This window comes from Leguminivora glycinivorella, chromosome 4 (genome assembly GCF_023078275.1).
Source record: "Leguminivora glycinivorella isolate SPB_JAAS2020 chromosome 4, LegGlyc_1.1, whole genome shotgun sequence".
Taxonomy (NCBI): domain Eukaryota; kingdom Metazoa; phylum Arthropoda; class Insecta; order Lepidoptera; family Tortricidae; genus Leguminivora; species Leguminivora glycinivorella.
The window spans coordinates 9,762,501-9,899,712 of record NC_062974.1 but is presented as its reverse complement, the minus strand read 5'-3'; the positions used below and the strand labels follow the sequence as shown (position 1 = coordinate 9,899,712).

At 37.9% G+C, this 137,212-nt stretch overlaps 4 protein-coding genes across 8 annotated transcripts; 2 read left to right on the top strand and 2 right to left on the bottom strand.

Moving 5' to 3' along the window:
• The first annotated feature begins 15,152 nt into the window (after window positions 1-15,152).
• On the top strand, window positions 15,153-23,649 carry LOC125225189. Its single transcript, XM_048128775.1, has 11 exons — window positions 15,153-15,180; window positions 16,970-17,110; window positions 18,100-18,211; window positions 18,644-18,787; window positions 19,380-19,435; window positions 20,013-20,102; window positions 20,221-20,312; window positions 20,913-21,198; window positions 22,594-22,787; window positions 22,864-22,923; window positions 23,336-23,649. The coding sequence occupies exons 1-11, from the start codon at window positions 15,153-15,155 to the stop codon at window positions 23,498-23,500; spliced, it is 1,368 nt and encodes a 455-aa protein (XP_047984732.1). The 3' UTR covers window positions 23,501-23,649.
• A 7,460-nt stretch (window positions 23,650-31,109) lies between these two features.
• LOC125225503 (protein PELPK1-like) lies at window positions 31,110-42,638 on the bottom strand. 3 transcript variants are annotated; one of them, XM_048129250.1, is made up of 3 exons: window positions 42,511-42,638; window positions 35,917-36,060; window positions 31,110-32,040 (listed from the first exon to the last, which is right to left on the bottom strand). In XM_048129250.1, the coding sequence occupies exons 1-3, from the start codon at window positions 42,595-42,597 to the stop codon at window positions 31,153-31,155; spliced, it is 1,119 nt and encodes a 372-aa protein (XP_047985207.1). In that variant the 5' UTR covers window positions 42,598-42,638; the 3' UTR covers window positions 31,110-31,152. The 3 variants fall into 3 exon arrangements, with proteins under 3 accessions (XP_047985207.1, XP_047985209.1, XP_047985208.1); XM_048129252.1 differs by lacking the exon at window positions 42,511-42,638 and adding an exon at window positions 37,259-37,279; XM_048129251.1 differs by lacking the exon at window positions 42,511-42,638 and adding an exon at window positions 36,972-37,015.
• Window positions 42,639-44,070: 1,432 nt separating this feature from the next.
• LOC125225363 (cytosolic carboxypeptidase 1-like) lies at window positions 44,071-133,076 on the top strand. Its single transcript, XM_048129041.1, is given in 26 exon segments — window positions 44,071-44,092; window positions 44,439-44,501; window positions 47,982-48,116; window positions 59,002-59,084; window positions 59,669-59,759; window positions 59,862-59,942; window positions 61,162-61,355; window positions 61,357-61,528; window positions 62,074-62,205; window positions 62,600-62,731; window positions 64,335-64,478; window positions 65,261-65,458; window positions 65,724-65,994; window positions 66,075-66,316; window positions 66,712-66,907; window positions 67,094-67,216; window positions 67,306-67,426; window positions 67,533-67,740; window positions 68,837-69,009; window positions 69,452-69,589; window positions 70,262-70,440; window positions 125,821-125,908; window positions 126,429-126,593; window positions 126,702-126,878; window positions 130,074-130,192; window positions 131,869-133,076. Coding segments are annotated over 26 exon segments (3,711 nt in total). The 5' UTR covers window positions 44,071-44,085; the 3' UTR covers window positions 131,948-133,076.
• On the bottom strand, window positions 71,944-95,836 carry LOC125225364. 3 transcript variants are annotated; one of them, XM_048129042.1, is made up of 6 exons: window positions 95,687-95,836; window positions 81,805-81,910; window positions 77,766-77,842; window positions 77,203-77,407; window positions 73,855-74,010; window positions 71,944-72,930 (listed from the first exon to the last, which is right to left on the bottom strand). In XM_048129042.1, exons 1-6 carry the CDS (start codon window positions 95,745-95,747, stop codon window positions 72,501-72,503), a joined length of 1,035 nt encoding a protein of 344 aa, XP_047984999.1. In that variant the 5' UTR covers window positions 95,748-95,836; the 3' UTR covers window positions 71,944-72,500. The 3 variants fall into 3 exon arrangements, 2 of the variants coding, with proteins under 2 accessions (XP_047984999.1, XP_047985000.1); XR_007176980.1 differs by having other exon boundaries at window positions 72,794-72,930; window positions 73,783-74,010; XM_048129043.1 differs by having other exon boundaries at window positions 72,795-72,930; window positions 73,845-74,010.
• Window positions 133,077-137,212: the final 4,136 nt, after the last annotated feature.

Below are 137,212 nucleotides of genomic sequence, written 5' to 3'. Positions count from 1 at the left end.
CTAAAATTTTCAAATACGTCAGCCAGTAACAAAACATCTGTTTTTAGGTATAAATCGGAATAATCGCCCATATTTTTGCAACGAAAGTGGGACCAAACATCTTTTGCATGATTATAATCATCTTCTGAGATGTGACTATCAGTCAAAGAACTAAAAAAATTGTCTTTAGAGGGAAGATCAGTTAACTTTAAAGAATCGTATGATGTCATGTATTCATACGGATACACACCCTTTCGTAATAAGCGTTTAAAATCGTCCTCACAAGTGAAATTCAATTTTAATTCATGAAATTGTTTAGGAAACAAGTTTTTTGCTAGTTTATCAAGACTGCTGGGCATAAATTTAAGTGAATCTACAAACCTCAATTTGATTGTGCGATTATTTATTTGTAACTTCTTAGAAAATGAAATGTATTTTTCTTTGTTCTGTGGAATCAATTCAATGTCCCCTTCCACCAAACCAAGTCCATGTACTATGAAATGACTATCATAGTTACTCAAATTATGAAAAAATACAGGTATAAATTGAGGTGCTTTGTATTTTTCAGAACAAAATGTATGTGCTACGCCTTCGTAAAGACCAGTATGGAAATTGTAGGAAATGATAGAATCACTATTTAAATTTCTATCACAAATGTAACATGTCCTACTCTGAGCAATATGTTTATTATTTTCAGTGGATAAAGGCAATGGAGTTTTTCCGAAAGTATTCCTCTTACAAATGCTTTTTAAATCTTTTTCTATGTACTTCATAAATACCTGGGTGCAATCTTTACCTTTGTATGTTCTATACACAGACAATTTATCATTATAAGAACACTTAATATAATATCCAAAACTATATACCTCATGTTTTTGAATATTTGTAGTAGAAGATGTTGTAGGGTTATTTGACTGTGTTGCTATTGGGTTTAAAAAGGCTTCAAAATCAGCATAAACAACAAAAGGCACCCTTAATTTACGTTCGTAATTATCGAAGGTAACTTCATTGGTGGGAACGTTTTCATTGAACCAGTTTTTCTTTTTATCTTGTTCTGAAGGTAAATGTGTGCAAACATGGAAACAATCGTTTCTTTGATGTTTCATTAAATTTTCATGAGTTGTGAAGTTGGATAAGCATCCATCGCAAATATGAACAGCATGCTGTGTATTTGATAATTGCTTAGATACTAATCTAGATAAGTTTTTGATAAAGCAATAATGTCCGTTACTATTTTTGGATATATACAATAAGTTCAAATGGATATCTTTTCTACACTTTGTTAAATGCAATGGCCCTACTATATCATGTTTTTTATTTTGAGAATTGTATTCAATTCCAAAAACGTTTATGCTCATATTATTATAATTTTCAAATTTTGGAATATCCCCCAATTTTATTGGAAAAGTTAAATCTCTAAAATTCAATTTATTTTTATGAACAATATACGATTTAGTACAGTTTGAACGATGGTTTGTTGGGGGTATAATCCTGACAATACTGCCCATCTAAAACATTCTTGATCACTATTTTTTACATTAATAACTGCTTTTTTATTTTGAATATCTCGTGGTAACTCAATATAAGAAGAACCGCGCAACGGATTAAATTTGTTAACATTAACATCTAGATAGTTAAATTTTACTAAACCCCACCCACTGTCTTTTCTTTCAAAGTTAGATAATTTTGTTAATATATCCTTAACCACGGACTCGAAAATTTCATCCTTGTCGCTACTAGTATCAATAATATTGTTACATAGTTGGAAATCAAAAGTATTATTGATTTGTTTGCTCTCTTGTGTAAAATCGGCATTTAGAATAAAGTTAACTTTCAATGCAAAATGATTACCAAGGGAACGATCCAATAATGCAAAGATTTTATCTCTATTCTTTTGTAAAATAGTTTCAGGTGTAAAAGGTTGGTAAACTTTTTCATTAAGTAGTATTCTATAAGTGGCCACCCTATTCTTAAACGCATTCTCAATTAATTGAACATCAATCCATTCTAAGTCAGATCTTATAACATTATTTTTATGAAGATTACTGTTTAAATGATTTTTAAAATATCTTTTAGACACTAACTTTTTACATACAGAACATTCAATTTCAGCATTATTATTTGTACTTACAATGACAGAAGGGGTTGGTTTAGATGACGTTGATGATGTAGGCTCAACAGCTAGGCGACTTTTCTTAACAGATACTTCTTCTTCTTCTGTCTCTAAAACTGTAGCCGACCTTTTCAATCCACCTCCTATTTGAGAAGATCTAAAACAACGAAAACATATACATTTATAAATACTCTGATGCGAGATATAATTAAAAATATTTAAATGTTACTTCATTTATACTAACTCAAATCTTTTCGACACTGCTGACAATAGGCTTGCATCATTAAAACACCGTCAATTACATCTTCAGATACAGTTTTCTTCTTGGAATCGTTGATATAATGACCACTACATGGTGTAAAGTATGGTTTAATATCAAAATCTTCCACTAATGTAGAAGGTAACTTATTTTCTGTGTACCAGAGCCTTATACTGTTATGGAAACATTTTAAAATAAATTCTTTACTTAATTGTGCAATCTTGTCACGAGGTAAAGTGGGACCAATATGATAGTAAGTAAAAACCATTTTGGAAATGAACGTCACAAATAAGTATTACAATTATTGAAGCACGGTGGTAAAACACTGAATGATAACAATCTCAGATACCCCGTTTATATATGTGGGCTCTCCCACCTTACCATCAACGTAACAATAAGATCAAGTATCGCCTCGTTAAAAAACTATCCTATTGTTCAGCAGGTAATGGAATAATCGCTACAAGTAGAAACAAGATCCGGTCATAACAAGTTAAAACTCAACATGAAGCAGGTATTCGTTAAATGGTTTGAACATGCAGGAACATGAATATTTTAAGTGAAAATAACTTACGTCTCTCCGTGACATTGGCTCACAAGTCGGGCGGCTTCATATAACTCTTCATCTAGTTCGATTACTTCACAGAGTCTTATAAGTTCCGCATCATAAACATCACAGTTCAGAGAATCCATTGTCAAACGAGGCCGCCTCCCCACATTGAGTTTCTGCGTTAAGTAATTCAATAAAGAGTATACATTTTATAAAACAAAGAGGGTTATTACATATTAACAAATGTAGTGGACCGACTTAACACTTTTCGTCATTTTTAATGTGAAACAATGCAAAAGAATATCTTACAAGGAAATTTACTTAAATCATAAAAAGGAAAGATAAGAAATGTGAAACACTTTAACACTATCCTACTGCTATCGTTAAAAATTATATTTATCACTGTTTCTTATTATCTATAAAATATTTTACACATGTGTCCTTAGAAGCTAATTGTTTTGTAATATTATATACAATATTTCGCGTATTTTGTAATTCCAAGTCGTCTTCCAACGCAAAATACTTCAGTCTGACGTCCGCGTGCTTCCAGTGTTCCGTGGGTGGGATGTTTTTGATTGTTTGCATATCATATATCTCTATTTTAATTAAGTGAGATGAATACGCCCCATCATCTTGTCCAGATGATAAATTAGCCACGCCTTCTGGCGAACTTTTGCTTACATTCGAAGACCGTTTCAAGGTTTTACACTGCTTTTTAGGTCGTTCAAAGAAGCTGTCAATATTATTTCCAGGACGTTTCTTTGCGAGGGCTTGCTTAACTTTGAAACCAGCTGTACCTTCCTCATCGGTTGAATCACCCTGATTTTCCGGGTAGTAATAGTTCTTGAAAGTATTTTCAGAGAACTGAAACAATGAAAGACAATATTTTAAACACTATTAACAATTCTATTAATTAAATACAAAGAACACTAGACGAAACAATATTATAAAAAGGCAATATGGGTTACAGTAATTTAAAAAGAAAAACATACTCACGTCCATTGTTGGATCTGTCTATAAACACTTCACTTTTAAACGCACACTCCACTTCTCTATATACCACACTAGATACAAGGAGCTCTGGTACAGAAGGCTGCCTCTACAGGAATACTTATTCAGCCTCGACTCTCTTTGGCTTTTATACTCGTAATATGGTAGAGAGCAGGGGAACGTACCATAAATCTTGTTTCAACCAGTTCATCTTATACCTGAACGCAAACAATAAACTTTTTGTCATTTTACAATACAATAAACATCTATAATAAAGCAACTAAGTTGTTACAATAAAAAATTCAAGTCACAAGAATTACCGGTGCGTTAGTCTAAAACATGTTTACACCAGTTAATGCTTTGTTAAATATGAATACAAAGTATCATGCCTTGACATGTTCGTCGAAGGATCTCTTTACCTAAAACCCGAATTATTCAAATAAACGGAAACAATAAATATATATTATCTTTAAAAATGCACAAAAGACATTTTTATTCACATAGAATTAGCCTTAAACATGTTTTAACCGGTTCTCAGTTTCTCACGTCTTAACAAGTTTATTGAAAGTATGCATTCTCTTAAACAATACACAAGTCATAAAAAATAATAATAGACATAGGTAAGTAAATTATTCAAAGAAGGTACAATAAATAAAGCAATTAAGCAAAAACGCAACTTCACAAAATTACCGAGGTTTATTCAGATACAAAACATTGAAATATATGTAAAAAAAAAAAAAGTTTGATAAGATGGGAAATTAACTTTTATTAAGACGTAATCAAAAATTGACTTATTAATCATATGTACAAATTTGGTAATACAACAAAGAGATGTATGATAGAAATAGGTATAAGATATCATAAATATTCGAGAAAAAGAAAGATACGCTAGATAGGATCGTTAAGTTTAGGTATTTGGATAAACTTAAATGTAACTCAGAAGTTCTTAAGTTAAAACGTAATTATAATACATTTCATAAATACCTACATTTATAGAAATAAAAATAAAAGTAGGTGAAACTCAGTTAGGTTTCATAAAGGTAAGTCTAGACTACTTAGGTTAACTAAGAGTAGGTTTTAATTAAATTTGGTTAGGTTACGAATGGAAAAGTTAGGTATTTTAATTAGGTTAGGTTAGGTTAGAATCGCAATCCATATGATCACAAAGTTATACTAAAAATTAATTATAAAATACCTATCAGTATGAGACACAAGGAAAAGGTGTGCATGACACTGCCAGGTAGCTGGGTAGGGTAACAATGGTCTAGCGCCGAGTCCAGATCGAACAATAGAAAGGGTCGGTAATCCTTTTGTGACCGTCGTGCACAAGGTGTATTGTGTAAAGAACGTATTCTGTAAATACTAGAAGGAGGCTTCTGAGAGCGTCGAGACCCAGCGCAATGAATCTAAATGGGGGGCTATTAGTTTTTTTTTTTTTTTTTTTTTTTTTTTTTTTTTTTTTTTTTTTTTTTTTTTTTTTTAGGTTTAGCAAGACCATGGATGGGCGGTGGTGGGGTCCTGGGAGCAGGCCCCAGACCCGGGCTGGTAACGGGGGTATCCTACTACTGCTTTCCATCAGGCGGACCGTATATTTTGTTTGTAAGTATGGTGCCGTGTGGTGCCGGGTTTAAATTTCGCCACCCCCTTTCTTCCCGTGGGTGTCGTAGAAGCCGACTGTGGGATATGGGTTAAAATTGTGGCGTAGGCGAGAGGCTGGCAACCTGTCACTGCAATGTCACAATTTTAATTTTCTTTCAACCTCTTTTTGCCAAGAGTGGCACTGAAACTTGAGTAGTTCATGTGCTCTGCCTACCCCTTTATGGGATACAGGCGTGATTGTATGTATGTATGTATGTACGTAAGTATAAAAAAAAAGTGCGACAGGGAGCGTCAACTCTACGGGCACGGCGCCAAACCCAAGGGGAACAAATTCGTCATTTTCTTGTTTTTTCCCCTTTTTGAAAAAAGCAGAGTTAATAAGTTTTATTCAGCGATTATGATGGTCTACCACTCCATAAAACGAGGTCCGAAGAAATACACATCCCAGTCCATTCCTCCCGAGTAGTTTGCAGGGATGTACCACTCCAGGAAATGGTATTTGTAGCGAGTATGTGAGTGGCAGTAGGTGATGCGGGGGACGCATATCTGTCAACCAAAGAGGATCAAGTTACTGTCAAAGTAAAATACAAGAGAGTTACTGTCAAAGTAAAATGTGTAATCACAGTGCATAGAAGTTATATATTCATTTGTATATTTAACTATTTTAATAAGAAAACTGTATAAAAGAGACTGAAACGACTCCACAGTCAAACTAATTGTAGTTTTGTGGAGCATTGTATTTAAGTTACGTTTTGTAATTTTAAATCTGTCGACACAGGCTTAAATCAAGCAAGGTAGCTCTCAACTCAGTTTTGACAATTTGGCCCATATTATCAGCTTGATATGTGTTAAAATGTCAAATATTAATATTAGCGCCATCTAGCCGAGCGTCCCCCAAAGGTCCCAAAGGTTTCCTATTATGGTCCTGAGTTACGTTTTTTTCTTAGACTGTAGCTGCGGAGTTACATAATTATGCCTTTGCTGTCAACATAAACAGTGGGAAATATCATGCAAAACTCGCCACAGAGGGCGCTGCTAGCACTGAAGGGCCTACCGAGAACCTTGCTCGGCGTTTTGCCCCCTTGTTGCACTTTTGAAGTCGCATGTAAGTATGACAGGTCGTCAAACACTTCGACTACACGTCGAATATGGTTCGCGGTAGGCCAATTTAAAGAAACCGCTTCGATGCATCATTGTCATAATCAAAACTTTTCCAAAACTAAAAAATATAACCTCCTCTTTTTGAAATTTGAAAGTCAGTTAAAAAGAAAAAATCACTTTTAATGACACAATTAGAAATGACTTGGAAATGACCCGTATTCTTTTGTCTAAATCAGTTAATCGCATCGCACTTAGCTACAGATCGACAGGGTGAAATAAAAAGAACCATTCAAACTTTGCATAGTGACTTTTGAGGTCATTATGAACAACTTTTATCAAGGGTCCAATGCTGAAACCACGAAAAAAAATTGGATGTTCCATAGAAATGAACTGTATCATGACAGTCGAAATGTATAAAAAAGATTTTTTTTGCGTTTTCAGCATTAGTCCCATAGTAAATAGGAGCACAATTTGAAAATTAAGAGTTACAACTATTTACCTGCAAAGATAATACTGTGTAGAGAATTTTATGGAAATATACTTACTTCTCCTAAACATCCTAACTGTAGCTTTTACGGTTTTCCTGAATATATAAAAAAAACTGAAAATGAATATATGAAAAACTGAAGGGAGGAGGGGAAAGATTAACATCTCGGCGAGTTTTCTTCTTCATGTAGAAGTTTTTTCTTATAAACATAATTATTGTTAACAGAACACAAGCGTCAGCTTCTTTGACCATAGACTTTATGTAAAAAGATTATTATGTCATGTCACTGTTGTTTAAAAATACACATTAAATTTGTCAGTCGTGAATAAATAACGCTTTTTCATTTTCATATTGAAAGCTTTTAAGCTGCATACATGCCAAAGTTTCGAATTTTATTCTTATTGTTTATAAACCTACTAATAGCAGGTTACTTACTTGTATATTTTAATGATCATCATTCAAACATGATGAAATCACTCATCCAGTCACTGATGACATTCTATGCTATTTATATTAAGATATGAATAAAATATAAAGTATAAAAACTATGCAATTGAAACTTTGTCTATTTAATAAAGTTGCTATTGATATCATATCCTGACAATTATATTTATCTGGTTTAAACCAGACCCAAAATTCGAGGATTCCGAAGAAAGACAAAATGCTTTAAGAAAACAGCTTTTTTCTTCGCTTGACTCGTGTTGGCGGGGGCACTACCGCCACTACCGTACCTCCAAATAAAATACAACCCAGCACAACATAAAGTATCAATACCATTCTATGCCTACCTTGGATTCTTTAGTATATTTATATCAAGTAGTCAAAGGAGTCAGACAGCTTGTTAAAGGATTCGTATAATCTTGCAAATTAGACAAATATCTGATCGGTCCGTGGGGTGGCGGTGCGCGCGGGCTCTGCAGAGAGCTGGGCAGGCGGTTGAGGGAGTCAACGGGGGGACCCGCGCGCGGGCAGTTTTCTCGCGCAAAGGATTGCAAGCGCAATACAGCGCGGGAATGCTGCCTGCGTGATGGGTACCTTGCCACGCGGGCAAGGTTTATTATTTTAAGTTTTATTTTTAGGTAGTTTTAGTTTATTACTTTAAGTTTTATTTTTAGGTAGTTTTAGTTCATTACTTTAAGTTTTATTTTGTAAGTTGGTTATGTTCAGTGTCTTTTGTGTAGGTATATTTTTACTTTGATTGTTTTATATGACAATAAAATACCTAACTTAATATCTGTAAATACAAAGTACCGTAATCATACCCACCAAATAAAAAAAATGGTCCAGCTTTATCAATGTATGATTATGGACTTTCATCAAAATTTATTGAGAAGTTAAAATACTGAAATCTTTTAACTATTGTGGAAAAATGGCGACAGTTGTCAAACAAAATTTCTGTCAGGCTGGCCACATGTTTGGCATAGACACAGGAAAAATATAGATGGACGGTAGCACGATATCTAATTAACCTTATACCAAATTTTGAAAGACAGAAATACCTCCACCCTACCTGATCTTCAATCAGTACTGTACCTACCGCCGCCTTTTCTTTCGAACAACTCAATACTTTTATGAAAATTATACGTAAGTTTCTTCACTAGCTGGACATCAGTCATATATTTTCCAAGTGGAAAAGTTGTGCTGTAATGACGTCACAGACGCGTCATCTAGGGGTTTCTAAAATCTATGATGTTTAGATATCGTAAATGTCACTTGATAACATCGTATGAAAATGAAATACTTACGATTATATATAAATTATCATTTTCCTCCCTTTTCACAGTCTTTGATTAGAATTTTCTTTATTTATTTGTTTTCTAGCACGCAATTATTTTTTCTCAAACATGCAATGAAATATTGTCTTTACGTTCGTTAAAATGGGCTGGGAAGTATCGCTTTTTGGGCGCAACAACTCGAGAGGACTGTAAAGGGATTTCATATTATTTTTCAGGCCTAGGCCTGCAAAGTAACTTTTTTTTATAAAATATTGTCTTTTAGAGCATTTTTTTTTAATTTCATAGTATGTTTGAGAAAAGCACTATACATGCCTCGGCGTGAAAACGGATTCCCGGCCTCGTATCCCTATCCGGCCTCGCTCGCACGCTCGCTCGGCCGTATATACCCACTTGGCCGGAAATCCTCATTTTCCCGGCCTCTGATGTAATGTACTATTTCTGCCTCCTCAAAGCTTTGTTCCCCATTGTTTCAATGACACGTGACCACGCGGAGAAAACTGACACAGGTCCATCCTCTGAAAGCGCCGCCGCGCGACTGAAGAGGCCATAAGTGCCATCGAAAATGTTTTCAATTTCAAAATTTTTTTCAAAAAATTTTTTTTTTTGCAAAAACAGGATAAGTAACAGGTCTTAAAATTGGGTTCATAGTTGTTCCAACTTTCCTTTGCGGATTTGGTAGTATTTGGTAAATATTATATTATTTTAATGACGCTACCGGCACAAACTCATCAGATTCGTCTAGATAATCTTATTACCTATATATTGAAGTAAAAAACAAGTCAAAAAAGTTTTTATCCTAGCTATGGGAACGATTTATTGTTAAAAGAAGAGGTAACTTTGGAGTCATTTTCTATCGAGCGAAGTTGTAACATTCATGTTGTTCAACTCCATGACATACTCACCAGATCCTGAAATTGAACATATATCGTTTTCAGATTTTTCCATTGCGTTTTACTATGTTTTTAACGGCTTCAAAAAACGAGTGCGCGCAGCGTCTACGGAAATATATCGCCTTAAAGGTTAAAAGTACGACCAAGTTTAATATTTTTGAGTAGACTAAATACCTATTACTAAGTTTAATATTTAGGAGACAACTGAGATAAGTGACCGCTTATTATAGCTACTTATAATTTACAGGAACAAAGTTATAGGAAAACGCAACGCTTAAAATAGTACATTATGTACTTACCTACTGAAATACAATTTCATTACTTACTTGGAAATTATACGAAGTGTATCGAAATAGGTCATCAACGCCCGTAACTGCTCTAAGTATAATGCACGTAGGTATCCGGGGAACATTTATCCAAGCCTAAAACAACAAAAAACGTACATACGTATTTGTAGACAAATAGTACGATGTATTTGCTCGCAACCTTCACTAATTACACGATATTTTTAAATATAATATGACAGGAACAAATTGTAATTAATAATAACCTATTCTACGAGCAGATGTCAGCACGTAGTAAATTATAGTAGAACTAGGGAACAATTTTTTTGAAGTAGTACACTATGAATTATAAACTAAAATGTGTAGATTAGATACCATACACAAAATAAAAAGCGATCAAGCCCTCTGGTGGTAATGCATGCCGGAATTGAACCCGGTGCTCCTGCTATCGTGGCTGACGTGCTCAGTGCTCACATCTACACATCTCAATCGCTGTGGTACCCGACCCGTCGAAAATTCTCTATTATAAGTATTATAGAGCATATATGTCATCTTTGAAAGCTATTAGGCGCCTTTGACCAATTCTACCTATAACTACCTACTCTAGACCATTTTTATAAACCCACTATTGACAAATAAATTCATTCATTCATTCATTCATTCATTCATTCATTCATTCATTCATTCATTCATTCATTCATTCATTCTAAGGTCGAACATTGTGTTCTTGCACCTCCCAACATGGTGCTGCCATCTGTTGAACTAGGAGACAAATGAAATTATATTTTGAAATATTTTAACGTAAAAAATTAGAGCGTTAAGAAGCATGGCTGGTGTAAAGTTGAGTGATAGGATCAGAAATAGCGTGATAAGAGAGAAGTGTGGAGTGGATGTAGGGTTGTAAATAGAAAAAAAACCAATTGTTTTTTTTTCAGAATTGTGAAAAAAAACATGAAAAAAAACCGAGCACCATGGTTTTTTTTCTAAATATGGTTTTTTTTCAGATGAACAAATAATACGACAATAACGGTTTTTCGTGAGTTGTAACGTGTTTCAATAACAATAACGTACATTTTAATTCAATTAACATTCAGTATACAAACGTTTATTGGGGAATCCCCGATGCTGCGTGTAGCGTGGAGAGGCGATGGTGTTTCCAACAGTAAATAGTGATAACTACCAACTACAGATTTCGTAAATGTTACTTTTATAAGACCAGAAATTAAAGTTATTTGATTAAATTCGTTTAATAGTTAACATTAAGTCTAAAAAAACGTATAAAAGTATTAACTACTTTGCAAATTTAGAGATTTCGTACTTTAGAAAAAAAACATACTCCAGAAAAAAAACTGTTTTTTTTCACGGTTTTTTTTCATGTTTTTTTCAAGCCAGAAAAAAAACCGTTTTTTTGCAACCCTAAGTGGATGTAGATGTGGTGACAAAGATTGAGATGGGTATGTTAAGGTGGTTTGGGCATGTAGAGAGGATGGATGAGAGGAGATTGACGAAGAAAGTATATGAAAAAAACCGGCCAAGAGCGTGTCGGGCCACGCTCAGTGTAGGGTTCCGTAGTTTTTCGTATTTTTCTCAAAAACTACTGAACCTATCAAGTTCAAAACAATTTTCCTAGAAAGTTTTTATAATGTTCTACTTTTGTGATTTTTTTCATATTTTTTAAACATATGGTTCAAAAGTTAGAGGGGGGGGACGCACTTTTTTTTCCTTTAGGAGCGATTATTTCCGAAGATATTAATATTATCAAAAAACGATCTTAGTAAACCCTTCTTCATTTTTAAATACCTATCCAACAATATATCACACGTTGGGGTTGAAATGAAAAAAAAAATCAGCCCCCACTTTACATGTAGGGGGGGTACCCTAATAAAACATTTTTTTCCATTTTTTATTTTTGCACTTTGTTGGCGTGATTGATATACATATTGGTACCAAATTTCAGCTTTCTAGTGCTTACGGTTACTGAGATTATCCGCGGACGGACGGACGGACGGACGGACAGACAGACATGGCGAAACTATAAGGGTTCCTAGTTGGCTACGGAACCCTAAAAAGGAGTAGAAGGGTCAGTTGGTAGTGGAAGACCTAGGCGAACTTTTCTTGATCAAATCGGGGAAATATTGCAAAAAGGCCAGGTCAGAAGTACTCGAAACCGACGAGCGTGTATGAGAAACTTTATGAAAGTGTGTGAAGCGAAAGTGGTTTGTCAGGATCGTAGTAAATGGAAATCCGTGATCTCTGCCTACCCCTCTGGGAAACAGGCGTGATTGTATGTATGTATGTATGTATGTATGTATTTTTCCCCTCACTAGCTCGGAAACACGTGTTTTGTCCTTTAATACCAGCGGGTAAAAACGCATTTTATCCACTAGTGGGTAAAGTAATTTGACCTTTATAAAGTCAAAATAACTGCTTTAAAATTGATAAAAGTTGGTGAATCTCGTAATAAAGATGACTTACCACCTGTGGAACTACTGGAAGCAGTGATTAAACGCATTTTTTGCGTTGTGGTTTCCTCGCTATAGTTAGGGGAAAAGTTTTGTGTTACACTCGGGTGCAAATGTATTTTACTTCTCGTGTGTTAAAAAACTCGCAAGTTCAGGATTCTATTCTTGAACCACTCGCTTCGCTCGTGGTTCAACTATAGAATCCTTTCACTTGCTCGTTTTTCAATTCCACACTCGGCGTTAAAATACAACTTTGCCCCCTTGTATAACAAATAACTATTAACGTGCTAATTTTTTAAAAGCGCACTTCGCTTCAGTGACCAAATCTTATTATCTCAGTACTCACTCGCATTATTAACTTCCCCAAAAGTTGTAAATGGTTAAAATGTGTATGCGAGAAGAAAACTGCTCGATCTGATTTGAAACATTTTCCGAAGTAGTATTCGCTGTGTAAATATTCTGAAAAAAAAAACAATCAGTAAAAGCAAGATAGGGTACGCAATTCTCAAAACAATTGACTGATAATAATAGCGACTTCTTACCGTCATGCCAACGGTAGACTTATTTGCCACAATCATGGTTAAAAAAGTATGTTTAAAAAAGCTGATGAAACAGTCAGTTCAGTCCTTGGACAACACAATAATAAATAAATAGATTTCCACGTCTACAAGGAAGAGGTACCTATGTAATAAGGATGTCTGAACTTCGTCAGAGGTTTAAGTATTATCTTACCTTCAGCAGCAGTTGCAGATAATTTCCAGTCGCTAAATGATGTGAAATACTGCCAACAAAGGCACACTGGAACTACAAAATTATTAAAAATTAACACAGTAAAAAAGTAGGTAACGCAATAATATTAGAACGGTCACCAAAACAAACAGAATCGCATGAAAAAATCACCAGTAGAGCCGCCTCTAGCTAACATGGGACTTGAACGACATCCTTGGATTGCTAATCCGATGCGTTGGCATTCCGTCAGCTGACTATCCGTCAATGACTGTGGTTTGACCATTACAACCGTCACTAGCGACATCTAGTTTAAGGTTTACATTCATAAATATGTATCATAGAACTATTTATTACTCGTATTTACCAAAGCTTAGAAGGAAGAGCTGCACATTATATTTCATCCTCAATAAAAAATCTGTGAGGTTTTCAGTATTTTAAAATATATATAATAAAAATTAAGACTCTCAGCCTTGTAAAGTATTTACAAAAACCTATTAAAAACTAAGACACACGTGTGCTTCAACAAAGGTAAACTATAATTAAATAAAACAGAACTGTCCTCACCCGTGATATTTATATTTGGTATCGTTTTGTATTTGTATATATTATAATTTCATTTCATGACTAATTATAAACATGAGTAGTATAAAGTATTACAAACAAATCAAAACAATAAATAATATCGTTTGGTAAATCGAGTTTGTTAAGATAGTGCTACATAATTTAACAACATCGCTGGAAAATCATCCGAGGAAAATAGCCTGGCCCCGTAGCCGAATGGCATTTCTCCGACGCCAAACGAAAGCGATACGCCGCTGGCTCTGTCGCGCCAATACGCAAGCGCGATAGAGATAGATATCTACTAGCGCTTCGTTTCGTGAGCGTTTCGTGAGCGATTGTGCCATTCGGCTAGCCACCCTGATGAGACAGTTAGTAATTACCTACATTGAGGAGCATGGGTCGTATTTTTTTTTTTTAATTATTGACGACCGGTCTGGCCTAGCGCGTAATGACCCTGCCTGCTAAACCGCTGGCTGCCGCTGGCCGCTGATACTTCAGCTGATTCAGTCTTAAGTTACAGAAGAGTGTGTCGAAAATCGGTACATTTACCTTACTTCATACCAAACCTTGCCAAAAACAGGGCGTAAATTGTTGTTAATTACTCAGCAGTGCGTGTTTTTACAAACAGTTACATTAGCATAACATAAACTGTAGAAATGTTTTGAGTGATGTTTTCATTAGGATCGCCGAATAAATATTTGGATTATTTGGTTAGTTATTCATACATAATAGTTACAGTAACTCATGTCCTTCAACGATTAATACTGAGGTAGGTCTAGAAAAAGACCAAGCTAAGTTGGCAACGTTTTTCATAACTAAAACCGCCTGCGCAAGGGGTAAATAAATACTATAGCATAGAAGTTTTGTAGTGTGTACTTATCCCAATAATGTTTATTTTTATTTATTATTTATTTATTTGCACTGGCGGGGCTATCATAATCGCTGCGACACTTAGGGTCACTTACACCACCGAAAATAGAGGGTTACCAAGGGGTTAAACCACCATTTTATATGGAATTTGACAGTTGACAGCCCACTAACCGTGAGTTAAGTTGGTGGTGCAAGTGACCCTAAGCACGGTATGACTTTAATGGCCTTTTACTAAAGTATGATTTGATTAGCTGCGAGTTATGGCAATATCAGCAGTGAATATGTTAAAGATTTAGTGAATTTGTAAGATTCGCTATGTACCAAATGTACACAACTGGTGCTACCCTCATTTCGTGGAGTTTCTTTTGATAAATCTTATTGAGTCAAATTAGTTCTAACGCCTGCCGCCGTCATTAAAATTTGACATTCCATAAGAACATATTTTTAAATTAAAGGAAAAATGGAAAACGACCTCGACCTGCGACCTCTGGCTTTGCCCGCCTTGCCTTGCCTTGGGCTTGCTCCGTGGCGCAGATGGTAGCGCGATGGCCCCAGCAAGGCCAGAGGTTGCAGGTTCGAGTCCCCTGTCGGATGTGTGAATTTTTCCATTTTTACTTTAATTTAAAAATTTGTAATATCGCTCGCAGACGTTTCTGCATGATAAAAAACAAATTTAGTATGGGTTAGCACATTGTTACTGGCGAATTCTCAATGTAAATTGAGACTCCAGTGCCTGTTAAGATCTATTCTTACGGGTAGATGTTTGCTATAACGCCATCCCTAAGGCGGTTGAAAATTGAGGGAAGGCATGGATAAATTCGCACACATCCAGCAGGCCTCCGTGGCGCAGTTGGAAGCGTGATGGCCCCGGCAAGGCCAGAGGTCGCAGGTTCGAGTCCTGTTGGAGGTGTGAATTTTTCCATTTTTCCTTTAATTTAAAAATATGTAATATCGCTCGCAGACGTTTCTGCATGATAAAAAACAAATTCCATAAGAATTTGTGAAAATCTACCATCCCTTCACACAAAATTGCCAATGTGCACTTTGATAATACAGATGAAAATGCAGATGGATTCCAGAATGGTATGCCAAAAAACTACCAAACAGTTGTTGTTTTTCATTCTTCTCGAAGTGTCGGTCCCATTATGCAACCTGAAATGTCAAAACACAGTACTTCATCACAAACGAATTCTTTAAAATTTTCTCCAGTCTTTGCAATTAGAAGATGGTTGTCTGTTCATTGAGAACGTTGTCTTGAAGTCAAATGGAGTTACATGTCTACGTATTTTTAATAATTTTAAGTAAGTACTTACAAAGCTTAATTATCTCTTTTAATGTTTTACTCTCCTACCTTCTCTAATGCCCTGACTCTTATTTTAACGCACTCTTTTTTTTTGACGCACGCACCTACATTAAAATTAAAAGTAACCGTAGATTACATACTTAGCCGTGTAAAGTGAGAAATGTCTCAGATTACATGTCATTGTCGGCCGTGGCGGAGCCGAGCTCAACAAACATATTGTGATCAGAGACTTTCTTATTTACTAGCCAAGGTGTGTATACTATGTTTAGCACAGCGGCCTGAAATTTGGGCCTAATTTGAAGAGTTAGTTAGACCGGGACTGACAAATCCCATACAAAAAAGTGTACCCCTGAAATGTATGGGCCTTGTAGGGATAAAACTATACGGCGCTGATTCACAGCCCGGAAGTGGCAAAAATCATATTTTCCCCAAATATTTTTGCTTGCTTTTATTTATTAAAAGAACAAATGACATTTTTCTTTATTGATGATTCTGTATAATAATTTAAACTTTATGATAAAACAAATAAAAACATGTCTAAATACCTAACACAATAAAAAATTGAAATCGAATGAATATCATGATATCATGTCAATACACATTTTGAAGAATGAAAAACTAATTAACGACTAAAAAAAACTAATTAGTCCGTCAGTTAGATTATCAAAGAATTTTAGACACGTATTTTTCTTTTTTCTCGTAAACGAAAAATGACGACGGTATAGTGTGTTGAAGTTTCGCGTGACGTCACGCCTAGGCACAATTTTTACTTAGAACTGACTCGGAACTTTGAGGCTACATTGTATTTTTTCATTAATTAGAAAAAGCGAAAAATATGTGTTCAGTATTTTTGAACGATCTAACTGACGGGCTAAACAGAATGCCATTTTTTTAATGTAGTCGTCATTCTTAACATTTGTATTGTAGGCATCGTCAGTGTTTAATAGGTGGCGCTAAAATATTGAGGTACCTACCTACGATTATTTGTATTAAGATTGTCAATCCTATACAAATCATCCTTGATTTTATTAAACAAAAATACAAATTTTCCTGTTTCAGTAAACGTGAACAATGTAAATATATCCACTTGCATGATAAGGGACTTATTGATTTGCCAAGATGACTTCACGCTGAAGCCACCCGACGGCATTCTGAAAGAAAACACTTTCACGTGGCTTGCTTACATACAGTACGTCCATGGTAAGCTTTTTGTAAAATTACTTTTCTCAAACATGCAATGAAATATTGTCTTTACGTTCCTTAAAATGGGCTGGGAAGTATCGCTTTTTGGGCGCAACAACTCGAGAGGACTGTAAAGGGATTTCATATTATTTTTTAGGCCTAGGCCTGCAAAGTAACTTTTTTTTATAAAATATTGTCCTTTAGAGCATTTTTTTTATTTCATTGTATGTTTGAGAAAAGCACTATACATGCCTCGGCGTGAAAACGGATTCCCGGCCTCGTATCCCTATCCGGCCTCGCTCGCACGCTCGCTCGGCTATATACCCACTTGACCGGAAATCCTCATTTTCCCGGCCTCTGATGTAATGTACTAATTCTATTTTATCCATAGGTACTAATACTTTAAATAGGAAAGTGTGTGTGTCTGTTTGATTGTACGTCTTTCACGGCAAAACAAAGCGGCGAATGGATGTTATTTTTTCAATGGAGATAGTTGGAGGGATGAAGAGTGAGATAGGCTCCTTCTTTTCTTCTTTTAACCCTTTAACGGGCAAGACTCAAAAAAATCGTGAGTTCAAACCTCATCGCCATCCTGTAGTCCTAAAAATTCTGAACAAGAAAAAAATACAAAAAGATAGTCATACAGGGTGGTCTTTTTTGAGACCAGTGCCCTATAAAGGGTCCCTCACTTCTCTAAAATGAGGGGTGGAAGTTTGTATGGAGCAATGCCCAATTTTCGACTTTAACTTGAGCGAAGCCGCGGGCAAAAGCTAGTTATTTTATATTTATTTATTCTACAAATAATATGTACGAGTATAGGTACCTATATGCTGTGAGATATGCGTTAAATTGTGGCGTAGACGAGAAGCTAACCACCTGTCACTGCATTTCAACCTCTTGTTAGCCAATAGTGGCACTGAAACCTGTATAATTTCATGTGCTCTGCCTACCCCTTTATGGAATACAAAGCGTGATTGTATGTAGGTACAAAGATTGGTTGTTGACAGTTATGACGGGCTTACTAAATCCAAGCAAGGCGCCTCGGGTGGTGATGATACATCGGCAGTTCGTCTTGGGCACCGCAGCAGACTTTTTGCGTCTGCCGAAGAACTACAAAATGTAAGTTTGTTACTGAATACACTACCAAAAGTACGCACTTGACATTTCATAACCTCTAAATTTTATAAAAATAAATTACAAACAGAAGTATCTGTCTGTCCTATGAGATGGAGGAGATGAAAGAGTAGGTACATTAAGTTTTCGAGAGACTACCCCCGATTTACCCCTTCAAGTTTGTAAATAAAAATACTGTTTAGTGAGGATAGGAAAGATATTCTGTATAGTTATTTTATTATAACAAACGGCAGCTCTTGATTGCAAGCTAATTAAGAAGATTTAAGAGCTCCTACTGCTAATTTCATTTCACAACGTTACATGTTGTTAGTTTATGAAAGTTATGTTGTAAAAACGTCCCGCTTGGCGACCTTTTTTTACCGAACCGTTACGTTACGTTAATTTATTGAATACAATTATCAATTTTTTAATGTTTAGAGGTAACATAGTGTTCGGCGACTACGAGCGAGATGAGCAAGACTGCCACCTGACGCTGATGCAACTGAAGTTGGGAGAAAGGTGCCCACGAGCTTACCTCGAAGTCCCGGTCAGCGAAGTCACGGCACACCCGGAGTTCTCTAGGTGAGAGTTCTCCAGGTATAGATGTTGGTCAGCATACAGAATCCAGAACATGGATCAGCAACGTGGGTCAGCAGCCTAACATACAGGGTAGTTTAGAAGTACCATCGTGTACGTGAGGTGCCCGCTAGCCTACCTGGAAGTCCCGGTCAGCAAAGTTACGGCACACCCGGAGTTCTTCTTATTTAAGCATGGCAAAAATAAAAGAAGATATCTACCTAATTATTTAGGACTTGTTTTTAACCCCCGACGTAAAATCGACGGGGTATTATAAGTTTGACGCGTCTGTGTTTGTCTGTCTGTCCGGCTGTCTCTGTCTTTCTCTGTTTGTCTGTGTGTGTGTGTGTTTGTCTGTGGCATTGTAGCTCCCGAACGGATGAACTGATTTAGATTTAGTTTTTTTTTGCTTGAAAGCTTAATTAGTCGGGAGTGTTCTTAGACATATTTCATGAAAGTTGGTCCGTAATGTCAGAGTTTCTTCGAAATTTAAATTTTTACTCAGTAAGTATAAATATTTGCGTAATAGTTGCGTATTGAAAGTAATAGTAAGCCTATTTAATTTACTTATTGTCTCAATACTTGTTTTTTTTTCTAGATTTGGAGTCGGAAATAGTATGGCCGTTGGTAAACTGATCCGCCCCGTGCAATCAGGTAAATTGAATATTTATAAGGATGATCCTGTGGAAAAACCTTCTAATTTTTACACATTTCAATTATATTAAGTAAGAGCTAAAGTTGCTTCTAATGAACACAAGTTAAATTATAATCTATTGAAAATATTTCAACTTGTGCTGTCTTAAAGTAGTCACACTACTATGTATATAAATTAAAACCGAAATAAATTACACATATGAAAGAAAAAGTAACCAAGTCCTCTGGTGCCTGAGGCTGGAAACGAACCAGCGTACTTTCCAATCGCGGGAAATGCCTCTTTATCCGCTCGGCCACCCAGGTCACAGCTGTCGAGGTCGAAATTATCTCTCATATGAGTAATCTATACAAGGATTTAGCAGCGCCATCTCTCGAGCTGTGTCGAAACCAACCTGAGTTTGGTTCACATGGGGGGCAAGAACCATACCGTTCTGCCCTAGGGATGGACAGAGGGCGCTACGAGTCCTTGTATAGATTACTCATATGAGAGATAATTTCGACCTCGACAGCTGTGACCTGGGTGGCCGAGCTAAAGTTGCATTAAGTATATTTAGTTAAATTCAATATATTTTTTCAGAATACACTATTCCAGTTTGTCTGCCATCATACGCTGAACGTCAGAGAAAACGCAGAGACAAAATCGTAATTTTAATCGATTATATTAGCAGTAAGTAATAAAATAAGTTACCTTAGTAAAGTATTAAATCATTCAGTTACATTACATTAAACAAAGAATAGGAATTAGTTACGTAGTTAGTCACACTAATAAAATACGTATTTTGCAGCTGTACCAAGAGACTTTGACCAAGAGAGAATGGGAAAGAAAACAGTCAAATTATACACACACAAAGAATGTCGGCGACATCGCAAGAAAGCGGTAAAGTAACGTTATTTTAGTAATGCATTTCGTAAGTACATTTGTATAGTACTCATTAAATAACTCGAGACTTTGACCATGCAAAACTTACACCGACATTCACGCTAACATAGATTATCAGCTGACCTAGCCAAAGTCAAAATCGCTCCCGCTTCGTGGCGTATCATATGTACCCCTCTCTATCACTTTTCCGTACCTAGTCTGCTCAGAAAGTTAAGAGTCGTGGAATGTATTGAACCCCACACAATTCACGACTCTTGACTTTCCAAACATACTAGTAGTTTAATAGAGCCAATTGCGTTTCGGTTGAGGAGAGCAATACGTTGAAAAACACTTGACATAAAAACAAAGTAGGTATAGTCTGGCTTCAAAATCTTACATCTTACAATCTTTGACATGAATTCGCCACAGCCAGCCAGCCAAGATAGGTAATCGTTTGTGACAATGCAACGCTTTTTATCTTGCTGTCACTCTTCCTTATTAGTGTTATCATTGCGCAAAAGTATACCTCACCTCCTCCTCCTCCTATCATGTAGGAGAAGAGTTTTTCTTAACTGACATTAAATCTATTGACTTAACTTTGTTTATTATTTGTTATAGAATCTGGGCAGCGAAGGCGCAACCCACGTCCTCTGCACATCTGGCTGCGGCGTGCGGCCAGGCGCGCCCATCGTTTCTCACAGCCCAGACGGGGAGTTCGAGCTCATAGGCCTGTCTGGTGGCTACGCGCCCTGCACCCGCCGTGGCATGCGTCGGAGACTCAATGATGACCCACCTATCTACATTGACGTATTCCCTTATGTTACCTGGATTGTGAACATTGTAGCAGCGCATGTTATACCGAAGCCGTATCCTAGCAATTTTAAGTTGGTCGAGGGAAAAGCAGGTTTGTCCATAATCGGCCCGGTTGATGTGTAGATTAGAGAAGTTTGCGGATCGGCATTGAAACACCTTGGCGTCGCTTCTGTCCAAAGAATATATTCTGTCTCTTATCAGCAAGTGCAGCAAACCATGCGGTAGACTATCTCGGTCTCGCATTAAGTCACCAAAAAAGGTTGATCTTGAATGTTACACCATAAACCATCTGCAATAATCGTTAAGGCCAATGATGAATGTATAGAGTTTGTGAAGATAAAGCTAGAGAGTAAGTCTTAGCTCTATATGTGAGAACTTTTTGCTTTTCTTCTAAATATGCACAAGTACTTAGATGTACTGCTGCGCATGATATGTATTTAAGTATGTATATGTCCGCTAACCTCAAGTAGAAAGGCCATTTTTTTTTCCAAGTTGTCCACCTTTTTTTTTTTATTTGAATTTTTTTATGTGGTTTCCACTGAGAATCGCGAGCTCTTTCAATCCTAGTAATAGGGGAAAAAAGTGTCCCAAGATTTTTTTCCCATTCGGTAACGGAATGGAAGGTTTGAAAAATGTATGAAAATCTTGGGACACTTTTTTTTTCTCCTATCAGGATTGAAAGACCTCGCGATTTTGAGTAAATCGCTTAAAAAATACCCTCGTTACAAAAAAAGTGGGGTGGACAACTTTGAAAACAAAATGGCCCACAAAATAGCCACCCAGTCCCATACGCAGTCCTATAACCAACCATAACCAAATATTTGCTTGGTTGTTTAGGCTTCAACTCCTTAGAGGTAAGACGAAATTTTAAGCATCTCACTACAGCCTGTGGCGTCTTACGAGGTGAATCAGACTGTCCTGAACTCGTAGCGCAATTACTGCGCCTTTATGTCCCTATGCCGACCAGAGTCAATTTCCGGCCTCGTGATCGTGGTTTATTTGTAGGCCCAGTATCACGAACCGTGTCTCACAGAAAATCCCCTCTTGTTCGCCCTTTGCCCCTCCTGAATGCTCTCTTAGCATCAGCACCTGAGTGCGATTTATTTGCTGGCAGATGGAGTGCTGTGCGCGATGAATTATTGAGGTTCTGCGAGAGGATGGATGTACGTCTTTCAACAGTTTATCATGTATAAAAAATGTTTTGTACTTGTTTATAGTTTTTAGTTTTGCAGTGATTTTAGTATTTAATACTGTCATGCTGTATCACTATTTTTGAAATAAATAAATAAATAAATAAATAACGGCCCAGCCACGACATTGGTCTAAGCGCGACAGCGGTGAGCGGCAGCCATACTTACGTGCGAATGAAAAGTCCCATCGCTGTGTCTCGCTCCAATGTATACCGCTGCCGCGCTTAGACCAATGTCGTGGCTGAGCCGTAATTGATCATTCAAAACTGTGAACCAATATGTCCTAAATACTTCAGGTCTGAGCGTTCACAAAAGCGGGTACCTCCGGAAGAGACGAGAGCAGCAGCATGGCTGGCGCGCCCGGACCTTCCTGCACGGCAACTTCTGCTACAAGTCCAAGAGGGTTCAGGAGCGGCAAGCGTATTTCTTCTACTCGGAGAAGTTTGCTGTGCACGCTAATCCGCCGGCCAAACTACATATAGTACTGAAAGTATGTAAAACTAAACGCCCTTAAACGGATCACCACCATTTTTGTTACACTCTGTATACAATGTCTTGTTTTACAGCTATCAGCAGGAGTTGAGACAACGATCCTGTGTGCTAGAATGCAGTTTCCGAACCGACAGGTACGATACGAAAAGAAATGTAAATTTAGGTATATTTAGGCATTAGGTATTTATAATTCTCTCAGTTAACTGCCCATCTGGAGATTGCAGTAAAGAATGAGTGTATTATCTACATACCTATATACCAATACCTCTACTCCTATCGTCATTGTGTTGGCGGGTCAAAATTATTAAAAATATTCCTTTCATACTTTAAAGAAATTATAAGGATTAAACTCATATGCATTACATAATTCGACCTTTACTGCATACGAAGCCATTTCAAATGGCCGATATGATGTTGAACTCTATTGAGAACTATTCAAGTTTAAATTTCTTTTTTTTTTAATTCATGCTGTAAAGAAGTCAACAAAAAAAGCTACAGCTGTAAGTTCATACCTACTAATATATTATTCATATTATCATTCGGCAGGTCATACCCCAGATATCAGGCGTCGGAGGCTACAACATGACCCTCCAGTTCACCACGGACTGGTTCCCTTACGTGTTCTTCTTCACACTCGGCCTCACGGGCAAGAACACTACGAGAGCCAACTTGAAGGAATGGATCATTGAGCGACACCCTGGCGCGTGGTAAACGGGCCAAACTGTGGAAAATCGAGTCACCAGAATGAGGGCCCATATACGCTACGCGAGAACTTACATGCGTACTCATTACATTGCGTATTTGTTTGCTGTGTGTAATTGTATGTAAACTCAACAGTCCGCAATGCAATTGAAATCGCATTCGAGTCACTGCCATAAATGGGCCATAATCATCAGCACGGGAAGCATGGTCGCGCGATAGACGATAAAATATCAGGCCGTCCCTATCGCACTTACAAATAGTGCGATAGGGACAGCCTGCTATTTTATCGTCTATCGCGCGACCATGCTTCCCGTGCTGATGATTATGGCCCATTTATTATCAGGCCGTCCCTATCGCACTTACAAATAGTGCGATAGGGACGGCCTGCTATTTTATCGTCTATCGCGCGACCATGCTTCCCGTGCTGGACATTTGTTGCAGTCAAAACAAAGGCATAGTATGCGAATCGTCTATAGTCGCTATCGATGAATTTTGCAATGTCAAAGTAAAACTTGTAACAAATTATATTTGGTTTTTCATTGCACTAACGTATGAAATTAAAAACTGGCCAAGAGAGTGTCGGGCCACGCTCAGTGTAGGGTTCCGTAGTTTTCTGTATATTTCTCAAAAACTACTGAACCTATCAAGTTCAAAACTATTTTCCTAGAAAGTCTTTATAAAGTTCTACTTTTGTGATTTTTTTCATATTTTTTAAACATATTATGGTTCAAAAGTTAGTGGGGGGACACACTTTTTTTTCCTTTAGGAGCTATTATTTCCGAAAATATTAATATTATAAAAAAAAATCAGTCCCCACTTTATACGTAGGGGGGGGGGGTACCCTAATAAAACATTTTTTTTTTCATTTTTTATTTTTGCACTTTGTCGACGTGATTGTTATACATATTTGTACCAAATTTCAGCTTTCTAGTGATAACGGTTACTGAGATTATCCGCGGACGGACGGACGGACGGACGGACAGACAGACAGACATGGCGAAACTATAAGGGTTCCTAGTTGACTACGGAACCCTAAAAACACAAACAAACCGCTGAAAATAGAGTTGTTGGCCGGATGTTTTGTTTATTTTACATTAGAATTAGGTAACTCAAATTGTTTAATTACGTTTTAATTGTATAGTATGTCTAATGTCTATTGGTTACTAAAATTGAAAGCGAGTAAAAAAATGTTCCTTATCCTCATAATTGTCCACTGAAATAGTTATTTGTTATACAAGGGGGCAAAGTTGTATTTTAACGCCGAGTGTGGAATTGAAAAACGAGCAAGTGAAAGGATTCTATAGTTGAACCACGAGCGAAGCGAGTGGTGCGAGAATAGAATCCTGAACTTGCGAGTTTTTTAACACACGAGAAGTAAAATACATTTGCACCCGAGTGTAACACAAAACTTTTCCCCTCACTATAGCGAGGAAACTACAACGCAAAGATGCGTTTATCACTGCTTCCAGGTAGTTCCACAGGTGGTAAATCATCTTTATTACTAGATTCACCTACTTTTATCAATTTTAAAGCAGTTAATTTGAATTTATTCAAGGTCAAATTACTTTACCCACTAGTGGATAAAATGCGTTTTTACCCGCTGGTATTAAAGGACAAAACACGTGTTTCCGAGCTGGTGAGGGGAAAAACAAATTATACCGGTTTCTTTGTATAGACTCCATACATGTAAAGTTAAAAGACAGACTATGAATATATAAATAAGCAAACCGAAGTTTTTGTCTTACTACAATACGGGTCTAATTACCATTCTACGTGATGACATTAATACATGATATTTTTCTTAAAGTAAATTCAAGGAACTGCTTACCGTAATATAATACAGCGCTGACATTTAAAGTCCCACGCCTTTTTGTTACAATGCGTCGTAAAAGTATGATATGGTTAAACGCCTACATTTACTTTATGGTAAGTCACTTAACTTGAGTTTAATCTATCATCACTCTTACGCAAATGCCATCAGACCATATGTACCAATGAAAGCCTACGAGGTGTATGACGAGATGTAACATGCATTATATATACGTTTTTATTTTTCTAGTGCAGTACCGTATGGGAATACAAGTGGGGGCCGTTATATGGAGGATTATATGGAGGGACTTTCCGAACGGTCGCCGAGCTGTCAAGTTGACTCTGTGACCAGCTGATTTCAAATATTGAAATTTAATTATATTTTTAGCTTTAAAGAGGACTTCTACTCATTGTTAGTTAATTTAAGTAGTAAAGTATTATCAGTGATACAGTTTTGGTGAAATTGACAACGTTACACCGAGTATTTATTGGACTTTGAGGCAGGACTACCCAACTGTCAACGAGTGATCGCAGCCGTTGGAATCTGCGTTTGAAACGGGGAGAGTATTCCGTTTTATTTATCATTTATTTCTACACTCAAACAAAGCTCATTGCTGCGGCCGTGAGCAACGTCAAACAAACAACATTGGCACCGTGCAGTTTCCCTTTGCTTGACGAACTAGTGGAAGCACAAGACGAGACAAGACACATTCGCCACAGACACTGCCGACTACTGACACACTGCACACTATTCATTCCTACAGCTCACATCTCTGTCGTCATCTTGGCAAATCTTTCAATCTCTGTTGAGATAAGTACTCATCCTTTTTTATTACATCTTTCAGAAAGCCAGACGAGTGACAATGAACACCGAAATTGCGACCGAAACTCGCAAGGCAACGGCACGACAACTAGAGATGCAGCTAAAAACAACAGCACAGGACCTACACGAGTCGAGGGCCTTGTCGAAGCAGTTGTTGGAGGAAAGGGAGGAAAGCGAAGTGGAGCTCCAGAAAGTAATCAACAAAAACTCAGAATTGAAAAGGGAGCTGGCGGACAATGATGTGCAGCTGACTGATGCCCGCGGAGAAGTGGACCGTTTGCAAGGCACAATAGACACCTTCAACCAGTGCGCTTCGACACATGAAGTGGCCTTGGCCCGCATCACACAGTTAGAAGAAGAACTGGGTGCGGCTAATGAGGAACTTAATTTGTTTAGGAAAGAGCGGGAGCACTATGATGCTTCGCAGTTACAGAATGTGTACCAAGAGTTGGTAAGCGGTGAAACACAATTGAGTAGGGACTCCAAACACATAGTATTCTTTAATAGTAGTAATAAGTTAAAAAAGTACATTAAGATTAATAGGTATATTAGGAGAACCCAAAAGCTGATCAAAGGCCAGGCATGTATTAAAAAATATAGTAAATTAAAACATACATTAACAGTTATGAAAAATAGGGTTCAAGACTGTCATTCAGAGCTGGAAGTCAAGGAATCAAATTTTCTGAAATTAAATGCCGACATTAACAGGCTGAAAGATGAGCTTTTGGCAGTATCCACCATGTATGAGACTACTAAAAAACAAGTTGAGGAGCACATACAGGCTTTTAATACATTGCTGCTAGAAAATAGAGATTTGGAGGAGCGGTGTAAGGCATTATTAAATGGAAAACATTGTAATTGTGGCCAAATGCCACCAGCAAAGATTATTCAAGCCGATGTGGCCCACAACACAACTAGGCATGCGGCAGTAGTTAAACAGCCCCTAGAGCAGTCAGTAAGACTGTTGTTTTTTCAGATCAGATTGGGTTAGGAATGGGCCCATTATTAAGCTACCAGTTAGAGCAACAAGTGACAAATTACTGTTATCAAAACATTACTTTGTCTCATTTATGTGACCTTATTTCAAAGGGATGTTATGATAGCAGTACTACATTAGTAATTTTATTAGGAAATAGTCTTAATGTAGATAAGCTTAGCATAGATAAATTGATGTCCACACTAAATGTTATTGAAAAATCTGGTGTGGGGAAAATTATATTATGTGCACTACCTTATGCAGAAAATGTATCATATGACTATAATTGTAAGATAGCTTACTATAATTCTTTAATGTACCATGCCATAGCTGTTAATAAAAAGTACCATTTCTTTGACTTAAATAAATTCATTGAGCGCTTCATGCTAGCTCCACGGAAGGTATTTTTGCCAAAGAAATTATTTGTATATTTAGTGGAGTTATTGGCCTTCAATATTGAGCCAAATAGATGTAATAGTGTTAAATATAAGTCTCAGTCAGCTGACAAAGCCAAGGACCCCATGCCTCATTTAAACTAGATTGTAAGACAGCGGAAAAACACCTGAATATGAACGTTGTTCACCAGAATATTCAGGGTTTTTCCAGCAAAGAATTAGAAGTAGGATTATTTTTAGATAGTAATAATGTTGAAGTTATGTGTATTACTGAACATTGGTTGAAACAAGAACAGTTGATATTTGATTATGTTAATTTTAAATTAGCTAGTTTTTTTGCCAGAAAATCTGCTGCTCATGGTGGCTCCCTTATTATTGTTAAAAATTGTATGAAGTGTAAAGAGCGCAAAGATGTTGTAAAATATTCCATAGAAAGAACTATAGAAATTTCATGTGTTGAATTAGACAGATATATTATTGTATGTGTTTATAGACCACCATCAGCTGACTTCAGCATATTTGAATCTACAATGGAAAATGTTCTGAATTTAGTATGCAAGGGCCAAAAACATGTTATTGTATGTGGAGATTTTAATGTTAACTTGCTCGAGTCATCTAGTAATACTGTTAAAATGTTCTGTTTGTTTAAATCATTTAATTTATTTAATTTATTTCTTGAACCTACCCGGGTAGGTGTGACTAGTGCAACATGCCTAGATAATATTTTTTGTAACTGTGAATGTATAGATAAGAAATTATTTAACTGTTTTCATTCCGATCACAGCGGCCAAAGGGCAGCTTTCTTAAACGTTATTCATGATACTCCACAAACAATAACATATAGACCCATTACTGGATCTCGCTTGGAATCATTCAAAAATGAAATTCTACATAGTTTGTCTATAATACCATTTTCGCATTATGACTGTAATCATTTGTATCAAGATGTTTTCAATGTAATTCTTAATCAATTTAATAACAATTTCAAAGTGAAATCTATTAGTGGGTCAAAAGTTAAAACAAAGTTTAGTGAATGGGCTACTGTAGGTATTCACAAAAGTAGAAAAAGACTTTATGAACTTTATGGTGAGAGAGAGCTGAACAAGAATTCAGAATTCCTGGACTATGTAAGAAACTACTCAAGAATCTTCAAGAAAGTGTGTTTAACTGCCAAGAAAAACTTTATTAGTTCTAAATTGAAAGTGTCGGACAACAAAGTGAAAACAACTTGGAGTATTATAAATAAAGAAGCTGGTAAATGTAAATCACGCGATTGTCAAGTCAACATTGTATCAGATAATCAACAAATAGTGTCGAACAGCGATGTTGCCTCGGCATTCGAAGATTATTTCTCAAATATAGCCGTTAACACCACAAAATGTTTACATTCTTCTGCGGCTCAAGCCCATTCATTACTTTGTGCTAATGTTAAGAAATGTAATAATTCATTTGAATTTAGTCAAGTAGACTCTGTAAATATTGTTAAAACATTCAAGTCACTCAATTTAAAGAAAACGGAAGACTTATGGGGAACATCAGTTAAAGTAATTAGTCATGTCATAGATATAATAGCACCTTACTTGGCCGTAATATATAATATTTCAATTTCACAAGGCACCTTTCCAGATCTTATGAAATGTAGCAAAGTCATACCGCTTTTTAAATCGGGTGATTCGAGTGATATAACCAATTTCCGTCCCATATCAATACTTCCTGTACTAAGTAAAGTCTTTGAGAAGCTAATGTTAAATGATCTACTGGGACACTTCAACAGACATAGATTACTTACAAGCAAACAGTTCGGTTTCACAAGGGGCCGTTCCACGACCGATGCTGCTTCGGTACTCATTAAACATATATATAATTTTTGGGAAAATTCTTGTGATGCAATTAGCATATTTTGTGATCTTTCAAAAGCCTTTGATTGTGTGGATCATGGAACGCTCATTTTGAAATTAGAACACTATGGTTTGTCTATAAATGCCCTAAACTTTATGTCTTCTTACCTTAGCAATAGAACACAAACAGTAGTTGTTAACAAAACTCGCTCTAGCGGGACTGTAGTCCAATTAGGAGTGCCACAAGGCTCAATTTTAGGTCCATTCCTGTTTTTGGTTTATATAAATGATTTGCCATGTATAGTGAAAAACTTTTGTGAAATAGTACTTTTTGCTGATGATACATCACTGCTTTTTAATGTTGACCGAAAATCTACGGATTACAATGTAATTAATAGCACGTTAGCTGATGTACTGCAGTGGTTTACTGTCAACAATTTACTTCTTAATTCTAAGAAAACCAAATGTATTCGATTTTCTTTGCCGAATGTTAAACCAATCGATACAAAAATACTTTTGAATGATGAATGCTTAGAGATGGTAGATACAACACTGTTTCTTGGTTTAACATTGGACAAAAATCTACAATGGAGTCCTCATATAAAGAAACTAGCAAGCAAATTAAGTTCAGCCGCATACGCCGTTAGGAGAATCAGGCAACTGACTAATGTTGAGACAGCTCGCCTAGTGTATCATAGTTATTTTCACAGTGTAATGTCATACGGTATTCTGGTTTGGGGCAAAGCAGCTGACATACAGACTATCTTTGTATTACAAAAGAGAGCCATTCGTTCTATTTACAACTTAGGAACACGTGAATCAGTAAGAGAACTCTTCAAAGAAATTAATATCTTAACTGTAGCTTCCCAATACATTTATGATAGTATAATTTATGTTGTTAAGAATTTAGACTGTTTCACTAAGAATTCTGGTATCCATAATTATAACACTAGAAACAAAAATAAGCTTGCCATAAAGAAGTTTCGTGTCCGTAAAGTACAGAAGTCATTTGTTGGGCAATGCATTCATTTTTATAATAAGTTACCTGACACTGCTTTGAGATTACCCCTCCCAGCTCTTAAGAACTACTTAAAAAAATCATTGATGTTAAAGGCTTATTACAGAGTCGAGGACTATTTGACAGACAAACATGCATGGCCCGAACCAGAAACTACAAAAAACGAATAGCAATTAAAATAATTGTATTATGTATAGAGGACACAGTTCAGATAAGAAAGCACATCAAATATTTTATATTTTATGTTGTGTAGGTAAATTACATATTTAATGATATTGAGATTCATATTATCTTTTTCTTCTATGACAATTTGATATGTTTTCTCTGAAGAAGAACGACGTATTATTAAGCAATAATATAATTTATTGAAATTGATTTCCATAGAGTACCTAGTCTGTTCATATTCTTTGATGAATACTTTTGCATGTTAAATTGTATGTTGTTATTTAATGCATGTTAATTATAAGATGTAATGTTTTGAAAAGAAGTTGCCCGCCGAGTTTCTTGCCGGTCCCATAGTGGATACCCCCCTCCCAACTGAGGGGGGACTGAAATCTTCTCGAGGCTGAGGCGTAGGGTTAGAGCCGGCGTAGCTTTATTTGACGTTCATATGCGCATTGTAATATGCCTACTTGAAAAATAAATATTTCATTTTCATTTTCATTTTCATTTTCACCACTTGCATATTACTGCCGTTGTGCTAGCGCTTACCATTTTCATTTAGCCTTGGTCTCGGAGTATAAATTAGAAACAACTCTTTTGTGAAAAACAATTTTATTTACAAATTAATCATACCTTAAACTTATGCCGATTCAACGGATATCGTGTCTTCGTCGTTCAAGCCTTTGTCTGAGTTATCAGCGCCAGGGAAAGTGGCCGGCGGCGAAGTCGGGAACTGAGGGAAACCTGGCGCGGTACCCTGTGGGAATTGAGGAATTTGCGGGAAAGATGGTCCCTGTCCGGAGCCCTCCTGAGGGAATTGCGGGATTTGTGGGAATGATGGTTGGCCAGATCCCTGGGGAAATTGAGGTATTTGGGGGAATGAAGGTTCAGATCCTTGAGGAAATTGAGGAAATTGAGGGAATGAAGGTCCCTGCTCAGATCCTTGAGGGAACTGAGGAAATAAAGGCCCCTGCTCAGATCCTTGGGGGAACTGAGGGTTTTCGGGGAAAGATGGCTGCTCAGAACCCTGTGGGTTTTGTGGAATAGAAGGTTGTTTAGATCCTTGGGGGACCTGAGGTATCGCCGGGAAGTCTTGTAATGAAGGGTAGCTCGGGAAAATGCTAGCAGGGGGAGACTGAGGCGTGGATGGTTTATCCTTCTGTTGATCCTGGTTTGGGAATTCGATTGAATCCACGACAGCTGAGTCAGAATCTCCGGCTGGCGGACTGGCTGGTGTCGTGGGCGTTAGTTCTTGTGTAGGGAAGCTAGGGGTGGTATCAGGTTGAGTTGGGTATGCTGGAGCTACTGGCTGCAAGCCCGGGTAGCCGGGCGATGCTACTACAGTGGGAATAGAAGCAACTGGAGCAAAAGAGGCTACTCCAGGGTAATACGGAAAGGATGCAAGGGAAGAGAAGTAAGTTGAGCCGCCGGGGATCGCGTAGTGAGTGTATTGAGGAGCGATAGAACTGAATTGAGGCAACTGGTATGTTATTTGCGGACGCAGTCCAATCTGGTACGAGGTCGGTAACTGTTGACAAAAATAAAAATAAACGAAATATTCTCTAAGACATTAATTTTATACAAAATGACTAATAATCATAATTACAAAACATCATTATAAAAAATACAACAAGACATTTATTTTGTATTTTTACAGCGAAGATACTCAAATAAGAGTATTGATTATTGTGCACTAAAATAGGTAGTGTTTATGACAAACGAGGCAAACGAGGAGACCTCATAGTAAATCATTACCGCCGTCCATGGACACCCACAACGACAGAAGGGAATATTATTTATTTCCTTATTTATTGATTTCCCAATTAAGAATACAGCGCGTTGTATTATTTACTAATTTTGGTTATTTATACAACCAGGTCAAGCACCGTTGGCTTCCTAGTTTTCTAGAAATCTGTATCACCTATCACATACATATGTAGGTATGTTGTAACACCTTTATATAACCTAGAAGACTAAGAGATTTAATTGACTCGTTATTGAATGGATCCTCAATGCCTTCCTGGATGTATGGTTAAAAGCCAGGTGCCGTAGCCGAATGGCATTTCTGCGACCCGAATCGAAAACGAAACACCACGAAAGGTAGTCTGGCTCTGTCGCGCCAATACGCAAGAGCGATAGAGATAAAAGAAACGCTCGTAGATATCTATGTCTATCGCTGGTGCATATTTATGTGACAAAGCCAGACTACCTTTCGCGGCGTTTCATTTTCTATTCGCGTCGCAGAAATGCCATTCGGCTACGGCACTAGCACGGGAAGCATGGTCGCGCGATAGACGATAAAATATTACAAATAGTGCGATAGGGACGGCCTGCTATTTTATCGTCTATCGCGCGACCATGCTTCCCGTGCAGGATAAGGTCGTGTTCTTTCTGTAATTGTTAATGTATGTACCTACTACCTAAAACTTTTTTCATTTCCATTGTTTCATAATAGTGCAGTGTATACAAAAAAAACCGGCCAAGAGCGTGTCGGGCCACGCTCAGTGTAGGGTTCCGTAGGTTTTCGTATTTTTCTCAAAAACTACTAAACCTATCAAGTTCAAAACAATTTTCCTAGAAAGTCTTTATAAAGTTCTACTTTTGTGATTTTTTTCATATTTTTTAAACATATGGTTCAAAAGTTAGAGGGGGGGGGGGGACGCACTTTTTTTCATTTAGGAGCAGTTATTTCCGAAAATATTAATATTATCAAAAAACAATCTTAGTAAACCCTTATTCATTTTTAAATACCTATCCAACAATATATCACACGTCGGGGTTGGAATGAAAAAAAATATCTGCTCCCACTTTACATGTAGGGGGGGTACCCTAACCGTTGAAGGTTTTGCCCTATGATTTTTAGGGTTCCGTAGTCAACTAGGAACCCTTATAGTTTCGCCATGTCTGTCTGTCCGTCCGTCCGTCCGTCCGTCCGCGGATAATCTCAGTAACCGTTAGCACTAGAAAGCTGAAATTTGGTACCAATATGGGTCCCCCCACATCTAGCGTCTCGCGAACGTCGTCGCCTCTCCAACGCCCGCGCGGCGTCGACGCCGCGCTCCCGCAGCGCCGACGCGACGTTGCAGCGCCTCTCGAACGTCGACGTCGCAGTGGCGTCCGCGCGGCGTCGACGCCGCGCCAACGCCGCGCCCGCGCAGCGCCTCCGCGATGCCAGCGGCTATCAACGTCCAGCTAGGGCTTCCAATACCGGGATCCCAGTATCTCGGGATTTTTGTAATCGGAATCGCGGTATTTTTAGTAACTAACAAATTATGGCAAATAAACGTAAACTACTAATCAAAACCTTCAATTTCTGCATCATGACGGTCGAGCGTCTGACGCGTCTAGCGTAAATATTGCTTTTTGCTCTCGTTTCTTCGACACATTCTCTGTTTAGTGTTTTTACAATATTTCTATGAAATGACAGTTTTTCCGATGATTACCTAGATAAGTAAAGATACGTGTCAAGAAAATTCGTTGAGGAGGGCCTGCCGTGAACCTTTTGACACATTTGTCGCACTTGGGAATCGTAAGTGTGACAGGGAAGCAATACATCAAACGTAGTTGATACAACACAGGCCACAGACCCTCTGCAAACAAGTTGATGCACCTACATTATAGAAATAACTTTTCAAAAAATTGGTTAAGGCATACGAACTAACGTATAAGCTACTTTTGGTTTATTGCCACTGACGTCGAGTTGGCGCGGCGCTAACGCGGCGTCGACGCCGCGCGGACGTCACTGCGACGTCGACGTTCGAGAGACGCCGCAACGTCGCGTCGGCGCTGCGGAAGCGCGGCGTCGACGCCGCGCGGGCGTTGGAGAGGCGACGACGTTCGCGAGACGCTAGATGTGGGGGGACCCTATGTATATCAATCACGCCAACAAAGTGCAAAAATAAAAAATGGAAAAAAATGTTTTATTAGGGTACCCCCCCTACATGTAAAGTGGGGGCTGATTTTTTTTTTCATTCCAACCCCAACGTGTGATATATTGTTGGATAGGTATTTAAAAATGAATAAGGGTTTACTAAAATCGTTTTTTGATAATATTAATATTTTCGGAAATAATCGCTCCTAAAGGAAAAAAAAATGCGTCCCCCCCCCTCTAACTTTTGAACCATATGTTTAAAAATTATGAAAAAAATCACAAAAGTAGAACTTTATAAAGACTTTCCAGGAAAATTGTTTTGAACTTGATAGGTTCAGTAGTTTTTGAGAAAAATACGCAAATCTACGGAACCCTACACTGAGCGTGGCCCGACACGCTCTTGGCCGGTTTTTATTTCCTCTGCATTTTTCTCTCAAATGTGATGAAAAAATTTGTGTGTAACTCAGGAGGTAAGGATATTAAATACTCGACACTCGTATTTAAAAACCCCCTTTTTTTAATACTACGTCAGTGGCAAACAAGCATACGGTCCGCCTGATGGAAAGCGGTCACCGTAACCTATGGACGCCTGAAACTCAAGGAGTGTCACATGCGCATTGCCAACCCATTAGAAACTTGTACACCCAAACACTACCTAGACAAAATTTAGATGCCTCATTTATAACTTTGCCAATATACTTATGTAGATCTGATGTATTCATTAAGATGACAATTAATTATATGTACTTTTAGACTCACCCAGATCCCACAGTCAAACTGTGTACCTAAACAGTTTTGGGGGACATATAGTATTTACATTTAAGTTTTTATGTAAGATGTTTTATTAAATAAAAAAAATAAAAAAATTGCTGTGTTAAGGACCCAGCCCTTACCTCCCTTTGCACAATGTACCTACGTACTATTCTTTCAAGGTATAGTATATCTTTAAAAAAAAAACCGGCCAAGAGCGTGTCGGGCCACGCTTAGTGTAGGGTTCCATAGTTTTTCGTATTTTTCTCAAAAACTACTGAACCTATCAAGTTCAAAACAATTTTCCTAGAAAGTCTTTACAAAGTTCTACTTTGGTGATTTTTTTCATATTTTTTAAACATATGGTTCAAAAGTTAGAGGGGGGGGGACGCACTTTTTTTCCTTTAAGAGCGATTATTTCCGAAACTATTAATATTATCAAAAAATGATTTTAGTAAACCCTTGTTCATTTTTAAATACCTATCCAACAATATATCACACGTTGGGGTTGGAATGAAAAAAATATCAGCCCCCACTTTGCATGTAGGGGGGGTACCCTAATAAAACATTTTTTCCCATTTTTTATTTTTGCACTTTGTTGGCGTGATTGATATACATATTGGTACCAAATTTCAGCTTTCTAGTGCTTACGGTTACTGAGATTATCCGCGGACGGACGGACGGACGGACGGACGGACGGACAGACAGACATGGCGAAACTATAAGGGTTCCTAGTTGACTACGGAACCCTAAAAAGACATAATTCTTTCGCAAAGTACTTACAGAACCGATATATTGCGTAGTAGAATATCCAAAGGACTTAGTTTGGGCTGGTATGATGGTCTTGAAGAGGGTTGAAGCCAACGGCAGCGCCGCGCCCGCCGCTGCCGCTCCCAACAGCGCACACATCACCGTTAGACCCAGGACCTACATGAAAAAGTCGACTTTAAACGTTTATTTTTACTAAGAAGATACAGTCTGATGTTATGTATTAAACCGGGGCATTCGCTAGATGGCACGGGTACACAGAGAAGGCACAAACGCGCGGGTTCCATTGTAGTTGATTGTAGGTACATACCTACTCGTGAAATCCGCAAACAGTGGTAGTTGGAGGACATATTCTAATTTTTATTATAAATCTAATTCAATAGCTAGCTTTTAAGTTTAGTCTTAGTTTCTTATATAATTATGTAAATATGTTCATGTAAATAAAGAGAATTAGTTAAAAAAAAAAATTCAATATGGATTCGATTTGGATCGAAATCTGACCGAGTAACCTATTTATAATATTTATTGGGAATACGTTTATTTTTATGCCTTTATTCTTCCTTTCGGGCGCTCGCTCTAGCTGAGCACCGGCGCTAGATTAGACAACCTGAGGGTATATCGAATTTTAATTTATTTTTAAAGACAATTAGTAGATTAGTGTCCTAAAATATTTTCTCACAGGTTGGCTACGCTTTTTTTTTTTTTTTTTTTTCAAGAACTGCAGATCAAAAGATCTGCTATCTTTATATTATTTTAATCCACCAAAGTAGATACATTAAAATATTTTTATTTAAAAGGGTATCGTATTTGCCAATAACGAATGGTACCAAACACAATCATACGAACGCCATATCGCACACTGTTATCAAAACAAGTCGAATCGGGCCTCAATCTCAACCACCACTGTTTACAATTATAAGTATTATAACACATTGCATGTAAAACATTAAATAAAAACACATTCATAACACATCACATCAAATACCACTGATTTATCAGATAATAAAAAGCGATCATGAATCACTAAGTATTCACTATTCAACCGGTCCGTCCGACCAAGGCTTCCGTACCTTCATTTCGGAGACACTAAGAGAGGCGTCACGGTAATACGCGAGCAAATGTTTTGACGAGTCCTTATATACTGGACTTGAGACCCCGCCTTTACGGCAATGAAAGCAACTGGATGCCTGCGGCGAGCTTCGGGCTTCGGAAAAATGCAACGTTACTTCTGGATTTTACGAGATCCAGGTTTAATTACATTTGCATTTAAAAGACAGCTTTGTGTTTTATTTATAGTCTAGCACTAGTAATCTATCTAGATCTACATAATGCAAGATGTCTTCAAGTAGTTATTTACCGTTATTTAACGGAAGGTTCGATTTTGATATGCAGCTTTCAAGTTTAGTTTATGCAATCCGCCTGCAACATAAAACATAAATTCGCGCCTGTATTCCTAAAAGGCAGGAGCATATCGGCACTACTTTGAAAACAAGTGCGAGTCGGACTCGCCCACCGAGGGTTCCGTACCTACAAAACTATTAGGCACTTTTACGTTACTCACATAAGTCTAAAGACTGGGCTAGGCTAGAAGTATAGGTTCTCTAATGAGCATAATTGTGTTTAGCGCCACCTCTCGACGAATTCGCGAACTAATTAGCACAGCTTGCGTGAGGTCTTTTATAATGTTAACCAAATTCAACATTTTTTATTTTATTTTAAAGTAGGTGTTTTATGTAAAATTTCGTAGCTATAAATTTTAACACCTTTATTCATAAACGTACACTAAAGTTATCCAGCCGATAAAGTTCGTTTGTCCCTTTCTATCACACCAATACGTCGGAAAGAGACAACCGAACTTTATCGGCTTGATAACTTAGTGTACGTTTATGAATAACGGGGTGAGTATTACCGTACTGTAAAAATGTAATGTATACGGATTAATGAATTTAATATAGATAGGTAATTATTGATATGTGGCAAAACGAAGGAAATTGTTTACACCTTCGCAATAAGTATCTAATGATATTTTTTTAATTTACCATGTTACTTCACGTACCTACTTAGGTACTTATTTTAAAAACTCTAAAAATGTCTATTGAGTTTCTGTCGCAGACCACCATGTGGCTTCTGAATATTCTGCGCTGTGATAGAGTTGCCATAGTAGGTATGTATATATTGTATAATATATTGTATAATAGGCAATAAGAGGCAAAAAACATATTGTGCTAAAATATTTAAAATACCTACAGTCATTTCCGAAACGTGTGAATTCACGTCAATACTTTCTTTTATCAGTATTACACGGAGTAGGTAAACGTTTCGTGGCAGCGGCAGCACACACTGCAGAGAGCGCACGTGGACACCGGCGCGGCGCCACAGAATATATAATAGCACAAGTAAAGAAGGCCCAGTGCTTTGATGTTTCCGAAATGCCGCCTTTTTAAATACCTACAACATTCTTACAAAGAAACGAGCCGCACGTGCGCGGCGTCCGGTGATAGGGTTACCAATGGATCCAAACGAATTAATACTCACATTAAATGTTATATTATTATATTCAAGTCTTGAGTACTTTCTAGGTATATACGCTGTATTTATATATTTTTGTTCAAGGTTCCAACATCACAAGCCTTATTGAACTTTTCCGTGGGACTTAATCAGTAGTAGATTCGTATAAGAATATCTTTTGGTATTTATTTTATTCAATATGTCTATTTAATTAAGTATTATTAGCCATTCCACCCGCGGACATCGCTTAAAAACCTCGCGACGTAAAGTAACAATAGAAAGTGCGAACGTGCATTCCGTGAGAATGTGCGCCACCCCTGAGTAGGCCGCGAACTCGCGGCCACAGCTCACGGCCGCCAGGATATACTTGTAGCGCGGCGATAGGATAGCGGAGTGAGCCGCCCCTGGAAGCGCCAGCGGACGCGTCTGTGTGCGTGAGCTAGGTATGCATACAACTACAACTGCTGTAGGCACCGCCCCCCCCCCTCAGCGCGTCCTCTGCGGCGCGGCGATAATAACCTAGCCTGGCCCTGGTTTCTCTGGCCCGTCACACGCGCCCGGCGGCATTTGGATGTGAGCCGCATGTGCCGCTGTGCCACACGCTGTCGGTCGCGGGTGCGTGGGTTTTCTGACCCTTGGTCACCCGTCGTCGGCGACGGAACTCAGAAGCTCTGGTAGACTGATTCTTGAACTGTTGTGTTGTGCTCTGATCAAAATGAATGCAAAAATACTTACATTGTAATTCTTAGAGGAAGAAGATTATACGCGACTTAATCCGTCCATATAAATATTGATATTACCCAAAAAAAGAGACAGTCAAACGATATTTTTGTATGAAACCGGCAAAAAGAAAGTGAAATTTTTAACTTGGTACTCAAACACTTGCATTGTAGTAAAGAAAAAATTACATCATATATTCGATTAAGTATATCGAAAACAGTTCACAGAAGTACAATTCATCCATTGAATTACTATGTACTAACATACTTGAAATTACACCCCAAACAAAGTCTGTGCTCCGGCCGGCAGCGCGCGGCGCATGCGTGGGGAGGTACCGTGTCATAGAGTAAGACTTGACCAATGACCACCTAGACGCGACACTCTTAGTGTAGACCTTTTTTATACTTTTTGTAAAATACTAACCCCCTTATTCATAAACGCACACTAAAGTTATCAAGCCGATAAAGTTCGTTTGTCCCTTTTCGGCGTATTGGTGTGATAGAAAGGGACAAACGAACTTTATCGGCTTGATAACTTTAGTGAACGTTTATAAATAAGGGGTAAGTAGTTTAATTTTAGCACTATCATACATTGTGCTATGTTTAAGTTCTACTAAGTAAAACAAAAATACATTATTGATTTTTTTCATATACCTACTTTAATTGCTCTTGAAGAAAATCATAGGTTATTATTGTATGAAAATATCGATTACAACTCGTGTTAGAACTGTGTAGTATTCATAAGTATAACGTGAAATAAATTTAACATTTCTCTTTTATATATTACAAACAGAATATAATCACAATTACTATACTTCATTACCTACATGTCAAGTCTGTGCGATTATGATGCGATTAATCTAAGATTTCGTTCAACAAAATGGCAGCGATAGCTTCGCGTTTGAGGAGCGCGTCCCTTCATTGAAATAATTACTTAAATAAAGATCGATTAACATAGCGTGTATACTAACCGATGAAATGTGACACGTCAGTTTTATTCGATTTTCTCGTATGGCTTAAACAGCATCTTGTTGCGCAGGAAGGCATTTTTACATTTTATTTGTGTGCAGGCAGAAACATAAGTCCAATGGACTTATGTTTGTAGCGCAAACGTATTGCTCGCAGTGTCCTCTCTAGTATTACCTCAATGAGTTCATCATTATCTTTAGTGAAGTCAGTCATTTTCCATATCAAGATCCGACGCCACCCGCCGTCCGTTGCTATTGTACAAAACGAATACAGACCGTCGCGTGCGGCGTGTGACCTTCGCCCGTCGAACCACCCGCCGCCGGCGACGTTTCAAAGAAACCACCCTCAAACATTTCCGAACAAAACATTCGAACGTCGTCAGTCGCGGACTCGCGTAAAAAACCACAACACATTCTATGAACATTGGTCAAGTGCGAGTCGGTTTTCGACTTTTCCATACAAAGAACTCATGAGCGCCTGAACGACTGTGATGGCAAAGTTAACTTTTCGCACTTTCAAGACTTTACGTATATATCTCGGAAACGATAAGAGATAGAGCAAAATGGACTTCAGATTTGGGCTGTCGTTGGCACAAATTCTATGTTTTCGTCAACAGAGACCTTTTTTGGACCGATTTGAACAAAATTTTGCTCAGTCCACTTACAAACGGTCTTAAGCGCCTCCTTTTTAGTAGAAACTTAAGTCATTTTGGCAAATGAAAAAAAAAATTGAACAATTTCTAAAAAGAAAAAGACAGAAATGAATTTCTTTCTACCTGTCCATCACGCTTACAAAATTTTAAGACGTTTAGTACTGCTTGCAGCGTCAGTGAGTGAAAATCTTAATTTGAGTTTTTTCTCGTAAGTCCGACTTACGCTTGACTGTAGATTTCTAATAGGTTTTCCTGTAATCTACAGGTAGAGGGCTATCTCGTGTATTTTTTTGAAAATTTTACGCTAAGTAGTTTCGGAGATAAGGGGGGGGAATGGTCATTTTTTGTCTATTTTCTTAAATTACTTCTAAAGTACCAAAATTAAAAATTAAAAAAAAATATATTTCAAATGCTCATAAAATGCTCTTTCATTTGATATATAACACAATATAGTTTTAATAACTTTGATTTTTAATTTTCAAGTTTACCCCCCAAAAGTGACCCCTATGATTAAATTTCATTTAATTAAATTACATGTCCGTCTTTGGGCCACAGGTTTACATATGTGTACCAAATTTCAAGTAAATCGGTCCAGTAGTTTCGGAGAAATCGGCTGTAACAGAGGGACAGACAGACACACGAGTGATCCTATAAGGGTTCCGTTTTTCCTCTTTGAGGTACGGAACCCTAAAAAACTGGTATCTTCTTCTGTAAATGAAGAGAAAAATGTATTAAGTATGTATGGAATGCATATAGACTTACTACGTTTTGTCTTTGAGGAGCAGTGTGAGATACGAGATTTTTTCAAAGTAGTGACGATATAAAAAGTGGCAACATTGTAGTCTCATCCCTTTCAAACCAATATGTGTGAGAAAACGGGACGACACTTGTACCTACGTTATAGTAACTTATCAATAATCTGTGACGATGTTGCCACTTTTTAATTTCTACTCTTTTTGGTGAGACTGTAACTAACTGCATGCATAATTTTCAGTGCCTCTCTTAGCAATGAGGAGGTACACTCAAAGGTTATGACAGATGGCGCCACCCTATTATTAGTCCATACGTGAGAGCGAGAAGATGATATGTTTTTCTCTCTCTCATATATGAATGACAGTGACATGCCTAGTTGCACTTGCACAGGCGCCGCCTGGCGGGATAAAACGTCAGTGTGCCTCCTCATTGACAGGTTGAAAGAAACTGAAATTGTGATAAATATTGCAGTGACAAGTTCAAGCCCATTGCCAATTGAATTGAACCCAAATCCCAGATCGACTTCTACAACACCCATGGGAGGTAAATGGACGATGAAAATCTTATCCCGTAACCTCTCACCGTCAGCGACATTTAATAAAAACTAATATGAAGGTTTAAGATTATATATTATATTAGATTCATGAAATTTCATTGATTTTTTACATCACGTATTCGAAAAGGGGACTTTTCGTCACCACTAGGAGGGGTCTTATCGAATTGTCGCACGCCCACGTAAATTATCACAATGATGAGACAATCTACTTATTTTCAATGCTGAAATAATAACCGTTATTTACCTACGTAGTAAATTAAACTTTGAAATGCAAAAAAAAACATAGGTTAAAAAAACATAGGTGACTCATTAGTATTTTTTTAAAGTAGAATATATCCTTATTTTTTTTCCGAGACACAGATAGATAAAGACTCAGCTAACCAGAAAATGTCGTGGGAAAATCCTGATTCTCCAGATCATTAGTTGAATTGAAACATATCTACCGCACTGACCTTCACTTGCATCGTCATTATCATCGATCCATTTGCGTAACAGTAATGGTGCCCGTGATCAGTGACGATATCGATCGCGTGTGACATTTGCGCGCGCGCACACAATAGGCCCAATTCAAATACAGCGACAGAACGATATTGGAAAGATGTCATTCAGTCATCGTGCGTCTCACCTGTGGCAATACAGCACAATCCAAATGGCATCCTTCTAAGTTAGAATTGGCCAGAGTGGCTGCATTCACACAACATTCTCAGCGCAGGCGATTCGGATTTTCTGGCAACCAAGTAGGTACGTTTAACTTAACATGAAGATTCATAAGAACTAATGCGTTATCAAACGGCAATAACACTGGATGAGTCGAGCGATCTCTTCTTCCACGCTCATCGTTGACACTAGGAGCGTCAATAATTGCACTGTTGGCTAGAGGGACCGGTCCTATAACCAAGAGTACATAAACGTTGAGACTCCGCCGTAGCGTTTCAAATTCAAAGTTATCTCTCCCTATCGCTCTTCGACAAACTCCATCGCTTATCGTTCGCCACGGAGCGTCAACGTTTGTACTCTTGGCTCTGAGCAGTTGAGCCGCACCCTTTGAAACCAGATTGTAATAAGCGCCATCACATTCTAAGGCGCATACAGCGTTCTTATCGTAACAGCAGCACTGGCCTCATGTAGTTCGCACTAGCTGACATTAGAACGATGCAGAACTCGTCCGAATAATTGGGATACTACAGATGTGTAGCCGTTAGTTACTAAATGAGCCGTAATTAGAGATAGGCGAACTTACAATAAAATACAAATACTCTTTATTGCACACCTTGATAAAATACAACGATACAAAATAAAGTAACAACACGAACAATACACAACAGGCGGTCTTATCGCTAAATAGCAATTTCACAGGACAATACAGAACATTTTAATTTAGGTACTTGGAGATATTGAGCTTATATTTTAAGCCATCGTAAGTTCTCATCTTATTGTATTGCTTGTTGGTTATAATATTCATTTCAGCATAATTACGAATTACCTATTAACCGTTGTCTATAAAAATAATAAACCAATATTTGATCAATATACTCTGTCAACCAAGTCTGTCAGTAAATAAGAACCAAGAAAACTACATATATGCATCCTTTTCTTAACAGAATTTGCAATACATTACCTTTAGAAAAAACTTTCAGGTTATTTTTAAAAGTCGTTGAACAAATGTTGATCAGTATAAGGAGAATAGCCCAGAGTTCAATGCATAGGGTGCTAGAGAAAAGGATACCTATAGTTTTCTTAGTTCTTATTTACTGACAGACTTGTTTGACAGAATATATTTGATCAATATCCATTGAAATGGCTCATAAAACCTTCATTATTACTGGTCGAATACATCATGTGTTTGGTACAATGACAGTTAAAAAGTCAACCTCGCGTATGACATTTAAATTAAAGGTTATGTTTTCAAACGACAAAAATTTTCAATAAGTATACATTTACGAAACAATTATTTTACAAGAAGAGAAATGGTTGTACCATTGGAAAACAGTACGTGAAATTAACAAACAATCTGTAATGAATACAAGATGTCTAGTAAGTACCTTTAGGTTTCTTCTATTGTGTTAAGAAATTGAAGAATATTAAGTATAAAATATAAAACTATTTTGATACCAATAAATATGATAACTTATTTATTTATGGCTCTAAAACACCAAACATCTTATAAAATCTCCAAAACATTGAGCGTAATGTCAGTGTAATCCAAGTAAATGCAGAGGTGAATAAAAAACTTGTAATTAATATTATATCCACATAAGAACAATTACATAATAAAATACTAGTTAATGTTACTGATAATGATAATATATGAAAAAGTCACCGAATATTTTTTTATAACGAGGCTGAACTACATATTTTATAGGCGATGTTCTGTTTGCAGCGGGCGATTTATCCTCGAACAGCCTCACGCAGCAAGACATCGGCACAAAAAGCAAGAAAAAACGTAAGTTCCTTTGCATTTCATTAGCCTTGCAAACACAAACCATTTTAATCGAATATATGCATAGTATCTGAAGCTGGATAACGCAAAAGTATCTACAATAAACACTAATATAATTTACAAGACATGCGCTATAGTTTGACCTATTTTTTGTTTCTAAATCATAGCGTGTCACTAAAGCGGCTCATATGAAACTAAAATCATCTATCAACCGTAATTTTGATATCAAAACACGGAGACTTTTCTTAATGAACGGGAGGAAGATTTCCCGGCGGCCGCCCCCGCTCGGTTTTCCTTTCAGTCGCTTCAGTAGCGCTGCGACCGCCGCAGGGAGCTCACGCGCCCGGTCGCTACACCACACACTGTTTGTTTACCATTTGTCAAGCAAAGGACAACACAACACACGCCACGTACGTGCCACGAAATTTTGTTGAATTTGTGTCACTTCCGGGTTTAACATCCATGCCAAATTTGAGTGCAGCTGCACGTTGTATGTTTGACCTCAATTCACCCCGCAGCAGCTGGATTTTGTGTTTCATGAAAGGCTTGTTTTCTATGTACAATATCTAAAAAACCCACAGTTTCACTCAGTTTTCTAAATATATTCACATGAGATTAAATCATCGCCACAAAAAACATTTTAATCATTTTAAAGATCTTTCCAAATTCACAAGGTTAAACAGTTAATTACCAGTCATGTTCAAAAACACTTCATCACGTAAATCAGTGCCAAATCTCAAACACGCCAAAGAATTTTATTCTAATTTACTTCATCTATCTCAAAGTTAATTACTTTTCTTTTGACTGTCACGGCACATCTCGGACACTGGCGATCAAATATATGAAAGAGGCGCGTTCCTAGCACACAGTCTAAGCTCGTGTAGGTGAACGCGTATCATGCTTGTATGAGTGAAATATGACAGGTCGACTGTTCGCGTTTTTGACAGGCGGTAACTGTGAGGTAACCTAGAGGGGGTGGGCGTCACTTTCAGCGGGGAGCGGGAGTGGCCATACTGTATGATAGTACTCATTATTATACTGTGGTCACGGTGAGTGGAAATCACCAGTGAAAAGATGATAAACACAGAAACAGATTTTGATTGCTCTATAACTGTTAGCATCATTATTCATTACATTGTATCATAAGATTGACTCGAAATTATGTAAACAATCTACCGTTAGCTATCTAATATTGAAAATGAACAGTTTAACGTGCTAATAGTCCATATTATAATTAAATACATCCATTTCAAATATTACTAGGTAGTAGTATCTGACTGCTAAATTGTTTCAGTTTAGTTTAACCGAGTTAGCAGTCATCATATATTAGCCAAAAAGTGGCAGAACCCTATCGTACTAAACTATTTTGGTTTATTCTACTCATTAATTTCTATGAGTGGCAACTTGAGCAGTTTCAGGTGCTCTGCCTTTTCCTTAAGGGCCTTATCACACTTGCGATTTGCGGGCGATTTGAAAGCGAAGCGAACGCGCAGCGAGTTCGCCGCGAGTGCGCAGCGTGTTCGTCGCGATATCCATTGCGACAGTAATCTTCCGACGGTACCATTATTGTTGCTTGTCCATCTGTCCACATTTTGTAGATAATAAACTACTACAAATATCGACTTAAACTAAAGTGGATAGAAATTCATTTTGCTGATGAATACAGCATGGGTCTCGACTCTAGACGCGGCGAACTCGCTGCGCATTCGCGGCGAACTCGCTGCGCACTCGCTGCGAACTCGCTGCGCACTCGCGGCGAACTCGCTGCGCGTTCGTTTCGCTTTCAAATCGCCCGCAAATCGCAAGTGTGATAAGGCCCTTAAGGAAAATGTCATGATTTTATGTATGTATGTATGTCCTAAACAATTTTTGACGTATAAATATTTTACTTTTATGAATAAATGATCTGAATCTGAATCTGAATCAATCATTGTCCATTTATCCGTCAGAACAGTAAGTAGGAGTTGCTAAGCGCTTCAGGGTGTCTAGCCAAGATGCCAATGGTTTATGCCAAAGTTAACGATACGTTACGCTAATGTCTCTCCGTAGCACTTTTAAAGAAGATTGTTGCAGAGGTATTACCGTTCCGTTCGCTGGGGTTCAGATGAGAGCCATGGACTAGGCTTTTTGACGGTTTATAAGGCGTTGATAAGATTTAAAATATTATGGAATTCGTATTAACCGGTAATTAGATTCCTATCCTACTTTGAACTTTATCTATATTTGTTATTTTTCAAAATTGATACATTTTTGACATCATTATACTCATACTCATACTCATACTCATTTATTTATAATATTGTTACATATTACACGTCGCAATTGATTTAGGTACATAGTTATTATATGGTACATTAAAATTAAAATTATTATATTAGTATTCGTAGTTTGATATGTCGAAATATGGTAATATTTACATTTTTAAATTACATTAAGGACCATTGAGCATTATATAATATTAGAATAGAATGGATACAATGTTTTGTGACTGTTAATTAGATAGTTAATACAAGCAAGGATTAGATAAATTGATAATTTAAGGTACTTACACATTTATCGGGTATGATATGAATGAATATAGTATTAGAGGTTCTTAACCTTGGGACAGTTACCCCCAAGGGGGTTAATACTGATAATTTACGTGGGTGACAGAATTTCAATAATTTTGGGGGAGGGCTAAACCAAGTTCTCATGGTAGTCAAGAGGGTGACAGATAAGGTCAGTGACCTCTGGAATAGATGCATTGTACTTGGATGGATTTCAACCAGTTTTACGTTTCCACTGTCGTATATTTTTTATGATATATCCAAGTCGTAAATTAATAATAAAGCCGTGTTTGTTTAGTTTAAGTATCGTGTGTGGGTGTTCAGGCCAGTTCGAACATTAATGCAGCCGACCCACGCGACTTTGGGGTGCCAGATCCATCAACAATAACACAACAAGGGCGATTACAATAGAATATCATTAAAATGACAAACAATATTAATGTCAAATTCGAATAGCCGATGACAAGTGAAGGAGTATCGTATCGTATAAAATTGAAGTGTTATTTATTCATGTATAACAAGGACTATTGCATCATTTACATGAAACACTAAAGTGTCTTTTAAAATCAGTAAAAGTAGCGCAAGTAGCGCAAAAGTAAACGTACATTAAACTGCAGAAAAAAGTACCTCCGCTGCATACAAGTAAGTTTGTGAGCAGAGGGAGAGAGGGAGACCTACATCTTTCTGCAGCTTACTGTACATAGTTACAATGACGACAACACTTAACAACACCTAACTAGTCCAAACACACAAATTCTAGTTTATTTATAATAATATAATTGTATTTTCCAAGCGTTTAATGGCATTCATCTTTACATTTCTACGAACGATACCTTTCCTTACAGCATTTTATTGATTTTTACTACTCGCCGCTTATCCACTTACCCGGTCGCTGAGGTAATTATTATTAACATTGACTAATATTTGTTAATTGCAGCTCATCGCATGGCAGACGAGGCGGCAGCGGAATGCCTGTTCGACCGCCTGCGGCAACACCAGCAGCGGGCGCCAGACGCCACGGAAGTGGCAAGAACCATCACTGCGCGCATCAACGCGAGGCTCACTTCCCATGGTGAGTTTCTTAATATGGGTTTTGCTTGTGGTTTCAGCAGTATACCACCACAGGGTGTCATTAACATTTTCAGTACCTATCTTCTGTGTTTCCCAGTGGCATACAACCTCAAGTGTAGCTAAGAACCATCACTGAACTGTAAATGAACTTTGGGTCTTCCTCTTCTTTGTGCGTTCGTAGGACTCGATCCTTACGAGCATTCTTACGAGTTACTTTAATACTGAATGCATTCTGGGTCCGCCTTGCCACCATCAGCAGCAGCGGGTGCCAGACGCCACAGAAGTGGAGAGGACCATCAATGCACGCATCAACGAGAGACTCACCTCCCATGGTGAGTATAGCATTTTGGGTCTTCCTCTTTGGTACGTTGGTAGGGTTCCATCCTTTTGGCAAGCATTTTCGTGGGCTACTTTGAATACTCAGCGGGCGCCAAATTCCACAGACGTGGCAAAAACCATCACTACGCGCATCACGCACGCACATGGTTGGTGCTATCTGGGCATCCCACGGGGATGCGATACATATGGCTGTAACTTGCACAACTGGCATGGTCAGCCTCGTACAAAATACTTGCATGCCAATTCATTTGCCAGTAATATTGTCCGCAGCTGCCAGTGGTGCAAGCATGTGTCTCGTCGCGATGATATGAACACGAGGTTCACCTCATATGGTGTGCGCACTTCACATCTTCCACTGCCTCTGCCTTGAAGCGTTCATAGGTTTGCACGATCCATCCTTGAGAGCACCATACAGAATTGTGTTTGTGAATTGTGCAAACCGATCACTGTGCATTAATGATACATAGATCTAAAAACTTTAGTGTATTACATTATGCGTATCACACATTTATGCCGGGTGGCCCAATTTCGTACCGGCTGATGACAGTGATGACTTTAATAAGTTTAACTTTTGTAGTTACCCTTGTACCAAAAATTACTTACTCAACGGGTAATTCATTTAAAATCCTGGGTAAGTATTATAGCCATAGCTAAGCAGTCAATCAATACGTTTCGTGCAACGGCGACATACATTCTCACTGCATTACACCGCGATTAAAATTCAGCGTACAAATGTTTTTGCGAAAGTTTAAAAATATGGCTGCTGCATGGAATGCTATGTATTACGTTTACTAAGAGTTAAATTGCTATTTTGTAGTCAGCATCCTGCGAAAAGTGCATATTTTAGTAAACATATTATTAATACTATAATGTAGGTATATCTATATCTAAGTTCAACGAAAAGTTTGTAAATTAAGTTTTGCTTACTTACATATCGGACAGAGGCTACCACTTATTTTGCTCAACGCTACCTTATTTCCATGATTAGTTCAGTGATAGCGATCTCCCCCTACTTACCAACAAATTGTGTAAATAAATCACGTTTCTTTACCAAATAGGCTATCTTTAATGCAGTTTATTTAACTGCAACTGTTTCTTTAAGGTCGCCGTAATCTTTTAACGCCACATATATTAAATCTGCATTGTCTATAAAAGGAGAGCACGATACACTAACGGTTTAAGTAGGTATCACGAAAATGTAGCACGATATTTGGCCATGTGTTTCCAAATTTGCAATATGAAAATTGGTAGCAACATGAAATCCCCTTCAGCAAGTTATGTAGACAGTTGGTGATTTGCATACCAATTCCCGTTAACTCGTTTCATTATGTATTTGTAAATTCATGTCTAGTACGGCGAAATAACCGCATTTCATGGGCTTACCTACTTAAATTTACACGGCTGCTTAAACGTAGCTTTAAACTTTGTGTCTAGACAGCTCTATGGCTTCGAACGTTTTCGAGTTCTGGGCGTAACAGATTATGATGGTTATAACTTTCTTAACTTTCTTATTTTAAACTAACAGCTTTATTATTGGAAAAAAATCTTATGATCATCTGTAAAAAGAGTTATGACCCCTCTAAGCAAGCTACTTTGATGATGATCACGATCAGCCAATTTTTATTTATATGTATGATTTTAAATTTAATGTTTTTATTATGTTTTATTGAAATTACATGTTAGTGGACTAAATGTTACTTGCAACTAGTAAATATTTATAGTATTTTATGCAACAGGCGTTTAAAGGAGGTCAAAAAAGACGAGTGGCGTGGGTAACAATTTGAGGCGGAGCCGAAAATTGTTATTAAGACGCCACGAGTATTTTTTGACTCAGTTAAACACCGTTGCATACAATACTTTTTCTACGACCATGCACTTACTTTTGAATAGTTTTCTTTCGTGAAATTCGCACTGTTTCCTACAAGTATTTTGACTTGTCCTCTGCAATGTTTCTGCACTCACCCTGTCGCTCGCACTCCCCCGCGCCGCCGCCCGCCCCCGGCCGGCGCCCCGCGTCCCGCTATATCCCTTAACGGCTACCTAACAATGCTGTAAGAGCTATATCGTATGCGTGGGTGCGCGGGGCGCCGGCCGGGGGCGGGCATCTTTTATGTAGGGTTTTAACGATCTATGCACGACACGGTAAATGACGAATAACAACACGGGAGTAGAAAAAATAAATAAATGCTATATTCAATTAAATTTTAAGTATAAATCATAACATAACATTAATACTGACTAAAAAGCATCCTCTTGTTTTCACAGACATTAATGTCGCCATCCATAATAATTTTTGAACTATTTAATGACTTGCCAAACAAATGTCAAGTTTTTGACATACTAAATTATTCATCTTCTTTTATACAAATAAACATATTTTTGTGTCTATTTGTAATTTTAACTTGGCGTTACAGATGTATGTGTCTAGAGCACTGTGACCCCCCGTGCTGTAGTATGTTCTCTTAACGACTGCATTTTGGCCGCAAGCCAACGCAATTTTTGACGGCGTCTCTCACTGAAACCCGCTTTCAAAATACAAAGATTTTACTAATTGAGCCAGTTCGTAGCGAAGCGAAACAAAACGAAATAAGCTAAAATAGTGCGAGAGTGTGATAGATGTGTGCAAATTTTGTACAATTTACACTTTTACACCAAAGGGTTGACGCAATCTCTCCTGTGTTCGTTGGTTGTATGCTAAACTTTAGTTTGGTCAACGAGGATCGAGTACATAGAGAATTACTGTCAAAGTAAAATGTGTAGTCACAGTGCATAAACTTCCATCTCTTGACAAAGGATTAAAAGTTTTGAACCTCAGTTTTGACAATTTGGCCCATATTTTTAACTTGATATGTTATATTAGCATAAAAAACTAGTGCCTACGCCAAATCATGGGATTAGTTGTCAAAGCGGACCCCAGGCTCCCATGAGCCGTAGCAAATGCCGGGATAACGCGTGGAGGATGATGATGTTATATTAGCATATAGTCTAGAATCAACCAAAGGTCATACATTACAAGACGATCATACATTTTTCACCACACCAACTGGTAAAGGCTTTCTTTGCTATTCGAAATCAGATAGCAAAATTGCATTTTATCCACAAGGGGGCAAAGTAATTTCATACGAATTTTAACTCGATGTCTTAATCTGGCTGCTAGATTTTACCTATAAATGATAATTTTGAATCATAAATATTGAATAAATTGATAGATTTCATTTATTTTGATGTTTTATAGTCAGTATTTTGTTCGTATTGGTGTGGTGAAAAATTTTGTGTTTCACTTGGTGGCAAAGTTTGTTTAACCTGCGTGCCTTGATACTCTCGCAACGCTCAAGATTCCACCTTTTGAACCACTCGCTACGCTCGCGGTTCAATTTTGGAATCTTTCGCTTGCTCGGGTATCAATATTGGCACGTGCGGTTAAACAACTACTTTGCCCCCTTGTAAAACAAATAACTATTTCTTGATGGTTCCGAGGTACGTTTTTATCTGTCTAGACGGAGTTATATATTATATACCTATCATATATTTTTAGTTTGGTCCACGTTCAAGCACATACCTGTACAAAACTCAAATGTTACTTTAACCAATAGATGCGATTTCAAAAGAATACCAATGGTAATTACAAATAGACAAAATGTTATACGAATAACACAACGTGTAGAAAAATTACTAAGTGAAAAATAAACATTTGAATACGCTTTTATTATGATTTGAGCCACACTTCGCAACAAAGTTGTTGTTTCCACGCAGCCTATAATCGGTCGATCAGAAATAAACGTTTTACAGGCAAAACTAATTTAAAGGGTAGTGGATTTAATTTCAACACGAACGGCTGCTAAAAATAAACGGCGTGGCTTCTAAGGGCACTTTTTAGTTGCGTAATGCGATAAAGAATAAGTAATAAGAATTAGGTCATAGAATAAGTCATAGGTCAGTCCTATATAAGCTTCCTCTACACTTAAAAAATAAAACAAATAAATAAATAAATATTGGGGACACCTTACACAAATCAACTCAGCCCCAAACTAAGCAAAGCTTGTACTATGGGTGCTAAGCGACGATATACATACTTAAATAGATAAATATATACTTATATACATAGAAAACATCCATGACTCAGGAACAAATATCTGTGCTCATCACACAAATAAATGCCCTTACCGGGATTCGAACCCCGGACCGCGGCTTAGCCGGCAGGGTTACTACCAACTGAGCCAGACCGGTCGTCAACTTCCCTTCTGACACCTTTGCATAGTGTTTATTTACAGTGACATGAGTTTTAAATTCGTATCACAAAATTGTCTTAGACATGACAGCTGTCAACAATTTCTTTCTTGAATCTCTCTCTCTCACTTTTGATAGCTGAGAGATGTTGCCTCCTATAGACGAGGACAGCTGGACCTCATACATATAATAAATCTTATTGCTTCACAAAGCAAAGCATAGGTAATTCCAAATGAAATATTTAAAACGCCCTAATTACATAATGACTTTCGTTTTCGGCGTACTTGCATGATTAATTGATTATAATATTCATTAAAATACATAGTATATTTTCACAGGTAAACACACCCTCGCGTGATTTTCTCGCCATTAAAACCAATATGCTCAAGCAACCATTCTTTTCATTCTCTCCAAATGCTGTCGTGCATCAAGGTGGCGCTATTGCACCAGTATCGCGTGCCATGTTCAATAACTCGCGTTTGGTGCAGTGGGCCCTCGGCCAAGGCGTCGAGCGGTGCCTGTCCCACCAAGTGTTACCATTAATTTATACCATTGTATCGGAGGGAGCATATTATTGGCCTGTTTATTTATCGTACCGGCAGTACCAGTCGCAGCACTTCCCAACTTTTTATCACTCGCCCCCATCAGCACCTATAAAGGTGATTTGATGAGTCATGCCGCTATCGCCAATTAGGACGTAGACAATTATCTACTTGTCTACTTGTTTTTTTAACTGACAGTCTTAGCCTCCTGATAACTTGAACTTTTATAAATTAACAAAGAGGCTGAAAATTGTAACCGAACGTACGGAAACTACTGACTACTTACAATGTTCGGCACCACAGAGGGGTCCCTAGAAACATGTAACAGTGTCTTTCACCTATGCCCATAGGTTAGGGTAAGTTCGGATAATAACTTTATTTCTATGTGGCTAAGTTCGGACAACCGTTTTATTTATGCCTCAGCTAATTTAAAGAACTCGAGCAGGGTCATGGGATATCGTTCGCCTGGGAGCAAAGAATGAGGTAGGTATTTATATTAAAACTTATTGACGAAAGTACTAAAGAACAAATTTAAGTTTTTAGAGCGCCCCTTCCCTCACTCTTTTAGCTAACGAATGATCGCAATTGAAGAAAACAACTATAACTAATTTAACTAATTTATTGAAAAAACAACGTTCACTAAGTTCTTATTTTCTATCACCAACGTACAGTCTAACGGAGGTGGAAGTATTTAATTTAAGTTTTATTAAAGGAAATATGTTTATATCGCTCCACAAAATTATATTGTTCTTATTCCTGGATGGATATCCTTAATTAAAATGCTATGTTATAAGTGTAAAATATCCTAGGTATTAATCCGTTTCACAAACTTGGGCGGTTTCTCTCACGAGTAGTTTTGGCAGCAAACTGCTAACTCCAGTTCAGGACATAATACCAGGATAGTAGCAGGATAGTATATGGAACATATACCCGGTTAAAAACTTATAATACCCACAGTAGTAGCTACTACGGACTTCTTTTCGGATGGGCTACAGACGTCACGGTATGTTGAAACTGTAATTAATTAGCATAAAAATAAATATATAGGGTGGCTCATTCAAATCGGTCAGTATGTGAAAGACTGAAACTATAAGACATACGATATCTGTTCATGGGAACCATGTCATCGATTTTAATAAAAATAAAAACTGCATTAATACATTTGAAAAAAAAAAACTGTAGTACCCAGCTGGGAAATTGAACCTAGTTGTTTGGAAAAAAAATAGATTTTTTCTATTCAAATATCGATTGTTAAGACCTACCTTAAGCAGTAAATGTCTCTATGAAACATGATGTTTAAAATAAATAAAATGCATTGTTTTAATTTTCACATTATTTTATTTTTTCAAAACAACCGGGTTCAATTCCCCGGCTGGGTACAGTTTTTTTTTTTTCAAATGTATGAGTGCAGATTTTCTTTTTATTAAAATCGATGACATGGTTCAATAATGTATCTTCGTATGTCTTATAGTTTCAGACTTTCCCATACTGACCGATTTGAATGAGCTACCCTGTATATGATCATAACATAAGGTCAAATTCAGAAAGTAAAATCATTACTCAGTCCGATTCAAAGTGAAAATTTATAAATATAAACAACATGTCCTGTATTCATAAATAAATGTCAAATCGTGTAACCAATTATCGTTAACATTCACCACTTCCCGTCAGAATGCGACGAAGTGTTATGAACATCTAAGCAATCAAAGATATTTATACACGTGCGGCGTCTATTTTTGCGACGCTATAAATCTTGCCGGGCCTTGACACTGCACGCTTTGCTGAAGCGTTCCGTCACTGCGCGTCTAGGGCGCCTTGTGGCGATACTTCCTTGGAGATTGACACGTTGCCAGTCAGGAAGAAGGAAGTGCATATATTTGTCTTTGTGACCCAAATCTGTTGGGAAGATGGTTTGACGGCACAAGAGTTCTAGAGTATGTAGTTTTGTATGTAGTTCAATTGGAACTTGGATTATATTTCATTATTTTAGGCATCAATACTGAATTAAATTGATACTTTTATTGTTATAGGACTAAAAAATTGTGACACTTGTGATTTTTAAATTTAATCCTACTCAACTTCAAAATAAATACTGATACCTAAATAATATCAAAACATAATTACATTTTAAAATATACCGGCGGGTATTCAACCCTACCTCAATACAGACCAACCATTTGACAAGTTTTTATCATTATTCGTATTGGCATGGAGCTTAATTCATTACACGCAAGTATGTAAATTTGCTAAATTGTTAAGTGGTTTAAAGAAACGGAACCAGTTCAAGCGATTAATTACAATAATTACAAATCGCAGGCGCACTTACACTCACCCATAACAACACTAGTAGACTAATAAAAATACCTAACCATTTAGTTTTATTCGACCATATCTCGTGTCGTTTATAATACGAGACAATTATTTAAATTTGACATATCGTAATTTTTGAACGGCTGCCAAACGCCATGCATCAATTGAAAGTGGCGTATCTATTGCACTTGCACTTAAATTGTTGCAATTTCTATACATTATAGGTACAAAAACAATTAAATGAAGCTTAGAGATAAATGAAAAGGTGAAAAATTCACTGTCTTTGGTGGGGCTTGAACCCACAGCCATTGGATTGCTAGGCCAGTTCTCATCCATTTCAGCTCTCAAAACGCCATCCAAGATAGCGAATAATCAACAATTCCTACATATACGATTAAGTAGGAGTTCCAAATGAATGACTTGATTTAATTTGTCCACGCACGAATGAATTTTTAAAAGGTTAATATGTAAATAGCATTCAAAGGTTTCATTCCGTGTTACAAAAAATAAGGATAACGTAGTGATGACGACTGACGGGTAACGAATGTGAATGTGAAAGAACTAGCACTTGGTGCTATCAGAAACATTATTTTATCAACCTTGCTCTTTACAAACGATACGTTTACTTTAACTATTTTATAACCATCAAGTACAAGAATTACTTGACGATGCAACATTGTCAACACGATGTCAATCAAGTTTCCATCTGTAACGTGATCATGTTCCTTATTTAAAATGACATTTTTTGTCAATTTTCCAATATAAAGTAAGGTTATTGCCTACCTTTCATTAGAAAATTAAGGTACAGCGGGGCAAATCTCGACTGGGGGAGCCATTATAACTAATACATTTTTTCCATCATGTTGAGTTCTACATGTATCCACTAAACACGCCTACCATATATAACAGGTGGACACTCTATTTAATAATGCAACAATTGCAAAAATGGACCAGTTACATTGTCCCCCAGTCGAGATTTGCCCCGCTGTACCTTATCTAAAAAATACTGGTAAAAACATTATAATCATTGGTCCACATTATTGGACGAGCTTACAATGTATCCCATATCTGGACAAAGGCTTCCCTCCTCAATCATGTCGGTTAACTGTAGTAGGTGTCCATCCAGTTGCTCAAACGCGTCTAGGTCTTCCCGTCATCTCCTCTGAAGCCGATCGTATCGGCGCTTACGTTGTGGCACCCACTCTACGGCTAGTTTAACCCACTTGTGTGGCTGCATTGGCCGGACACGGCCAGCCTAGTCCTACTTTAGGCTATCGGTTTTAACTTCAACGTCTGTTTTGGAGCGCAACATATTTTTCCGGGTCCACCCTATGTCCGCCAATCTGATTCCTAGTTCATTTGGCACTACGAGTGCCCCGAAACAGACTGTGTTTACAGGCAGGTCTTGGCACCGTCCGCATCGTTAATGAGTCGCGTGTTATGATTATGATTGCTGATCATAACTACTGATAGGCCGATCAGTTGTTCCTGCTCGTTCACGACGCAATATTAGCTTTATTCTTGGATATTGTTTATTTTCAGTTTGGAATTGGAACCTAAAAGTTAATCAATCTCAATCTCATTTTTCTCGTATCTGAAATAAGTATGAGATACCTAGTATTTATTACATTTGCTTCTAGAAGAATAAGTAGAATAACCTACGAAAATTAAAGTACTCAGGTACTTTATTTGAGTAAGATGTGTACACTCATATTTTCACACTTGACTGACCAAGAACTTTTGTAAGGGTCTGCAGCGGCAGTTACCTAATAAATGTATGTAGATTGTAGTCAGTCTTCTGTATCTAACTGTTTACATCGGGAGCACTTTATAGTATAATCAACTTTGATATTCTAAGCTTCCGTCTGTTGCTATAGCATCAGTTTTCTAGAAACTATGTTTTGGTTTTCCATACACCACTGCGAAACTGTATCAAGAGACGCGTCACCGTTTGTTATTTAAAACTTTATTCGTTCGATACATGACTTTCATTGCAACGAATTTGATGTTGGTCATAATGCGTTTTGGTGTTGAATGTACGATGTTTTGTGAGGCTGATGACGCCTGCGGATCCCGATGGCATCGCGCCAGCAGAGCGGCCGAGACAGGCCGTCATTGTCGCAGCCCCGCTAGGCCATTTACTCGTACTGCATAATCCGACGGAACAGACGCCGTCGGATAAATCCGAGCGAACAAGGTGCTCAAAAACACCTAGACACCACTTAACGCCTTCACAATAAAGTCGTAGCCAGATTTGTGATACCCTTGTCTGTTTAGAAATATCTGATGGTGACAGTACATAAACAAATTATACATCCATCCACTTGGACTAATTTATGGATGCTTCCGTATTTCTTGGCGTGTTTTCTGAAGTATTTAATATTGTGATTGATAGATTTATTGTTTTGATTGCTGTTTACAGCTTGTAAACAAACGTATATTAGTTGTAACTTGTAACATGTGATTTCTCTTTATTTATCATCTATTTACCGGTCTATTCGACTTGGCAACTGTCAAGGTTTCTGTAGATGGCGCCATCATGCATATGAGATTTGGCTTCAATAGTAACTATTTTTTCACTCAATTCGAAGCATTGACAGGGCATAATGGCTTCATCTGAAAAATATTACGATCGGCCAACCCCATTAATTGCTTCTACCTTGAATGTTATTGGCGTTATTGCAAAAAGAGATTGCCGTCCAAAGTAGATTTATCTAGGATATCTAGATCTAGACTTTGATCAAAGCGTTATTACACCTATTTCCTTTTTGAAATCCTCAATAAAACGCCTTCAAATTATTTCGAACGTATAATTGACTTTGGCATACGTTAAACTCGTCCGCAGTGGCTTGGCCTATAGAGCAATTATACAGTACATACCTATCGTTATTTACGAAGATAATTTTAGATGTCGATGTATTGGAAAGACCACTAGACGGCCTTCTTTGTGCTCCAGTTGCGACATGCGACAGAACAAAGCATCGACTCGCGGAAGAGGTCCATCGCGCGGTCATCGCCTGCGAGGCCGCCTCCTCTCCCGCATTCGCCCTACAGTTGTTTACTTCGCAAACCTCAAATCTCTAAATATCATCAAGATCTTTAAATTAATGCCTTTTTATATTTAATAGCTTGCGATTCTGAGATGACATTGACGGCAGTGAACGCCCCTTTATAGTTTCATATAGGTAGATGTATCGAGTACTTTGCTTGTGATATAATTATGTTATTAAAAAAATGTTTTAACTAATAAGTATAAACTAATAAATATTAAGTACAAATTAAATTATTTTATTAAATATTTTTTGATTTGTTTGTTTTTAAGTTGTTGAATTATTATATATATTGGTTTATAATAAATATTACCTTAATTATTTATACATACAATAACACCTGTTTCCCAGAGGGGTAGGTAGAGGTCACGGATTTCCATTTGTTAATTATTTATCTATTAATTATTGTCTGTTACAGATAAACATGTCCGGCAAAGTACACTGGAAAAGATATGGGACAAAAGAAGCAATGCTATCCAGATGCTTCTTACGATCTTGGAGGTAAAACAATGCAATTAGGATGTGTTAAAACTTTACTAGTCTGTAATTTTACTAGTATTGTAGCTTTCTATTATACTTGTAGATGGCGTTAAGTGTCACTTTTGACATAGATTTATTGCTCGAAAGTGACACTTAACGCCAATCTACAAATAATCGATGGCAAAAAGGCATTTTTTTGTGGCGCCATCTATGTGTGGCGTAGTGTATGCGCGTTCTTAGGCGGTCGCATTTTAATGTATGGGATGGATCCATCTACTATATCCATTATCTTTGTTAATAGGTACCTACAGATGTAGTGCGAACAGGTTTTCCTTCGTATTTTTCCTGAAACGTTCGTATTTGTCATGCTAGTTCAGTCAGTGTCAGTAAATTGTGTACTGAGACCAACTGCAATAGCATGACACGTTCGTACGTTTCCGTAACAATACGAAGGTAAATCTTAACAATTTTTTTTTCATTTATCAATAAAATAATGTATCTATAGTCAGATTGCGACACCCTTTTGCCGCAAAAATCAGGCCATTGCCCAATATTATTATTATATCATGTAGTTTATAATTAATTTAATTTATGATTAATTCCAGACATCAAGGGACACACCAACGTCTACTTATATAACAGCTATATTAAGAGAAGCGTTATGTTTAAAACAAGGAAAAGGAAAAAAATGTTCAGGTATGTTATCTTTAAAGTTTTGAAAAATAATAATCAAACTCATTTATATAAATACCTATAGTTTCGTTATTAAATAAGTCATATAAATTATTTTGTATTAAGCTGTCATTGAAGCAACAGCTATCAAGAAGAAAGATGTCAAAAAGACGGGCAAAGAAAACAAAAATCCTTTGCTCAAAAAGGGTATGTTGGGGTGATTTGTATACCAAGTGTTGTTGGCTTCCTATGGTACTCCTTCGGCGATTATAAAATGATATATAATGTTAGAAGATACTTATACTTAACTTACAACATTTTACAATTGCCGATGTGAAGAACCCTAACACCTGCGATTGATGCAAGCGATATTAATAGTTTTAAAGCATGTAATTTAATGCTTTTAATGCTAGGTAGTGTTTAAAATGATAATAAATAGCTCATTGTTATGAGACGTGTAGGAAATATAAAAGACGTTACATTTGTTCCATTCAGAATATAATATATGGCGATTAATTAAAGTCTTGCCCTTTACTTGTGCCAGGTCTATATTTTCAGTTGTTCTGTAGGTTATGTTTAAGATACTTAATAAATACTTCAATATCTATATCTGAAAGATAGGTATGTAGGTAATGAAGATGAAATATAATTCAACACAATATAGTCGAACTCAAAATCGTTGGTGAACTAAAGGATACACCGCCAGGTTCAAGTCACTGTAGCCGAACCAGGCCCCGTAGCCGAATGGCATTTCTCCGACGCCAAACGAAAGCGATACGCCGCTGGCTCTGTCGCGCCAATACGCAAGCAAGATAGATATCTACTAGCGCTTCGTCTCGTGAGCGTTTCGTGAGCGATTGTGCCATTCGGCTAACCAGACCTTAGTATTCCGGAGATGATAAAACGCACTTAGATATGACGCCGTATTAGAGTTGATGGCAGTGTAAATGAACATTATTTTCACTGTTCAAGCATTGATATTCTTCCAACGGTATTTCCGAGCGGGTTGCCATATATTTTATTCCTTTCTAATTTCCTAGCTTTACTTACGTCCCTTTTTAACACAAATAATAACGTATGCTTATATCTAACTGCAACTTTAATGACGAGTAATATTATACATTGTAAATACTTGCTTTGTAACAGCAGTGGTCGAGCCAGTGACATTTACAATGAGTTCACTAAGCTTGACATTGTGAATACAAATCGAAGTCTTGGCATTGCAATATTAGATAACAGAATAATGAGGTGATTGTTAATTCAAATGTCTTTCACTGCAGTGTGTTTTACAAGATTAACATACGCACTTAGTTGATGTATTTATGTTTGTGAGAAGCACGAATGCCGCGGGGGAACCCAGTAACGACTGGCTTATTTCATCTACTACTAAGTGGATTTGACTTTAGATGATGTGGGAAACTTTCAGCCAACAACATGGCGCGGGCGGAGTGCGCCCAGAACTTGATAGCGTTAAACGGCACCCAAATAATAATCCGCAACCTCGTTGCTTGCCATACCAAACGGGATGGCTCCGTCGGTCCCGAGATAATTATCCAGGACCTAGTGTGGATCCTCGCCGCCCTTGCCCCTAAAGGTACGCTAACCGGTTCTGTTGATTCCAGTGAACAACATGGCCCGCATGCAGTGCGCTTACTATTTCATATCGCTGAAGGGCACCCAGATCGTAATACGGAAGTTGATCGGTATCATGTACGATAAACGGGACCGCCACTCAGGGACTGAAGTGATCCTGCAGGACCTCCTTTGGATCCTTGCTCCGCTTGCCTCCCGAGGTTACACTAATTTTCATCCTTTCCAACTCCTTTTTTTTAGTTTTTTCCAACTTCTATTTTTTTACTTTTTTTCAACTCCTATTTTTTGACTTTGATCCCTGAATATAAAAACCACCTGTCTCCCAAATCTCTGTATTTGCAAGGGACGGTTGTCGATATATGGGTGGATCTACGTCTTTTTCTTGTCTGTTATGGCCTTGCTTGCCTGAAATTATGCAAGCATGCATCTAGTCCATGTTTGTAGGTGGCAAATTAAGGAAAGGGCTTGTTAACACCAGAAAAATACATGTTTTCATAGTTTAAGTAGCATAATTTTGCATAAAACTAGCGTGACTCAGGGGACCGTAACCATGGCAATAACAGGCAAGAAAAAGTTGATTCACCCATATTTATTTAAAATTAAGTTCAGTAGATAGATTGTCAGGATTGAAAATGGGTTATGTACACTTTTGACCACCATTATATAACATTATTTTAAGAAATATTTCAGAATTAATTTTATATATCTAATTATTTAATAAAGTTATTGAAGTTTTCTTTTTCAGACCCGAAATTTGCAAACAAAGTAAGGACGCTGGGTTGTGTTAGAACTATGCATCTCATATTTAAAGGACATTACACAGACAATAAGCTGATTTTCCCGTTACTAGTGATTTTAAAACAACTAGCTAAGAATTGTGAGTACTGAATATAATGTTTAAGTTTAGAAAACAATAATTGTAGATTAATTAATGTAAATAATGCTACATGCTATGTCCAACTTATAACTACATATTTATATTTACTTTACTTACACCCCTTTTCGACAATAGAAAAAGGGTCAAAATTCAAATGTGCTACAGTCAATAAATTATTCGCTTTTGACTTGTCAAACTATTTATGGATACTTACCTACTCGGAAATATAAAAAAGTATGTATGTATTTTCTAGCAGACATTTCTTTACTACGTGTGTTTTCAATGATCGGGTGCAGTTTAACTTTGTTTGCAAACAGCTATGTTGTTTTCACTTCCGTCCCCCTTTTTATTTTTCACCTTCATCTTTCAACATCTTTCAACCTCCCGTTTTCAGCCGTGACCACAGCCATCTTGATTCGCGATGGAGTGGTAACGACGTACGAGCGGGTGCTCGTCAGCCTGGGCTTCATGCCTACGGCGCGCCTTCGCCTCTGTCTCGACGCCATCGACTATTTCAGCAAGAACAGTTGAGTCTTATACCAGTCTCAGTTTTTTTACATGAATATACCTGCCGCTGAGAACATAAAAACCTGGAAACTTCTATTACCATATTGCTCGCTAGTATTATAGAAGTTCCACCACCGATGCAGTGACGTACCGTAAAAGTTACGGCTTTACTAAGAGAGACAAAGGCGTAAAATAGTGACATTTATGACGCAACACTGCGATTCCGCGCAGTCAGCGTTTTTTGAGCAGGCGGTGTGTGGAGCACGCGATAAATCTGTTTTAGAATGACACTTTAGTCCATTAAGAACAACTCAGTCAAAAGATATTTCAAAAAAAATCTTTAAAATCGAGGTTTCGCTCTCGACTTTTTCCTCCTTCAAAACTTAATCAATCGGAACAAAATTTGAGAATCTGAATAACAATGAAATAATCTATGTCGGACTGTTTAGCTTTTTTGGTTAATTGTTACCAATCTTGAGTATCACACCTTTTTTTGCGCCACAATGAAAAAAGCCGTTTTTGGAAATTTTTGATTGGCTCTAGAGTCTTTAAAAAGCAGAATATCAAAAAAATCAAAACGGTCCGACACAGATAAAAATAATAACAATCTGTGTTGAAAAAATCATTGCTCTATCTTCAAAAACCAGGGAGTAAATAGTCGAGAGCGTTTGTATGGAGAATTGACCCCTACCGTATCGTCCTTAACCAGATGCAATGTAGGATTAGTTTCATTACAGGAGTTTAGGTTTTATTATTCTAAGTGGCACTGGCATGACTCGGGTTCTAGTACTTACACTAGTGACAGTATTGTCACGCTAGGTAATTAGAATATTGCCCAATTTCGACCGTTAGTCTTGTTCGATATCTACACTCATCGACCACCAAATTCGATTATTATCTTAGAAATTTGCCATAATGTGACTAAATATTTATTTTATTGTTAATATCACGACATGGAATGTCATTTTAAAAACACAAAAGCCCGAGAAAACACTACAATCTGGAATGTCACTGGATCAATTCGCATGATAGTTAATATTCCGAATCGATCAACAACACAGAATAGTGGTCTAGGAATGTTCATTTACTATTGAAATCGATACTTCAATCAATGAGGTTTTAGATAACGTCATCGTCATAAAGTCATAAAAGGAAAAGAATAACCTTGAATGATTTTCTTATTTTACTGCAATATTTATTTACATGTAATGAATGTTGTGATTGTTTTTAATTAGGTATTTGGAATTTCTTTACGAAGTGTCTTTCAACAGGAGCCTTTTTTTCTATTTTACCTTAGAGATGTTACCCCTGTTAGCATAATTAAATACCTAAATAAGGCTCTTTGAAAAGATACTCCTCATTTATCAGTTGTAGTCCAGGCAGGCAAGCATGGTACCTTGATAAACGATAATACGTTAGGTAGTCTTTTTCACACTGTTAGTAAGTGTTTAGAATAGGACGGTTTGACGTTTTATCGATAATCGCGCGACCATCGGTGCCGTATTTTATTTACCCACCAAGGCTCTTGAAATTAATTTTTCAACCGAATTTAAATCCTCATTGGTTGTGGTACGATTGCATGTGATGCGTATGCAATAGTCACTTGTGCGTAACTCACACAGAGGTGTGCTGCATGCAGATCGTGAAGACAGGCCTCTGTAGCGTGCTCCTCAGGGTGTTCGACCGCTGGGACCGGTACGAGGGCCGCATTCGGCTCAAAATATGTGCCCACATCTTGAGGACGCTGCAGCACCTTTGCAACATAAGTACGTATTCACATTTCTTTACCGATCAACCTTAAATAGGACTTTTATTTGTACAGTGTGTTACCAAAAAGTGTTTTTTTTAAAGGAACGTAATCTTAACTTAGCCATGCCCTTATTTAATAATTAAAAATGTTGACTTTATAAACATTCTAACAAAAATGTTATTGCCAGCAATGTACAGCACACACTTGTCAAGTGAGGACAATGACAGCTCACAAGTGTGAGCGATGTGAGTAATGACAATTAAGAAGTGCAAGCGTTACATTGAATGTTGGGATTTCGGAAAATTATTTTTTCAGTTAATTTAAATAACTATGATTTGCTGATATGCGCAAACGATTGCTAAATGACTGTATTATTATTGGTTTTAATAAAGGTCCGGGTGGTGGTAACACACTGTATGTTTCTTTAAGTTATTCATAGTTCCTTCTAATGTGCTCTATTAGCCAACCAAAAATCGGTCGTTAGTATGAAAATGCTTGTTACGCGTCGTCCTCGCTGAACGCATGCGTACGCAGGTTCATACTAATGAGCGATTTTTGGTCTGCGAAATCCGATTCCGCGTCGATGGGTTTAAAGAAACCTCTGACACACCCAGGCTGCCAGTGGAAATATTTTCATGAGAAGTCAAACTCTTTTTGCCTTTTTTGTTTAAAATTTAAAATGGGTGAGCCACAGTACAGAACATTTTATGTTCATTGCCATAAATTATAAAGATTGCTGGAGATACTTATTAACGACTATAACCACTTACTTTATTCCTCTTACTATGAAAATTTCAGAAGCCGGACGTCGCTCCCTCTGTACCAAGAAGCACGTGCAAACGCTGCACCGCTTCTGCTCACAGTGTCCAGACGAGCCGGAATTTGACAGTCTTCTAGCTAGAGTGTGCTCCGTGATCACGTTGTGCCTGAAACACCAGGCGCTACCAGTCCCTGCGTCCAGCCCGGCTGTCTTCAACCTCAACCCTATACTAAAAGGTGAGGTTAGGTTGAAACGGCTGGACAAAATATACATAAACATTTCTGTAGCAGACCGTTTTTAGGTACGTCTGCCAATAGCTTTTTACGACAATAGTATCAAGCGTTGCTATTCGTCAACAAAAGGCGTTTTTTTCCTTTGTCACAACAACGTACTCATAGCCATATCTTATGCATATAAACTTCATTAGAGCATTGCTAACAATGAATGACTTATTACGAAATAAATTCTGCTGTAGTGTATGTAAATCTTTCATACTTTCAGGTACTAATGCAACATGGCCGTGTCACGAAGACGATGAAGACGGAGCAAATTCGGACAGTAAAACCATCAATTCCGATCTCGATGATGATGGACCTGATCCCGAATTAGATCTGGAGGCTACTGACGAATACTCAGACCTTGACTTGAATGATGGTGATAAGCTGGAATCGACAGAAGGAGAAATAGAAAAGTCACATAGTTTGAAAACAGAAAGTATACAAAGTGCAATGTTTTTCAATCCAAATGAGAGAGATATAGAAGACTTAAAAAGGTATTTCATTTTTTTTACTTAAACAAAGTAGCGCGTAAGTTACTAGAAAGTAAAATTAATCAAAATTGCTTTTGTTACAGATACTTTTGTTTCTTTAAAGAATTTGGCTCTTACAATAAACAAGTTAAGTTAGTTAAGAGCCGTTCTAATTCTAGAGGATCAATTCTTGAAGATTTCCTTCAGTGCCAATCGAATAAGAACGGGGTGTCTTCACTTAATTTATCGCTGGCCTCAGAATGTGACAGCATATTCCCAATGTTGCCTGCCCCATTACAATCGTCTCCGCTATTCCAAACTTGTAATAAAATTAGCGAAAGCACATGTGAGTATTTAACTATGCAGTGTCACATACTACTCGTAATATTTAATATTCTATACCGATCGAGGGCAAAATGCTATTATAGCATCCCCATTTCAGCTTACGCAAATATTGTTTCTAATGTTATTCTACATATTGCTTTTTTTCAATGTAATTCTGATGTGGAGTTAAAAAAAAAGCGGGAACCTTCTATATTTCGAGGTATAAACCTCAGTATAATAGTGTTCCCACATTGGCTGTTATTAATGTTATATAACATTGTGTGACAGGGCCAGCGCTATGACATTGACATTACGCTGTCCTTGTCACACACTGTTATGAAATATTTATTACAGCTAATGTAGGATCACCATAAAAGTATCAAAATATCCCTTCGGTTCTGATTATTTATTTTTCAGCTACATCATCCTGTTCATTCCTCAAGATACACAAAGACCTTTCAAAGTTCAGCTCATTTGCGCTGGTATATTGCACAATAGCGTCTCGGGTTAGAAGTGTGATCCCGTTCGTAAAAGTGGCCTTTCCAGACATGATAGGCGGGCAGGGCCTTGCACATCCTGAGCCTTTAAATAAAATGGAGCGATCCACCTGCAGGCAAGTCCGACATGTCAAATAGATCTGAAACATAGTTGTTCCTGATATAAAAAAATATGAAGTACCCACCTATCTAAGTAAATAAAATAAAATAAAATAAAATCTCTAATTTTCAATTGGTTCTTAACAGTTTACCATTCCACCAATGTAAACTACTTATTTACATTTTAATTTTTGAAATTTCAGAGTAAAGCTGTTATCGTGTGTAGATAGAGCAATCAGTCCCGAAGCTTATATGAATGAAGTGGTCTATGATCTAGATCAACTCAATTCTCTTGCAGGGCTGACCGAAAACTCCTCGCCAAAAAGGTATTATTACTTATAAAAAACCATTTACAATTTTTCAATAAAAATTTAAATTTCGAAAATATTTTATAAATTAATTACTTATATTTCAGTACAGAGAGTACTTTCCTATCGAATACAGATGAAGAAGAGATAACAAAAGTGAATAATTTTTCTACCCGATTGTCGTTCGAATCCAGGTTTGAATCTGGCAATTTGAGGAAAGCTATTCAGGTAATTACAATACCCCGTCACTAGAAGATGATGTCGTCGACTAATGTCGGTACTTGTTTGTTAAATATTTTTTTGCTATTGATATTTCAATGTTTAAAATCTTCAGATAGGTCCAAGAGAGTACGAGCTGATTCTAATGCCTGACGTGAACTCCACGAAGAGACATCAGTGGTTCTACTTCGAAGTGCGCAACATGATACAGGGGCGCCCGTACGTCTTCAATATCGTTAACTGTGAGAAGTCTGACAGCCAATTTAATTTCGGCATGAAACCCGTCATGTACTCGGTCAAGGAAGCAGTTTTGGGTAGACCAGGTAATTACTCGAATTACTCGAAATTAGGCGATAAAATTAACACACGTTGTTATATAAAGAAAGAGCTTACTACAAAAAAATCTTTATTGAATGCCCGACCAGAAATATTATATGACTATTATCAGGAGAGCGCTGTTATTCTGATGTATGGGGCGACAGTTCAGTATAGTATTTGTACTATTATATAAGGTCCTAATTTATTAGATGCAGATATTTTTACAGCTGATAGTACTCGGTCTCTGGAGTATATTAAACCGTGAAACATTATAGCTTTTACGATGTTTTTTTGGAGAAAACGGAAAAACAAATTTGCTACGTAAAAACACCCTGTTTATGTGATTATTAAATGAAAACTCATTGAACAGATTCTAAGTACCTCTTTTACGTACCACTTAACTGTAACTGGCCACTTCAATGACATGTGCAGTTTTCCCGCCGAACCTTTACGACATTTACAACAAACAATTGTTGACATGACAGACAGTGTTATTGTGACATGTGATAATGCACATGATGATTTTTTTAGACGAAATTATAATTAATTTTTTTGTTAGGAAAATGAAATCAAAAAAGTTACATGAAAAGATTTCTTAATTTATATTTAAAGTTAATTATTTTAATGTAAAGTATCATGCGTTAAAATATCTGCAACTAATAAATTAGGACCTTATATATTCTGTGATAGTATGAAGAAAATAGTCCTAATTAAATTCCGCAACAACAACGTGGAACAATAACGTCGGTCACTTTTGGCGTAGCGGACAACGAAATTTCGATTTTCGTTTTTAACCCGTGGAGCGACCTCCCGCCAAAATTCAAAATGGCCGTAAGTGCCCAGCGAATTTGAGCAGCAAACTTGAGGTTACCTTTTGATACTTCATTTGAATTTGTGCTTATGTTTTATTATTATATAAAATATACTATACATGACAATTAGAAAAATATTACTGACCTGTGATTAATTGATTATCAATCCAAAAACAATGATTCTTGTTTTTCATTTTTAATGAAAAGTTTCTCTAATTTTCGTTGATCTTTGAGGATGCCACCTACATATTTAAAATTTCCTCAAATCACACTTCTAATATCGTTCCAGGCTGGGTCCGAGCTGGCACAGACATCTGTTACTACCGAAACAGTTACCACTACGCGAGCCCGAGAAGCCACAACAAGTGCTACCTCACAGTAACCTTCAACATTGAGTTCCCGCACACCAATGACGTTGTCTATCTCGCTTATCACTTCCCCTTCACATATTCTATGATGATGGTAAGTTATTCTGATTACTAATTATAAACTGAAATATTTAGTAGCGGCTAACGTCATTACCACTAAACCACCAGTGTCCATGGTACCCTCATCCTCCTTGCGTTATTCCGGCATTCGCCAGGGCTCGTGAGAGCCTTGGGTCCGTTTTGACAAATACAGTATCCGTGGTGTCTGTCGAAAATTATCTCTGTAGGCTAGGCGCATTTGATCAACTTTATCAAAGTTGAACTACTGGATCTTTAAGTACATAGTAGTAGTAGTAGTAGTAATCACTTTATTGTGTACAACAGATTCATATACAGTTTACAGGAACAGAGGTACAAAGGCGAACTTATCCCTACTTATCTCTTCCAGCTAACCTTAGATTAGATGAGAGGACTAAGACTATTAGCATTTATTAAAATTGTATACTATATCATCAATGTGAATAACTTTATTACAGACCAAACTTTGGCAACGGAGTCTGCAACTACCACCGAACGCGTACTTGCGGGCGGAGCCGCTCTGCTACTCACTCAACAACAACGAGGTGCCGCTGCTGACGATATCCGCCGACGATACGCCGACCAACCCGATAGCGGTGAGTACTTACACCTAGTTCTCTACAGTTACGTATAGATAGTATAAATTGTCTAGGTCAAGAGTCAACAAATGGCGGATCGCGATCCGCATCCGGACCGTCGACCTACCTAAGTGGACCGCGTTTCGTTGAACTGCTGTTTATGATTCTAAAAGCCACTGCTCAATCGCCGATCAAAGTAACAAACACGGTGTTTGAACAAACTTGAAAGGAAATAGTAAATCCACTATTCATTATACTCTATGGTAACAATGCGCCATTTTATTGTTATAAGTAATACGCTATAAGCAGTCAATCGTAAATTGTCTTGATTACTTACTGATGTCAGTAGGATATTCTTGTAATTTCATGTTGGGTGAATCAACTTTTTCTTGCCTGTTATTGCCGTGGTTACGGTCCCCCGACTCACGCTGGTTTTATGCAAAATTATGATATTGAAATTATGTAAGCATGCATATTATGTAGCCCATGTTTTTTAGGTGGCAAATTAAGGAAAGGGCTTGTTAACACCAGAAAAATGCATGTTTATATAGTTTAAGTAGCATAATTTTGCATAAAACCAGCGTGACTCAGGGGACCATAACCATGGCAATAACAGGCAAGAAAAAGTTGATTCACCCTGTTATGTGTAGGTAAATAATAATATTCATGCCTGTTTGTTTTTTTTTGCAGGACAGAGAAATAATCTTCTTAACAGCCCGCGTGCACCCTGGCGAGAGCAACGCGTCGTGGGTGATGGACGGCACGCTGAGTTGTCTCCTCGGAGACACAGATGTGGCAGCGTCACTGCGCGCCAAATACGTGTTCAAGATCGTGCCCATGCTCAACGTGGAAGGCGTCATCAACGGCTGGTGAGTACATACTGTATAGTAACCTTCCTAGCGATAGCAAATCAATGGTTTACTGACGATTCGCCAAAAAACGTTTCCCAAAGTTTCACATCCCAAACTATTATTCCCAAATTATCATTTCCCAAATAAACGTTTGGCAAAACAACTTATCGCAAATTGACATTTAGCAAAACTTTTTTTGGTAAGTATTTGTTTCCCAAAATATTTACTTGGTCAAATTTCATTTTACCAAATATTATTTAGTCAAAGGTATTGTTAGGCAAAATTTCCATTTCCCAATATATTGTAATTAAATGGTGCACTGGAAATTTGTTTGTTGATTTTATACTATGTGTCGATGATTTGTGTGAAATAATGTGTATGTTGTACCTACTTTTTTTCCTCCTGCTGCAAATGTCAAGGATGACAATTTCACTTACATGTCCAAGAGTAATGGTAAAATTTTTTGAATATTGTATAACTAGCTTTATTAATAGTGTGTGAACCTGCCTTAGAAATCTATATTATTTGTGGTCATGGTTCGTTAATATTTCTTGTAAGTGGGTAGCTTTTGCACATTTTAATTTTTCCTCAGTCACCCGTTGACCACGAACGCTGTAAAGAGTTCGAAACGTCGGGATGTATTTTAAATTCATTATACGCGATTTAATCCGTTTCCATAGTTTTATTTCATGAGTAACTATCGCGGTAACCGAAGACAATATTAAAAAAATAGTTGACAAAATAATTTTGTCCAGTAATATTAATTTGACAAAAATAAAGTTGAGCAAACTTTTCGTGTCCAACTAAATAAAACTGCCTTGGGAATAAAACTGAAATTATCATTTGACAATTTTAAGTTAAATTTGGCAAAAAAATCTTCGGTAAATTAAATTAATCCCGTAGAAACGGAAATGCAAATGCCTAAGTATTTTCTAAATTTGCGATGTGAAATTTTGACCAAACTTGTTTTTGGGATATAAGTTTTGCCATTAAAAACGTTTGCGAAATAAAGTTTTGACTAAATAAAATTTGACTAAGTAAAATTGTGCCAAATGATAATTTGACCAAACAAAATCATTGCGAAACATACATTTGCCAAACAATACTTTGGGAAATGAAACTATTGCGAAATGATTATTGGGTAATGAAATTTGACGAAACGTTTTTTGGCGAAACGGCAGGACACCCAAATCAATATAGCGTCGGTGATGGATGTGGATGGCGCACACTGAGCTGCTATCTCGGAGACACCGGTTTCTACTTAACTATGACACGTTATGTGTTTTTGGAGTTCAATTAATGTTAATGTATTTGTACGTGATTTAAATCGGCGCTTTATTTTTGAAATCCTCTAATAATCAATATATTTCAATCAAATCAAAGGAATATATTACTTCTTCTGAGTCTAAGAAGAACGGCATTTGCTTTTAATAGATATTATGGCGTTTTCAAATTCATTACCTAAACCCTTTGTGGGTGTTTCTACCTCATAAAAGGTGGATTCGTTAAATGAAACATTCATCCAATTACAAATTTTAAACTTTATTAACTTCGTTACATCACTATTCTTTAAATTCTTGAGTTTCAACTTAAAATACTTAACTAGGTACGTATCGATATAAACACTATCTTATACCACTATGTCGAATGATATGTCCTGACAAATAATCCGATTTTGCACTTATTTAATTAAATTAATACATGTTACGGTTTAATGAAATCACCAGAGATCTGATATAACTACTTAATTAACGTAGACGTCAAAGTATATCCATTCGTGGAATACTCATTTTGTGATATTCAACATTCCCGAAGACGGAGGCAAGTCGCGAGCGCGAGTCGCCAGCACCTTCACGAGAATACACAGTCCCGAAGAACCATAGTCCCTAACGTCGTTTGGCGACGGTTACAAAGATTCTACAAGAAATCTACACAACACGAACAGTCTAAGCACCCTCAGCAAGCTCTATCGCAAATTACTTTAAATCACGATACATTAAATAATCAAACACTAATTTTGGTAGAAAGAATACCTGATTGTATTGAAAGCTTTCAACGAGCACACGACCTGCCGGACACTAGTAGGCGGGCGGGGCCAGCATGCCGCTGGCGTGGACGGAGTGCTCGGTCGCGTCCGGCTCGGCGGTGGACGGCTCATCGGCGGCAGTGTCGGCGATATGGCTCAAATAAGCTGAGGGATCGTCGCCGACCATGCCCTCGTCCTCCTCGTAAGGACCCTGCGTATGCTCCTCTTTCTGCTCCTGTTCGATATCGTGAGCGTGAGCGTCGGAAGCGCGCGAGTAGTGGGAATCGATTTGGGGCGGCGATTTCAACAGTGCACCGGTCTTAAGATGCGGCGACTGGAGGCCGTCGAGCGAGGAGGGGCGCAGCTTGCCGATGAGGTCATTGAGAGTGAAGTGGGTGGGCAGGTGCTCGGAGCGCGGCGGCGGCGGCGACGACGACGTCAGCGGGTGCGCGGTCGTCGTGGTCGTCAGCGACAGCGGCTTCCTGCCGACAAACAGACGACGCCCCTCGTGTTACCCGCGATCCGACAACCATGCCAACACAAACTCGATCAAGTTATTATAAAGACTAGATAACATATTTCAAAGACAGTTACAGAGCAACACCTGTGGTTATAAGAAGTGTTGCTGCGTAATTGAATGTCAAAGGGTTTAATTACTATTAATTAGACTTTAATCGAATGGCATTCGCGTGGTCAGTGAAGGACTTTGGTGACAATGAGTCAAACTTTGGATTATGAATATTGAATTGTGAAGGAAACGGCCTGTATTGCAATCTCTAAAGTGTAAGTGTGCACTTGTATACAAATATGTTAGCTCGACAAATAGCACCAATTTTTTTATAAGCAGATGAATATTAGCAAAGAAGGCTGTTTCATTTTCAAACCAGTTTTATCTCAAATATGTAAATGAATGAAATTAATGAAACCGAAGAAATTATTATGAGTATTATGACATGTAACTATAGTACTAATATTAGAAGAAGACATGATATCATATTTAAACTTAAAATATTGTATCACTTGAGCAAGAGATACCAAGCAAAGCCCCCTTCACCCACCCACCAAATAACTGTTCAAAATTTTGAAAAGATTTCTGTTAGTTAAGAAATGTATAATTTTTTAAGCCAAATTCATTCTGTTGGGTGTAGGGCTCTTGTTTGGTGGTTGGGTAGGCGCAGAGGCCGTGTCCCGCGGGCCCGCGCGCTCGGACGGATGGTCGAACCAGTTGGACAAGACTTCCATGTTAGCACACACATAGCTATCTACAGTCTATATCTAACCCAGAAGAGTGAATACGTTGTCTTGTTAACGTAGTGGATGTTAAGCATGTATACCCAAGGATTAAATGCGCGCGGCTGGTCGGGGATTGGGCCTCCGGAGACGGCTGGCATCTCACCTGGCATTACCCCTGCGCGGACGAGACGGGAATGGATCCGTAGTTGTAGTAGTAGCAGCGCGTCTGTTCGCAGATGAAGTCCTTGATCTCGCCGCAGTGCTGGGGCTCCCAGTGGAAGGTGGGCGCTTTGAGGGCCACGCAACCGTTCGTCATCACGTGCTCGGTACTGGAAAGACAAATTTACGCTATCAGTAAAATTAGTGGGTCAAAAGTTAAAACCCAAGTAAATCAAGACGTCCCATATCAATACTTCCTGTACTAAGTAAAGTCTTTGAGAAGCTAATGTTAAATGATCTACTGGGACACTTCAACAGACATAGATTACTTACAAGCAAACAGTTCGGTTTCACAAGGGGCCGTTCCACGACCGATGCTGCTTCGGTACTCATTAAACATATATATAATTTTTGGGAAAATTCTTGTGATGCAATTGGCATATTTTGTGATCTTTCAAAAGCCTTTGATTGTGTGGATCATGGAACGCTCATTTTGAAATTAGAACACTATGGTTTGTCTATAAATGCCCTAAACTTTATGTCTTCTTACCTTAGCAATAGAACACAAACAGTAGTTGTTAACAAAACTCGCTCTAGCGGGACTGTAGTCCAATTAGGAGTGCCACAAGGCTCAATTTTAGGTCCATTCCTGTTTTTGGTTTATATAAATGATTTGCCATGTATAGTGAAAAACTTTTGTGAAATAGTACTTTTTGCTGATGATACATCACTGCTTTTTAATGTTGACCGAAAATCTACGGATTACAATGTAATTAATAGCACGTTAGCTGATGTACTGCAGTGGTTTACTGTCAACAATTTACTTCTTAATTCTAAGAAAACCAAATGTATTCGATTTTCTCTGCCGAATGTTAAACCAATCGATACAAAAATACTTTTGAATGATGAATGCTTAGAGATGGTAGATACAACACTGTTTCTTGGTTTAACATTGGACAAAAATCTACAATGGAGTCCTCATATAAAGAAACTAGCAAGCAAATTAAGTTCAGCCGCATACGCCGTTAGGAGAATCAGGCAACTGACTAATGTTGAGACAGCTCGCCTAGTGTATCATAGTTATTTTCACAGTGTAATGTCATACGGTATTCTGGTTTGGGGCAAAGCAGCTGACATACAGACTATCTTTGTATTACAAAAGAGAGCCATTCGTTCTATTTACAACTTAGGAACACGTGAATCAGTAAGAGAACTCTTCAAAGAAATTAATATCTTAACTGTAGCTTCCCAATACATTTATGATAGTATAATTTATGTTGTTAAGAATTTAGACTGTTTCACTAAGAATTCTGATATCCATAATTATAACACTAGAAACAAAAATAAGCTTGCCATAAAGAAGTTTCGTGTCCGTAAAGTACAGAAGTCATTTGTTGGGCAATGCATTCATTTTTATAATAAGTTACCTGACACTGCTTTGAGATTACCCCTCCCAGCTCTTAAGAACTACTTAAAAAAATCATTGATGTTAAAGGCTTATTACAGAGTCGAGGACTATTTGACAGACAAACATGCATGGCCCGAACCAGAAACTACAAAAAACGAATAGCAATTAAAATAATTGTATTATGTATAGAGGACACAGTTCAGATAAGAAAGCACATCAAATATTTTATATTTTATGTTGTGTAGGTAAATTACATATTTAATGATATTGAGATTCATATTATCTTTTTCTTCTATGACAATTTGATATGTTTTCTCTGAAGAAGAACGATCAAGAAGAAAGAAACAAAAAAGTAACTAAGTTAAGAATTAAGACGTGGTTTAAATATTTGGACAGCGCTTGACATATAAATAAACATAAACCGGTCTAGCGCTTTACAGCAATAGTTGACTCTTTGTTGACCTGCTTAAGCACCATGTCGAATGTAACTGATATTCTAAGAAATTCAGGTTTTCAGGAGGTCAACACTTATAGGTGCGAATTAATACAAATTGCACTGAAAGCAAAATACATGCACTGAGAGTAAAACCAAACCAATGCCCGAGCCTTAACGGCTGAATAATATTCCAAAGGCTGATAAGACTACGAAATTATGGCATCTTCTTACTGCTAATTGGTTAATGAACACTCTAAACTAAATATACTAAACTAAAGCTTTCTCGTCCCAATTAAAGCTCGAAAGACATCGCACAAGCTGAGGAATAACTTAGATCCAACGATAAAGCTTTAGCTCGTATAATTGTAAGCCAATTAGTACGACTTCAATAAACTTCAGGCCATGCACCTAGCTAACGTGCTAATAGTCTACGCTTCGTAGTGAACGAAAAACAAATGACGCTAATGGATCGGAAGACTGATAAATAGTTATTTGTTTTACAAGGGGGCAAAGTAGTTGTTTAACCGCACGTGCCAGTATTGATACCCGAGCAAGCGAAAGATTCCAATATTGAACCGCGAGCGTAGCGAGTGGTTCAAAAAGTGGAATCTTGAGCGTTGCGAGGGTTTCAAGGCACGAAGGTTAAACAAACTTTGCCACCGAGTGAAACACAAAATTTTTCACCACACCAACACGATCAAAATATTAACTATAAAACGTCAAATTAAATCAAATCCATCAATTTATTCAATATTTATGATTCAAAATCATCATTTATAAGTAAATTCTACCAGCCAGCTTAAGACATCAAGTTAAAATTTGTATTAATTACTTTGCACTCTTGTGGATAAAATGCAATTTTGCTATCTGTTTTCGAATAGCAAAGTAAGCCTTTAACAGTTGGTGTGGTGAAAAAGAGTTGACTACGATACGCTCAAAGCATAGGTAATGATTGGCACGTTGTTTCCCGCGCATCGTAAAATGACCAGGTACCTGTACGTTAGGTTCGTTATAGGTATCATCAAATGGCCGAAGGCCAAATTGCACAGAATAGAAGCCCCGCGCAAGCGGAGCTCCGTCGATATCCCTTTAAAGTTAGATAAAACATTGTGGACGATTTGCGTTTTAGACCAGGGTGGCTAGCCGAATGGCACAATCGCTCACGAAACGCTCACGAAACGAAGCGCTAGTAGATATCTATCTCTATCGCGCTTGCGTATTGGCGCGACAGATGATCGCTCGTTTGGCGTCGGAGAAATGCCATTCGGCTACGGGGCCTGTTGCTACTAACCCGTTGGCCGACAGATGATTCGTTATAATACTACTTGCACGGGTAGCATGGTCGCGCGATAGACGATAAAATATCAGGCCGTCCCTATACGGCCAGATGTTTTATCATTTATCGCGCGACCATAATTGCCTGCTTGGTCCAGAACATAGCTTGACATGGTGCATTTGCAAACGCCGCGCCGAGATAAAATACCATAGGTTAAATCTATAATAAAAATCCGTGCGTACCCATGTCGTGCGGTGCGCTGCGGCGCGGTGCTGCCCTGTGGCACGTCAAGCGGGTCAATGCTGTCGTCGCGCGTGCTAGGCACGTCCACAGTGAGGCGCCTCATGTAGTTGAACGTCGCATTGAACGGTAGCCCGGTGCTCATCCATAGGTACATATCTGTGCCCAGGTTGTTGCCCGATGTCCAGAAGTCGTATTTGTTGTAGCCTGGAATTTTACGTGGCTTGTTTAGAGCATATTGTAAGACGAAGATAATTAAATAAAAAACTATACGGTAAAAATTATGTTCAAAACCCGCAATTATGATACCATAAAATACCTCTATTATGAGAAAATTACCAACGCAACATTTCAAAATGTTATGATATCATATTAAAGCTATTAAAAGTGAGCGCTCAAATCAAAAAAATAAAAAAAAAACATAGAATTAGACTATCTAAGCAAACAGATAAAACATTATAATTTATAATATTAGACTGAAATACGACAGCATACAGCGTCAAGCTAAAGTACCGTATATTCACCATGAAGAATGCAATAACAGAAACGCTATTATGTTTCTTACCTGCATTTGTGAGATACGTTGTTATAGAGTCCGCCTTTTCTTTCGTCTCAAAGGATGCTAACTGCAAACCTAACGATCTGAAACAAACATGAACTAAATTAATATCTATGTAAACTAAAAAAGTACTGTTGTGGAAATCCCGGGATAAGTCATATTACTCATATTTTTGGGAACGTCAGTTTGTTCGCCTTGAAAATTTTACCGGACACAAAACATCACTACTTAGCAAATCTATTCTATAGGTATACTTAATTGGCGTTTAAACATTAAGTTAAGAGTGAAAGTGTAATAGACAGAGCTACTTCCGTTTATGACTACTTATTACAATGAATTCGAAATATTGCATGCACTTCTTGATTAGACACTATTAAATCATGATCTGTTGATACTCCCCGCGAAGAAATTGAATTTCTCCAGGGATCACGTAATTGAGGATGTCTAGATCCTTTGACAGTGAGCAGTTATGAACCCGTTCCACCGGATCCATAAACGCGATTTATCTAAATAACCGCCTATTCCAGCTAATCGTATTCAGCTATTAGCTCGCATAGAAACTATACGACGAAGCCTGTTCGACGCAATTTATTCGCTAAAGACAGGCTTCAAGCTTGCACTGCGGGACGACATTCCAGCCCCAAGTTCAGAAAACTCTGGACGCTAAAAACTGCGCGGCGACAAGCCGTAATATAATTACAAGTTACCTTCTGCAAATGTTCTTATAGATCCGAGTTTCTTTCCTTATAAATCGTTATTAAATACATTTGAATGGTAAATCCGCATAGACGTCTATCCATGAAAGCTGTGTAAAATCCGCAATGAATGGTTTCGACCAACATGTGACAATAGGAAAGTAGACGTTATTACTTACATAATTATTGCATTGCCAATCGTGTAGTTACCACAGCATTAAAGACTATCAGATCTTATGCCTCCAAAATCTATCTATTTTGAAATATGTATATCTCCTAAAAGTCTCAGGTCTCTATTTCTACTGTTAGCATACCATTAGACCCTTTTAAATCAAAGTTGTAAAGATCTAATCTAAATAGTAAAAATATTCACAGGATGTTGTTTATATTATAACCCAAACAGTAAGGATAAAAAACAGTTCGTAAACCTTAATGTTTTTATAATGGTGGCAAAAACTATTGGTTTTATCGAGAATCCAAACGGTTGTAAAAAATATTATTTCCTTTTTGTATCAAAGCGGGATCTCGCATATGGCGGACGCTTATGATTGTCACATAAGGTTTATAATGGTATATTTTCCTTTCTTGCGGTTCCTGCAATTTGTGTATTATGGCCGGCGCCGGCGCATATTCGTCATGCACCTGCGTCGACACCTCAATGAACCTGTCAGCTTGAATGACGAATTCGCATATCTTTTTGCCACCGTCTCTTTACAACGGGAGCGCACCTTAATCGATTCCATCGTTATGTTTAAATCTATAAAGATCATTGTCGTATTTCTTCTCTCGTGTGACCGTCGGGAAATAAATAGAATGGAAATGCCTTAGTCGTTAATACCAATTAACGGTTTTTAAAGACTCTAGTTTTTCGAGCAGTTCTTCGCACTTCAAGCGACCTTAATCGATTTCATCGAGTCTTTGTTTCCAAAATAGCCAACGTTGAAACATCACGACTGTTCCCCGAGCTCGTTAACAATATTGGAACAGTAAATAGGTCGTGACTGTGGGAATGGAAGGACATCGTGCGCCGAGGCGACTGACCTCTTAGCTGTTTGACCGTGCACGTGGTAGATCTGGGCTGCGGGATCGCTACAGAAAGAGCCATTAGTGACAAACAAGGCGTAAATAAAGGTAACTAAACAACGGTACTGTTGAGGCTGTCTTGTCTTTGTTTACTCTTTGTCTGGATTTTAATACTGGCATTCCTCTTTGTGCACCACAGGCCACAGACCATACATTTAAAATGCTGCGGTTTTTATACGTTCTTAGATAATGTATAGAATAGGTAGGTATGATTTTAGCGATTTACAACAAATTACGAACTTCACAACTTTTAAAACAAAGCCCCATCTCATAAAATATTTTCGTTTCTGTTTTTTTAACAGTCACACTAATTAATATTTTTTTATACTACGTCGGTGGCAAACAAACATACGGCCCGCCTGATGGAAAGCGGTCACCGTAACCTATGGATGGACGCCTGCAACTCAAGGAGTGTCACATGCGCGTTGCCAACCCATTACAAAACTTGTACACTCCTACACACTATTATTATACATTAATAATATGAATTGAAACAGATGTCGGCCGACAATCCGGCCACCGGAGGGCTAAAATGATTGTTTATTTAGACGTCTTTCTGATATTTTATCGATTAAATAAATGTCATAATTGTGCTTATGAATAAAATTTCGTATTTTTAATGAGAAATTTCAGCTCAAAGTTCCCATATTGGCATTTATATGAAGACAAAGTACAGTTAGCTTTATAGTTCATACAAATTTAGTCAACCTCGACGAGTTCCCACCGTTGTTCTTGCCGGCGTCATCGATTACAATACAATACAGTTTACGTGCGAGTGTTAACACTGGTTACAACTTTACAAGCTCGCGGAAGCGTTCCGATATTGTTCTGTAGTTAGTTCCCATGCAGAAACTTCCAAGTAGGGATCGCATAACGAATTGGTTTTTATCTGGCCGGATCCAGCCAGATCGAATCCAGCCGGACCGGATACGTTTTTTGTAATCTAAAATTTGTGTATTATGAATGATACTATGAACTTATTAACAATAGAATACAACTAAGCAGTAAAAATTGTAACACGATACCGTCAATGACTACTATACGACGTGATATACGTGATGACACAGATGACTATAAAAAAATCTAAGTTATTTTAAGTCACATGCTATCAAAATATCTTAATTGCACAACTTACGAATTCAGTCGTTCTCTGTTCCGTTTAAAGACCTTCCATTCGTCGCCTTTATGTCGTCTAAAGGCATACGCACACCTACCGTGATGTGTTTAGGAGTATATTTTTTTTAATTTGCCGGATCCGGCCTGATTACCGGATCCACCAGACCGGATTGCAATCCCTACTCCCAACGGGTATGTAAATGTCCTCACTTCCTGGTCTGAGTGAGCGACGCCGCTTGTTAACGCCCTCAGCGGTTACACCACATCGGCTTAGTTACAGGACTCAAACAGGATCGCTAGACACGACTAGATAAGGATTCCTAGTCACGAAGATATTATTACATCAAGTTGGCCGTGAGAAATGTAAGCTAACACCGAAATTGAGAACGTTTTGTTTGCGGATTTTAGATCCAGTTTGGTCTAGATTCGTTCCTACCCGTCAATCGATTGTCTTCGACTTTAAAAGTTTTTTCTTCGCCGTTAAGATAGCTAAGGTACTCGTTTATATCAGGTTCCATAGATTTAGAAATATTAAACTAGATTGTTTAGTTAGGTCAAAAAGTGTGTCCACGTGAGAGGTAATTGTTTGGGCTGGTGTCCCTCTCGCACTTGCTGACAATGTCAACATTATTCAGTGACGTCATCACTGTCATAAATTGGGGATACCAGTCAATTTTCAAAGTTACTACTAAATCTACTAACACCCAATTGAAAGTATTTTTTAATTATACAAATCTTTGATTTACTGGCATCAAAATAATCACATTATAATTATTTTCAAATTTTTTGAAATATATCTAAACCCTAGTTTGAATATAACATTAAAATAAAATAAGAAGTTATAAAGTCAGGTAATATACAGATAAAAATACTACTAATATGGGAACCTCATTAACACTGGCAACACGTGCGAGAGGGACACCAGCCCAAACAATGCCCTCTCATGTGGACCGTTTTCGCTAGTCTGATACGATCGACTTTCTGTTTCAGTAATAAGGTTTAATTTCGTATGGCAAAAAATGTGATTGAGCTGTCCCCTGTAAAGGTCTTTGTCAGGTTCAGGTTCATTGGTATATATTGTCACATAAGTTTCATTATAGGCTATTTGGGATTAGTTTTTAAAGGGACTTCAAAAATCGCTTAAATATTACCTGCAGTACTGATATGCTAGGAAGTAGTTGAGCTCTGGACTGTAGGGGTTCATTCTGGAGATGAAGTATTGAACGCCATCTAGCTGAATTGTCGTTATCCTTTGAGCTGAAACAAGACAATAAAAACATTGAGTAACCTCAACATCGTCTGCAAAAAAATATACACAAATTAACATTAAAATATTTCTCCTGTACAATTTTTATTTTTTAAGACTTTTATCATAAAACGCTTCAAAGAACAGATATCCAACCTCAAATCACTGACACTGGCATCTGTTCTATCTACACATTATAAGAATACACCCCTCAGCGTCTGTTTGTATACTCGCGTGATTAACTCGAAAACGACTAACCGGATTTTCATACGGTTTTCATCTATCAATATAATTCTTGAGGAAGGTTTAAAAGTTAAAGTTAAGGTTTTGTGTAACCCATACATAGCCGGGGTGAGTCACAAATATATTTTACAATTGATTTATTATCTTTCTCAATGCAACACAAAGTATTTTTATCTCGCCATATTATCCTTATATTGGATACGCATAATTCAATTTGGGCTGCACGAATGCCCATTATCAGGCACATTTTTATTATGGCTTGCGGTCAATCGTGCTCAGGCGCACTCTTCGACTCGAACCCGATTATTATAATTCTTATTTATTGATGGAATAAATATACTGACATAGTCATTTTTATAAAACATTGTATCCAAAAATAAATATGGGTTTATGTCGACACCGAATGACTGTGGACACATTTAGACATGCCTTGATTTAGCTTTTTTTTATCCTTTGGATAATAGATATCGCCAGATTGTTACTATTTTGAAAACATCTGGGTGGCTAGCCGAATGGCACAATCGCTCACGAAACGCTCACGAAACGAAGCGCTAGTAGATATCTATCTCTATCGCGCTTGCGTATTGGCGCGACAGAGCCAGCGGCGTATCGCTTTCGTTTGGCGTCGGAGAAATGCCATTCGGCTACGGGGCCTGGTATCTCCATTCAAAGTTAAAATACATGATCCCATGCATTCTGCACCTATTTGTCGCAACTTTCTTTCGAGTGACAAACTAATGTGCAAGTTTCTATTTTCAAAATTAAGACATCAGATAATTTTGGGGTTTTTTGACTTTTTTTAATATTACGTATTCTTATTTTAGACTACTAAATATTTATAATTTTTAAATATTTAATTATATTTAAAATTATCTGGAGCAAAATCCACAATCTACAGCAGATAAATACATGGTGTTTGTATTACGCCCTACCATACCGAAATTCCTACAGCGACTGTAACAGGGCCTATTCATCTCGGTACAGAGTCAACATCAGTGTGTTTGTAGGGGACTCGACAATGAGACTTGACACACATATGAATATGACCCCGAGGAAACGGGTAGGCGCGTCGCGAGTCGCAACCATTCGTCTTCATACCGCGCTCACTTGACGCCTCCGCTACGTGCATTGTACTTATTTCGTTACGTATGACGCCTTTATTTTGTAAAGTCAGACCAAGCTAAGTTGACAATAAATGTTAACCTAGACTTTGGGTGAGAAAAATACTTCTTTTCTTATACAATGTCACTGTTAAATATCAATTAAAATCTGCTTGATCTAGTAATACATTTCCATGTGCCTATAACTACAGCTCTAGAATCAATTCAAGAATATATTTTGATGTTTTTCATTCACCAAAATGAGCAATTATGAAACGTACAACTATTTAAATTAAATAATTGGACAGACCATGTCTGCGCCATACGACATCATTAAATGAGACGGATGGCCCGATTTTATTGCGGTTTGGTTCGGCATGCGTTGGTGTTATGACTCCTCGCTCTGGATCACTATTTAAAACAAATAAATTTAGTACTTATATATTAGGTGTGACGTATGGTATAATATGTGCGGCATACATTAAAAATATCTTCACATGTATCGTGTTCATTTCTAAACGGTATGCAAAATGTATTGGGTTCATTCATTGCATACATAAAAAACGCGAATTAAAATTCACTGGTAGTACAGCACATAAATGTTCGTGAAATGGCTTGGACGTTTGGTCAAGTCAAGTGGGCCAGTAGGCGTATTTAGTTAGATAGTTTTACTTGCTATGAAACGGTTCATGGATACGATCTGTCACATTCATATTACAAAATTAAAAAGTTAGATCGTCCTCCGGGAGAGTACATCAGTGCAACATTTAAAGGCGCTGTGCCTACCAGTACCTATAGGTGTGTGACTTACTAAGTGCCTCAGAAGACTTGTGGTGAACCGCGAAATTACCACATTTTTTTGTGCCAACCCATGCCAATAATACGTACAAACAAAGTTTGAACGTAACGATTTTCTCCTTAAGGTGAAATAGAATTCCCTTACATATACCTAATAAGTACCCTTATAGGATCCAAATATGGCGTGAACGTATACGGGTTGCTATAGGAACATAAGTAAATCCCTTTTATAGACACATTGTTAAATCCTGAGCTTTAAACTCTTTGCCTTAATCCTCTCCCTTCATCTCGTGTGCTCTTAAGTTCAACACTAATGATGAAATGGTCCAATAACTCAACCGAAGCATGGAATATAAGCCGCTCAGCGCGCGTTTAAATCAGCCCTCTCTCTAAGTAGTGCGTGATAAACTATTAAAAATAGTAACTGCAATCCTTGACTCGATTTATGAAGATGACACTGTAAATGTTAGTGGCAGGAATCTCAAACTATCTCAGCTATTTAAAACTTGTCATAGTTTGTTGTAGCTTGTTAATTTGGTAAACTGGTTATTCAATGTAGTCATGGCCACTTGATTCTATTATTTGCCATTACATGTTTGGTTGGCTTAAGATACAATTGGTAAATGGGACCAATTAAGCCTCAAACATTTCTATGTACACTATGTTCTTACAGTTTCAGACTATAAAGTAGGTAGTTGTGATTTTCTGGTTTTTATATTTTGAATTAATAGGTAAAAACGTGTTCTTCGCATAAGGCCTTACTATTAATATTAGCTAGTGCAAAAACAAATTCACTATGAGCAAAGTGTCCAAATTAGTGCGGATTCGGAAAGCTATCATTTTGCAAGCAAGCGCCGCTTTTACTGTTTTATTACTTGACGATACGACTCGTTAATAAATAAAGAAAGGAACTGTATAAAAAGAATTCTTTCTTTCATCGTTACATCGACACGATAAGAAGAAGAAAGACAAAAAAGACATAAAAACCTATGGCCTGTTTAGAAGTTATTGGCGAGATTGCGTGTAACATGATGCTATTTGCATAGACGGCTGCGCAGAGCACTTAACGCATTAAACGACTCGATTATAAGCACCTAAGCCTTTTTCTGACATATTATTATGCAGATTACTGACGTCGTAATATTTGTTAGCTATAATGTCACGTAGTAAAAGTTGAAAAGAAAATTAATAAGTACAACATAAAATGATATGACGCGATATGACAGATAATAATGGCTAGAAATTTCTTATGTGTTAGTTAAGTATGTTTAATAGCAAGTTCATCTTTTTGTTAATACACAAGCTCTGATATTTGTTTTAAAACGCCATTGACATTTGTATTTATTTTTTAATACACGATTTTATACTATCTGAATAAAGCTAATTCTTAGTGATCACGTTTGATTTGTGTCGCTTAACTTCAAACTTGGGTAAATAACTTGGCTATAAGGTCTTGGAAGATCCGAAGATCATATTTGTTTTATATAATCAACCTTAAAGCAGAATGGATTTACCCAGGTTTTAAGTTAAGCGACACATTTATCAGATACACACTGGCAGTGTCTTTTCTTGGATTCATGTTGTGAGTAGATTAATCTCTGATTAGAGTTCAATTTGTACCTGCTGACGAGTATCCATGATGACTAAGTACCTATGTATGATGAGACGTGCCTGCTGTGCCTCTTATTTAGGTAGGTACTTTTGCATTTTGATGCAGATTATACTTTTACTATTAATATATATTGGCAAGAGCATGACCATCGTTAAGTGGCCTTTTGACCAGTCCCAATATGGATAATAGTTTGCTAAAATTAACAAGGATTGTTAGTCCTTTTAAAGGGTTATTTCGTTCAGTCGGCGCTCGCGGCTTCGGCTATTAGGGCTGCGCCCGCGATCGGAATCCATGCATAATGCAGGCTCATGCATAAGTGATGCCGCACTTTACTAGCGGACGTCGCTTTTACCTTTGTACTACAAACTTTTCAACTGAACGTCGCGCTTAATAGCTTCAGACAGTTCATCTTTGCAACTCCTTTCGATTTTCCTAAATTGTGCATATACCTTTGCTAAATAACATAAATTAATATGTCATCTTTATCCATGTTCATTTTATATATAGGTATATATAGGTAGTCATGCCGGAATTAATAGGCATAAATTAATATGTCATCTTGTTTGGTGAAGTAATCTACTAGACTCAGTATAATCAATCATGTCTGATTCCAAGTAAAATTTATTAATATCATCAATACGCATATGTAATGGAAGCTACTGACTTTACAATTTGTTTCCTTCATTGTTGATTCGTTTTCTCTGACTTTCATTACAATCAACCAAATAAGGGTTACCAAATAAGCAATTTTTCAATAGAAATACATATTATATAGGTAAATCAAGCAAGCAATTTTATTTATCGATAGACAGATCGTTAAAGTTAAAGGGCTTTTAGAAAGTGCAGATTGTCCGTGGGATGTCGTTCAACAATACTGCAGCTCAAAGTGCATGAGTCGTATGTGTTGCTGAAGAGTGCAGCACTTGAGGCTTGTAGTGTTTGAGGTGAGGTGTTGGGAAGGCGAGTCACGTCTCATGAGTCACGTGCATACGGTGCATACTGATGCGCCGCGCGAACGCCCTCTGGTGCCGTACACATCGGAAATACAACCGTCGGTTTAATCACGATATTGCTAAACAGTAATAAGTTAGCAAGTAAAAGCGTGAAAAAGAAGTTGCGTTGGAAAGTAATGAAAAATTCTCAAAATCAACAGAAACGTCGTCTAAACAACATGTATTGTAAAGAGGCACTGAGGAAGAAGATGTCAATTATAATAAGCTGCCAGAAATTACTGTTAAGACTAAGATACATGACGGAAGTGATTGAATTGATGCTGAAAAGCATTAGAATATACTTGGTGAAACCAAAGACCTTTCATCTATACAACGAAAATAACGAGGATAATTTTCTTGATGATAAAACAAGTCCTAAAGATGGCACTGGATGGCAAGAAGATTCGTCAAATATAGTGATTAGGACTAAGATATCCATGGAAATATTTATTATTTTCTTGTAGTGCTGGGGTGAGTGCACTCAAGGAACTATGGATATCCGGCGCTGATCCACCGGACGTGCGTCAGGCATAACGGGCCGCGGCCCAAAAACCGATCGCTGCGAATGTCACGCCGTTGACATTGCGACGCCATGTTGACCGAACAATCGCAATTTAAAGCAAATAGCGCACGCGCATCGCCAATGGTTTCTATGGTAACGGGACTAATATTTGCTATAAACTCGCTATAAAGGAGTGGTAGAATTGCTGTAAGACGGGAAAGGAAGAATAATCGTAATTCCAACAAAAAGATTTTGATAACACTATCCGCAGTGCTTCACTACAAAGGGATTCCAAAAAGTTATGAGATGCTGCATTTTGAGCAAAGGGTTTCGATGATGCTCTGATGTTTGCTCAGATCAACTCATTTATAGTCTGTTTCGGATGTCGTCACTAATTCATTCAGTCGTAGTAGTCATGTTGGAACTGTCGGAAGTGAGCAGATGTTGCCGCATACAGATATCGTGGGCGCGAGTTCTATTATTAATCAAAGCTCGACGAGGACCATCGATGCATCACAATTAGGTTCCCCTTTTGTAATAACTTGGTGAATCACGCCTCGGACGTTGTACCCGTAATGACAGTTCCTTTCCATTCAATTACATTTTATGTCAGATTCAAGCTACATAATTTATTTTTCACAACAATTTAATACAAAGTTCTGCGTTACGAGAGTGTTTCATAATATGAAGATTAATTATCACTGTTGACCTTTAAATAATTGCATGGAGCAGTGAAATTAAAATAGTTAAACATGCGCATAATAACTTTTTGCATTTCAAAGAACACGTCTAGGGTGTAATTGTAAACAACTTGCCAGGGACCTTACATAGTTATCTAATTGGCTTCCTGCTCCTCGGAACTTCTTATTATAATCATTACATGCAGAAAGAAACGGAAACTATGCACCAGTGAATGCTAGTTTTTATTTTAAATCTAACTACAAGCACTGATTATATTCCGCCCTTAGCGATGTAATTGTACAGGCTGAATCCATTAGAATACTCTTTGTTTAAAGGTCATTTATAAATTATTCATTTTGTGGTATGTACGTACGAGTACCTAATACTAGGGGGAATAAGACATTAAGTGGCCAGAGCAGGAGCGGCCAGCTCAGGGAACCGGTCTACTATCAACCTGAACACTAACGAGGCTAAAAATAGTATTTGTAGAACCCGAATAGGCTGTAGTCTACCTGTGCTACCTGGATTCATATTTTTAATAGCTATAGCAGCGGGGAACATCACTTCTTCCTCGCCTTCCTTGGAATGACAAACCTCGCACTCATAAAATATATACATTGTAAGAAGTGAAGTACCTATAATATAAAATTCAACATTGAAAAACATTGCTTCGTGCCTAGAAAGAGTCCTCCTATTTTATTATGAAATCCGAAGAGTAGAATGTTGAACCATTTTATAAATATATCAAGTTTTGAGATTTTTATCGTAATGTATTATTGTCACATTTCTGTTGTTTAAAACACTATTTCAGTGTTACGTGACCTGAATATAACAAAATTCTTAGTTTTATTAAATAGACTGCACCTACAAGATATAGACCTATAGGATGCCTATAGCATAAAATAAACATTGTAGTTTCAGTTTAATTCCCTTGTCTGTAAATAACAGTTAATTTTACAACTCATTTCTATAAAATACTGTAGATAGGCAATTCACGGTTAAAAGTGGTTTCCCACATGTTTATATCTACACAACTCTTAATGCCCGTTATAGTTATTATGCAATTTGTAGTCACCAAGATACGAAACAGAAAAATTATCTAATTTAATTAAGAAACCGCGAACCGTTGCGTGGGACACCACAGTCACAATTACAATCATGGACAAATTTATATGAACACGAGTTTGACATTAAAAGTCTTCTAACAGAATCTCTATTATTGGTTTTTAACGGTATAGAATACATGTTCTGAAACGTCCTTGTTCTAAAATGTTCTAAAATTTCCCTGGTACAGACTCAATTGAGTTATCTCTACAATGAAAGGAAATGTTACGTTGGTTCAGTGTACCCTTGACTCTGGCAGTGAAGCCAGCGCGCGTAACGAGTTGCATAACGCAAATAACTTGTCCAGGCGAAGGTGATCGTTGACACCTCTAGTGGAAAAAATGGCTCTTCGAATGATACAAGTAAAATGTTACCACATCGTACAATTTCCTATCATTTCGTTAGCACCATTACCACCTACAGTTAGCTAAACTGTTATCTTAGCAGCTTTTTGTGTATAGCTTTGCTGAAATTTACCAGCAAGTGCCCTTTTACCATCTCCCAATACAAAGAAACACAATAATTTTAATTATTAAATAGTTTCTACGACTCTGTACTGAGCACACATCAGTGTTCAGATTAGATGTGACAAAGTCAAGATGCATATTGTAATGTTGTATCGTAACAAATGTCGAGATTTGCTTTCCAAAGAAACCTAAAAATTTACCGCTTCAATAAAGTTTCACGATCAGATCCATATTGCAAGTTCCCGTGGTGCGCGCCTTTATCTACCCACCTACTTTATGTCCGTAGGTGCTACAGTCCGCTATAGGATTTAATCTCGAACATTACCATGAATCTCAAAGATGCATGCACGATAAAGTATCGGCGAATGATGTAAGCCTCAGGGCTTGACCGTTCGATCGATTTATTTTAAATCGACTGCATCCCTTTCGATGCACTTTGTTGACTAAAGGTATTCAGAGAACTAAATGCCTATAGAGATTTTTTAAGCACTCGAGGATGTCAGACTAATCTCTTCGAGTTAATTTAGCGTAAAATGTACCAGCATTTTGATTACTCCCATCCGTGAGAACATCGATCGGATTGTTCGCGGTCGGGTAACGATTGACTCGCAAAAAAGGGATCGAGATAATGGCGAGAGATCGAGCGGAGACGAGCCCAAGGACGGCCGCCCTCCTCCCGCCTGCACAGGAATGCACCTCCCGGACTATTTTTAGTAATCAAACCCGATGCCGACCCAGTCCCGTCCGGACGATTTAAATGTTCGCGAATGCTAATAGTTCCATTGAAATTTATAGCTAACGAGCCCGCATGTCCAGCCTGTCACCGACCTATTGGGCTGGGCCGCTGCCGCTGTTTGCCGACCGTCATGCCGAGATATCAAAGTAGCAAATGGGGAAATTTAATGATGCGCTATACAATTTTTTTAAAGATGCTGTACCATATCTTGAAGCAGACATTCTGTCCAGTTTTTTTTTACTAAAAACCACCAAATGTGCATCTCTAATTTTGTTTAGAAGGGTTTGCCTGTAACTCTATATTCATCACGTAATTTGATACAATCACACCACCTGATGTTGCTCAAACCGCATTACTTTGAATTATAGCGACAAAAAAGATGGGGATCACAATAAGTGCTCCGTCGCTTTCGGCAGCCGACGCAATAAAGGATTAATAAATTCGATTAAATTTTGGATCACGGCCTTCAAAAAGTATTTCAATTTAACAGCCCATAAAACCTTTGCTTATAGGTCTTTGGAGGGCAAGGGCAGTTTTTTTCTTCTGTTAATTTAGTTTTGCCGTGCCCGCGCTCTTTTAATCTTCTTGGTTAAGTACCAATTTATTTCCAAAACCTCAAAGGAGAACACAAAGGATTAAATTAATCTAGTAGGATGGTGTCTTAGTTTATATAGAGACATCAGTGTTTATAAACATTGAATTAAGTGTTGTGATTACGACCCGACCGGAACAATGCTTTCGAGACACCTCGTCGTCTGTAATTCTGTATAACAGTACCTTTAACAACAGTTCTATTTTGCAAAACAGTTATATTCAGCCAATGTTTATTTTATAGCTAAGAAATCTAGGAATGCCTTTATCGTAACCATCGCCTGAGCCTATACTATCAGTTAGTGATTATTTAGAATACGTCAGGTACTCGATTTACTCGTAGGTAAACAATTCGGAAATTGTATGAAGAAAGTGACCCCAAACGGTTACATACTAGACTCCAAAACTAAATACTACTTATATCAATAAATTGCTCTGATATTTAGAATAAGGTTAAGCCTTAGAACTTATTAAGCCAATTTGAATAAAGAATATTTTGATTTTACTAAGACTTATATTTTTCGTGACAATTGGAAAAAACCGTCAAAGACTCATTGGTGGAAGCTGTGTTATTAAGTATCTAATCACTAATAATAGATTTCATATAATTTTGATTGAATTTCATAAGCCTTTTACTTTTAATTTACCATAAAATTAAGGTTCACATTATTACAAGCTAGAAGTTCTTTCCATAAGTTTACCGCATTGCAGAATTTGCAGATGATTACAGCGAATAGAAATGCGAGTTATGAAGTATATTTTACCACACGCTAACAAGATACGATAGCCGTTTGAAACTCGATTTATCCTCAAGTATATATCGAGCTTAAACGGATATACAGCTTCATATCATTTCGCCCGCCGTGATGAGACTGATGAGATATGTTTAGTAAGGTTTGCACATGGTAATATGAACATTGAGTGCTCGGGGCTCTGATAACCTGGTACTTATGTAATGTGTAGATCGTGGTATTAGATCGAAATCATTAATCTTGGCTACAGCACGAGAATCGATGCGTATGTTTTTGTCTACTCAAACCATTATTTATGGTTCAACCGTTTGTGGATAAATAATATTTGAATTGCAAATGTTTGAATCAGCTAAATCCAACAAGTACTTAAAAGGAATAGGTATTTTTACTCAAAATTAAAATTATATGATACTTTTTTGAGTAGGAATACCTGTCAGATGTTGAAAAGGTTAACACTAAATAAAGCAACACGATTCTGTCAACGACGATTACAAGCAGAAGTGTTATAGGAGACAAGATGATATAGTAATTTTTAAAAGTGTAATTACATACATACATACAATCACGCCTGTATCCCATAAAGGGGTAGGCAGAGCACATGAAACTACTAAACTTCAGGGCCACTCTTGGCAAATAAGGGGTTAAAAGAAAACGAAACTGTGGCATTGCACTGACAGGTTGCCAGCCTCTCGCCTACACCACAATTTAACCCATATCCCATAGTCGCCTTCTACGACACCCACGGGAAGAAAGGGGGTGGTGAAATTCTTAACCACACCACCAGTTTAATTATAAACCATAAATACTTTTTGAAAAAAAAAAAAACAAAATTACTGAGCCGTTTGAATATTCATCTGTGTAAAATATACAAAAATAAACAAAATATTTCTCTCGACTCGTACTACTTGTGCTAAAAGTTACCATCGCATGTCTTTTGCTACAGGCTGCGGATAAACCATTATAATTTATTCTATGTCCAAGAAACAGACATCCTGCCCGCGCACGCGGCCGGGCCGATGAACCCCGCACCTGCGGCCATCTCCTCACCCCCTCGGGTTTTTTTCCCAACACTTGACTTCCGTTCCCTCGCTACAACCTGTCCGATAATCACAGATACGGATCATTAGCGGAATCGCTCCACCGATGTTGATTGCTGCGAATCATTAAGTCTGATTAGCGAGTCTCGAATCTTCTCTACGAGGTGAAACCGCAAACCGAATTTTATTGCGAATCAGTCGAATCACTGTGTCGTTGACTCTATGTGAATAGATTTCCGAGAAATCTATCACAGCAATATTTATAACTGGTAATGGTCTGGTCGGTTCTGCGCACTAATATTAGTCTCGGAGGATTTTTTGCACCGTCTTCGCGGATATTCCTAACATGCCTTTACAGGAACATTGCAATTAACAAGTTGCATCGAGTCCTTATAGGCTGCATATTCTACGTCGTGACAGCGGCGGGGACCCGTGTTCGTGCTCGCAGGCTGTCGCATTGTTCTTGGTGCACGAAGCACTGTCGTGGCTTGCAACTTGCTAATACGAGTATCTAATTCCCAAACATTTTTTATCGACTCATACATTCTTAAACAATCTTCGAGGCCCGTAGCTGGCTATGGATTTTGAAATTGGTTTGCCTGCGAAGTTATGCGTTAGGTCAACTTTGTCACCAGTCATCACATGCTACAGCACACAGGTAGACTCAGCACACTTGAATCAACACGCAAAACAGGGCGGCGCCGGGCCCGTGCCCGCTTTATGGCATCGCACGGGACGCAATGTTTTAATACATCATACAAGCCTGCACGCGCAATTATTATGACCGCGTAGCTTTAAAGAAAAAGAAAGATGTCTTTATTTTTTACTCTAATGCAAGTTCAAAGCAAAATTGTGAATATTGAGATACTTTTAAGACAGAAACGTTTTTTTTTTTGTTATTAAAGTTAAGTTAGTGTCATAAAAATATACCATACCTCCCATACCACGTTTAATGTTTAGAAGAGGCTTTAGATGTTTATCTAGAGTTTAGATTTATATCCGAATAGCCACCCGGCTTTGGACAAGTAATTCAACTAATATAAATAATACTTTTCACCACACCAACTGTTAAAGATCAATTTTGCTATTCGAAAACAGATAGCAAAATTGCATTTTATCCACAAGTGCAAAGTAATTTCATACAAATTTTGATGCCTTGAGCTGGCTGGTAGAATTTACCTACAAATAATTATTTTGAATCTTAATAGTTATTTGTTATACAAGGGGGCAAAGTTGTATTTTAACACACGAGAAGTAAAGTACATTTGTACCAGAGTGTAACACAAAACTTTTCCCCTCACTATAGCGAAGAAACTACAAAGCAAAAATGCTTTTATCACTGCTTCCAGTAGTCCCACGGGTGGTAAATCATCTTTATTACTAATAGATTCACCTACTTTTATCAATTTTAAAGCAGTTAATTTGACTTTATTCAAGGTCAAATTACTTTATCCACTAGTGAATAAAATGCGTCTTTACCCGCTGGTATTAAAGGACCAAACACGTGTTTCCGAGCTAGTGAGGGGAAAATATTGAATAGATTGCTGGATTTGATTTAGTTTGATGTTTTATAGTCAGTATTTTGTTCGTGTTGGTGTGGTGAAAAAGTTTGTGTTTCACTCGGTGGCAAAATTTGTTTAACCTACGTGCCTTGAAACCCTCGCAATACTCAAGATTCCAATTTTTAATATGGAATCTTTCGCTTACTAGGGTATCAATATTGGCACGTGCGGTTTAACAACAACTTTGCCGCCTTGTATAACAAATAACTATTAACAAATTATACACATAGATCTCTCAAAATTATCACTCTATTGATAGGTGAAAACTAAAGCTTTTGGGTTTATCGTGAACCATCGTGAACAAACAAAGAAACGCCGCGAACGTTGTTTTCAATATTTTCCTGCGAAATGTATAAGTTACGTATCGTAAGATTATTGATATTTAGAAATAAAAGACAGTAAAAGCGTAAGCAATAAAAAAGTAAAGTAGTCACATGAATGTAAACATGAAAAAAATTAAAAACTTATCTCTTAGTGTAAGTAAAAGCACTTTACATGGAGTAATGCCATTATAATCTGTTAGATAGATAAACAAGATAAGTAGATAAATATCTATTTTAACACAAAATAGACAAGAGTTTATTGACCCAAGAAATGTTAACATCTGATTTTTAAGTTTAGTTCAATCCGTTTTTATGTGTAAAAATACGTGAAACTATTTGATGCGGTATCCAAACTGATTCCAGAGAAGAATATTAGAGACCGAACGCTTTATGACGAATAGAGAGAAATAATACTAAAGTAAAATACTTATGTGGAACCAAACATTATGAACTTATTGGAAATGTAACGGTAGGTATATCGCGTGACGTTTACATTGAATTTACACTGTAGGTATTTACAAAAGTTGAATAATTTGTACTTATTATGATGAAATACTCTTACCCTACAACATTGTTGGGAAGAACATTCTAACTTCCAACAAGAATGCAATTATAAGCCACTTAATAGTTTTTTCAGCAAGGGTGGCGCAGCAGGCATTGTACTCTAATGAAAGCTGAACAATGAAGGTCGTAGACCTGTAGGTCACCGCGGGCACCTTGCCCCTGCTAGATCAGCTTCTGCTGTCCGCAAAGCTTTTATACAAACGGCATAGAGACTAAATCCTACCAGTCAATACTAATAAGTTGTGAATACCTTTCCGGCGACTGCAACTCGCTTCTGAATGCCTAGAAGTTGTCGCATTGCGTTGATGCGTCCCCAGTTTTTTGCTATCGTTCCTTTAGCAGTATGCAGTACCTACGTTGCTCGTGTAATGTGTACAGGTTTTCTCGTGTAAATAACATTTAATGGCTTGTTCACAACTTCTGTTTAGAAGCAGTCAATATTTATAGATAAAGGTTCAGTAAAAAAATTAAAGTTTGTTTTTGAACTTTAACTTGATTTGGGTAATTAGCAATTTGGGCCATGATAACGAAAAAAAATATATAAAAAAAGTTTTATTTACTAGGCGTTAGGCGGTTGGAAGATCACTGGACGTAGTTACGAAACCAAATTTCCTAATTGAAAAACATACATTTATATGTATTATTTCCTTCTAATCAAATGAATTAAATACTCCTATTAACACTAAACATAGGATTCGAAGGGATGATGGTTGAACTATATACCTGCAGCAGGGCCGAGGGTGGCTGCGAAGAGCAGGAAGCAAGTTGCGAGGACGAGCTGCATGTTGGCGGTGTGAGGCAGTCGGGACACTCGCGGGGCGCACGACACGGGATTCTCGGGCACACTGAGCGCGCGAGCCCGGGATCCCCCCTTATAACAGCGACGCGTCCCGCGCCAGCCACCACTGAAGCAAACCGTACCTCTCTGCTGCGGCCGCTGCCCGTTGCGTCATATACACTGCCTTCCGCTGCCTTCTAACCCAAGAGGCTATTAGGATTCGGACAGAAATGTAAACGGAATGGAAATTTCGGCGCGGCGTGTGCGCGTGCGACTGGTGCGGGGGGGCCCGCGGAGCGCGGACGTCCGGCGGGCCGCTCGGCGCCCGCGACGCCCGACACGGGAGTTATCTCTGCAAATCGCTCCGCACAATAGTTCGCGCTCAATTTGTTCTTGTTGCGGTCGACGCGAATTCTTTGCTCAATACAAAGGGTTGTCGTAGTTTTTTCACGAGCGCGGCGTGCTCCAAGTCCGAGGGTGTGCCGACCTTTGTTATAGATATCTACAATTGAGGATCGGGGCACGCAACTTGACTGCAATTATTCCTGGCGTTACTAATTTATCTTTTTGCTATTTCTACACGCGTGAAACTAGAATAGAGAAAAATGGTTCGTACATTTTATACTTACCGGCTAACAAGCATCCACTAGATACTGCAGTTCTCTGTTTATTTATGTATCCATCTGATTGCAAGTAATGGTATTTTTAAATACGTATAACATACCGATCTACAAGAATGTAAAAGTATATTTTTATTAATTACTTATTCGTGTACATAGGTAATATCTGAGATATAAGTTATGATACAAAGATATTTCACTAAGCATTCATACCAACTTTGAATATCAAACTACAAGGAAAGAATTCCGCTAAATGTTGATCTGTATCAGAGGGAGGAGCTAATTTTTCATCAGTCTGTTTTCGGAGAAGTTGAATATCCATACGTAATTACATGTTATTGTAACACGTTCAACGAAATGACAGGCCCAATTTGTACCATTTGACGTTATACTGTACGGTTTAAGCACCGTTGTCGTAAATTTTCTTAACGACCCTACCACTGATTACCTTAACGGAACGATCGCTCTAAATATACAACTCTATATGTAGCTATTACATCTTCCTGCTATAAGTAGGTATATAAATAAACGCCTAATTCACGTGAGACCCCAACCAACAGATATTTTGACAAAACGCTTCTTATTAAACATGAAATGGAAAGGACCCATTCTCTAATGGAAAGCGACATATTTAATATGCCGTATGGCGTATGCGTATGCGCATGGTTAAATCTGCTTATAATTTTAAGGGTTATTTAAAAATAGGTGAACAAGTCGTTTGAAGATTTCAGATAACAGCTCAGTTAAGTAGGTATAGGTATTACAACCAATCCATAACAATCCAAGATTTAAAAAGTTACAATTTTTCGCGCAAGGGGTCAGCGCGCGACATTGACATTGCGCAGAGCAATCAAATGCGGCGCTGAGCAACGCCGTGTCTTGCGCGACGGTCGCACGACAAATGCGCCGTCGCGCTGAGTTCAATATTAGATGCGTCGCATCGCCGTCGCGCGACCGTCGCCCACGCAAGACACGGCGTAAGCAGAGTTCAATGTTATATGTTGAAATAAAACCAAGTACGCTTGAAAGGGCGCTGCCATCGACAGAGCCACTCAATTTCTGAGACATTGTACACCATACAGAAAAAAAACGTGTAAATGGCAAAACAACGGGTTAAAAGCGACTTCTCCAGGGCGACCTTGCTTGATAGACAGCGGCGGCAACATACCTATAAATTGATAATTAATTAATTAATATTAAATCCCATAAATTCTAACTAAAAAGTGGCAATCTTTCGCGCAAGGGGTCAGCGCGCGACATTGACGCCGCGCCGCCGCCGTGCAAACAAATGCGGCGCTGAGTTCAATATTAGATGTTGAAATAAAAGCAAAGTACGCTTGAAAGGACGCCGCCGTCGCTGGCCACTCAGTTGCTGGGGGCACGTTAATTGGTGGCACGCTGTTTGCACCGCTCGGCGGTCTTTGACGCGCATCTAGACCAATCTCGGCCCTTGGACTCGTTAATGGAAGTAGTGGTTTAATTGTAAATTGTAATGCTTTTTTTTATCTTCCCAAAAATGTTCAACATAATTTGTGTTATACGAGTAGGTTTAAAACTTCTTCTTTCTGACGCTTATTTTATCGTGTACCAGCCATGGCAAAGAAAGCATTTAATGAAAAAAAGTACCTGTTTAAAGCCAGAATAAATACAACCATCAAGAAAAAGTTAATCTGGAGCATAGCATTATACGGCAGCGAAACGTGGACGATGCTGCAACGAGACAGAAAACGCCTTGAAGCTTTTGAAATGTGGTGCTGGCGGCGGATGGAGAAAATAAGTTGGACAGAGAAAGTCACAAACGAAGAAGTCTTAAACAGAGTGAAAGAAAAGAGGTGTATTTTAAGAACTGTTGAATGCAGAAGAGGAAATATGTTGGGACACCTGTTACGACACGACGAATTCATCAAGATCATCATAGAAGGGAAGCCTGAGATATCTTGCATATTATTTACAAATTTACAGCATCCAAACCACTTCGTGTGGGACACGAAATGGGTTTACATACGTTTTTTTACATAGTTTTTTTTTGTTTATAAACTATCTTTAAAAAAAAAAATCGTTTGGTACAATTGGCTGAACTCGAGACAGTACAGACCTGCAGATAAAAACTGCTAGAAATACGAATAAAAAGTAATTATCCACTAGCGTAATTCTTCACTTAGTACCTGAGTTAAGTAATCTCTCGTTCCACTCATAAACTTCATACTAAAAAGCTACACTCAGCTAATTATTACCCTATTATATCAACAATACAAGGCCCAGCACTTAAAAGACGCGCAATAACAGAATCCTAGAACCCCGAAGGTATATTAAAATATTCCTTAATCTCAACTGATGGCTATCAGTCTCGTTATGGATGCGATGAATTTCATTTTGCGCTGATTCGAGTCGATAAAATAAAAGCATTTTTTTTTTCATATAGAGTCAAAGGAATTACTTTAATAACTGGAAAAAGAAAGAGTATGTTTGATATATTGCCGATACAAAATGTTTTACATCTGAAAATGTTGCGCCGCTACGCTGTTTGTAGTTTCATGCTTAAAAGGTCCTTATACTTCATCAACAATAAGCAGAATTTCTTTTGAAATTTTAGATGAAAACATCCTTATTGCGCACGAAGCATGGATGCTTTTGTAATGGAAAAGCATATTTAATTGCGCAGGCGCATGACTCGTAGTTTTGAATAATAGGTGGCAATAATGGGACCGCACAGGCGCCCAAACAAAACTATTAGTACAACCGCGGTACAATCGAGTTCGGAAGCTACTGTATACTTACGTTAATATTCTGCCGCAGTGACACATTAAGTGCCAGTACAAGTAAAATGTGTTAATCCAAATGACAGGCTACAAGTGCTACAACGTCCACAATCAAGCGACTGTTCCTCGTAACCGCACCAACAGCAAATGTTCCTTGTGCTCATAGGTTGCCACACTACTCTGCTTGCCAATTACTTATTCTTTTAAATTAACTTTTTTTTAAACATTCAGTTAAGCGTATCTGTTTTATGGTTAATCCCATAATTGCACCACTTTTTTGCACGCATTATCTGTTAACTTATTCAAGGAATTCAAGAACGCGACAATTAAGCATAGTTTATCTCTGCAAGCAATTCAAAAGTTCACTGACACGGCGAATGCTTTTGAGCCTGAGAGAGTTGTGGAGTTCTAAATCTCAGAAAGAACAAATGAACGATTGTTGTCAGATTCTCGATCATTGTGGGGATTTGCGATGAAAACGGTCAATCTAACGTTTGTGAGCGCCGCCGCGCTCTCGGTGGTCGTTGTCATGTTCTCTGATTACAACTATTACGATAAAAATGCTTACCGCTATCGTTTTAATGGCACTTAAAAAAAACTCGTAATAGTTAACCGCAATTGCAGTGGAAGTTCACGAGAGTAAAAATAAAATGGTATGCGGAGTGGAGTGACTTTGGCACGGCGGCCTGCGTAATTCGCGTAGTGCGCGCTGTTTACTGTATTATGTTAATGTTGCATTACGCAGAACTTATATTCTGTGAGCTAAAATAACGGCTTGCTTGAATGTGCACATTTAATTTTATATTACATTCTTACATCAGATTACATTTTGATTATTGTGTTTAAACTGCGTTACAGTAAATGTTTACCCTAGTATTTCGTATCTTGCCAGCTTGACACTCTATTTACTGCATGTACATAAAAACGAATAAAAAACATACCTACTTTATTGTTCCAAATGCTAATATTCCTATTCTAAATTTTAATAAACTAAAATAGAACCGCAAAATGACGCTGAACTTATTGAAACTAATAGGTATTAACTAAGTATGTATCCTTGTTCATATATTATGTAATGCCATTAAATTATCAATATAACCATTTCATGTAGGTATACCAATTCCAATTAGTTCATCACTTTCTAAAGCTTAACAAAAAACTTTGATAAAACTGACGCATTGCATCTATGCCGCCGCAACAGATAGTAAGTAAACAACAAAGCGAGCTGATTGACGCCACGCTGACCGACGCATGCGTCGGCGCGTCGACAAGTGCGCATTGGAGCCCATTCAATGGAGCAATTGCATCTAACTCGAGCAAATCGGGCACTTAGCCGCCGTCGCCAGTCTTCCGTAAGCATCAAATTATTGCTGCTGTCTCACGATTTCCTCCAGGGGACTGCTGGACGTTGCAGGAAACATCCGGATACTCTCACGGTGAAAAGCATAATGCATAAAAAATAATGGACATAGGTAATAGCTAAAATTGAATATTCTGAGATTTTTGGTTCTTAGGGTTAAATGTTGTAAGCCCTAATCTTACCTGTAACAGCGATTTAATTATCTTTAATTCGAAATATGTAGGTATACAGGTATTTGAGAACTTATTTAGTTTAAATATGTCACGTATATAAACTACAAGGCTAAGATTATTTTCTTGATCTGGATGAGACAGTAAACTTGTTTTTCTAACGATTATTTCTAAGATCACAATAAAAACATATTTTAATTACATATTTATGTCTCCTTTGCTCGTTTATTCCCCTACGTTCAGCTTAGACGATCCCACGGAAAAGCCAAGAACTCTAAGCTTGTTTGTTTTAATGCTTTTCCGTCTCAGCGATGTCGGGATCATTGACCTGAAGCTCAATTACCCAACATTTGCGATCAAGTGTAATAAGATAGGTACGTTTTTTATTATTTGTAGATAGATATCCCATTGCAGCGCCCAAGTTTGGCATTCCGTAAAATTGTCGGAACGAATTACCGAGCGATACTGTTGGTGCGAGTGCTTGAAGCGAGTAATAAATATAAAATTCTTTGAAGACGCAACGCCCAAAGAATATCCTAAAAAAACAAATGCAGGCCTAGACATCAGGGCATTGGAAGGCGCTGGTTTGGCATTGAAATTTTATCCTTTAATCTGCGTGTGTGTACCACTATTTTGTAAAACGATATCTATTACAAATGTATTCACAAGTAGGTACTTTTTTTCTTATTTGCTACTTAAGTTTAAACTGCTGCAAGACTGCTGCTTGAGGTATTAAAGTCAGCTTATGTTTGTATTGAAACTTTTCTACAAGGTGTTTATGAACGCACATGTTTATTTAAGTAGCAATTTCTCAAGTAGGTATACTTTTGTTCAATATGGACTAAGACACATTCATCTATCCATACTAATATTATAAATGGGAAAGTGTGTGTGTCTGTTTGTTTGTCTGTCTTTCACGGCAAAACAGAGTGACGAATTGTCATGGTTTTTGAAAGGGAGATAGTTGAAGGGATGGAGAATGACATAGGCTACTTTTTGTCTCTTTCTAACCCCTCACTTCTCTAACATGGGGGGTGGAATTTGTATGGAGCATTCGGCAATTATCGAATTTAACGCGAGCGAAGCCGTGGGCAAAACTAGTATCGATATATTTAGCTGCTGCACTATGCAACAGAAATTTATTTCCACGACCTTTACTTAATTGCTCGTTTTTGTTTAGTTTTGGACGTATTTCTCTGGCAGTCGTGACCGCTTAACGGCATCAGAAGTTTTTGAATGCTGGCCAATTGTGGAGGTCGTGCTGAACGGGCAGCCAAGCGTGGTCCGTTCCCGGAGATGATATCGCGTCTCCACTCTCCACGGCTCCACGCCGTTACTGATGAAAACAATGCAGAATACTGTAAACGAACTGCGTTTCAAATGTCTTTGAACTGCAAGTGTCATACTCCGGATTTGTTCCTTTTTATTTTTATCAGCAGATATCGTACATTTTCTATCAATTAAGTAAAAAGAAAGGAGTTTGTAAAAACATCACGATCAATCCTATAACTTTCATTAATCAAAACTTTCCCAGCTAGATTTGAACACACCATATATGCCTTTAACGCGTCAATGCTGATATTGCTATTATATTTACGATGTATGTTAATCGGCAATAAGCCAATCAAGCCAATGTACAGTTTACAAGTGTACTGCCAACAAATAAAATCTCTTCACTTGTTAATCACGTTTTTTCCTTCTTTACAATATTTATGAACCATATGAAATTAGCCTTAATTACAATCCTTTACCCATTTAAAATTATTCATGCAGTATTCATATGGTACCTACACTTCTCTTTTATGGAACAATACACGCCAATCAACACTTTCTCATTCATTGCAGTTGATGTGCATGATTACTATAAAGAATAGCAAAACCTATATCGACAAAGAACGCGCATAATGTCATTTCGTTGCTTTAATTTCAATTACTTTTGCAGACTTTTCAAGCAGAATACGTGCCCTCTTATCTACCTACTTAGGTACTTATTATTCATTTATGATTGATTCATATGCCCGTAAATCCGTGCATTTTTTTACATGTCTCTTCTCCGGTGGCCATCCCATAGCCTATTAATTTGACAGCGCAAGCAAAGCCCCAGACATGTATTGATTCCCCCGACATCGTCGAGACAACGACGCTTAAGTGTTTAACCAATTATTGGCTCCCCAGAGAACCTGGGCCGAGGCTAGCTCGGTCCCGTTATAATAAGCCCTGCGCCCAGCGATGGTGAGGTGTCAGAGGTGTGGTCACTACCTCGTACTTCCCCTATAATTTCCCGCCAACCCCATCATTCGCTCCATGTTAAATAAAATAATTATTTTCATCACTTACGTAATTCATCGTAATCAGCTCCCCAACATTGCTGTTATCATTTCATCAGATTCACTAAGAATATTGTGGTATAGGAAAGCAGTTATGTTTTTAATGCGTTTTCCGTTACGTGCGCTCGTAAGTCTGGTATAATGACCTCGGTTTAGTGCTAGGCTTACCTGCATGGCTCGTAGCAATTAATTATAATTAATTAATTAGAATAGGGTCGTTTCCATCGCTTAAAGTGACAGTGTATCTACGGGACCGCATAAATCTTTATGGGCGATCCCGTTGATATATTACCTACATAAATTATCTTTCATAATTTCGCATTTATATTGTATACTAAGTTAGTGCAATTTATTTGTATATTACACTGGTTGTGGTTGTTTCTGCTCTATTGTGTGCTTGTACATATCTATAAATTATATGTTATTCAAATATTACCTGTCCACTTTCGATATCAAAATATACACACAAGATTCCAATCAAGATAACAAAAGCCCATAAGTTTTGCTTTCAAAGGGGCGGATAAGACTCAACACTGGTGATTATGAATTGTGGCGTCGAGGTGTGATTCCTTCCCACAGGTTCAAGGTTATGAACGTGATTTTGAAATATCGTAAATTCAATCTCAATACCTCATCTGGGACTCTGATCACTGCTTTCTCACGACAGAGACTGGTCCCCGGAAAACGCCCCTATTGTCGTCGAGTTAAGTTTCGGATTTAAATTTTCATATCGACACACGATATTTCAAAATTGGACAAGTGTGAATGGGACTTGACAGGGAGGGTTCATATTTACCATTATACTGCCGAAGTGTAACGAACCTTGTTTCTGTCTGTTGAAGCAGTTACGAAACGCTTAAAAATAGGTATCATCTTTATATGAACATTTAACTATTTTGGTGTTCCTGATTTGTTTTATCTGTTTTTATTCTACTACTAATGTTCCGTTTCATGTCACGTAAGTTGTATAAATAGTACATTGTGCAACGTGTGCGGGAGTTAAATATTACGGCAGCTTGCCGGAGCGATTTAAAGACTCGAGGTTGCAATATTCTTACGCCCAACTTACAAACAATGTTTTTCATAGCACTTTCAATATAAAAAATATGTAAAAAGATAAAATCAAGTTAAATACGGTAGATACTTACTAGAAACTTCATAACTCCCTAGGGTGAACGAATTTTCTATAACTCCCGCTTCGCGTGCATTACACATGTACTAGGTACAGTGTGAATTTTATGGCGTCTAATTATTGGTAATACATTAGACCAAATATTATTATTTTATTTAACTTACTCAAGCTGTTTTTGACACGGAGCCCCAAATCCTTTTTTCTGTTTTATATAAGTGTTTTGTTTGGGGTTCTTGTTTGCAACCAGTTGTGCGGTTCTTTGTTATCTGTGTTGGCTGCGTCAATATTGACTGCGCGGGCGCAGCGGACTGTTTGTGCTGCGCTGTGTGAATGGAGGATGGAATGCATAGTTATTAGTCCTGTATTGGAGAAAACTCCTTGCATCCTTACTTGGTATGCATTAACTGCATTAATATGCATTTGACTTTAAATTTATTATATTTTTTGTAAAATGTTATAAATTGACACGACGTCACTCGACACGCAGAAAAAATAGGTTTAGCCTGATTTGTTTTTTTTTTTTTATATTTAAAACCATAAGACTTCAGTCTAATCTTTGTAATTTATCGACATTCGACAATAAAATTGGTAGCACAAACATAAAACTAACATTCGCATCACCAAAATTAATAAGTAGGGTGCATTGGGATAATTTCGAAAGTCGCCTAATTTCGAAAGTCACATAAAAATCACCATTATTTCCATCATATCAAGATTCGTTTCGAAATTACCCGAGCATGTTTGTGCGGCGAAATTACCCCAATGCACCTATAACACTTAAACTGTCGTATCCTTCACGGACTTCGAAACCATAAAAAAGGCAATCAAATCAAAAATCTATTTTGAAATTTATGAATAACAATTATAATTATAATACTTATATGTTAAATTTCTTGAATACCCTTTAAATTCCATAATGTTTTCTGAATAGGCTGTCAGATATTTACGGCTCATTCTCAAATGAATTGGACAAAGAACTGTGCGCCTGCCCTCGGGCCTATAATTAGCGGGTTTTAAAGGTTTACCATATTATATTTTTATTACTTATTAGAACTAAATGAGCTTATCTTTTGAATCGTTTTTTAAAAGACTTCTTGGCTGTTAAATTTGAGCACTTCAAATTACTTTAGCTAAAGTTAAAGATGTATGGACAACAGGTAGGTACGTTATTATATAAGTCATTCAATCTTAACCCTTAATAGGGTAGGGGGCATATATTTACCACCATAGTTTAGACTTTATTTGACAATTTGACAGAATTCAAATTTGACTAATTTCCGAAATTCTTTTGCCCTATTAAGAGTTAAACCTTGTATATTCTGCGCTTGTATAACTTTAGTAACAAACAGACAACTATATGTACCCATCAGTAGCGATAGGTTAACAAACAAATGGTGGCTAGTACTAAATTATTTTCAACGTGTTACTACTACCACACGGTGATTAATGATTATACATGTCATGTTTAGATTAGGTGCAGAATTTTGCGTCTGTCTTTTGGTACTGGCAATCGTTAAAGCTTCTAAACTAGAATTAGCTCTTCGTTAGGTAGTAGAATATAGTTTAATCACAATGACTCCTAACCAGAATTATTTGAACAAACACCCAAGTCTTAATAGTCACAGGTCTTGATATTTAGAAAGAGACCTGCAAGCGTTCTGGCCACGAAATCATTTGCGTGAAACGATATAATATTGTTAATGTTTGCCCTACCTACGTCCTTTCCCAGGCTTTGGATCTGATCTATCAGTGTCAATCAAAATGCGTCAGTGAATATAACGTCACTTTTGATACTGGCAGATCAGATCCCGACGTTATTATAATCAGAATCCGCTGGGCAGTTAGTTGACTTTTGCATTTATATTATTAGTAGAGATTTCAACTGCACAGTTATATGGGTATTTTTTATGACCAATAATAGACCACAAGCTATGCATACTTAAAACATTCATGCATTCCTTGCATAAAAGGTCATGAGGCAATAATGTTCTGCAGCATAAACTCATTACTGTGTGTCTTCCTCTAACGATGAAACGTAAATAAGATAAGAATTGGGGACACCTTACACAGATCAACTTAGCCCCAAACTAAGCAAAGCTTGTACTATGGGTGCTAAAGCGACGATATACATACTTAAATAGATAAATACATATATACATAGAAAACATCCATGACTCAGGAAAAAATATCTGTGCTCATCACACAAATAAATACCCCACCGGGATTATTCGGGGGGGGGACGACGTATTCGAAACATTTACGGATGACAGTGTCAAGTCCATCAAACTGAATCGTAAAGAGTTAGTCTTTCTTAATTAGTACCTAATGTAAAGGTATCTTCTGGCCGAAGACCATAAGAAATAAGGATTTGTGGGGAAGTATCTCAGCGAAAATGGAGATGGATCGGTCATACCCTTCGAATCCCCATACCCAGTATCGCGTTTGAGTGGTGGTGTCAAGGAGAAATGCGAGCCCGCAAACGCCCCGTACACACCTGGAGGCGGAGCGTAGAGAACGAGCTGCGGGAATTCGGACTGAACTGGAACGACGCCAAGGCGATGGCTCAAGATAGAAAGGCGTGGAAGGATCTTGTGAAGGCCCTATACACCTATGGGGTGCCCTATGACAATTAACAAGAACACCAACAACCTAAAGTCGCCGTCAATGGAACTTCCAAACAATGTAAACAAACGGCATCACATGGTTTTATCACTGTTTCTCCTTGAATTCTCACACTACCTCATTAAACACCACTGAAACCATACATTACTGAAACGGTCCTATTATCGTAACATGCAAAACCTTATATTAATAACTTAATCTGGAGATTTCATTAAAAACTTGAAATGGTTAAAAGTTAGGTTATTATGACGAAATAATAATGACGTTATTGTTTCTTTTAAGTTCTACAACTGTCTATGATGGATAGGGCTGGGACTAAAGTTGCCGATATTGTAAAGCCAGCTACACGCTACCCAACTCACGCTCTATACCAAAATCACGTAGTGATTCAATACCCTTAGTACCAACTATCATTGTTTAGGTAGGTAAAAAAATAAAAAAATGACGGTACTGATGGTTTCAATATTATTTTACTCGTTAACTGCTTTTCTTGGCATGTACACATGCCGATGCCGCGAACGCGAGTGTGGACTCTTTCTGCATATCGAATATCGCGCGAGTGTGGAGAGCGCTTAATTGACGTTTGGACATTATTTGACAAAGTATTTTCGCATCACTAAGAAATTCATCATTCAGAGACAATTTCAAAACGGTTTGTTTACATTGTTTAGAAGTTCCATTGACGGCGACTTTAATGTAAACTGCAGATAAATTTTAAAGCAGACGATGGTGACATTGGTGACGATAAAAGTAGTCTACTAAACTGCAATTTAGAATTCCAGATGCTGAGTGCGCGTAGTGACGTTGCCGACGGTGACGTTGTTGGTAGATTGGACGACAGGTTATTAAGTAGGTAGCAGGCGATTATATATTTAAAAAAAAATGCGAATTTGAAGACATGAGGGAATGTCTGAAAAGTCCAAGTCTAATCACACCACAGATTTTGTTCATTCAGCTGTGATTTTGATTGGTCGATGTTTAATCAACTAACAAAGCTCAGCACTTCACCATTTATCACGAGCATAAAGCGTCCGTCGTCTTGCATCCTGACAGTCAAACGCTAGAACAGCGAGTACAAATGCGAGCCAACGACACCTCATTGACCGTTAAACTCTTAAACAATGCTTAAGTATTTCATTTAGCTGTCGGTCATAATTTTCAATTTGCGCTGTAAAATCAACTTCCTACATAAACCTGAACATGGGAAACAGTAAGCGTCACTACAGTTCTCTAGAAGAATAGTGTCTTCAGTGCCTGGGTGGTTAATAGTCGGTTGTGACGTTCTGGGGCTGAGAGTGCAAGTTGTTCACATCGGGTGCTCCGGCGCGGCGTAGCTAAAGCTCAATTGCACAATTAGCGTTGGGCTGAGCTTCCGGATTCCCTGGGGATTGCGTCGGTTTTCTTCGTCTCCGCTTCACTTTCCGCTCCGTCGCCTTCGATATTCCATGATAAATTTTGCAGAGTTCACGCTCGGACGGCTTAGCGGTTGTCATTTATCCCGTCCTTCCTAAATCTTGCATAGTGGCGGGATTTGAGATTATTAAACACACTTTGAGATCATATACATTATTTTTGTGTATATTTAGGAACTCATCATAATCGTAGAACGAGTACTCAACAAGCTAACCCATAAATTTCCCCATTTAACTTCATAAACATGTAGGTTACAAACCTCGCAATATCTTACAATTTACAACTGAATTAATTTAACGAGTTATACAGACACTAAATCCAGAAAAGATGTTCAACTACCATATAGGACAGTACATATCTCAAGCACGTTAGCACCTCCAGACTCGGAATGTGGTGTGTCAAGCCGGTGATTTGCAATTCCGACACTGGCCGAAGAGTGGTCATGTCCCTGCACGTAAGTGCATATGATTGATAAGCTCTCGCATTGTGCTGGCGGTAATAAACCGGCCGCTTATGCGCCGCCACGGTTCTGTGGCGTTTGATATGCGTGCTGAACAACGGTCTACATCATAGACCTCACCTAAATAGAACCCAAACCTGGTGATGTTAAAACGGCTTGATGTTGTTTAAGGCGCACGTCCAATGCCTTAGAATATTCATACCAAAACATTATATTTTAACCCCTGTGGGCCCTGTGTAAACAACAGCTGAAAGTAGGTACTTAAGCTAGAGCGATGATCCAAAATCAGTAAGTAAATATTCTTTATTGCACTACAAGGATAACAGATTACAAATAGCAGACATTAAACATATAGGTAGCAACAGGCGGTATTATCGCTGTAAGCGATCTCTACCAGACAACCTTACGCCGTGGCTTGCGTGGGCGACGGTCGTTTTGTCTTCATTTTGAAAATGGTAGTGCAAGAAATAATTAAAGGAATAGGAAAATTACACATAGTTACACTAAGTTAAATAATTATATACACCAATAGTAAAAATCTCTAATAGTAAAAGTCTTAGTTTCTAGCACGAGAACACGCTACATTGCTCGGCAAAGCTGTATTTCGTCAGTTTTCGCCGACAAAAGTACATAATATACGTTCCAATAAAGTCATACCCCTTGTATAGACTGTTAAACGTAGTAAGGACGATGGTTTCACGATGAGGAACGTTAAATCATTCCTCTTTTATAGCTAAAAAGGTTTGCTACCAAATTATGATAATAGCTGACATGCGACATCTATTAGGACATAAATGTCTACGGTCACCGTCACCTTGGCCTGCGTTCTGACATGCGAACATCATCGCCCTGTAATTAGAAGCTGTCCTGAGACCTTCCCGGAAACCAAACGGCCCCCCAGACGGGCTAGAAGGCCTTCGCAAAACCGTCCAACTGATGCCAAAACGACCTTGACGATACGTAATTTTGCAAAAAAATATGCTCAAGACGATCCGGATCCGATTAAACGAAATACTACCTAACCTAAGGTACCTAAGAAAGTTTTGTTAACTGCTCTCATGATTCTAGACTTAAAAGAAATATAAAATTACACCCCACTCTCTTTTCAACTCTACTAAATGTGCCAAATGTAGATAGGTACTGGCGGCATTTTCCTAGCTGAGCAGGAAAGATCAGAGCAAAGGTCACAGCCCATTTTCCTCAAATCTCGCCTTAGTTGGGTTCACGTTTGGATGGACACCAAATAAAACTCAATTTTTTAGAAGATCACCTGCTTTTTGTCATACCTATTATACGTTGATAATTTAGGCTCAAAATACCAAGGCCCAAATCAATAATAGAATAGCCATTTGTGGTACCGATTTATAGTAAACTTTCCATTTTCCATATCTTTATAGTCCGTTTTACGAAAGTAATAAGCGCTTTGTATACGACTATGTATCCAGTTAATACCAGCCATTATTCTTACTCGTACCTGTGTATTCTAAAAAGAGGAATCACTTAAACCCTTTGCTTGTTATTCTAACAAGTGCCATTCCATCCACATCTACTTGAAATGTTTAATGAGTCTCGCATAAATAACCCGGCGTACAATAAATCTAAAACTGCAAGCCCGTAATGAACTTGTGAAAATGCATAAAGGAACTTTGTAGCGCGAATCCTTGACCTCGAGATTCTATTCAGATGTTCCCATTATTCCAAGTCGTATTCTATTAAAAGAGTAGTGCATCCAGGGTTGTCAGAAGACATTGTTTCTTTGATTGTCTCCCGAAATTTCCCATGACTTCCGACTGATTATGCAAAAAGGTATTTAGTAAAATGAGACTTTAGCCTTGCTCTTTTTTCTTAGCACAAATTATTTTTTAGGCGTAGGTGTATTTACGTATCTTTGATATGGTAACCCTGAGTGCTTCAAAAGTAGGGATGTGCGAGTAATTCTCGGATAAAACCTAAGCGGCCATAAATAATACGAGCCGTGGAGCCGGCTAATGAATTACCTCCGATGGCAGCTAGAGCTGGAAGCATACAGCCACTTGAAGCAGTAATGCAATATCTTTGTATGACACACATGAGTCGTTACTCCCTTTTTACGTGTAGTTGGGCATCATAATAGCGGGTCGCAGCGCTAATACTGCGCGAGAGAGCGCAGCCGCGGGCTTTGCGAGCAACCGACCGCCAGCCGACTAAGCTTGTAGCCAAGAATATAATCGTTGACGTTCCGTAGAGAATCTTTAGTTATCTCTCTTTGTCCCTCTTCCGTATTGGTGCGACAGAGCCAGTTGCGTATCATACCGAGCCAGTTTGCCATGGACGGGCAACGAATGTACTCTTAGCTACAGGCCCAGCTGCGCATGCTGTACCCTAAGACCCCATACAATCAAGCGAAGATCTGCGATATGATTTCGATCTAAAGAGTTTTTAACACTTTATTCGTGTTACTTAGAATCATACGCGCGTAACTTAGTATCAAGGCGAAAGTTTATGTATCGATGAGTAAATTTATATATTTCTAACGAGGGTAAAAAGCCGTAAAGATTTTCTCGAAGAGTTTGTGCAGGAATCCGTAAATAACTACATTTGCAGCTAAATGGCTTCACAGGTTTTTTATTGATTCATTCTCAGAATCCGTCAGGTTCAATGTCACTAAAATTTCTGGTAATCTCAACGCACAATACTGAGCTATCCTATCTGAAGTATTATTCACGCCGCTATGCCGGTCTCGGCAAACTCGTGCGAATAGTTCACGCTCCGTCTCTTGCATCACTGCAGCGGAGTCAACGACACTGACTTTGCAAGTCACCGCTGTCATTTGAACTTGAACCTGCCCGCTGAAGCTAAGGCTTGGGCGTAATGAGACGTTACGATGCAAATTTGGAGGTGCAACTAGCGGTATAGCGAGCCTATTTTGGATGATGTGGTTTGAGAAATAGTTTTGAAAGTGTTGCATAATATTATGCATCTTTTATGGGTACTTGCGGTTGTTGATTGTCGTCGTAAAGTTGACGAGCAAAAGTTGTTTCCTGCTCCTGCACATCAGACGGATATACCTATCATCAAGGATTTATTATATTTTAATAAAACATGTCTCTAGTTTTTTTACACGCAATGGTAGAGCCTTTTAATTACTTTTCTATGTTATCCGCACCATTAAAGGTACGTTATTAAAGTTAGTCGAATCGGTTTTTTGCGTGATGCTTTCTACTACCCCTCTTTGACATGGTCCTTATATCTCTGGTGCCTTAGTATTTCAGGAATAATTGTAACTAAGTTTGTAGTACCAAACTGAAATCCCTTTAAAGACTCGCAGAAGTCCGTCAGTCGAGGGCGCTGCAGCCAAGGCCGCCCAGTCCATTGCGATTATGTAAATACTGCGCAGCGCTGGCCGTATTTTCTCCTTGCTTACGCGAACTTGAATATCTCACGTGCAAGAGCCAACCAGTATACTGTAACATTGAAATCCGTAACAGCATTGCGAACTCAAAGAGCGCAATTGTACAAGCTTACCTTAGCTCAAGAGTAGCTCTTATATTGGTAGCGATTTGAACGATACCTTCTGCACTCGGTGGCATTCAGCCCCGACCAGTGCTTGCTCATCTTATTGACCCCAGAGCACGGCGTGACTCAACACTGTTTATTTACCCATTTCAAATTAACATAAAAAGCCCCGCGGTACCAGCGTAAACGCTTTTCTGCTACCATTACCCTGAGATTACTTCAATTAGTTATCTGCTAAGTATAAATAGTGGACATTTCGTTTGCGGAATATGTATTTAAACAACGTTTAAGTATGTAATTTCATCAACTTGAACAAATACTTAGAGATATTTAAAGTCGTAGCTTTCGGCAGAAATAGACGAAACGGCTACTCTAATGATAGATTTTATGGCGTTTACCAACCATGGGTAACGGTACGGCAACAATACAAAAATACAAAATCATTTATTCAGCAAATAGGCCACGGGGGCACTTTAACATGTTAACATTACAGAGTATTCATTAAAGTTTTTTTTTTTTTTTTTTTTAGTTTATTCAGAAACCAAACAGTCACATAAACACATTACATATTGGCAATACAAAAATGTACTGCAAAAAGAGAAAAACAATAACAAAAGACCTGGAGGTTCATAATTGTAAACCAAATAATGTTCACTAAATGAATATAAGAAAACAACATAACGTAGCGTAATACAAGAAAAATTTTAAATTAAACTGCATACAACATAAACATAAACCTAAAGTAATTATGTTATTAAAACAACTTACGTTTATGTAAAGTTAAACAAATACTTACATAATTTAAAATCAATTAATCTAAAGAAAAAAATATTGCTATGTTTACTGCTGTTTAGTGCTACTTATAATACTATGTTTTAATAGTTTTTAAACTTTAAAGTTATAGGTGTGTTTATTAATGTATGCACAACATACTTAAATTAAGTCTGCTCCTTAAAACTGCACTGTTATTCCAAAACATTTCTCAGTTTGATCAACAGTCCTTTCTCCGCGGTTCTAGAACGCACTCTCATTGCATACATAAACAGCGTACAAAATTATCATTAAAATTAAAAGCAGAACTCGAATTCGACCTGAATAATTCTCCGTGAGACCCATTAAGTATCCTCACTTAATGCCTCAGAGCTGGCTCCGAGATAGGTACTTCTTTAAACGTGTACATTCCTTTGTAGCGATCCTGTGGGATAAATAAACGACAGTCGAGACTGACGCCACCCCGGTCCAGGGATTATGTTGCGCTTTGTGGATAAATGAATGGCCCATGAAAGTCGTGCCGCACGTCAACCAATCGCGAGATTTCTAAATCAACAGGAGCGTGTACAGTTTAACGACAAATAATGGAAATGGAAAAACTTGAGACATGTTTTTGTCTCGCTGTTTGCATCATACAATTTTAAAATATTTTTTTTTAATTAATTAAAATTTTTGCTGAAATTCACTACTTTAAAAGCATAATTAATACTTTAATAAACACGTAAAATTTGTTTCTATTATACGTATTTGTTATACGTATATATGTTGCCCATGTATACACTATGTAACATAATTGCCGAAGATAAATCCTACGGCTTATACATTACCTTCTATAGTACCTTTAATTTTCATGGTGTTTATTTTAAAAAAAGGAAGTGGTATTCGTAACCGCTATTCGATACCGGTTATGTTCTTAAATGGATCACCAGCATTAATGTTACACCCTGTATATAAATTACTCGTGATCTAGTTTACTTAATGTCTACTTGGTATTGAAAATCGGCGTATTGCCTATTAAAACATCGCTGCACAGGTAGAGCTATGAGAAGTAAGTAGTCGACATTACACATTACAGCCATCAAAACAGACTTGAAACTTATTGCTTCATCTATTTCCAAGTAAAGTATTAATTTGCCGTCCGACTATACTAAATCGGTGCGGAAGCATTTGCGTTCTTGTTGGTTTATCACCATTCATCGATTGTCGTCGCGCGCGCACGATCGGCGCCCATGAAATCAAGGGCTCACCTGGAGTTTTGCCGAACTTATAATAAGTGGATCTGGGCCGTGTTTGAAACACCGTTAAACCACTCTTTTTGTGATATTTTATAATAAATTGAATGTTTCTAATATAAAAGGAGCCCTTAGACTAATACCTATTGACTAGGATAAAAACCTTTATTATACCTTTTAGGTTTTTGTCGAGCTCCCAAAATTTGGACACAGATATAAGCATCATGATCAAGGGTAGGTACCATGATGGATTTAACTGCGTCGCAATATCAGGAGATCGACAAAAATTAAAAAGGTAATCATGGTCTACATCCGGCAGGCAAGTATGGTCGCGCGATAAATGATAAAACATCTGGCCGTCCCTATCGCACAAATAGTGCGATAGTTTTATCATTTATCGTGCGACCATGCTTGGCTACCTGCACGGGAAGCATGGTCACGCGATAGACGATAAAATATCAGGCCGTCCCCATCGCACTTACAAATAGTGCGATAGGGACGGCCTGCTATTTTATCGTTTATCGCGCGACCATAATTGCCTGCCTGGTCAACGGCAGGCAAGTATGGTCGCGCGATAAATGATAAAAAATCTGCACGGGCAGCATGGTCGCGCGATAGACGATAAAATAGCAGGCCGTCCCAATCGCACTATTTGTAAGTGCGATAGGGACGGCCTGATATTTTATCGTCTATCGCGCGACCATGCTTCCCGTGCTGGCCGTCCCTATCGCACAAATAGTGCGATAGTTTTATCATTTGTCGTGCGACCATGCGTGCACATATTGACCAGGTAGCCATGGCTACCTGGACAATATGTCTAATTAAACTAATCGAGAAACATGCAAAACTGTTACAGATAGTCCGTTCCTTTCATATTTTTGGTTATGGTTCTCCCGAAAATGCCCCTTAAGTTCCTAATTACACTGATTGCAACTAAGCGTGTGCACAGGATGCGGAGAGAATAACAATTGAGGATGATCTTGTACGGGAAGGCTCGTAGATTAAGATGACGACCGCGGTAATCTATTTCATGCTGTCAAAAATAGACAGGCTTGTGTAATGGAACAATTTCTTCGTTATGTCTAATGATGGGTCGGTTCATGCTTCATTCATTTGCGCAGTTTTTAGAAGTAGGTACCTTGAAGAGTATCTGTTATCATTTAAACATGTGGATTCGTGTAATTGTTTCTAACTAGTGGAGTGCAAGTTGTGGAAACTTTCCAAAAAAAATCATAATTTTTTTGAAAAATTCACGAAACTTTCACGAAAAATAAAGGTAATTTAAATTTATGAAATGAAAAATTTCCATCTATATACAATTCTCCATACAAAGTAAGTAGGTTTTCCGATGTGAAAATTTCAGAATTTTGGAAACGTTCCGTCCGAACATCAGTATTTCTAACTATTATGGCGTGATACACTGATTTAAACGGTCCTTACGTAGGTACACGCCGTCTCCGGAAAGTCGAATGTCAGTTTCTAACCCCCGACGCAAAAACGACGGGGTGTTATAAGTTTGACGTGTCTGTCTGTCTGTTTGTCTGTCTGTCTGTGTGTGTGTGTCTGTCTGTGGTATCGTAGCTCCCGAACGGATGAACCGATTTATATTTACTTTTTTTTGTTTGAAAGCTGAGTTAGTCGGGAGTGTTCTCAGACATGTTTCATGAAAATCGGTCCACTCGATGTCGCGGTCGGGGGTTTTTTCAAAATTTAAATTTTGTGTTTAGGTTATCAAATACTTAGCTAATAGCTATAGACGATTAAGTAAGTCATCTCAGATTGCTGTTATATCAACGAAAAATCGAACAACAATTCAACAAATTGTAATCTCGGCTCTTAAAATTAGTAATCTAAAAGGAACTACATATACACTTGGATTGATGTGCAACATGTGTATAGGAATAAACTACCTACCTGTACAAATGTTCACCATTTCCCCATGGGAAACTGTAAGAACTGATTAAGATTACGAGAAAGGAAGATAACCAGCTACATTACACGCTTGATCGATGTTAATTTACATTAATGGTGCTTATTTATTAAACTTTGTCACATAGCCGACACCATGAAAGGGAGGATCCTGACCGATAAGGGAATAATAAGCTCATAACTTTGCAATACTCTAAGGTTGTTTAAGCCGCCTTTAAGAAGGCGCGTAATCAGGGAAATAAATCTAAGTATGTGATTAAAGTAATAGACGCATTCCTGGACGTATGTTTCCCATTACACGGCGAGTGATGACGATTCAAACTCTGGCCAACCAGTCTACTTCGACATATCAGCCCATTGAAAACTATTGCTAAGTACGAGTATAGACATCGCCTAATGACCCATACAGTATTACCTACTTGGTTATATCGCCTTCTTCCAATATACTCTCGTAAATTTTGTCGTCCTTCTATTATGAGGAAGACTTCATCTACAAACAAGTACTGTTCGTTTCCATCCATGGTGGCCATTTTAGTATTTTACGGGCCCTCGTATCATCCAGCCGATGACAAGTTTGACGATCCTACGGTCAATGTCAGCCATCTTGTGTCTGCTGCATATCTCTTCATTCCTGACTATATCTCGTAAAGTAAAAGATCAGTGGCAAGAGTTCGTTGGAACGCCTCTGCTCGTTAACCGATTGAAACAACGTCCCTTGAAGGACGCGCGAAGGCTCAGCAAAACGGGCGCGGCGGCGGCGTGTCGTTGAACTGTCTTCTGCAGCGAATTGCTCTTCCGCCCACAGACCAACCCCTATAGACATCTATTACAAGACGACTCGCGGTGGCCAGCCTTCCTAGTATTTGCACTGATATAAGCGCGGGCGCTCGCCGTGCCCGATCAGTATCGACCAAGTAACAGACCCGAAAGCAGCGCGTGTTTTTCGCACAAAAAAATTGGAAAAGGGTATTTTGATGCCTTAAAGATGTCCACCTGTAGTGTGAAATGGTGTGGAAAGGTAACAAGAAGCTCAAATTTAAAAACAGACGGCATTACATTCCACAAATAAGTCATATTTATAATTTATTCAGAGCCGGCATAGAAACATTGGCACGCGTCAGTAGAGGGACAGTCATACTTCTGTCCCTTTTCATCTGGCGCGACTGCCCGCCGTCCTTGAAACGGCCAATCACAGCGCGCTTAACACATTCCCCGCCCGCTCCTCGCACCCCAAACACTGGTGACTCGTATCGCGAACCAAATATACAAGACTGCCACTCTATAGGAGGTTCTCTGTGTCTTCCGCCACACCCGCAAAAGAAATCAATGTGAAGAAACTCCGTTAGAACACGGACATTGAATCACATGCCTTCAACGAGCCCTGAAAATCCAACCGTTGTGTTACGAATTTATGTTATAGGCATACAAATAGCAACAACTATAATATGATTAACCAGAAGCATGAGCACTTTGTTGAATACACAATCCAAAGTTATCATAATTCGCCCGGAACACGGTGATTCAGCGCGCCAAGAATAAACTAGGCACGTGTGATAATTCCTAAGGAGGTATTTAATGAAGACAGCCACGTCATGTTATTGTCGTTGTCGCGGGGCACCGGATAAGGCCGGCGATTGTCTCGCGACTATCGTAAATAACTCCGCTGTGTCCGGTGCCAGCCCGGAGCGCGCGACACGGCATCGGCGGCCCGCCGAGTGTAGCGAGTGTCCGCGCTGCTAGACTTAGCACCCGTCTTGTGGACATCTAAAACAACGTAGATAAAAAACCACAGCAAAAAAGTTAACAATCGAGACCTGATGGTGGCGGCGGCGCGCAGCAGGAAGCTGCGCACACGCATACGGATGAGCCTGACGTGTGCCCCGCTCCCCCACGCCGACTTATCTAAACCGTCGATGTAGATATTTATCACCATTGAAATATTACTATCTCTACGTATCAATTGCAATGCGAATGGCATTCCTGTTTTATCGACGTGCAATTTATCAAAGTAACGACGATCTCGAGCGTGGCACTAAAATAGCCTGCCGGCTATTAATTCCACCTGAGCCTGAAACAATGGTCATTACGTTATAAATAGTCGGAATAAATATAAAATGGCAGTGCATCTTTGGTCTATTTATTGGGCGAGCGTTATGCGAGGGGTGCGTCGAGGGCGGTGCGGGCAGCGCGGGCTGCGTGGCCGATAGCATCGCCGGCGCGCGCTATAAATAGATGGGCGGGCGGACCCTTGAACCAGCCGCGCGGCGACTCCGACTCTGCGCCCTACCTGCCTGCCTGCAGGGTTGACGCCTCTAGAGCCTCCGCATACGAATAGCCATTTCTCCTGTTTACCCAGATTGGGGACGCCAGAGAGATCAATCATTTGCCAATCAAGCAGTGTAGATTTTCATTTGTACAGTCTTTTTTTGTATTAATGTTTGATGGTTCCTCCAGGGGTATCATACGTATAATTTTAGGGAATTAAACAGCCATATAAAGATTGTCTGTTTCCTTTTTCAACATGAGCACCTAACACCACCGGAAGTCCGAACATGAACGCTATTCAATACCTTCATTAGAGTCCACGAGAGACTTCGCTTATGTAGCTTATAGTTTTAAAACCAGATTTTTCTAATTACGCCCAGAGTTGTCTACAGCCCTGTTCATTGCGCCCATGGTACCGCAACAATCTACCATAAAACACGGCAGGCGGGTTGCAACTTCTCGCTTGTTCGCTTTCGTTCGCGCATGCGGCCGGCGCATATTTTTTTCCCTGATTAGAGTAAAAGATGCGCAACCGGTCGGCGGGCGAAGGCCGCGGCAGGGCCAGCGTGCCCGCTCCCACTAATGATGCGCCACGACCACTCCTAATTGGACGAACGCCCGACCATTCCGTCAGGAAAAAATGAGCGCAATATCCCGCGGCTATCCAGTGATAGACGTGTATTTGCATTTAATTCTGCAAAATAAAATAACATGCATACTTATGAGATGTTATGTAAGCGAAACGCACAAAAACTGTCTGCGTAAATAGGTGACATATTTAAGGATGAATCTTGTAAACGAAAGAATCTCAAAACGCTGCCGCGTTATAAAATCCGGAGCATACGAAACATGTACAATCTCAGAAATAATTTGTCGATCCGCCTTGCCTCGTTCATTTTATCAAGATCTTTGAGGTGTGAATTTAAAACACGGTGACCACGACTTTCTCAGGAAGTCATTTTGAGGGGCAGTTAAGTTTTTGTTTTAATATTACGGCACTTTTCCAGTTCCAGGACGCGTTGGCGTGTGATAATTTATATAAATTGGTAATATGTGTGACTGTTTTCTGCTCCGTTACATTGTGTATGGACTGAGTAGCGAATGCTATTATACCAGCCAGAAGCACGTACACGATAAGAATTGCCCTTTAATAACGGGAGAGCTGTAGTGAATCGTTGTAGATTGCAGACGCACTCAGCTGAAGTTACCTAGCTGTAAATAATGACACAATTTAAGAGGTTCTTTCCTTCCCGACAGATGCGGTACCGTACTCTACACAATGCAATAGCTAAATTTACGTGTCGGTAATATTTGCAGGCGGAACAGGTACAAGCGTTACATAATTTCTGCAAACACAGTTAGATTATTTGTTTACCCAACGTTAACAAACAAATTTACCCAATCACCTACCTCTAATACTTTGTTAATTTATTTTTAAAGGTATCTGATATTTATCTACCTTCAACGGTTTATATTTATTATTATATTTCGATGATTTCGCAAACAGTTAAGCGTTTCGATGAAATTTTTCTGTTCGTGAGTTTTCAATTTTCTGTTCATGTGTTTTATCTCTAGTAAAACGCGCATTTTTACGTTTTAGTATGTTTCGCGAGTAAAGCTCGGATATTTATCATCTTAAATGGAATCTTACCTACCTAAATCTTTATTTTTATTTTTGACATAAAAACGTAATGAACTGTCAGACATGTCTGGTCTGAAGAATGATAACTCCAATCATAAATTTGGTAGACTTATATTGACCGGGATATAGACCGTGATTACCTTTTTGATTTTTCTAATGAAAATAACCGTGAATCATTCAAAACTCTTATCATAAATTTGGTTCCAAATTTACCGTCTCGTACGTGACTTTATGCTGACAACAACAAATCATTTATCTTTCGATTTATTATTTTGGTCTGTCTGGAGACGCCGAAACGCGTTGATGAAAATTCATTAAACATAATTATTGGGTTGGTAAGAAAGTAATGAGCGATCGATTGAATTCCACATAAAATTTTTGAGAGAGTTCTAGAATCTTCTATGGTCGAAAGTATATAAAGGGCGAGTCGCACAGTTTCTCGTCAGTCATTCACTAGCTGTCGCCGAGCTAATATAAGGAAGAAAATGGACGAATTAAAAGTGCATGTAAGGCATTGCTTACTATATGAATTTCAGTCTTGCCATTCAGCCGCCGAAGCAGTGCGTAATATATGTCAGCGTGTTGCTCCTGAAGTTGTGTCTGAGGCCACGGCGAAACGATGGTTCCAGCGGTTTCGTAGTGGCGACTTTTCATTATCAGATCAACCTAAATCTGGTCGACCGGTGAATATTGATGTAGCCAAATTAAAAACCTTAATTGAAGGAGATCCGAGGCTAACGAGTCGTACTCTTACTACCGAGTTAAGCTGCTCTCATGTCACCATAGAAACACATTTACACGAGTTGGGAAAAAACTACAAATACAGTGTTTGGATACCGCACGAACTTGATAGAGATCAACTAAACCGCCGTGCCGATATCTGCATACAACTTCTGTCTTTTCGCCGCACATTCAACTGGTTGGACCATCTTATCACTGGAGATGGAAAATGGGTCTTATATATAAATCACACACGCAAACGTCAGTGGCTAGCTCCAAACGAAAAAGGAATAGAGGCACCAAAAACAGAGCCTCACCCGAAAAAAGTTATGCTGTCCGTTTGGTGGGATATTCATGGTATTATTCACTGGGAACTCCTACCAAGTGGAATGACTGTTACCGCATCAGTATACTGTAATCAGCTTGAAAATTTAAACCAAAAAATCTGTCAGAATCGTCCACAGCATGCTAAAGTTTTTTTCTTACACGACAATGCTCGCCCACACATTGCAAAAGTGACTCGGCTAAAGCTATTGGAGCTAGGTTGAAAAGTGATACCTCATCCACCGTACTCTCCAGACTTGGCACCTACGGATTACGCATTGTTCAGATCGCTAAGCAATGCCTTAAATGAAAAAAAGTTCGATGATCAAGCCCATCTACGACAGTACATAGCTGAGTTTTTTGAATCTAAACCTAAGAACTTCTTCGCCGATGCTATTCATTCTTTACCAGAACTTAAATGGAATCTTACCTACCTAAATCTTTATTTTTATTTTTGACATAAAAACGTAATGAACTGTCAGACATGTCTGGTCTGAAGAATGATAACTCCAATCATAAATTTGGTTCCAAATTTACCGTCTCGTACGTGACTTTATGCTGACAACAACAAATCATTTATCTTTCGATTTATTATTTTGGTCTGTCTGGAGACGCCGAAACGCGTTGATGAAAATTCATTAAACATAATTATTGGGTTGGTAAGAAAGTAATGAGCGATCGATTGAATTCCACATAAAATTTTTGAGAGAGTTCTAGAATCTTCTATGGTCGAAAGTATATAAAGGGCGAGTCGCACAGTTTCTCGTCAGTCATTCACTAGCTGTCGCCGAGCTAATATAAGGAAGAAAATGGACGAATTAAAAGTGCATGTAAGGCATTGCTTACTATATGAATTTCAGTCTGGCCATTCAGCCGCCGAAGCAGTGCGTAATATATGTCAGCGTGTTGCTCCTGAAGTTGTGTCTGAGGCCACGGCGAAACGATGGTTCCAGCGGTTTCGTAGTGGCGACTTTTCATTATCAGATCAACCTAAGTCTGGTCGACCGGTGAAGATTGATGTAGCCAAATTAAAAACCTTAATTGAAGGAGATCCGAGGCTAACGAGTCGTACTCTTACTACCGAGTTAGGCTGCTCTCATGTCACCATAGAAACACATTTACACGAGTTGGGAAAAAACTACAAATACAGTGTTTGGATACCGCACGAACTTGATAGAGATCAACTAAACCGCCGTGCCGATATCTGCATACAACTTCTGTCTTTTCGCCGCACATTCAACTGGTTGGACCATCTTATCACTGGAGATGGAAAATGGGTCTTATATATAAATCACACACGCAAACGTCAGTGGCTCCAAACGAAAAAGGAATAGAGGCACCAAAAACAGAGCCTCACCCGAAAAAAGTTATGCTGTCCGTTTGGTGGGATATTCATGGTATTATTCACTGGGAACTCCTACCAAGTGGAATAACTGTTACCGCATCAGTATACTGTAATCAGCTTGAAAATTTAAACCAAAAAAATGTGTCAGAATCGTCCACAGCATGCTAAAGTTTTTTTCTTACACGACAATGCTCGCCCACACATTGCAAAAGTGACTCGGCTAAAGCTATTGGAGCTAGGTTGAAAAGTGATACCTCATCCACCGTACTCTCCAGACTTGGCACCTACGGATTACGCATTGTTCAGATCGCTAAGCAATGCCTTGAATGAAAAAAAGTTCGATGATCAAGCCCATCTACGACAGTACATAGCTGAGTTTTTTGAATCTAAACCTAAGAACTTCTTCGCCGATGCTATTCATTCTTTACCAGAACGATGGAGACAAGTAGTAGATAACGAAGGCCGTTATATTTTTGATAAATGATTAAAATAATATATTAAATAAAAATTACAATATTGATTATGATTCGCTCATTACTTTCTTACCAACCCAATACATATAAAAACGCAATAATGCTCCAGGTCTGACTGTTATTTAATCAAAATTAATGAAGAATACGCGTTGGAAAAACGGAGATTGAAAATGATTAAAAAATATTTCGAGATCCTGATTTGGTAACACAATTTTGCTTGAACATTCGCCTAAACAGACTGATGGCTGTGACCAGTAGTTGAGCCTTTGTTCTATCCGATTAATATTCGTGATTGCCTCTTATTGTAATTGCACAGCCAGTAAAGCCCTGGGTTATTGGTTCCAGGCGGCATACTTCCGCCGGGGAGCTCCGCGCCGCGACGAATTCCTACGTGGCCAGTCATTCGTTTTATTTAATAGCTTGTCATATTAAACTGTCCCTCAAAGCTCTTCCTGAGACTGACCTTATAAAGCCCAAGAATCAATTATCATTTATTTAATATCAATGTTGCTGTCGACGCGAGCGTGTCGCGCATCTAATGCATTGACCGTCGCTATAAAAGCGTGCTAAGTTTTGTAATAAAATGAGAATTCGATGCGCGTTTTGTGTTTCGTTTTGCAACCATTAGGTCAGATGCAGTTACACTTAAGGGCCCAATCTGACAATCAGTTTGCCGGACGATATTGGTCTGTCGGTAACAAGATGAAGAAATGCTTTATAAAATAACTGTAAAAGAAATACGTGCAAAATGTCGAACCAACGTTAAAATTTATAGATTCTAGAGAAACTAAAGCACGTTCTGGGTGCGTAAAAAAGTTGCGTTACGAACAAAACTAATATAGAGTCCGTTTAGACCCCATACATTTCACGACTCTTGACTTTCCGAACAGACAACCGTGCTATGGATAAACTATTAACATGTTAGCAAAGCACTGACCAGCTAGCATAAGTTGCGTTTTGCGCGCGAGTCCACGCTTAGAGTCACACAAGATGTATGGAGTCGAGCGACAACCCTTCACATGCTTGCAGGAGTTGCAGGTTTGTAAGTACTGATGTAGGTATCTCTATATTATGTAGATGCAGCTAGATCGCGTGTCAGTTTTGCACATTTAATTAGTTCCGGACGACAGGCGGTGGACACATCCACGTCCAGAAGACTCGGTGTCCGTTTGATAAATTCGCCCCTATCTCGATCCCGTCTCATGTTAATCCTTGTTGCAGCCAAAGACATGGATAACTCCGTATAAGACTAATAAAAATTAGAAATATACGTATCCTATTTAGGATATATATCAAGAAAATTGTATGCTCGTTCAGATGTCGCCGCACATATTAGATGGCGCTAATATTCCCTAATATTTTTAAATCTTAAATAACACATAAGGTACAGCGGGGCAAATATCGACTGGGGGGCAATTATAACTGATCCATTTTTTCCATTATTACACTATTGCCAGTGGGCACTCAATTTAATAATGCAAACATTGTAAAACATGGAAAACAATGGATCAGTTGCATTTGTCCCCCAGTCGGAATTAACCCGCTGTACCTTACTCATCAAGTGTAATTATACCTACACTACAACCTGTTTTTATTGAAATTCCGTTAACTTTAAGGGAAGGTTCTTTAGATCAAATACAATTAATTTCTCTAAGAAACAAGCGTCGTAACTTTTACGATTATCGAGTTATTAAAAAAATTAAGATAATTACTGTACTTACACGTGTGTAACAGCCTTTACCAATTCCTAATGTTATTTGTTGTGAACTTGTGACATGTGCCGTCAATCACTTAACACTAACTTGAATGTTATTCTTAAGGGTCTCTCACACTGATTAATTCACTTATTATGTATGAAAACGATGAAAAAATTTTTTAGCGAATTTAACTAAAAGTTATATACAGGATGGTTCCTGATAATGAACCTAACAACGTGTCGAATTTAACGGAAAACAAACAAAACACGGTGTATATATGGGTCAAACAATATATGGGTCAAAACTGTGGTTCAAATGTGTCGAGAGATTTTACTTTAACAATCATCCCCTGTGGTGGCTAAGAATTTCACCACCCCATTTCCTCCTGTGAGTGACGTAGAAGTCGTTGGAGTTTGGGTTCAATCGTGTTGTGGGCAGTGGGCTAGCAACGTCGTGTCACTGCGATGTCATAATTTCGATAAGTGTTGAAGTGAAATTTGAAGAGTTTCATGTGCTCTGCCTAGTCCTGTACCAAGTGACACTGCCTGCTAAGCCGCGGTCCGGGGTCCGAATCCCGGTGAGGGCATTTATTTGTGTGATGAGCACAGATATTTGTTCCTGCGTCATGGATGTCTTCTATGTACTTATATAAGTATGTATTTATCTATTTAAGTGGGTATATCGTCACTTAGCACCCATATAGTACAAGCTTTGCTTAGTTTGGGGCTAAGTTGATCTGTGTAAGGTGTCCCCAATATTTATTTATTTTAAATACAGGCGCAACTTCATCTATGTATGTTAGATGTTTTTTTTTATTAGCCTCTTTTAGTGTCCCACTGATGGGCATAGGCCCGCACCAATGAGTTTTTCGGAATTTATATGCGAAATGTTATTTGATATTTGCCAGTCGCTTTTCGGTCAAGGAAAACATCGTGAGGAAACCGGACTAATTCCAGTAAGGTCTAGTGCAGCCTTCGGGTTGGAAGGTCAGATGGCAGTCGCTTTCTTAAAAACTAGTGCCTACGCCAAATCTTGGGATTAGTTGTTGTCGAAGCGGACCCCAGGCTCCCATGAGCCGTGGCAAATGCCGGGATAACGCAAGAAGGATGATGATGACTGATGGGCAAAGGCCTCCCCTCGTTTTTTCCACTCGACCACGTTTTCCCACCATTTTCGGTAGAATGCGTCCAGGTCATCCCGCCATCTCCTTTTTGGTCTGCCCGAACCCCGGCCTGCCCCGTCTATCGTGTTTCGCGGTCTGTAATGACTGTAATGTTTATGTATGTAATAATCCTCTAAATAGTCTATTCTCTTTGGTTGCAGCCATCGATGCGGCTTGACTAATGAAGATTTAAATCGGCGGTGGAGCAAGCCGAGTCCCGTTCTGCATCCTTCTATTTATCACACTAAGGTACCGTAATTAAAATGCATTTTATTAATACTGATACGTTTATAATCGTGAGATTTTCTGTATCTTCACATCTCGAGTTCAGGTTGTAAAGTACGCTTGGAACATAATTATGTAGATATTTTGCGATCGTAATAAAAATAATTGAGGTTTTTTTCCACTTAAACAGCCTGTAATGTGATTAGAATAGTAATAATATTAAGAGTAGATACCTATAAACTCTAGTGAGTTAATCCTCTTATATGTATGTATTGTCTTTAAATGTTCAAACGTCATTGAACAAATATACTATAATTAATGTATTTATGTCCAATTTTAATAATAGGTTTTATTTGTTGTACCTGACAAGTATAGGTACCTATGTACCTACATTAAATATCATAGCATATACTTATACAAAATAAAAAAAAACTTGCAGACACCCAAAATATAAAAAGTACCTACGTAAATGCCTATGTGCCCTTTACATTATAATTATGTAGGTACATGAATATACATAGATTGTAATTTGTTTATTGTTCAGGGCCTAATCGAGTATTTGGTGCGCGTATGGAAGAAGCCGCCACTCGTGTACTGCGACTATCACGGGCACTCGCGCAAGAAGAACGTGTTCTTCTACGGCTGCGCGGGCGCAGAGAGCTGGTGCGGCAACGACCGCGGCGTCCCCGACGAGCCCGTCAAGTACCTGGTGAGTGTTTGAGAGTTCTTCAACGTTACCTGTGAACTTTAAACACGCAACCACAAACGTAGATGTTCCCTTAGATACAGGATTTAACATGTGTATTTATTTCGATAGATGCTGCCAGCATTGATGCATCGCATCTCTCCGGCGTTCGCCTTGGGCTCGTGCTCGTTCCGAGTCGAGCGGGAACGAGAGAGCACGGCCCGTGTGACCGTGTGGCGTCACCTAGGCGTTACGCGCTCCTATACGATGGAGGCAACATTCTGCGGCTTCGATCGAGGACCTTTCAAGGTACATAACTAATACTAATAGCCAGTATGGGAGTATCACAATGGTGTCATTGTGTTCTTCTATACGGTGTAGACAACCTTCAACCTTCTGAGACTTTGATTGTAGAACTGTCAAAGTGCAGGCTCTGAGCATAGATTTAGAATTATTAAACTAGATTGTGGATTCACATTTTTTGCCATACTAAATTGAACCTTATCACTGAGACAGAAAGGTGATCGTATCAGACTAGCGAAAACGGTCCACATCAGAGGGCATTGTTTGGGCTGGTGTCCCTCTTGCACGTGTGGCCAGTGTTAATGAGGTTACCATAGTAGTAGTATTTTTATCTGTATATTACCTGACTTTATAACTTCTTATATTATTTTAGTGTTATATTCAAACTAGGATTTCGATATATTTCAAAGAATTGGAAAATAATTATAATGTTATTATTTTGATGCCAATAAATCAAAGATTTGTATAATTAAAAAATATGTTCAAATGGGTATAATGATGAAAATTTAGAGCTAGATAAATAACAAATGCACTGAATAAAAAAAAATTAATTTGGACCTATTATGACTGACTTATTAAGATTTAAATTTTTGGTGGCTCATTGTTGGCAACCTCACCCTATTGGTAGATTTGGTAGTAACTTTGAAAATTTACTGGTATCCCCAATGTATGACAGTGATGACGTCACTGAATAATGTTAACATTAAAAATCGAAATAAGATGTCATATATTAAAGAAAAATGACGAGCACCACCAGTGGTGAAGGCCGGATTGTTGACATTGTCAGTAAGTGCGAGAGGGACACCAGCCCAAACAATGACCTCTCATGTGGACACACTTTTTGACCTAACTACTCATTCTGGTTTAACTGTAATTCTGTGGCTCTGAGTCTCTTCTGTGTGGGGTAAGAACGAGAGAGCAAGGCCGGTGTCACTGTCGCCAAAGTGGCACCACGCGCTCCTATAAGATAGTACCTACGAGTAGAAATAGTGAGTACCACGTTGCACGCCTATTAGATAAAGACAATTTTCTGCGGCTTCTATCTTGATAAAGGCTCATCGCATTTACCTATCAAGATTAGTTTAGGGTTGAGTTGATTTGAGATGAGAGGCGTCGCCTGGCGCCATCAAAGTGTCTTGTACTATATGGTATAAATTTAATTAATCCTATTTTTAAAAGCTTTTATTTAACTTGCCTTGTTAGTTTGGGTCAAAACGTAGAAGCTAAATTTGACCCACTTACCGGTTTCCGATTGAGCTGAAATTTTGCACACATGTAAATCCCGCGACAATTCAATATTATGGTATCATGGAGCTGATCTGATGATAGAGCAGAAAGGTGGTCATAGGCACTCTGTTATGAAACATTGTATCCCCATCAAGTAAGGGGTTTTTAAAAACGTCTCGGAGAGCAGTAGATGACTGTTGAAAGAAAGGTACAGGCGGCGATAAAAGCTTGTGGCAAAAATGTCATTTTTGGAAAAAACTTATTAGAAAAAGAAATCGAGATCAACCTAGGTATACTAATATAGCCACGCTGTCCTACATGGAGATCGGTAACACAGCGACATAATCGAAGTATCCGCTTCCAATTACGCCAACATTCGCTCACATAGATGGAAATAATCCTTGCCTGTCTCAGCTTACTGTACTCCTACATTACAGAGACCGATATCCCGTTTTTGTCGCTCATGTCAATCTTTCATATAGAGTAAAGTCTGTCACGCTCCGACAAAGTAAAAGAAAATTCCTGTTACATATCAACAGATTCCTTTCAGCGTAATTATTATTTGCTTATACACCGCGTTTTTATTGAATTGCGTTAACTTCGCTTCATTTAGTTAGGTCCATTATAGGAAACAGAAAAGCATAGTTTTTTTTTTTCAATTCGTAACTTTTTTTCTGAAAAACACCATACACCTGCGATAGATGTTACATCAATTGCTGTTAAGAAACGGGCTTTGTGTGTTCGATATGCGATTGACATGTCATAGTTTCGACACACTTAGCGCAAAGACATCTTCATCTAGACAGATAAAGTCTATGAAAAAAGCGTACCTCAGTACCATACAGAAAAAGGTACGGTGAACTAGATGGCGTTACACCTTTGGGGACGCTGGGCTAGGTGGCATTTGACATTTTAACACATATCAAGCTAATAATATGGGCCAAATTGTCAAAACTGAGGTTCAAAAGTTTTAAGCCTTTGTCAAGAGATGGCAGTCTATGCACTGTGATTACACATTTTACTTCGACAGTAACGCTCTATAATACTCAATTCTCTTTGCTTAGCGTGAGTTAATTGTAAAGCCCGTATCTCAACAGCAACTGAACTTAACATCTATCGCAGGTGTATGGTTTTTTAAGAAAAATATACTAATTTAAGAAAACTGACTATGCCATTCTGTTTCCTATAATGGACCTAACTATATGCCGAAGTTAACGGAATTCAATAAAAACACGGTGTATGTATATCTACTTATGAATCAGATTTGTATTATAGAGATAGGTAGCATAAATAGTTATCAAAGCTATACGACTGATATTGCAGTAGCTTCCAGCTTAATGCTATTTAAATGTGATACTATCCTGGTACACTTGTTTCCCCATTAGGCCATTAGAAATTAACGCATGTCTCCAAGATTAATCACATGCTTGGATAAATACCCGAGGGCGTAATCTTATACGTCCTCACTACTTATTGCATTCGGATACCATGGTCGTTAACGTATGATGGTGTCTCTTTTGCTCAAGTATATATCATGAGTTGATAACTTAATTTTGCAACCTCGAAACATGATGGATTTCTAAACTGGAAAAATTACCCTGCAAGTTACGTTTTATGGTTTAGGTTTCAATGCGTGGCAGATATAGAAATGGTGTCTTGGAACGTGTGGATGATATGGGCAACATTGCAATGGTTCTCGTTTCTCAGGACGCGTGGTAATACGTCCATAGCGGTGCCTCGTTAGCCGCTAGATCTCCCGATAAGGCCCGCAACAAACTCTGCAACGTGTGTCATCTTTGCTCGCGGTCGTATTACATATACTGCGCTTCGTTTTTCCCGCTAGCCGTACGTCATCATGTATGTGGACAGTGTTGGGGCCGGTAAAAAGCGGGACTTGAGAGAACTATTTAATTAAGTTCGTTTAAGGACGGCGGGTATGCGGAAGCGGTTGCTGTACGTTTTTGCTGTCAACAGGGCTTCCACCTGAACACTCAGCACCTGCAGAGTGTGGGCAGCGATTTCTGCGAGGCGCTCAACGGTCTCAACGACACCGCCACCACCGACGATATTCAGCTCACGAAGGATCTCAACGGGTAATTTAATACATTTGATTTGAACCACTTACGCGTTACGCGACTATTAGTAGGTATGGACCTATGTCCAAATTGGTAAATCGCACCTACTGCTCTTCGCAGAAATGTATAGATAAAGGGTTTTTGCTAAACACATGTTCAATTGCTTAGTTGAATCATAAATCAACACTCATTTGAATATTTCTAGCCAAACTAAGACTTGTGTCTTATGATTCTCATGTTATGCACTTACTCAAAATGTTAAAGCGGTTAGGAGCCAAGTATAAAGTAGGTAATATAGCAGGTACACACACAAGCTATGAGCTTCCTTAAATAATAAAAGTAATCAAAATGCAACATGTTATTTAGCTTTACTTAGAAACAATCGCGTGGGAACTTAACAACTTTTTTTTGCAGAAATATCATTGAAATTAGTTTGAATGGCGAGCCGGTGAATAGGCAAGTCCGACCCAGCAACAGAGTGGAATAGCATGAAACAAAAGTTAATCATAACCCCTCGATGTGGTTGTTTTTGCCCTTTTTACCCTTTTTGCCAGACTAATAACGTGATAAATGCATACGGACCCTAGCGCGACGGTTCTGCAAACTCATACATACTAATACATAGTTCCCTGCCAATTACATCTCTCCGCCGCTAACTCAACTTGTGTTTATTTTTGTAATGATTGTGGCGTGTATGCTATTATAATTAGATAGAATTACGTTCTTTTAGTGTTCCGCACGGGGATTATGCAAAGGGCATACTGCTGGATTTAGTACCTATGTTTTTTCTATCATTTACTTTCTTAAATCAACTTCAAGTAATCATGTTGGTAACATTGTATTATTGACACGTACATTTTACCATCACATACTTACCTATAAAATCTAACGGCACTCGGTCGATCATCCTTTTGAATCATTCGCATGGTTTTTATGCTCTTTGTCTTTAATTTAATAGAATTAGAGTCGTTAGGTAGGGGTATCGTGTGGGTATCGATACAATTCAATTAACAATTAAAGAAGAATGTCTTAATTAAGCTCGCCATCAATAGGCACGTATCATAACTACTTTTCTAAGTAACAATGTTAGTAGTACAATTTACAAGTGGTTGTCAATTACAAGTTGGAAAGAGACTTCCGCTTGTAACTTGTAACTTTCAGGGTGGCTAGCCGAATGGCACAATCGCTCACGAAACGCTCACGAAACGAAGCGCTAGTAGATATCTATCTCTATCGCGCTTGCGTATTGGCGCGACAGAGCCAGCGGCGTATCGCTTTCGTTTGGCGTCGGAGAAATGCCATTCGGCTACGGGGCCAGTTTGGAGAAATGGGTCGTAAGCTGTGCGCAGAACAGGCTGTATTGGTAGGTATAAGCAATTGCGTACCGCTCGTCAGAGCATTAACAAATTGTATATAGGTACCCTTGGCTAGTCCTGATTTGCCGCTCTCCAGCCTCATTGCTACTAGCGTCCTGCCGGCGTATTATGCTTGCAATTTTATCACTTATCCACGTGGATAAGACATGTCACTCTCACACTGACATACTTGCCACAGCGTGACGGATATTTTATCCACATAGATAAGTGATAAAATTGGAAGCATGATACGTCGTCGGCTGCTTACGGCCTTACATATATATCCATATGATTGTCCACATTGGTCATCACTATTTGACGTTGGTGTTTCTGTTGCAGTGCGATCGCTGTGGACAGCGAGCCTGGCTCCGGCTCCGACAGCGTGCTGCGTACAGACTCGGATGAGGACTTCGACTAGATGAGAGTTACTGGCCGAGTGCATACCCCTCTTAACAGAAGACTGTCTAGCATGAATTGCGTTCTCGCGCTTACTTTGAAGGTCTTTCTAGTAGATTAAGTTACGACCTTTCGCCCAAGTCATACTTGTAGTCTTCCAGGGTGTTTGGAGTCGTGCGTCCATAAATATAGATACATAAGGAAGGATCTACATGTGCCTTAGGCCGCGGACTGGACGTAAATGACAGACAACGTAATAAGCTTGTTCAAAACAAATGAATTATCATCAAATTTATTTTGCGTGAAAATGCAACTCATGCTAGCAAGTCTGGAAAGGATCGTTACAACTATCGATCACGATCTTATTAGAGCACTCGGTCAAAGCTAGACATGTGTAACATCTTTATGCTTACCGTAAAATGGGGTGACTTAATATGATTCTGTAGTACTTTTGCCACAATATCGTATATTTAGCAATAGTTAAACTATGATAGTTGACAACTTTCAATTTTGCCCGTTATAAGACACGACAAGACAAGAGATAATTCCCTTTGCACGGCAAATGGCCGATGTACAAGTGCCACGGACGAGGCCGCGCGCGCGGTTGCATCGGCAGAGAGGATTGGTTCGCCACGCATCTTGCTGTGGAGTTGTAGACTGCCTAATAATCTAAAGGTGCATCCACACCGTAGTTACGTACCTTTTGTGGAGCAAAACTGCAATACGATAACATTAGGAACATGTAACTGCGGAGTGCACAGTATTGTTCAACACAACAGCGGTGAGGGTGCGCCTTAATAAATAGGAGTCTATCACTATTGCTTGTAATTTGAAGTAACATTAAAGCTTAATAATAGAGTTATCCCATTAGACGGTACTTATATGTGTGTTTACATAAATGTAACAACAATGCCTATATGTAACTTAATTTGTAGGCAACAATTGGACGTATTGTTTCCAGTTACAACTGGTTTATATTATTTGTTTACATATTGTTTTTAAGTATATAGGATTAAATTAATATAAGTAGTTTTTTCGTAACGTACTGTATAAAATTTTCTGTGGACTGTACTCACTTTGTTTGGCTGAATAGTAGGAGGTAAATTGTAAGTGGTTTGTGATCTCAGTTATAAATAAATTATGAAATATCATATGCTTCTTATTTACATTGTAATAGATACCTTTAGATAAAATAATAATAGAAAGCTTGTTCATGACAAGTATTTTAAGTGTTACCTATGAGTGTTATTGCTGACCTTACCTTCCGATTGACATTAATAGGGTGCATTAGGGTAATTCCGAATGACAGAAATACACTGGTAATTCCGAAAGGGGAATCTTGATATGATGGAAATAATGGTGATTTTTATGCGACTTTCGTAATTAGACGACTTTCGGAATTACCCTAATGCACCTTACTCATTTTCAAACAAATACAGATACAAAAAGTTTGTCTTCTTATATCATCGAATTTCCATGGACTATTCACGACCTATCATAAGATCAGTGCTATGGTAACATAGTATTGCATTTCTGATTCAATTTTAATAAACTACATCATTTCAGAACAATCCCAACACAATAATTCAAATAACGGTTACCGTAACCAAAGAGGATCGAGTATTATAGAGAGTTACTGTCGAAGTAAAATGTGTAATCACAGTGCATAGACTGCCATCTCTCGACACAAGCTTAAAACCTCAGTTTTGAAAATTTGGCCCATATTTGGTTTTGAACCTCAGTTTTGACAATTTGGCCCATATTCTCAGCTTGATGTGTTAAAATATCAAATATTAATATTAACACCATCTAGCCGAGCGTCCCCTAAAGGTGTATCGCCATCTAGGCCACCGTACCTTTTTTTGTATGGTTTTGAGGTACGTTTTTTTCTTAGACTTTATCTGTCTATACGGAGTTACATATGTCTTTGCCCGTAACCAAAGAGGATCGAGTATTATAAAGAGTTACTGTCGAAGTAAAATGTGTAATCACAGTGCATAGACCGCCATCTCTTGACACAGCCTTATATACTTTATCTGTCTATACGGAGTTGTATAATATACACATTATGTCTTTGCCGTAACTAAAAAATTAAAACGCAGCGTTAGGAAAAAGTTATATATTATCATCTCAAAACTGAATAATATAATGTATATTGTCTTTCCAACAATTAATCACATTTCACTTATACAACGAAAAGTTATACAAATAAACAATTTGTTACTGCACCTATAATATGAATATTGCATAATAAATAAACTACAAAAGATTCTACACTATATATTCAGCATCTGTTTTATCGGAGCGGGCAAGATGGTCACAAATATCGGACTTTAACGCTTTGGTAATAGAGGCGTGTCCCAATATTTATGAGCACATTGCCCGCTGAGATGATTCTGATGGCGACTGTACAGTCAACCAATTGGAACCGTTATAAATCAGATTGTAAGAAATCTCTTACTGCTTGTCATTTTGACATGATTGAAGAGTGGCCTAGGGTTCCAATTGGTCGACTGTACATGGCGAGCTAACTCGCATGCTTTCGAGGTTACATACAATTCAGCACACCATTCAAACACTGAAATGTAACTTACTCGGATTCGAGTACTCGCGCCGTGTAAATGGGCCTTAAAGGTACACTTTCACAATACCGGGTGGGGCCTGTAACAAAAGCAAAAAATTAAACTGTAGGCTGTACTCCTTACACAGACCAACATTTGTTCAGCGACTTTTAAAAATAACTTGTATTTTGTTATTTATCACCCTTGAAAGTTTTTCCTAAGAGGTAATGTATTGCGAATTCTGTTAAGTCTAAAGTGTGACTGACAACGTCAATGACAACAATAATGGCGTCCATTGAAGCTAATATTTATTTTGTATGAAAAATAAGAAAATTAAAGACTTCATAATTTTTAAAAGTCGCTGAAGAAATGTTGGTCAGTTTAAGGAGTACAGCCTACAGTTTAATTTTTTGCTTTTGTTACAGGCCCCACCCTGTATACCTCTGCGATGTTACGTCAATTTGACATTTCTTATAATAACATTGAAATTATCACATAAATATCTATATTACAAAGGTGGATAATAATAATTGGTTTTAGGTGTGATGATATTAAAAATAGACTTATTTTGTTAATTATTAGACGATTTTAGTTTGCACGAGCTAAGTAGTTAGTTATCGCCCTTTTTATGACTTATTCGCTGTGTAATGTTACACCACTATGCGATGTCAGAAAACTGCTAAATTCGTGTAAACTAAGCACATTTTGATAATTCACTGGTTACTTAAAACTGTAATAAGAAAATACATGTTCTATGTCAAGTTACTTAGGTGTCGCTTAAATTATTATTCCTAAATAAATCTTAAATTAAATTTGTTCGAAAATCAATAATGAACCTTAATAAAACTGCAAAGAATCCTGTATTGATACATCGCTTAACTTTAACAATGGTTGAGCATTAAATAAATCTTAATAATACTTTAAACAAAACTATGGTAAAAGCTGTTTTATTTAAGTGTAAGTTAGATGAAGAATGTTTTTATTTGCATTACAGCGCAATCAAATATCTTATTCTTTGTTATAATTCCGCATATATTATGTATAATAAAGGCGCGTTTTGCTTTCTTTTAAATATGGCCGATTTTATGTATTTATTGGGAATATTAACAAGCCAATAATTATAGGTACTAGTGTATGAATTTATTAGAGAAAAAACAAGTATGAGAGTATGTGTGCGTAATAATTGTAGTAAATGTGTAAAAAAACTTAGCAAATTATTAGAAACCTCGCTAAACGTGGACCACGTCCATTCTTTTTCATATTGGCTATGGTAGACTACCTCCTCTGGTAATACAATTTATACTTAAATGCATTTTAATTACATTTAATACATAACGTTGTTAATTGCGTATCTACAAACCGTAGTATTTATTTAAAATAACGTAATGTAACTTAGGGTACAGGATATAATTTTTGCACCTAGGTAAAATGTTTAAGAAGGCTGTATATAAATAAACAGATAAGACTGTGTTTATGGGTTTAAAAAGTGACGTATTTGGCCCATTGAAAATTATAAAATCGATGCGAAAAAATTGGCTCAATTAATTGTGAATTTAGGCGTATGTGCATTATTATATAATGTACGTTATGTACGTACCAATAGTACGTCTAGACCTTACACGAATTTATACTAATAAAAAAATAGATCGGTATATGTATTTACCTCAACTACTTTTAGATCGATCTCTATTTAACCTCGTATTTATTTTCGAATTCATATTATTCAGTGAAAGAGACGTCCAGTGTTATTTTTTTAGATTTGATTAAGTTAAAGTGATGTCTAAGGAGGCAAGCATGGTCGCGCGATAAATGATAAAACATCAGGCCGTCCTGCTTATACACCTGTTCATTAAGTTATTATTTGTATCATACTTAGATACTTTATTATTCTGAAACTTGGATATAAGTAGCGATCCTAGATTTAGTGTATCGAAATCTAAGTTTTTTTTTTAATCGAGTAAATTACGAGGTTAAGAAGATAATCATATAATTTACAATAATTTAAAATGTAGTCCATGGGCCAGTGAAGAAGTCGGTATAATTTGGGGGTACTAAGTTTCCTTTTTACAGCAGTTAGGTAGGCCTATAAGGATGTTAAAAAACCATGATTGCCATCTCAAAATGGTAGCTAAACAAAATGGCCGCCAATCCAAGATGGCGGATATTGAGTTTTAAAAAATCGACCACAACTCCAGAAGTATTGGTCCGATTTCATTTTTATTTTTTTTAAACGAAAGCTCTTTTTGTGTACTCAAATATTTGTTATATTCATTGTTTCGATAAATTCAACCATTAGTTAGTAATTAACGAAAAATATAAAAAAAATATCTTTTTTTCTAAGACTTTTTGTCAAAAATCATGTTTCTACAAAATACCTTGCATATTCTAATAAATATTTAAATGCAGAAAAATAGTGCTATTAATTACCTTTAATTTGATGTATAAAAGATACAGACTTAATTTACAAAAACACATTAGAGGCTTAATTTTAATTCTGTCTTCGTTGAAATTCACCGTTGTGCATACAGTACTAAAAGCTTCAGGTCGAAGTTGTAGATTACTAATATGCTGTTTTTAGTATATTTCTGCAATTGTACTTACAATTAAGAAAAGAACTGAACATGTTAGTATCCGAAATCCATTAGCTTTAAGAATATAATAAAATATGTCATAGGTAAAGTACAGTTTTAGATATTTGATTATTTGTATAAAATTTCTTTAGTGAT

Coding starts and splice junctions, on each gene's coding strand:
- LOC125225189 (XM_048128775.1), top strand. CDS start 15,153: ATGGCCCCAGCAAGGCCAGAGGTTGCAG. Junction 19,436..20,012: donor GATCCGCCCCGTGCAATCAG/GTAAATTGAATA, acceptor ATATTTTTTCAG/AATACACTATTCCAGTTTGT. Junction 20,313..20,912: donor GGCGACATCGCAAGAAAGCG/GTAAAGTAACGT, acceptor TATTTGTTATAG/AATCTGGGCAGCGAAGGCGC.
- LOC125225364 (XM_048129042.1), bottom strand. CDS start 95,747: ATGCAGCTCGTCCTCGCAACTTGCTTCCTGCTCTTCGCAGCCACCCTC. Junction 81,911..95,686: donor CACCCTCGGCCCTGCTGCAG/GTATATAGTTCA, acceptor GTCTTGTTTCAG/CTCAAAGGATAACGACAATT. Junction 77,843..81,804: donor CTAGCATATCAGTACTGCAG/GTAATATTTAAG, acceptor TGTTTGTTTCAG/ATCGTTAGGTTTGCAGTTAG.
- LOC125225503 (XM_048129250.1), bottom strand. CDS start 42,597: ATGTCACACGCGATCGATATCGTCACTGATCACGGGCACCATTACTGT. Junction 36,061..42,510: donor TAATGACGATGCAAGTGAAG/GTCAGTGCGGTA, acceptor TTTTTCATGTAG/GTCCTGGGTCTAACGGTGAT. Junction 32,041..35,916: donor CTACGCAATATATCGGTTCT/GTAAGTACTTTG, acceptor TTTTGTCAACAG/TTACCGACCTCGTACCAGAT.